Source organism: Epinephelus fuscoguttatus, linkage group LG12, assembly GCF_011397635.1.
Source record: "Epinephelus fuscoguttatus linkage group LG12, E.fuscoguttatus.final_Chr_v1".
In the NCBI taxonomy this organism is placed as follows: domain Eukaryota; kingdom Metazoa; phylum Chordata; class Actinopteri; order Perciformes; family Serranidae; genus Epinephelus; species Epinephelus fuscoguttatus.
The window spans coordinates 31,022,576-31,144,471 of NC_064763.1; the positions used below are offsets into that span (position 1 = coordinate 31,022,576).

Below are 121,896 nucleotides of genomic sequence, written 5' to 3' on the forward strand. Positions count from 1 at the left end.
GAGATATTAGATCATGTACACTTACAACTGCTTTGTGACTATGACTCCTCATCAGTATTAAAGAATCCCTACGTGTGACATTTAACAGTGATTGAGAGAATAACTTTTACAAACTAAATCCCATTTGCTTCAGTCCCACTGAGTCAGCTGAGAACTTTTGGTTATGATGTATTTTGTAGCTGAAATGGATATATCATGTTTTGGAATACAATTCTTCTGTTATTGAATAAAGCCCCGCACGGAATACCTGCATGGCAGAATGATTGGATTTACTGAGGATGATTGGCTTGATTCAATTTGTGCACAGGATTGCTCAGACAACTCTGTGCGCTGTGGCTGACACCGATGGTGTGTGAATCACTAAGTGACTGATCAAGAAGAAAGGCATCTTTACTATGCAGTGTCTTGGTAGATGCATGCATGTTTGAAGCGTTTGAAAAAAAAGTTAGGCTGTAATGTTGTGTGTGCACATGTGTGCATGCAAGTGTGTGTGTGTGCATGCAAGCAAGCACGTGTGTGTGTGTGTGTGTGTGTGTGTGTGTGTGTGTGTGTGTGTGTGTTTGTGTGCGTGCATGCAGTAGCCCTGTTGGCTCTCTCTCCTCAGTGCTGCATGGATTTGCATCTCATTGACAAAGTTTATCAGCTAAAGAAGCCATTCTCTCTGTAAGTTGCACCAGAAAGCCTCTATAACAGCCCATTTGAACCAAAATAAAAGCATCTGTTTCTTCTGTTATTCTCACTGTGTCAATTCACACCGAAAGGATAAACAGTAACGGATGAAGTTCTCATTTTTGCTGCCTGGTTAGTCCCCTCTGAGGCTGCAAAGTGGTTACAGTATAACCACAGAAATGCCCATGCATAGGTTTGTCTCAACAAAGCATATGGATATAGCACACACACAAAGTCAGACACATATAAATCTCAGTGAAACAAGCCCTGTAGATATAAAACACTCCGTCTGCATCCACCATTTGTTCCGTGCAGTCAGCTGTTGCCAGACTTTGACAGATTAGAGAAACCCCATCGGCCTAGATGACTGATGTGCAGCGTTGACCTTGCCAGGTACAGACAAATGGCACACACACGTGGACACACACACAAATACACGTGCACATACAGTATACCCATATGCAAACACACTCAGACATGTCTTCCCCATTATATGATATATGGAAACACCCCCAGTCAGTGTGTCATTCTGTCAGTCAGTCAGTCAGTCTACCAGTGCGCCCCACTTTTAAGTCAAAACAACATATAAACACTTTAACTATCTGCCTTTCAACGTGCTACCTCAACTACTAATGTACAGTTTTAGCCCACTAACTATCCCACTATTGGCAGTGGTACTACTGTACTTTCAATAAAGCAATCGCACTATCTAATCCACAAAAACTCTGTCTGAATACATTGCTCTTCTTAATGGGTTCACTTGACTATTCAATCTGCAATTTCCTATGACCTGTATCCCAAACACACACCATGTGAAACTGTACGTGGGCAACTGTGCACTCAATGGGTATGGACTAGTTCACTAATTAAACATAGTTATGAATATTACGCCAATAGATCCTACACACTGGACCTTTGAGTGTGACACGTTCTGATAAAATATTGGTCAGGTAGTCTTAACTCTTGCAGCTCCTGTCAATTACCATCAACTGAATGAGGATGAATGAGAATAAGCCTGCCCAGTCCTTGTCCTATTGTTCTTTAAACCACAGCCCAATTGCAGCAAGAGTAGGTCAGGGGATTACATTCAACTGTTCTGTCTCTATTTCTTTCTCAGGCATTCATTCATTCCTCGCCAAGTTCACCTAGACGACACCGAGCGGGAAAGCAGCTTGCTATCATCTGCAGCGGAGCAGAATAGCCGTGAAAGGATCAATATCTCTGAAGAAGCAATACCGTGTGTGGATCCCCTGGTACCGATGTATAACTTGGCTTCTTCCCAAGATACAATTCTGCGGAAAAAAAAATGCCCTAATTCTGTTTATATTGAATGAATGGTGTTGTGTGAAAGAAAAGATATTAAAATCCTTTGGTTGTGATTTTACTGGATGACAACCCCTGTCACCCGACTTTACCTCCTCCACATGCCTCACTCTCATGGAAAGAATGGGGTTTGCATTCTTGCTTTTGCTGAGACGAGGCCTCCAGCATCCAATTATTTCACTCCTTTAAATGCCTTCACAGCAAAACCCTTTCAAAGGCCTGTTCTCTCTTTCTCTCTGTGTAGGACGTGATTTCACTCCTTTATGTCTTTGTAGGCCTTCCTCTCCAGTCAGCGCTGCCTAGAATGCAATTCACGGTCTCTAAATGTGCCGCTGCCCCTTCTCTCCTATTACTCTAATCTGTGTGCCAAATGCCATGGGACAGATCACAGCTAAAACAGATGGGAGAATGAAGCTCAGGGTTTCCATAGTTAAAGAGGTAGCAAGCCCATCTCCAGGGAAAATGAACTCTCTGAGTGATACTCATTCTCCCCAATCTGATATTCCTGTGGCTGCTGGACATCACGCTGTGATGAGTCCCTGTGAGGGAAACCCTCTCCCTCATCCACTTATCTCCCTCACTCTTCTTTAGTTCTTAGAAAATCCTTTTTTGTGTGTAATCATAATCTCCTCCGAGCAGATCCATCATTGCCATTGAGGCAGTTTATGCAGCAAAATGCCCTTAAAGTGATTCAGTAATGGGGAAAGTTTCTTTTCCTACCACTGTGCAGCATCCAGGCTTCCTCATTTCAGCTTTATTTTACACACATTAGAAACAAAAAAGAGAAGAGGCACTAAAGCAAAGACGTAGTCATTTGGGTGCAGTGTTTCCAAACAGTAATGATTTTTATTTCTCCGTACTGTGTTGGACCGTCTATGCACTAACACACCAAGGCTGATGGGTTCATTCACACTCACTTTTCTGTTGTATATTTAGAATCAGAATCAGAATCAGAAATACTTTATTGATCCCCGAGGGGAAATTATTTATTTATTATATTGTTTGGTTATTTCTTACACATCAAAGTTACATCTCTTCTTACTATCAGTGCCTCACTGGTTTATTAGTCTTTCTGTTCCATGCATTTTTTATATAGCTATTAACATACAGCTTCTATGTGCAATGACAATAAAGCTGAATCCAATCTGATCTAGTGTCCATGTCAGAAATGTGTGCAGATAGTTCATCCCAGTGCAGATCATATCTTTATTGTCCTACAGGGAAATCCTTTTGCAACAGTATAGCTTAAAAAAGATAAAATCACAATGAAGCAATGAGATCATATCAGACACTAAAGGGGTAGCCAGGATTTTCTGAAGCTGGGTTGTATGAGGTACTTATCTATAGTCAGTGTATTACCTACAGTAAATGGTGGTTGGCACGCTCTGTGTTTGGAGAAGCAGATGGGACTAGTACCACAGAGGCTCAGCTATGCACTGCTATGAATAGGGGTTAGCAGCAAAACATATTTTAGCCCTTAGAAAAAAGATACCTAAAAATCAATATTAGTCTAAGTGGATGTTATATTGAGTAGGTGTATATTCACAGCTTTACCTCGCTGTCAGACAGTCCTTTCCTTTTGGCACGCACTGTATTACACCGCAGGTCAGGTGTGATTCCTCCAAACTGGGAGAGTGCAGACTGCCATCTACTGTAGGTAATACACTGACTATGGATAAGTACTTCATAGAGCTGTCACTGTCACTTTAAAAATGCATGGACATGTTTTTCTATTATCAGTTTATTATTTTCTTCTTATATTTTTTCTTATTCTTTTTCTTTACATAAGAACACCATAGATTAATCACCTTTCACTAACTGGAAAGATACATGTTATGCTGTAATTATGCCTCTGATCTGAATTAATGACATGAATAACATGAATAAAGAGTAGGCTATTAAAAAGACATTAAACGTGTGTATAGATTCAGTAAAAAATGGTAGAGTATTAAGACATTGAGACATTCATTGTTTCTAAATATCCATTTAATGAACTAGAAATTAACTTGAGTAGAGGAGAGAGACTAAAAAATGTGTTTTGTATTGTCACATAATCAGTTTTGAAAGGATGGCATGAGTGTCTGAGGGTGTAGCACTCATTATTGGTAGGCAAACTGTCTTGCAAAATACCTGCACGCACCTTCATTCATTCTTTGTCTTTTCTGGGTCATGGGTGTCTGAAGCCCAGAGCTGGAAAGTACTAAATACATTTACTAAGGTATTGTAAAGCAGCTTTAATCGATTCTATTTCAAATGACAATGCAACAGTGTTTGCTGTCTTCGGCTTTACAGCATTATGAGCAATTTTTCGGCAACTTTACTGATTTGGTTCATTCTCATTGTTGTCATATGTTGTTTTCAGCCACAGCAGGAAGGTGTTTTCAGTGAGGGGACAAAAAAGCTCTCAGGAACCGCTGAACACTACCTGTTCAGCACCAAACAGCTGACAGGCAAAGTCAGTGACAAACTGCATGACCAAAGGTCCCATAGAAAAGCTCAGGAAAGTGACTGTGCACTGATCTGTAACGGAGGTGGGGCAGTTCATCAGATGTAGGCCAATCAGCTGTCTTCATCCTCAGAGTCCCTTGCATTGTATCACTTTGGGTAAAGCACCTCCCCTTTCCCAGACCAGTTCACAAATTGTGATGTCATAGTGGGTTTTCTCCAGGTACTCCGGCTTCCTCCCACAGTCCAAAGACATGCAGGTTAATCGGTGACTCTAAATTGCCCTTAGGTGTGACTGTGAGTGTGAATGGTTGTCTGTCTCTATGTGTCAGCCCTGTGATAGTCTGGCGACCTGTCCAGGGTGTACCCCACCTCTCGCCCAATGTCAGCTGGGATAGGCGCCAGCCCCCCCGTGACCCTCAAGAGTATAAGCAGTTACGGAAAAGGATTGAATAATATGTTGTAATATAATATAGACAGTGGCTATTTTTTTGCATACTTTTACTTTTAATACTTTAAGTAGGCAACATTTAGCAGATAGTAATCCTTTTTGTTTGTTTGATTGTTTGATTGTTTGTTTGTTTATACTGAAGTAAGATTTTAAATGCAAAACTTTTACTTGTGAAGTATTTTTAACAAAAATGCATCAGTATTTTTAGATAAATGATCATAATACTTTTCCACCACTGCTGCTGTTAGATTCTTTCAACAACTTTGTGGACTGTTGCCACTTTGAAAATAAGAAAAAAAAAAAAAAAAAAACCACCAAAGCTTAACATTCTTTAGCTGTAAGAGAAAGAGAGTCTATGGGTAGATTTTTGGCTTTGGAGAGAGGACTCAGCAGGAAGCAAATCGATATTTTAGGTAAGCTCTTTAAAAGCATCATACTCCTTAACCTGTAAAATGTAGGGAGGAGACTTACTGAATTTAAATCAGTAAAGACTACCTATAAATGCAGAATCTGTAGGCAACAAGATTTTGGTACTGGAAGCGTCCTGGTTTCCATTTGTAGTCTGAGTAGTTTTGACCAATCATGTTTGAGTGGGCTTTGGCTGCCTGCAAGTAAACAGTCTTTGTGAGGAGCAAAAGAGGCGCGACCCATTGGCAGAAATGTAATCTCTGAAGCCGTCAGCTGTCATCTAACGACAATGTCGCTTTTTATTAGCTTTATTCTAATTGAGCTGCTTTCATATACAGATATCCGTTTATGGAGATTGGCCAAAATGTTTTCTCGACCTGTCTCAAGTCACTAATCAAACTGTAAACAATGAGCAGCCCATGGAAAAGGAAGTCTTGGCCCAGATACCTTCTGGCTACACCTGAGGTGCATCCAGCCCAAGCCCTCAGGAGCAGGGACAGGCATTGAAGTCATAGTGGCCAAATGTGGAATTACAATAACTGCGTCCATCCCGTGATTCCACACGGCCTAAAAATACCTTTTCCCACAGTCTTACATTGTAAAGAGACAAATATCAATCAGTGGATACATTTCTTTTGAGCGTCACAACCTCTGCGAATGATTAACTTCATGATCAGGATTTAATCCACTCGGTCTAATAACATTTCAAAAGTCTAGAAGAGCTGCACGATTACAACATTTTATCCCCATTCAAATTTGTAAAGCGTTAAAGGGAAGTAGCCCGCTTGGCCGCCGAAAGTCTCTAGTGCACCTGCTCAATGGGTCTCATGATGCTGGAGATACGGATACTTTTACATTGTGGAAATCAAGCTTTTTTTTTGCTTTGTGCACTACTGAGGAACTTTTTCTAACTCTGTATCCAGTCCTTTTTATACATGTGTATGTATCGGGAAGTTTATTCAAACAGAGACACTGGTGCATTAACACCTTGTTGTGTATGTGAGTACACTGCCTTCTTCTCCTTTACATCTTCTTGGATTTTAACAGTGGTTGGCAACCAGCGTATTAGGAGCCTTTACCGCTATGTGCCAGCTGACTGGCTAACACCTCTGACACAACGACAAAAAAAAGGAAACTGACCTTAAAGTCTGCTGCACGCCATTTCGAGGAAACATGTTGTTCAACCCAAAAACCATAGCAAAACAGTGCACACAGTTCTCAGATTGAATACGCCCCTGATCTCTCCAAATATTGGCCATCAACCCCAGAGTCTTTATCCTCATCATCAGACAATAGCTGGTGGGTTTTGATGGGTTTGGAGACTGGAGTTAATATGGCTCAATAATATCTCACTCACGCTCTACAGCATGGTTTGACCCTGTCACAGTTACAGTATGTGAGCATCAGTGGAGCTCATGTAAAGTTTCTATATGAAGACCTATACTCAGTGATAACAAACAAAACTTCAATGAGTCTTTGAATTATTTTTTAATATTGTTTTCGTGTGAAACACAAGAGGGAAGTCAGATTCAGGATCACATTACAGTATTTGATATTTGTGGTAACAACGTCCTTACAGTGTGAAGAGAAGAGAGCCACTGAAGGTGTTATGGTTATGTGGACTGTCATAGAGAGAATAGCCTGATGGGAGAACCAGGTAGATTTCATCTCCTGCCTTCAGCTCCAAGACAACAGACTTAGTCAAATACTCAAGACCCACTTCTTCTTTCCCCTCATCATTAAACATGATCAGCTGGTTGTTCTTGTACACATACACACCCATATAACCTGTGCGGTTACTACACACAGAGAACTGGAGATAGTAGACCCCTTTGACTGGTGCTGTGAAGAAACCTGCAGAGTAAGAGTAGAACATGAAAAACAGTGACAAGAGATACATGAGCACACACGATCATGTGACCTGCAGTATATTACCTGTAGCTGGATTGTAAGCATTGCCTATGTTGGTGAAGACTTTGCTGTATTTCAGTGTGATGTCGGTGCTGTATGGTCCAACATGTCCTGCATCAGTCAGAGCTGTGTAAAAGGCCACCTTTGGTCTCTCTGTTAACACAAAAAGTCAATGTATGACTTTAAATTTTACCTGGACTAAGTAAGTCATGTATACGTACATATGTGCATGTGGTGAATAAGAAGATACATTTCATCACCTGCATTTTCTCTCTCCAGCTGGTCAATCCTGGACTTGCTGAGGAGAAGTTCACTCTCACTGCTGCTCAGTCTGGTCTGTAAGTCTGGAGTTAATGCAGTGACAGTGAATTACAGAGCAGAGCAGACTGTTAACATGCACAACAAGTTATATGCCGTATCCTGACCCTCATCTTATCTGTTGACCCCGTACATGTACTAGAAACTACTGTAAGTGACGAGAGAAAACCACATTCAACTCTCACTGTCCAGGAGGTCCTCATGCTCAAATGGCAAAATACATAATCTGTCAGTGCCGCCCAAAACAACCAATATGACTGTTACAAATGATTCACATAAGACATTTCTCATCTGACACCTGTGTGGTTTCTCTGAGCTTGAGAAACATGTGAAAAGGTGTGCTGTGTTTTGAAAGAATGATGTGATATCAAGTAGGGTTGGTTGTGTTTTGATAGCATTAGTATGTGTAGAGGAAGTTTTTGTTTTTTAAATGTAGAGTTAAATGAACAAAATATGGTTTTGAGATGAAAATGAAATATTTGTCTAATTGATGTGATGTAGGTGTGTTGCTGTGTTAAAGGGATAGTGCACCCAAAAATGAAAATTCAGCCATTATCTACTCACCCATATGCTGACGGAGGCCCTGGTGAACTTTTAGAGTCCTCACATCCCTTGCGGAGATCGACGGGGGGAGCGGCTAGCACACCTAATGGTAGACGGCGCCCCAGACTGACGTCTAAGAACACAAAATTGAATCCACAGAATATCTCCATACTGAACGCAAGCACAGAGAAGCAGTCAGAGCTACAGGCTACAGTGAGGCTAAAAACAGAGTTCATATGACGTTTTTCGAAACAACTTTTTATGTCGCGGCTGCAGCACACTTGGATCACTACGGATGAGCAGTATGGAGATACTTTGTGGATTCAATTTTGTGTTCTTGGACGTTAGTCTGGGGCGCCATATGCCATTAGGTGTGCTGGCCGCTCCCCCCGCCGATCTCCACAAGTGATGTGAGGACTCTAAAACCTCACCTGAGCCTCCATCGACATATGGGTGAGTAGATAATGGCTGAATTATCTACTCACCGATGGCTGCTGCTGCCGTGGTCCTGCCAGATGCCTCCTGTTGCTGCTGCTGCCATCATTAGTCATTAGTCATACTTCTACTGTTATTATACACATATGACTATTGTCACATATGTATACTGCCAGATATTAATATATACTTTCAACATATTGTACCACAGTAGCCAGAACTATAACTATAATATTATTACTTTCAATAATGTTGTTGTAAGCTACTGTCATTACCTGCATCTCTCTCTCTCTCTCTCTCTCTCTCTCTCTCTCTCTCTCTCTCTCTCTGTCTCATTGTGTCATGTGGATTACTGTTAATTTGTTATGCTGATCTGTTCTGTGCGACATCTATTGCACGTCTGTCCGTCCTGGAAGAGGGATCCCTCCTCAGTTGCTCTTCCTGAGGTTTCTACCGTTTTTTTCCCCGTTAAAGGGTTTTTTTGGGGAGTTTTTCCTTATCCGCTGTGAGGGTCTTAAGGACAGAGGGATGTCGTATGCTGTAAAGCCCTGTGAGGCAAATTGTGATTTGTGATATTGGGCTTTATAAATAAAATTGAATTGAATTGAATTTTTGGGTGCACTATCCCTTTAACAGGTCAAAAAAGTAGGCCTATCTTAGGTAAACATTGGTTAACAATTTTGAAAAAAACATAAAAAATAGCACAGAAAAAATTCACCATGAAACGTATTAAACCATCATGATTGTCAGTGAAATACCTGCAGTCTCTTTTTCTAGGTCACTTGATTTGCTCTCGGTGGCAGTCAGTCTAGTTTCATGGTCTGAAAAACAGAAGTTGGATTTTTGTTTAAAATTAAACTGATTTGTAAAATAGTTCAAATTACACAATGAGCTCGGTTAGCTGAATTAACTTGTACCATAATGATTTTTACAGTTTTATTCTGGAGCATCAGTGCACTGACACATTTCATCACCTGTATTTTCTCTCTCCAGCTGGTCAATCCTGGACTTGCTGAGGAGAAGTTCACTCTCACTGCTGCTCAGTCTGGTCTGTAAGTCTGGAGTTAATGCAGTGACAGTGAATTACAGAGCAGAGCAGACTGTTAACATGCACAACAAGTTATGCACAGTATCCTGACCCTCATCTTATCTGTTGACCCCGTACATGTACTAGAAACTACTGTAAGTGATGAGAGAAAACCACATTCAACTCTCACTGTCCAGGAGGTCCTCATGCTCAAATGGCAAAATACATGCACAACAAGTTATATACAGCATCTTGACCCTCATGTCATATTTTGACCCAATTCTTATAAATGTGGTAGCAACTACTGTAAATGTCCATGACAACATCACACACTTCAGTCAAACTGTTAAAGGACGACATCATCAACTCTCAACAGGAAGAGTAACCAGTCTGTACCAGAGTTCTCTCTCTGCAGCAGCTCCACGTGCACCTTGGTGACCATCAGTTCAGCTTTCAGGTCATTCACCTGGCTCTCACTGTCCTTCACTCTGGCCTCCATGTTCCTCAGCTCCACCTTGAGCTCCACCACCATGTCTCTCAGTGCCCTCACCTCCGCCCAGATGTCAGGGGTGGTTTGCTCTGTGGTCTGCTTGGTTGACTCCTCAGTTGCATCTCTTGGAGCTGTCTCCTGAAACTGGCTGATCTCACCCACCTGTCCGAGGCCTCCACCCTCCCCCTGAGCCCCTGACCCACACAGAGCAAACAGCAACAACAGCAAACCAACAACAACCCTCATTGTCCACTTACACGTCTTCACAAAGGTACAGTGGTAGAGTCGGCCTGTCTTATGTAGTCTCCAAACTTCAGCTGGCTGAACCAATGGGAAAAACAACAAGTGTTTGTGTTTGATAATTTGAGTCAAGGCCTCAGATGATTCAATATGATCCCTATGCTGCTGAGAAAATACAAGCTGCTACAGGCTGCTTTTAGACCTTTGGTGTGTTTATGCAATCCAGAATACTTTGCCAGGTGGTGAATGCAGGTAAAATAATACATTTAGAGGACTTTGTTGCCTTGGCTGACGTGTAGCTCTCCTGTTATTTTGTGGCTGTTTAAGTAAATGAAGTGTCTTCTCTATTTATGTTTATGTGCACAGATTGTTAATTGAAATGAAGTTGAATATTTAATGCAATCTCTAATCTTTATGCAAAATGAGACACATATTTTTTCCAAGCTTGTATCGTCCCACTGAAGTACTCCAAAGTCTGTGCAAACACTTTGAGGCAGAACTTTCATCACTGGAGGGCAGTATTTCCCTGCTGTGTGACATGTATCAGCTGTAGTAAATCAAATGGTAACAAGTGCTCATGATAGCAGGTGTATTCATAGTATCTCTGTACTCACAAAGACATACACCGGCACATATGGTTGACTGACTGATGACTGATGAAGTGGGGGCCACATTTTATTGTGTTGATTTGCAATATGACCGGAGCACCAGGAGAAAACCCAGAATTGAATCCAAACAGTCACAGTATGTAACATCAGTGTAGTTTATTCTTAGTTTCTCTGTGAAGACCTACACACAGTGAGAGCAGACACAACTTCAGTGAGTCTTTGATTTCCTTAAATGTTTTCATGTGATGACACAAGAGGGAAGTCAGATTCAGATATGATATATGAAGTAAATGTACAGACATTTGTCTTGGAGGCAGCAGTGCAGAGATATATCAGCATCTTCTAAAGGATCACAGTGTATTCAATAACAACAGAGTTTGTGACAAGTCAATCACACATCAGCCTGAACAACATCTTTACAGTGTGAAGAGAAGAGAGCCACTGAAGGTGCTGTGGTTATTTGGACTGTCAACGACAGAACGGCCTGATGGGAGAACCAGGTGGATTTCATCTCCTGCCATCAGCTCCAAGACAACAGAGTTAGTGAAATACTCAGCACCTTCTTCTTCCTTCCGCTCGTCATTATGCATAATTTGCTGGTTGTTCTTGTACAATTGTACACCCATATAACCTCGGAGGTTACCACACACAGTGAACTGGAGATAGTAGACCCCTTTGACTGGTGCTGTGAAGAAACCTGCAGAGTAAGAGTAGAAAATGAAAAACAGTAACAACCTATTTCTGTAGATCTATTAGAGCACACATGATGATGTGACCTGCAGTATATTACCTGTAGCTGGATTGTAAGCATTGCCAATGTTGGTGAAGACTTTGCTGTATTTCAGTGTGATGTCTGTGTTGTATGGTCCAAGAGGTCCTGCATCAGTCAGAGCTGTGTAAAAGGCCACCTTTGGTCTCTCTGTCAATGTAATGGGTAGAAAAAAATGGCCTTATATTAGTTTTTAAAAAAAAAAAAAAAAAGTTACCCCTTCTATTTTTATCATATTAGTTTTCGGATAACATTTCCACGTATTTCACTTCACACCGGTAGATGGCGTTGTTGCACTGCTGCACCGTAGTGGGTTGCCGTGGAGACTGTAGCTCGAGCGCTTAGAAATAAACATCCAGTGCTTGAGAAAGACATCATTTCTGCATCTCCACTTCTTTCCAACCCACAGCGCTATCCAGCCTGTGGGCCTTGTACCTGCCCACATTCCCCTAGGTCTGAGGCCGGTAACATTAACACAAAATGTCAATGTATGACTTTAAATTTTACCTGGACTAAGTAAGTCATGTATACGTACATATGTGTGTATGTGTGTGTGTTACAATCATCACCTGCATTTTCTCTCTCCAGCTGGTCAATCCTGGACTTGCTGAGGAGAAGTTCACTCTCACTGCTGCTCAGTCTGGTCTGTAAGTCTGGAGTTAATGCAGTGACAGTGAATTACAGAGCAGAGCAGACTGTTAACATGCACAACAAGTTATGCACAGTATCCTGACCCTCATCTTATCTGTTGACCCCGTACATGTACTAGAAACTACTGTAAGTGATGAGAGAAAACCACATTCAACTCTCACTGTCCAGGAGGTCCTCATGCTCAAATGGCAAAATACATAATCTGTCAGTGCCGCCCAAAACAACCAATATGACTGTTACAAATGATTCACGTAAGACATTTCTCATCTGACACCTGTGTGGTTTCTCTGAGCTCGAGAAACATGTGAAAAGGTGTGCTGTGTTTTGAAAGAATGATTTGATATCAAGTAGGGTTGGTTGTGTTTTGATAGCATTAGTATGTGTAGAGGAAGTTTTTGTTTTTTAAATGTAGAGTTAAATGAACAAAATATGGTTTTGAAATGAAAATGAAATATTTGTCTAATTGATGTGATGTAGGTGTGTTGCTGTGTTAACAGGTCAAAAAAGTAGGCCTATCTTAGGTAAACATTGGTTAGCAATTTTGAAAAAAAAAGTACAGAAAAAATACACCACAAAACTCCTTAAACCATCATGATTGTCAGTGAAATACCTGCAGTCTCTTTTTCTAGGTCACTTGATTTGCTCTCGGTGGCAGTCAGTCTAGTTTCATGGTCTGAAAAACAGAAGTTGGATTTTTGTTTAAAATTAAACTGATTTGTAAAATAGTTCAAATTACACAGTGAACTCGGTTAGCTGAATTAACTTGTACCATAATGATTTTTACAGTTTTATTCTGGAGCATCAGTGCACTGACACATTTCATCACCTGCATTTTCTCTCTCCAGCTGGTCAATCCTGGACTTGCTGAGGAGAAGTTCACTCTCACTGCTGCTCAGTCTGGTCTGTAAGTCTGGAGTTAATGCAGTGACAGTGAATTACAGAGCAGAGCAGACTGTTAACATGCACAACAAGACCATCAGCTCAGCTTTCAGGTCATTCACCTGGCTCTCACTGTCCTTCACTCTGGCCTCCATGTTCCTCAGCTCCACCTTGAGCTCCACCACCATGTCACATGAATCAATGTTCCTACACTGGATCCTTCATATTGTTCTGTTATCACCATTGGCTTATGAAGGAAACAAGTGGGTTAACTGCACCTTGTTCAGAATAAAAAAGCTCCCACACAACATCTTCCATCATTTATCATTTAACATGTAACACTTAGCTCCCATGTTATATCAGCTGATACGTCTCATTCATTCATCATATGTGTTCACAAGAGCACCAAGGACATAACTGTAACCCTAAAGTCACAATACATTCATCTAAATCTGCACTATAAAAATGGATCTGTTGTAAAACACTGACACATTAAGAGTCACTGTTGTTACTGTAATATTTGGACAATTTCTTGGCTCTTTTTCCTTTTTAAATAAACTAAACATGAAATTATGCTTAACAATATGTATATGGAACCCTACCACAGGTTAAAATAATTAGATAGAAAATAATAAACCATGAAACTTATTAAACCATCATGTTTGTCAGTGAAATACCTGCATTCTCTTTTTCTAGGTCACTTGTGTTGCTCTCTGTGGCAGTCAGTCTAGTTCCCAAAGATGTCAGGTCTGTGGCTTGGACTGAAAACAGAAGAAGTTTGATTTGTGTGTTTTATTTTATTTCTAATAAAATGTTGCTAAATTAACCTGTCCATACCATAATGATTTTTAAAGATTTATTCTGGAGCTCATAATAAGTGCATCAGTGCACTGACACGTTTCATCACCTGCATTTTCTCTCTCCAGCTGGTCAATCCTGGACTTGCTGAGGAGAAGTTCACTCTCACTGCTGCTCAGTCTGGTCTGTAAGTCTGGAGTTAATGCAGTGACAGTGAATTACAGAGCAGAATAAATCAAACGCTTAAAAAACAACATTATTAACACTCAACAGGAAAAGTACTCAGTCTTTACCAGAGTTCTCTCTCTGCAGCAGCTGCACGAACACCTTGAGCTCCACCACCATGTCTCTCAGTGCCCTCACCTCCGCCCAGATGTCAGGGGTGGTTTGCTTTATTGTCGACTCAGCCAATTCCTCAGCTGCATCTCTTGGAGCTGTCTCCTGAAACTCACTGATCTCACCCACCTGTCCGAGGCCTTCACCCTCCCCCTGAGCCCCTGACCCACACAGAGCCAGCAGCAACAACAGCAAACCAACAACAACCCTCATTGTCCACTTACACGTCTTCACAAAGGTACAGTGGTAGAGTCGGCCTGTCTTATGTAGTCTCCAAACTTCAGCTGGCTGAACCAATGGGAAAAACAACAAGTGTTTGTGTTTGATAGTTTGAGTCAAGGCCTCAGATGATTCAATATGATCTCTGTGCTGCTGAGAAAATACAAGCTGCTACAGGCTGCTGCAACACTGATGTGTTTATGCAATCCACAATACTTTGCTAAGTGGAGGGAGACTGAAGTGGTTAAAACAGAGGAATATCCATTTCAAGCTGCAATTGGGGAAAAGGGTTCACTGCATAATTTTGACTGATTTGAGAAATCTGTGGATTTGTTTGCCACTTAAGTTGTGGAACAAGTTCGTAGCCCAAAATGATTTAAAAGAGGCTGTCAAAGTATTGAGATGGTCAGCATATGACCCAGATTTTGCACCTGATAGATTAGAGGCAAGATTGAAGGAGTGGATGGCTCAAGCCTTAACAGAACACTGCAATTTACTTAAATAGAACAGCCACAAAATAACAGGAGAGCTATTATATTATTATTTTCGCTATTTATGTTTATGTGCACAGACTGTTAATTGAAATGAAGTTGAATATTTAATGCAATCTCTAAGCTTTATGCAAAATGAGACACATATTTTTTCCAAGCTTGTATCCTCCCACTGAAGTACTCCAAAGTCTGTGCAAACACTTTGAGGCAGAACTTTCATCACTGGAGGGCAGTATTTCCCTGCTGTATGACATGTATCAGCTGTAGTAAATCAAATGGTAACAAGTGCTCATGATAGCAGGTGTATTCATATTATCTCTGTACTCACAAAGACATACACTGGCACATATGGTTGACTGACTGATGACTGATGAAGTGGGGGCCACATTTTATTGTGTTGATTTGCAATATGACCGGAGCACCAGGAGAAAACCCAGAACTGAATCCAAACAGTCACAGTATGTAACATCAGTGTAGTTTATTCTTAGTTTCTCTGTGAAGACCTACACACAGTGAGAGCAGACACAACTTCAGTGAGTCTTTGATTTCCTTAAATGTTTTCATGTGATGACACAAGAGGGAAGTCAGATTCAGATATGATATATGAAGTAAATGTACAGACATTTGTCTTGGAGGCAGCAGTGCAGAGATATATCAGCGTCTTCTAAAGAATCACAGTGTATTCAGTAACAACAGAGTTTGTGACAAGTCAATCACACATCAGCCTGAACAACATCTTTACAGTGTGAAGAGAAGAGAGCCACTGAAGGTGCTGTGGTTATTTGCATTGTCAAAGAGAGAATAGCTTGATGGGAGAACCAGGTGAATTTCATCTCCTGTCATCAGCTCCAAGACAACAGACTTAGTGAAATACCTAGAACTTTCTCCTTCGACCCACTCATCATTATACATGATCCGCTGATTGTTCTTGTACACATACACACCCATAAGACCTTGGCGGTTACCACTCACAGTGAACTGGAGATAGTAGACCCCTTTGACTGGTGCTGTGAAGAAACCTGCAGAGTAAGAGTAGAAAATGAAAAACAGTAACAACCTATTTCTGTAGATCTATTAGACCACACATGATGATGTGACCTGCAGTATATTACCTGTAGCTGGATTGTAAGCATTGCCAATGTTGGTGAAGACTTTGCTGTATTTCAGTGTGATGTCTGTGTTGTATGGTCCAAGAGGTCCTGCATCAGTCAGAGCTGTGTAAAAGGCCACCTTTGGTCTCTCTGTTAACACAAAAAAGTAAATTGTGTAATTAGAGTGTGTGTGTGTGTGTGTGTGTGTGTGTGTGTGTGTGTGTGTGTGTGTGTGTGTGTGTGTGTGTGTTACAATCATCACCTGCATTTTCTCTCTCCAGCTGGTCAATCCTGGACTTGCTGAGGAGAAGTTCACTCTCACTGCTGCTCAGTCTGGTCTGTAAGTCTGGAGTTAATGCAGTGACAGTGAATTACAGAGCAGAGCAGACTGTTAACATGCACAACAAGACCATCAGCTCAGCTTTCAGGTCATTCACCTGGCTCTCACTGTCCTTCACTCTGGCCTCCATGTTCCTCAGCTCCACCTTGAGCTCCACCACCTTGTCACATGAATCAATGTTCCTACACTGGATCCTTCATATTGTTCTATTATCACCATTGGCTCATGAAGGAAACAAGTGGGTTAACTGCACCTTGTTCAGAATAAAAAAGCTCCCACACAACATCTTCCATCATTTATCATTTAACATGTAACACTTAGCTCCCATGTTATATCAGCTGATACGTCTCATTCATTCATCATATGTGTTCACAAGAGCACCAAGGACATAACTGTAACCCTAAAGTCACAATACATTCATCTAAATCTGCACTATAAAAATGGATCTGTTGGAAAACACTGACACATTAAGAGTCACTGTTGTTATATGTAATATTTTGACAGTTTTTTGGCTCTTTTTCCTTTTTAAATAAACTAAACATGAAATTATGCTTAACAATATGTATATGGAACCCTGCCACAGGTTAAAATAATTAGATAGAAAATAATAAACCATGAAACTTATTAAACCATCATGTTTGTCAGTGAAATACCTGCATTCTCTTTTTCTAGGTCACTTGTGTTGCTCTCTGTGGCAGTCAGTCTAGTTCCCAAAGATGTCAGGTCTGTGGCTTGGACTGAAAACAGAAGAAGTTTGATTTGTGTGTTTTATTTTATTTCTAATAAAATGTTGCTAAATTATCCTGTCCATACCATAATGATTTTTAAAGATTTATTCTGGAGCTCATAATAAGTGCATCAGTGCACTGACACGTTTCATCACCTGCATTTTCTCTCTCCAGCTGGTCAATCCTGGACTTGCTGAGGAGAAGTTCACTCTCACTGCTGCTCAGTCTGGTCTGTAAGTCTGGAGTTAATGCAGTGACAGTGAATTACAGAGCAGACTGTTAACATGCACAACAAGTTATGCACAGTATCCTGACCCTCATCTTATCTGTTGACCCCGTACATGTACTAGAAACTACTGTAAGTGACGAGAGAAAACCACATTCAACTCTCACTGTCCAGGAGGTCCTCATGCTCAAATGGCAAAATACATAATCTGTCAGTGCCGCCCAAAACAACCAATATGACTGTTACAAATGATTCACGTAAGACATTTCTCATCTGACACCTGTGTGGTTTCTCTGAGCTCGAGAAACATGTGAAAAGGTGTGCTGTGTTTTGAAAGAATGATGTGATATCAAGTAGGGTTGGTTGTGTTTTGATAGCATTAGTATGTGTAGAGGAAGTTTTTGGTTTTTATTAAAATGTAGAGTTAAATGAACAAAATATGGTTTTGAGATGAAAATGAAATATTTGTCTCATTGATGAGATGTAGGCGTGTTGCTGTGTTAACAGGTCAATAAAAGTAGGCCTATCTTAGGTAAACATTGGTTAACAATTTCTAAAAAAAAAAAAAAAAAAAAAAAAAAAGTAGCACAGAAAAAATACGCCATGAAACTTATTAAACCATCATGTTTGTCAGTGAAATACCTGCAGTCTCTTTTTCTAGGTCACTTGATTTGCTCTCGGTGGCAGTCAGTCTAGTTTCATGGTCTGAAAAACAGAAGCTGGATTTTTGTTTAAAATTAAACTGATTTGTAAAATAGTTCAAATTACACAATGAGTTCAGTTAGCTGAATTAACCTGTAGCATAATGATTTTTACAGTTTTATTCTGGAGCATCAGTGCACTGACACATTTCATCACCTGTATTTTCTCTCTCCAGCTGGTCAATCCTGGACTTGCTGAGGAGAAGTTCACTCTCACTGCTGCTCAGTCTGGTCTGTAAGTCTGGAGTTAATGCAGTGACAGTGAATTACAGAGCAGAGCAGACTGTTAACATACACAACAAGTTATATACAGTGTCCTGACCCTCATGTCATCTTTTGACCCAATTCTCATAAATGTGGTAGCAACTACTGTAAATGTCCATGACAACATCACACACTTCAGTCAAACTGTTAAAGGACGACATCATCAACTCTCAACAGGAAGAGTAACCAGTCTGTACCAGAGTTCTCTCTCTGCAGCAGCTCCACGTGCACCTTGGTGACCATCAGTTCAGCTTTCAGGTCATTCACCTGGCTCTCACTGTCCTTCACTCTGGCCTCCATGTTCCTCAGCTCCACCTTGAGCTCCACCACCATGTCTCTCAGTGCCCTCACCTCCACCCAGATGTCAGGGGTGGTTTGCTCTGTGGTCTGCTTGGTTGACTCCTCAGCTGCATCTCTTGGAGATGTGTTCTGAAACTCACTGATCTCACCCACCTGTCCGAGGCCTCCACCCTCCCCCTGAGCCCCTGACCCACACAGAGCCAGCAGCAACAACAGCAAACCAACAACAACCCTCATTCTCCACTTACACGTCTTCACAAAGGTACAGTGGTAGAGTCGGCCTGTCTTATGTAGTCTCCAAACTTCAGCTGGCTGAACCAATGGGAAAAACAACAAGTGTTTGTGTTTGATAGTTTGAGTCAAGGCCTCAGATGACTCAATATGATCTCTGTGCTGCTGAGAAAATACAAGCTGCTACAGGCTGCTGCAACACTTTGACTATGATCCCCTCTCATGCAGTCACAGCTGTGCATACACCCTGTTTATTAATACACACACAGACAAACAGTCACAGAAACACACTTATCCTAATGCTGAGGCCTTTTAGTGTGACTGAGGGTTATCTGATTCAATTCAGAGAAGGATCTGTCTCACTACTCGTCTCATTCTCTCTGATATATTATAAACTAATATCAAAAGGTCACGGAGTCAGCTAGTCATGCAGTCACTCTCACTAGGTATGAGGTAGGAACTCTCCTGTAGTATCTGAGTGAGTCACACTGTAATGGTTTTGTTTAGATTGTTGATTGTGCAGTATTTTATCATATTTTAGTTTTTTTCCATCACGTACCTCAGATACATTTTTTAGATTAGCCTTTGTTTTGACATGAAATATTTTTCTTATGAATAAAAACTTAAAACAATAACGCTATAAAGAATATTTCTAGCACCACGATAGATCAACACTATAAATGTTTTTGGCTGTGATTTATATGACATAAAGTCTTAGACATGAACACACCATAATTATTTTTCAGTACTCTTACTTTGATGCTGATCCAAATGCAGGTTAAATAATAATTTTACACAATATATTTCCAATATTTATGTTCATGTGTACAGACTGTTAATTGGAATAAAAGCTGAAAAGTAAATGCAATCTCCAATCTGTATTCAAAATGAGAAATATATTTTTTCAATGCCGTACCCTCTCACTGAGGTACTCAAAGGTCTTAACACTTTGATGCAGGATCAAACTTTTGTCACTGGAGGGCGATATTTCCCTGCTGTATGTAATGTATCAGCTGAAGTAAAGCATACAGACTGCAGTCACCTCATATTGTGTTTCAGTGACAGAAACACATAGCCTATGATTGATGATTGATGTGTGTTGTTTTTTATTGGAAGCATGTTTATTAGCAGTATAATCAGGTTACCTGACCTTCATGTGTTTTGAGTGTTGGAGGAGTAAATTCATGCAGACTTGTGGAGAACATGTGGACTGCACACAGTGAGAAGAAGCCAGTCCAGTTTGAAACCAGCAGCTTATTTCTGTGAGGCTGCAGTGCTGAGGGCTGCCGTCTTTCAATGTTGCTAGTTACTTTTAACAACAAGAGTTTACATACAAAACCTATAATCACTTCATAAATTACAATGAATGTCTACAAAGTAAATAATCAGCTCCACTTCAACAAGGTACATCTTCAAAATGTCGCTTACACATTAACACATCAGTAATCCAATCATAATATTCATTACACTCACACGGACTATTTTTCTACCTAATGAGTAGCCTACTTACAAATTTGACATTGCAGGTACATTTAGCTGATAGTAATTATATTATTTCACATAATTACGTTTTTGAATGCAGGACTTTTTACTTGTTTCTTAATTGTTGAAAATCTTGTTTTACTGACTGCTGACTCGTCATACCTCTTATCAGCCAGTAGGGGGGGGCAAAATTTCCAGAAATTGGATCAGCTGAAAACAACAAGTCCTACCCTCTGATACAGACCACATTTTTTGCCTATTTTGATAATGTTATTTCCTCCTTTGCTGTGCTGTAGCCACCAGATAAAGGTAAGGTAAGTTTGACTGTGTCATGCGTCTCAGGATGTGAAGGGTCTGTCTTTGTTTGTGGTGCAGGGACACTTAGTGACGGTTGTCTGAGAGCATGCTTATCATATTTTCATGTTTTCCAGATAAGACTACAAGAAAACATGAACTATATAATAAGATTTCTGCACTGTCATGGACCACATAAACTAAACTAAACAAAGTTAATACTGTTCGAAGTGCATTTATAAATGACATGGATCAAAGATTTGTGGCTGTGGTTTACTTATTAAAAATAAATACTTCCTTATATTTGTGTTCTATCTTTATTTCACATACAGTGCATGTTGGCAGGAAATCTCAATCTGTTCCGTGCAACACTGCGTCTGCATAAATTTCAAGAGCTGTCTAGAGTGGCTTCGATCGGCCCGGGCCTCCACTTGGACGCCTGGCTGATATCTGAACTCTACTGAGTGCACTTTTCTCATTACTTAAAGGAATACCTCATCCACATCAATATCAATATCAATATCAGTTATTCTTGCCATATTATGATGAATTCTTGAAAAAATATTTTGTCTTTTTTGGATACCTCCAGTGAAGAATCCAAAGACAGCAGTCACTGTTAATCAATCAAAGTAAATGGGGACCATATTGACAACCACAAACACACAAAACCATCTGTGTACAAATACTCACACAACTCATACAGGATAAACCAAGTCTCATTTATCCAGTTGTACCCTCAGTACTTCCCAAACACATTGCATTGCCTTGCCTTAGCCCTTTCTAGTCTGGGACTACAAGGGAAACTTATATGCTTTTGCTTTTAGTCCCGTTTCCTCACCGTTCACCGGAGGTATGCAGGAAAAAAAAAACAAGTTTTCTTAACTAATTCAAGGTAAAATGGCAAGATAACTGATATATTAATCATCATTTTGTGGATGAAGTAGTCCTTTACAAGAAAGTAGAGTGCAGATCTCTGCCAGGCGACGAAGCCGCCACCAAGGCTGATTGCAGCCACTCTAGGCAATTCTTGTAATTCCAGCGGACATGGTGCGGAAGCGTCCAAGAAATACACGTCACAGATTTATGGAGCCGTGGCATGTTGCACAGAGCAGATTGAGTTTTCCTGCTAACCTGCACTGTATGTGAAATATTGATACAATATAATTATGAGGATGAATCTATTTTTAGAAAACATTTACATATGAAGACCTACACTCAGTGGTGACAAACAAAACTTAAATGAATATTTGATTCATGTGAATGTTGTTTTGATGTGATGACACAAGAAGGAAGTCAGATTCAGAATCACATTATTTGATACATGCAGTAAATGTACAGATGTTTGTCTTGGAGGCAGCATATTCTGAAGAACTGCAGTGTAGCCAGTAACAACAGAATCTTTGATAAATCAGTGACACATCAGCCTGAACAACATCCTTACAGTGTGAAGAGAAGAGAGCCACTGAAGGTGCTATGGTTATCTCCATTGTTATAGATAGCATAGCTGGATGGAAGCACCAGGTGAATTTCATCTCCTGCCATCAGCTCCAAGACAGCAGAGTTAGTCATATACTTCAGATGTGAAGCTTCCTTCCACTCCCCATTGTACATCATCCTTTGCTCGTTCTTGTACAATTGTACACCCATATAACCTTGAAGGTTATCACACACAGTGAACTGGAAATAGTAGACCCCTTTGACTGGTGCTGTGAAGAAACCTGCAGAGTAAGAGTAGAACATGAAAAACACTAACAATTACTTTATGTATTGTAAATGAACATGAGCACACATGATGATGTGACCTGCAGTATATTACCTGTAGCTGGATTGTAAGCATTGCCAATGTTGGTGAAGACTTTGCTGAATGTCAGTGTGATGTCTGTGTTGTATGGTCCAATAAATCCTTCAGTCAGAGCTGTGTAAAAGGCCACCTTTGGTCTCTCTGTTAACACAAAAAAATTGATCATGTCATTAATTATGTCATTCCAATTGCGTGTGTGTGTGTGTGTGTGTGTGTGTGTGTGTGTGTGTGTGTGTGTGTGTGTGTGTGTGTGTGTGTGTGTGTGTGTGTGTTATGATAAGAAGATTCATCACCTGCATTTTCTCTCTCCAGCTGGTCAATCCTGGACTTGCTAACAAGAAGTTCACTCTCACTGCTGCTCAGTCTGGTCTGTAAGTCTGGAGTTAATGCACAGAGACAAAAAAAACCTGTTAACATGCACAACAAACTATACAGTATCTTGACCCTCATCCTATCTGTTGAGTTAATACTCAAATAAGTACTAGAAACTACAGTAAATGTCCATGACAAGATTCAACCACATTCAACTCTCAAAGTCCATCAGGTCCTCAGGTCTATTGGTCTAAATGGCAAAACTTTTCTCAACCTACACCTGTGTGACTCCTTGTAGCTCAGAGGTTTGGTTTAAGCAACTAAACTGAAATATCTCAACAACTACTGGATGTTTTCCTTTACACTTGGTACACATATTCAGGTACCTCTCAGGATAAACTGACACTTCGGTGATCTCTTAACTTTCCATCTAATACCATCATCAGGTAAAAATCTAACCTGCTGTTGAACAATAGCACGGACAATAAAAGGGCATGAAACTTATTAAACCATCATGTTTGTCAGTGAAATACCTGCATTCGTTTTTTCTAGGTCACTTGTTTTACTCTCGGAGGCAGCCAGTCTAGTTCCCAAAGATAACAGGTCTGTGGCTTGGACTGAAAACAGAAGAAGTTCAATTTATGTTTGTGATGGTTATTGAATTCCAAAAACATCTTAAATGACAACAGCGCTCTCAGCTGAGTGCATATTTCCACCAGGCATCCAGGTGGAGGCCCAGGCTTATCACACACACTCTTGTAATTTCAGTAGACAAAATGCAGCCCAGCTCAGAACCTGTGACATATTGCACAGAGCAGATTGAGTTTTCCTGCTGACATGCACTGTATGTGAAATACTGATAAAATATCACGAAAGAGAGAAATGTATTTTAATAACTGAAACATAGCCACAATTCTTTGATCCATGTCATACATTACTGGAATTTCACCAGTAATAACTTTGTCTATAAGCTACTGCACAACAGAGGAGGAAATGACACCATTAAAACAGACAAAACAAAAATTACAGCCTTGCAGTTTATACCACCACAAACCAGTCAAGCTGCAGTTACAGTTTACATCCATGTCTGTCCAGACTCATATGTAGCCATGACAGAAGACAGTGCTTGACATGTGGGTGTTGCTGCTAAGAAGCTACAAATTCTAAAATGTGGATGCTTCACACACATCTTCAACCCAGCCTGCCATAATCAGGACAGTTCTAGGTGGTCACCCAAGATTAGAATCACCAAATCAGTGTCCAACCAAATGTCTCCCCTTCTGTTCCTGAATTATCTGTCCATTTTCATCCACTTATCCGCGGCCGGGTCACGGGGACAGCAGGTCAAGCAAAGCTCCCCAGACGTCCCTCTCCCCAGCAACACCTTCCAGCTCCTCCTGGGGGACCACATGGTGATCCCAGGCCAGATGAGATATGTAATCCCTCCAGAGTGTTCTGGGTCTGCCCTGGGGCCTCCTAACAGTGGGACGTGCCCCCAAACACCTCCAGCAGGAGGCGCCCAGGAGGCATCCTGGTCAGATGCCTGAACCACCTCAACTGACCCCTTTCGACACGAAGGAGCAGCGGCTCTACTCCGAGCTCCCTCCAGATGTCTGAGTTATGGCTTTGAGTAACGGCCAAAAAAGTGTTTTGCAGAACATTATGATGTCGCACTGAAGGTGGCCTTTGGCCTATTGGACATAAAATGTCATCATTTTATCTTGTCAGACATTTGTGTGAAATGTTTGTCATAGATAATATATGAATTCTTGAGTAATGGCTAAAAACATGTTGTGAGGTCACAGTGACCTCGACCTTCAATCACCAAAATCTAATCAGTTTATTGTTTTTCCTTAAGGTGTTATTGAAATATCAAATTCATGAGAATGGGACTGACAGACAAACGAACAGATGGACGGACAACCCAAAAACATAAGACAGCAAACACAGGCGTAGAGGCATTAAAATGTGGATTTCTGGAAAACTTGTGCCCCTTACCGACCATTAAAAAGAAGTGAGGAGTCAGCAGTCAATAAAATAGGATTTGCAACAACTGTGAATCAACGCAACAATGAGAGGTCCTTGAGCAACCAGTCATAAATGTACACACAAAATATGAGGCTGACAGGATAGGTCCAGTGTTTTGCACGATTAGCTGCAGACAGCCGAATACACACACACACACACATACATGTGCATGTCAAACTTAGAATGAAAGTCAAAATAATAGCATATAAAATAATAAACCATGAAACTTATTAAACCATCATGTTTGTCAGTGAAATACCTGCATTCTCTTTTTCTAGGTCACTTGTTTTGCTCTCTGTGGCAGTCAGTCTAGTTCCCAAAGATGTCAGGTCTGTGGCTTGGACTGAAAACAGAAGAAGTTTGATGTTTGTGTTCTGTTGTTTTTTTATATTCTTCATGATTATCCTGTCCATACCATAATAACTTTTAAAGATTTATTCTGGAGCTCATAATAAGTGCATCAGTGCACTGACACATTTCATCACCTGCATTTTCTCTCTCCAGCTGGTCAATCCTGGACTTGCTGAGGAGAAGTTCACTCTCACTGCTGCTCAGTCTGGTCTGTAAGTCTGGAGTTAATGCAGTGACAGTGAATTACAGAGCAGAGCAGACTGTTAACATGCACAGTCTGTTGAACTAGTACTCAAACTACTTTAAATATCCATGACAAGATCACACATCAAACTCTTCAAGGACAACATTATTAACACTCAACAGGAAAAGTATTCAGTCTGTACCAGAGTTCTCTCTCTGCAGCAGCTGCACGAACACCTTGAGCTCCACCACCATGTCTCTCAGTGCCCTCACCTCCGCCCAGATGTCAGGGGTGGTTTGCTCTGTGGTCTGCTTGGTTGACTCCTCAGCTGCATCTCTTGGGACTGTCTCCTGAAACTCACTGATCTCACCCACCTGTCCGAGGCCTTCACCCTCCCCCTGAGCCCCTGACCCACACAGAGCCAGCAGCAACAACAGCAAACCAACAACAACCCTCATTCTCCACTTACACGTCTTCACAAAGGTACAGTGGTAGAGTCGGCCTGTCTTATGTAGTCTCCAAACTTCAGCTGGCTGAACCAATGGGAAAAACAACAAGTGTCTGTGTCTGACAGTTTGAGTCAAGGCCTCAGATGATTCAATATGATCTCTGTGCTGCTGAGAAAATACAAGCTGCTACAGGCTGCTTTTAGACCTTTGGTGTGTTCATGCAATCCAGAATACGTTGCCAGGTGGAGGGAGATTGAAGTGGCTAAAACAGAGGAATATCCATTTCAAGCTGCAATTGGGGAAAAGGGTTCACTGCATAATTTAACTGATTTGGGAAATCTGTGGATTTGTTTGCCACTTAAGTTGTGGAGCAAGTTCGTAGCCCAAAATGATTTAAAAGAGGCTGTCAAAGTATTGAGATGGTCAGCATATGACCCAGATTTTGCACCTGATAGATTAGATGTAAGATTGAAGGAGTGGGTGGCTCAAGGCTTAACAGAACACTGCAATTTACTTAAATAGAACAGCCACAAAATAACAGGAGAGCTATCTCCTGTTATTTTGTGGCTGTTTTATTTAAATAAATGAAGTGTCTTCTCTATTTATGTTTATGTGCACAGACTGTTAATTGAAATGAAGTTGAATATTTAATGCAATCTCTAATCTTTATGCAAAATGAGAATCACATATTTTTTCCAAGCTTGTATCGTCCCACTGAAGTACTCCAAAGTCTGTGCAAACACTTTGAGGCAGAACTTTCATCACTGGAGGGCAGTATTTCCCTGCTGTATGACATGTATCAGCTGTAGTAAATCAAATGGTAACAAGTGCTCATGATAGCAGGTGTATTCATATTATCTCTGTACTCACAAAGACATACACCGGCACATATGGTTGACTGACTGATGACTGATGAAGTGGGGGGCACATTTTATTGTGTTGATTTGCAATATGAGCACCAGGAGAAAACCCAGAACTGAATCCAAACAGTCACAGTATGTAACATCAGTGTAGTTTATTCTTAGTTTCTCTGTGAAGACCTACACACAGTGAGAGCAGACACAACTTCAGTGAGTCTTTGATTTCCTTAAATGTTTTCATGTGATGACACAAGAGGGAAGTCAGATTCAGATATGATATATGAAGTAAATGTACAGACATTTGTCTTGGAGGCAGCAGTGCAGAGATATATCAGCGTCTTCTAAAGAATCACAGTGTATTCAGAAACAACAGAGTTTGTGACAAGTCAATCACACATCAGCCTGAACAACATCTTTACAGTGTGAAGAGAAGAGAGCCACTGAAGGTGCTGTGGTTTTTTACATCATCAACGACAGAATCGCCTGATGGGAGAACCAGGTGAATTTCATCTCCTGCCATCAGCTCCAAGACAACAGAGTTAGTGAAATACTCAGCACCTCCTTCCTCCTTCCGCTCGCCATTATGCATAATTTGCTGGTTGTTCTTGTACAATTCTACACCCATAGAACCTTGAAGGTTACCACACACAGTGAACTGGAGATAGTAGACTCCTTTGACTGGTGCTGTGAAGAAACCTGCAGAGTAAGAGTAGAAAATGAAAAACAGTAACAACCTATTTCTGTAGATCTATTAGAGCACACATGATGATGTGACCTGCAGTATATTACCTGTAGCTGGATTGTAAGCATTGCCAATGTTGGTGAAGACTTTGCTGTATTTCAGTGTGATGTCTGTGTTGTATGGTCCAAGAGGTCCTGCATCAGTCAGAGCTGTGTAAAAGGCCACCTTTGGTCTCTCTGTTAACACAAAAATCAAATTATGTCAGTAAAATTCTGTGTGTGTGTGTGTGTGTGTGTGTTACAATCATCACCTGTATTTTCCCTCTCCAGCTGGTCAATCCTGGACTTGCTGAGGAGAAGTTCACTCTCACTGCTGCTCAGTCTGGTCTGTAAGTCTGGAGTTAATGCAGTGACAGTGAATTACAGAGCAGAGCAGACTGTTAACATGCACAACAAGTTATATACAGCATCTTGACCCTCATGACATCTTTTGACCCAATTCTCAAAAATGTGGTAGCAACTACTGTAAATGTAAACTCACAGAAGAAACATCAAAATAACAAACCATGAAACTTATTAAACCATCATGTTTGTCAGTGAAATACCTGCAGTCTCTTTTTCTAGGTCACTTATTTTGCTCTTGGTGGAAGTCAGTGTATCTTTTTGATCTGAAAAAGAGAAAAAGGTTGATTTTTGTTTGTGAATGTTTAAATTGATTTCTGAAAGAGTTCAGATAAAACACTGTGCTGTTTTATTCTTCATTAAAATTAGATAAATTATCCTATCCATACAAAATTTATGTCTAAAGGTTTATTCTGTAGCTCAGAATAATTGCATCACTGCACTGACACACTTCAGTCAAACTGTGAAAGGACGACATCACCAACTCTCAACAGGAAGAGTAAGCCGTCTGTACCAGAGTTCTCTCTCTGCAGCAGCTCCACGTGCACCTTGGTGACCATCAGCTCAGCTTTCAGGTCATTCACCTGGCTCTCACTGTCCTTCACTCTGGCCTCCATGTTCCTCAGCTCCACCTTGAGCTCCACCACCATGTCTCTCAGTGCCCTCACCTCCGCCCAGATGTCAGGGGTGGTTTGCTCTGTGGTCTGCTTGGTTGACTCCTCAGCTGCATCTCTTGGAGCTGTCTCCTGAAACTGGCTGATCTCACCCACCTGTCCGAGGCCTCCACCCTCCCCCTGAGCCCCTGACCCACACAGAGCCAGCAGCAACAACAGCAAACCAACAACAACCCTCATTGTCCACTTACACGTCTTCACAAAGGTACAGTGGTAGAGTCGGCCTGTCTTATGTAGTCTCCAAACTTCAGCTGGCTGAACCAATGGGAAAAACAACAAGTGTTTGTGTTTGATAGTTTGAGTCAAGGCCTCAGATGATTCAATATGATCTCTGTGCTGCTGAGAAAATACAAGCTGCTACAGGCTGCTTTTAGACCTTTGGTGTGTTCATGCAATCCAGAATACTTTGCCAGGTGGTGAATGCAGGTAAAATAATACATTTAGAGGACTTTGTTGCCTTGGCTGACGTGTAGCTCTCCTGTTATTTTGTGGCTGATTTATTTCAGGAAATGAAGTGTCTTCTCTATTTATGTTTATGTGCACAGATTGTTAATTGAAATGAAGTTGAATATTTAATGCAATCTCTAAGCTTTATGCAAAATGAGACACATATTTTTTCCAAGCTTGTATCCTCCCACTGAAGTACTCCAAAGTCTGTGCAAACACTTTGAGGCAGAACTTTCATCACTGGAGGGCAGTATTTCCCTGCTGTATGACATGTATCAGCTGTAGTAAATCAAATGGTAACAAGTGCTCATGATAGCAGGTGTATTCATATTATCTCTGTACTCACAAAGACATACACCGGCACATATGGTTGACTGACTGATGACTGATGAAGTGGGGGGCACATTTTATTGTGTTGATTTGCAATATGACCGGAGCACCAGGAGAAAACCCAGAATTGAATCCAAACAGTCACAGTATGTAACATCAGTGTAGTTTATTCTTAGTTTCTCTGTGAAGACCTACACACAGTGAGAGCAGACACAACTTCAGTGAGTCTTTGATTTCCTTAAATGTTTTCATGTGATGACACAAGAGGGAAGTCAGATTCAGATATGATATATGAAGTAAATGTACAGACATTTGTCTTGGAGGCAGCAGTGCAGAGATATATCAGCGTCTTCTAAAGAATCACAGTGTATTCAGTAACAACAGAGTTTGTGACAAGTCAATCACACATCAGCCTGAACAACATCTTTACAGTGTGAAGAGAAGAGAGCCACTGAAGGTGCTGTGGTTATTTGGACTGTCAACGACAGAACAGCCTGATGGGAGAACCAGGTGAATTTCATCTCCTGCCATCAGCTCCAAGACAACAGAGTTAGTGAAATACTCAGCACCTCCTTCTTCCTTCCACTCACCATTATGCATAATTTGCTGGTTGTTCTTGTACAATTGTACACCCATAGAACCTTGAAGGTTACCACACACAGTGAACTGGAGATAGTAGACCCCTTTGACTGGTGCTGTGAAGAAACCTGCAGAGTAAGAGTAGAAAATGAAAAACAGTAACAACCTATTTCTGTAGATCTATTAGAGCACACATGATGATGTGACCTGCAGTATATTACCTGTAGCTGGATTGTAAGCATTGCCAATGTTGGTGAAGACTTTGCTGTGTTTCAGTGTGATGTCTGTGTTGTATGGTCCAAGAGGTCCTGCATCAGTCAGAGCTGTGTAAAAGGCCACCTTTGGTCTCTCTGTTAACACAAAAAGTCAATGTATGACTTTAAATTTTACCTGGACTAAATAAGTCATGTATACAAACACATGTGTGTGTGTGTGTGTGTGTGTGTGTGTGTGTGTGTGTGTGTGTGTGTGTGTGTGTGTGTGTGTGTGTGTGTGTGTGTAACAATCATCACCTGCATTTTCTCTCTCCAGCTGGTCAATCCTGGACTTGCTGAGGAGAAGTTCACTCTCACTGCTGCTCAGTCTGGTCTGTAAGTCTGGAGTTAATGCAGTGACAGTGAATTACAGAGCAGAGCAGACTGTTAACATGCACAAGAAGATATATACAGCATCTTGACCCCATCTTTTGACCCAGTTCTCAAAAGTGTGGTAGCAACTACTGTAAATGTCCATAACAACATCACTCACAGAAGAAACATCAAAATAACAAACCATGAAACTTATTAAACCATCATGTTTGTCAGTGAAATACCTGCAGTCTCTTTTTCTAGGTCACTTATTTTGCTCTTGGTGGAAGTCAGTGTATCTTTTTGATCTGAAAAAGAGAAAAAGGTTGATTTTTGCATGTGAATGTTTAAATTGATTTCTGAAAGAGTTCAGATAAAACACTGTGCTGTTTTATTCTTCATTAAAATTAGACAAATTATCCTATCCATACAAAATTTATGTCTAAAGATTTGTTCTGTAGCTCAGAATAATTGCATCAGTGCACTGACACACTTCAGTCAAACTGTTCAAGGATGACATCATCAACTCTCAACAGGAAGAGTAAGCCGTCTGTACCAGAGTTCTCTCTGCAGCAGCTCCACGTGCACCTTGGTGACCATCAGCTCAGCTTTCAGGTCATTCACCTGGCTCTCACTGTCCTTCACTCTGGCGTCCATGTTCCTCAGCTCCACCTTGAGCTCTACCACCATGTCTCTCAGTGCCCTCACCTCCGCCCAGATGTCAGGGGTGGTTTGCTCTGTGGTCTGCTTGGTTGACTCCTCAGCTGCATCTCTTGGAGCTGTCTCCTGAAACTGGCTGATCTCACCCACCTGTCCGAGGCCTCCACCCTCCCCCTGAGCCCCTGACCCACACAGAGCCAGCAGCAACAACAGCAAACCAAAAACAGCCCTCATTGTCCACTTACACGTCTTCACAAAGGTACAGTGGTAGAGTCGGCCTGTCTTATGTAGTCTCCAAACTTCAGCTGGCTGAACCAATGGGAAAAACAACAAGTGTTTGTGTTTGATAGTTTGAGTCAAGGCCTCAGATGATTCAATATGATCTCTGTGCTGCTGAGAAAATACAAGCTGCTACAGGCTGATTTTAGATCTTTGGTGTGTTTATGCAATCCAGAATACTTTGCTAAGTGGAGGGAGATTGAAGTGGCTAAAACAGAGGAATATCCATTTCAAGCTGCAATTGGGGAAAAGGGTTCACTGCATAATTTTGACTGATTTGAGAAATCTGTGGATTTGTTTGCCACTTAAGTTGTGGAACAAGTTCGTAGCCCAAAATGATTTAAAAGAGGCTGTCAAAGTATTGAGATGGTCAGCATATGATCCAGATTTTGCACCTGATAGATTAGATGTAAGACTGAAGGAGTGGGTGGCTCAAGGCTTAACAGAACACTGCAATTTACTTAAATAGAACAGCCACAAAATAACAGGAGAGCTATTATATTATTATTTTCGCTATTTATGTTTATGTGCACAGACTGTTAATTGTAATGAAGTTGAATATTTAATGCAATCTCTAATCTTTATGCAAAATGAGACACATATTTTTTCCAAGCTTGTATCCTCCCACTGAAGTACTCCAAAGTCTGTGCAAACACTTTGAGGCAGAACTTTCATCACTGGAGGGCAGTATTTCCCTGCTGTATGACATGTATCAGCTGTAGTAAATCAAATGATAACAAGTGCTCATGATAGCAGGTGTATTCATATTATCTCTGTACTCACAAAGACATACACCGGCACATATGGTTGACTGACTGATGACTGATGAAGTGGGGGGCACATTTTATTGTGTTGATTTGCAATATGACCGGAGCACCAGGAGAAAACCCAGAACTGAATCCAAACAGTCACAGTATGTAACATCAGTGTAGTTTATTCTTAGTTTCTCTGTGAAGACCTACACACAGTGAGAGCAGACACAACTTCAGTGAGCCTTTGATTTCCTTAAATGTTTTCATGTGATGACACAAGAGGGAAGTCAGATTCAGATATGATATATGAAGTAAATGTACAGACATTTGTCTTGGAGGCAGCAGTGCAGAGATATATCAGCGTCTTCTAAAGAATCACAGTGTATTCAGTAACAACAGAGTTTGTGACAAGTCAATCACACATCAGCCTGAACAACATCTTTACAGTGTGAAGAGAAGAGAGCCACTGAAGGTGCTGTGGTTATTTGGACTGTCAACGACAGAACAGCCTGATGGGAGAACCAGGTGAATTTCATCTCCTGCCATCAGCTCCAAGACAACAGAGTTAGTCAAATACTCAGCACCTCCTTCTTCCTTCCGCTCGCCATTATGCATAATTTGCTGGTTGTTCTTGTACAATTGTACACCCATATAACCCTGAAGGTTACCACACACAGTGAACTGGAGATAGTAGACCCCTTTGACTGGTGCTGTGAAGAAACCTGCAGAGTAAGAGTAGAAAATGAAAAACAGTAACAACCTATTTCTGTAGATCTATTAGAGCACACATGATCATGTGACCTGCAGTATATTACCTGTAGCTGGATTGTAAGCATTGCCAATGTTGGTGAAGACTTTGCTGTATTTCAGTGTGATGTCTGTGTTGTATGGTCCAAGAGGTCCTGCATCAGTCAGAACTGTGTAAAAGGCCACCTTTGGTCTCTCTGTTAACACAAAAAGTCAATGTATGACTTTAAATTTTACCTGGACTAAATAAGTCATGTATACAAACATATGTGTGTGTGTGTGTGTGTGTGTGTGTGTGTGTGTGTGTGTGTGTAACAATCATCACCTGCATTTTCTCTCTCCAGCTGGTCAATCCTGGACTTGCTGAGGAGAAGTTCACTCTCACTGCTGCTCAGTCTGGTCTGTAAGTCTGGAGTTAATGCAGTGACAGTGAATTACAGAGCAGAGCAGATTGTTAACATGCACAAGAAGATATATACAGTATCTTGACCCCATCTTTTGACCCAGTTCTCAAAAGTGTGGTAGCAACTACTGTAAATGTCCATAACAACATCACTCACAGAAGAAACATCAAAATAACAAACCATGAAACTTATTAAACCATCATGTTTGTCAGTGAAATACCTGCAGTCTCTTTTTCTAGGTCACTTATTTTGCTCTTGGTGGAAGTCAGTGTATCTTTTTGATCTGAAAAAGAGAAAAAGGTTGATTTTTGCATGTGAATGTTTAAATTGATTTCTGAAAGAGTTCAGATAAAACACTGTGCTGTTTTATTCTTCATTAAAATTAGACAAATTATCCTATCCATACAAAATTTATGTCTAAAGATTTGTTCTGTAGCTCACAATAATTGCATCAGTGCACTGACACACTTCAGTCAAACTGTTCAAGGATGACATCATCAACTCTCAACAGGAAGAGTAAGCCGTCTGTACCAGAGTTCTCTCTCTGCAGCAGCTCCACGTGCACCTTGGTGACCATCAGCTCAGCTTTCAGGTCATTCACCTGGCTCTCACTGTCCTTCACTCTGGCCTCCATGTTCCTCAGCTCCACCTTGAGCTCCACCACCATGTCTCTCAGTGCCCTCACCTCCGCCCAGATGTCAGGGGTGGTTTGCTCTGTGGTCTGCTTGGTTGACTCCTCAGCTGCATCTCTTGGAGCTGTCTCCTGAAACTGGCTGATCTCACCCACCTGTCCGAGGCCTCCACCCTCCCCCTGAGCCCCTGACCCACACAGAGCCAGCAGCAACAACAGCAAACCAACAACAACCCTCATTGTCCACTTACACGTCTTCACAAAGGTACAGTGGTAGAGTCGGCCTGTCTTATGTAGTCTCCAAACTTCAGCTGGCTGAACCAATGGGAAAAACAACAAGTGTTTGTGTTTGATAGTTTGAGTCAAGGCCTCAGATGACTCAATATGATCTCTGTGCTGCTGAGAAAATACAAGCTGCTACAGGCTGATTTTAGATCTTTGGTGTGTTCATGCAATCCAGAATACTTTGCTAAGTGGAGGGAGACTGAAGTGGCTAAAACAGAGGAATATCCATTTCAAGCTGCAATTGGGGAAAAGGGTTCACTGCATAATTTTGACTGATTTGAGAAATCTGTGGATTTGTTTGCCACTTAAGTTGTGGAACAAGTTCGTAGCCCAAAATGATTTAAAAGAGGCTGTCAAAGTATTCAGATGGTCAGCATATGATCCAGATTTTGCACCTGATAGATTAGATGTAAGATTGAAGGAGTGGGTGGCTCAAGGCTAAACAGAACACTGCAATTTACTTAAATAGAACAGCCACAAAATAACAGGAGAGCTAAATCAAATGGTAACAAGTGCTCATGATAGCAGGTGTATTCATATTATCTCTGTACTCACAAAGACATACACCGGCACATATGGTTGACTGACTGATGACTGATGAAGTGGGGGGCACATTTTATTGTGTTGATTTGCAATATGACCGGAGCACCAGGAGAAAACCCAGAACTGAATCCAAACAGTCACAGTATGTAACATCAGTGTAGTTTATTCTTAGTTTCTCTGTGAAGACCTACACACAGTGAGAGCAGACACAACTTCAGTGAGTCTTTGATTTCCTTAAATGTTTTCATGTGATGACACAAGAGGGAAGTCAGATTCAGATATGATATATGAAGTAAATGTGCAGACATTTGTCTTGGAGGCAGCAGTGCAGAGATATATCAGCATCTTCTAAAGAATCACAGTGTATTCAGTAACAACAGAGTTCGTGACAAGTCAATCACACATCAGCCTGAACAACATCTTTACAGTGTGAAGAGAAGAGAGCCACTGAAGGTGTTGTGGTTATTTGAACTGTCAAAGACAGAATAGCCTGATGGGAGAACCAGGTGGATTTCATCTCCTGCCATCAGCTCCAAGACAACAGAGTTAGTCAAATACTCAGCACCTCCTTCTTCCTTCCGCTCGCCATTATGCATAATTTGCTGGTTGTTCTTGTACAATTCTACACCCATAGAACCTTGAAGGTTACCACACACAGTGAACTGGAGATAGTAGACCCCTTTGACTGGTGCTGTGAAGAAACCTGCAGAGTAAGAGTAGAGAATGAAAAACAGTAACAACCTATTTCTGTAGATCTATTAGAGCACACATGATGATGTGACCTGCAGTATATTACCTGTAGCTGGATTGTAAGCATTGCCAATGTTGGTGAAGACTTTGCTGTGTTTCAGTGTGATGTCTGTGTTGTATGGTCCAAGAGTTCCTGCATCAGTCAGAGCTGTGTAAAAGGCCACCTTTGGTCTCTCTGTTAACACAAAAATCAAATTATGTAATTAGTGTGTGTGTGTGTGTGTGTGTGTGTGTGTGTGTGTGTGTGTGTGTGTGTGTGTGTGTGTGTGTTACAATCATCACCTGCATTTTCTCTCTCCAGCTGGTCAATCCTGGACTTGCTGAGGAGAAGTTCACTCTCACTGCTGCTCAGTCTGGTCTGTAAGTCTGGAGTTAATGCAGTGACAGTGAATTACAGAGCAGAGCAGACTGTTAACATGCACAACAAGACCATCAGCTCAGCTTTCAGGTCATTCACCTGGCTCTCACTGTCCTTCACTCTGGCCTCCATGTTCCTCAGCTCCACCTTGAGCTCCACCACCATGTCACATGAATCAATGTTCCTACACTGGATCCTTCATATTGTTCTATTATCACCATTGGCTCATGAAGGAAACAAGTGGGTTAACTGCACCTTGTTCAGAATAAAAAAGCTCCCACACAACATCTTCCATCATTTATCATTTAACATGTAACACTTAGCTCCCATGTTATATCAGCTGATACGTCTCATTCATTCATCATATGTGTTCACAAGAGCACCAAGGACATAACTGTAACCCTAAAGTCACAATACATTCATCTAAATCTGCACTATAAAAATGGATCTGTTGTAAAACACTGACACATTAAGAGTCACTGTTGTTATATGTAATATTTGGACAGTTTCTTGGCTCTTTTTCCTTTTTAAATAAACTAAACATGAAATTATTCTTAACAATATGTATATGGAACCCTACCACAGGTTAAAATAATTAGAGAGACAATAATAAACCATGAAACTTATTAAATCATCATGTTTGTCAGTGAAATACCTGCATTCTCTTTTTCTAGGTCACTTGTGTTGCTCTCTGTGGCAGTCAGTCTAGTTCCCAAAGATGTCAGGTCTGTGGCTTGGACTGAAAACAGAAGTTTTATTTTTGTGTTTTATTTCTAATAAAATGTTGTTAAATTAACCTGTCCATACCATAATGATTTTTAAAGATTTATTCTGGAGCTCATAATAAGTGCATCAGTGCACTGACACGTTTCATCACCTGCATTTTCTCTCTCCAGCTGGTCAATCCTGGACTTGCTGAGGAGAAGTTCACTCTCACTGTTGCTCAGTCTGGTCTGTAAGTCTGGAGTTAATGCAGTGACAGTGAATTACAGAGCAGAATAAACTGTTAACATTCACAGTCTGTTAAACTAATACTCAAACAACTACTGTAAATATCCATGACAAAATCACACATCAAACGCTTCAAAAACAACATTATTAACACTCAACAGAAAAAGTGCCCAGTCGTTACCAGAGTTCTCTCTCTGCAGCAGCTGCACGAACACCTTGAGCTCCACCACCATGTCTCTCAGTGCCCTCACCTCCGCCCAGATGTCAGGGGTGGTTTGCTTTGTTGTTGACTCAGCCGATTCCTCAGCTGCATCTCTTGGAGCTGTCTCCTGAAACTCACTGATCTCACCCACCTGTCCGAGGCCTCCACCCTCCCCCTGAGCCCCTGACCCACACAGAGCCAGCAGCAACAACAGCAAACCAACAACAACCCTCATTGTCCACTTACACGTCTTCACAAAGGTACAGTGGTAGAGTCGGCCTGTCTTATGTAGTCTCCAAACTTCAGCTGGCTGAACCAATGGGAAAAACAACAAGTGTCTGTGTCTGACAGTTTGAGTCAAGGCCTCAGATGATTCAATATGATCTCTGTGCTGCTGAGAAAATACAAGCTGCTACAGGCTGCTGCAACACTTTGACTATGATCCCCTCTCATGCAGTCACAGCTGTGCATACACCCTGTTTATTAATACACACAGACAAACAGTCACAGAAACACTTATCCTAATGCTGAGGCCTTTTAGTGTGACTGAGGGTTATCTGATTCAGTTCAGAGAAGGCTCTGTCTCACTACTCATCTCATTCTCTCTGATATATTATAAACTGATATAAAAACTGTCCTCTGTCAGAACATTGAGATGATAGTCTTTTACATCTTATATTATGATGTTTGTATCTTCTAAATTATTTGTGAAATCACTGAGGCCCAGAGAAAGTTAATATGTGCTCTCTGAAGCCCTCTGGTGCTAACAAACATACATATGCTCACACTAAGTACGAGGAAGAAACCGTCCTGTAACATTTGAACGAGTCACATTGTGAAGATTTTGTTTAGATTGATGATTATAAAGTATTTCATATTATTTTGGATGTTTTTGTTTAATCTAGATTCATTTTTCTAGATTTGACTTTACTATGACATCAAATTATTTTCTGGTTATTAAAAATATTAAGTATTAAAACATAAAAAAGTTATTTCCATGGGATCATTTTTTAACAGATCAACACTGGAAATTCTTTGGCTGTGCTTTATTCAGCATACACTCCCATAAGTGTTTATCACAACACAATTATCTTCTGCTACATCTACTTTGATGCAGATCGAAATGCTGGTTAAATAATAATAAAAAAAAAAGAGGATTCTATTGCCTTGTCTGAGATGTAGCTCTCATGTTGCTTTTTGAGTGTTTTATTTAACTAAATTAAGTATTTTCACTATTTGTGTTCATGTAAATAGACAGTATTTTGAATTCAATTTGAAAACTGGATGTCTAGTCTTGACTCAAAATGAGAAATACATATTTTTTCAAACACATATCCTCTTACTGAAATACTCTAAGGTCTGTGCGAAGACTTTGGTGCAGAGAGAGCTATTCATCTGCTGTATTAAATGCATGAGCTGCAGTGAATAATACAAACTGCAGTCACTTTATGTTGTGTTTTGGGGGAAATGAATAATTGGGTCATTTTTAGTTTACATAAAGTCAAATACATAAATATATGAAAACTTTGCAGTCGAGTTGTCATGATAACAAGTTCCGAGGATATTTTGTTTTTGTTTTGTTTTCCACATTTTGTTTTATACATGCAAGACCGGAAAACTGTTGTAAAGTATGTTTTTTTAATCCTGTGAGTGAGTGCTTATATTATCTCTGTACTCACAACAACAGATACCAACACATATGATTGACTGATGATTAACATGATTTTTCATTTATATTTAATTATTCTTATTTACAATATAATGATGTTACCTGACCTGCGTGTGTTTGGAGTATGAGAGGAAACCAGGGCACCCAGAGTAAACCTACGCAGACATGTGGAGAACAACAATTTCTCCTCAGGGGGATTAATAAAAAAAATAAACTTAAACATGCATAATGCACACAGAGAGAGGAAAACTGCAGTTGGAAATCAACACCTTGTTTCTGGGAGGCTGCAGTCTTTCCATGTCACCAGTTTACAAACAAAACATATGGGTTAAGGTCTTTAAAAAATGATTCATAGAGTTAGTGGATAATGCTTAAAATAAAGAAGTTTTTAGCATAAAAATTATCTTTGTTACATTCAAGTATTTTAGTCAGTTGATATTAAAAAAAGTTGGTCAACATCAAAAACATTTTTCAGTAGGACTGACTTAAAATAATAGAATATCTTTTTAAAAAATTAATTAGACCACTAAATATCACCACAGCTTTTGGATAAATATTCAGCTGGTTCAACTAAATAAAGCTTTTTGAGTTCAAAGCAAATCATGTTGGTCGCACTAAACTAATTGAGTTTGTCAGATTACAAAAGCCTCATCGAACTGACTCATTACTGCCAGAGTTGGAGCTACTTAAAAAGATGCATGCAAACTGTTAACTTCAATTTTTTAAGTTGAACCAGGGGATTTTTTTTTTTTTTTTTTTCATAGAGCGCGTGGGTCCACAAAATTAGTCTCCCATTCATTGTCTAGACTTGACATCACAGGTTTGAGACTCACTTCTCTGGTTTCTGGCTTTGAGAGAGAGAGCTCCTGTTCACAAACACTGATGCAACGTTCAGGCCTTGAAAGTGTTACACGTGTACAATGACATAATTTACATCCAGGTGCCAGTGATTTTACTGGACAGCAGTATCAGCTCTGAGCTTGCTTCCTCTTATGTCAGGATTGCAGCCAAAAACAATACAGTAACAAACAGCATAAGAATTACTGTCCTACAGTTAAATCAGTATTAAACACACATAACATTTACAGCCTACATACTCACAAACTCTTTATTTTTAGTTATGTGCATACACTTGTATGCAACAAAACTGCCCATAGTAGCTGCTTATATCTGCTGCTTCATGTTTACAAATCTCTGAATGTGATATTTATTCACACAATAAACAATACAAGTACAAGATAAGACCACTAGCATTACTTTCCGACGCAATTAACTAGTGTTTACGCTCAGCCGACAGCTATGGTGGGCACGACATGCCTGTGTTAGCAGCTGAGGCTAGCAACCATTAGCTGCCTTATTTATTACGTTACATTAAGCACACTGTAAACATAAAGATATGGCACCACAACTTAAGGACAAACTTAACATAAATTTGTAAGGCGCTTTGCTCACCTGCCAATAGAACAGGAAAACAGTCTTGGATGAGTGTGGGCTCTCTGTGCTGCTGTCTTGACTGTCTAATGTTTAACCACTAAACTTGCTTACTGCTACGTCAGGGTTACAGCGCTACTCAGGCACATTACACAGCCAATCTGTCGCGAAAACAGGTGCCGCCCTACAATTACTTCAGGTGAAGTAAGTATGTTTTTGATAGTGACACGCAGCGTTTTAAACTATTAATAAGAAAAATAATGGTGGAGGGGGGCAAGTTACTTCCAATAACTAATAAAGAAATAAATCAGGACATAATCTGAAACTGAACTAACAGAGTGTCCAGGGTGCCACAAAAATGACTGAATTCATAATTTAGGTGCTGCTCCCCTTTAATGTATCAGCACGACAATCCAATCATATATTACTGCAAGACTCCCAAGGACTATTTTTCTGTTGAATGAGTAGGCCTACTTTTAAAATTTTAGTACATTTAGCTGGTAGTGATTCTGTCCTTTTCCTTGTCCTTTTTCCTAATGTTGTTGTAATAATAATAATAATAATAATAATAATAATGATAATACATTTTATTTATCAGCGCCTTTCAAGACACTCAAGGTCACTGTACATAGAGCATAAAAAATCAAAAATCACGGCAGCAATTATAAAACATTTAAAAAAGTTAGCAGCAGGCAATGACATTTAGCAGTGATGGGCTTGTTTAAACAGATTTTGATGTTGGATTTGAAAGTGTCCAGGGATTGAATATTTCGGGTATCAGGTGGGAGGGAGTTCCAGAGGCGGGGGGCCGAGCAGCTGAAGGCTGTGGACCCCATGGTGGTCAGGCGTGCTGGAGGGACAGTGAGGCTGATTGAGGAGGAGGATCTGAGAGACCTGCTGGGTTGTAAGCTATGGATTACTGCAAATTTATAATGTTGCTCTGTTCTGTACGACATCCATTGCACGTCTGTCCGTCCTGGAAGAGGGATCCCTCCTCAGTTGCTCTTCCTAAGGTTTCTACCTTTCCCCCCTGTTAAAAGGTTTTATGGGGGGAGTTTTTCCTTATCTGCTGTGAGGGTCCAAAGGACAGAGGGATGTCGTATGCTGTAAAGCCCTGTGAGGCAAATTGTGATTTGTGATATTTGGTTTTATGAATAAAATTGATTGATTGATTGATCCTATCCCTTGAGTAAGATCTTCAGGACTGTTACTTATAATTCATTAATTTTCTGTAACAGCTTATCCTGTTGGGGGTCGCGGGAGGGCTGTGGCCCATCCCAGTTGACATTAGGCGAGAGGTGGGTACACCCTGGACAGGACTATCACAGAGTTGACATATGAGGCGACAATGCTAACCACTACGTTACTTTACTACCAGTGGTGCTGACATTTGTGATCAACAACGGCATTCTTATCACTTTGAAAATAGGAAAATGAATACCAGAACTTAACATTTTGTTGTTAGAAACAGAGCACATAGGCAGATTTTTTATCCCTGAATGCAGAATTGGCTTTAATGAGAGGCCTCGAGAGGACACAGATAGATATTTTAGGTTGGTTTTTTTTTAAAAAAAGAAAACAGCATTCCAAAACCTGTAGAATGTACAGAAAAATATCGGATATAAATCAGTGACCAACAACTTCATGTACAAAGTAATTTTGTTTGATATACCCTGTTTTCTTCTGTCTACACTGCACAGATGGTGACATTTCATTTACGGACATACAGTCAGGTCCATAATTATTTGGACAATGATACAGTTGTCATCATTTTGGGTCTGTACACCACCACAATGGGTTTTAAATGAAACAATGAATACCTGCTGAAAGTGCAGACTCTCAGCTTTCATTTAAGGCTTTTTTCAAAAATGTAGTATGAACCATGTAGGAATTACAACCATTTCTTCACACAGTCCCCCAATTTTAAGGGCTCATAAGTATTTGGACAAACTAACATAATCATCAATTAAACAGTCAGTTTTAATACTTGGTTGCAAATCCTTTACAGTCAATGACTGCCTGAAGTGTTGGACACATAGGCATCACCACATGCTGGGTTTCTTCCCTGGTGATGCTCTGCCAGCCCTTTACTGCAGCCGTCTGCACTTCCTGCTTGTGTTTTGGGTGTTTTGCCCTCAGTTTTGGCTTCAGCAAGAGAAACGCATGCTCAGTTGGATTCAGGTCAGATGATATGACTTGGCCATTGCAGAACATTCCACTTCTTTGCCTTAAAAATGTCTTTGGTTGCTTTTGCAGTATGCTTCAGGTCAATGTCCATCTGCACTGTGAAGCATCGTCCAATGAGTTTTGAAGCATTTGGTTGAATCTGAGCAGATAATGGTGCCCCAAACACTTCAGCTTTCATCCTGCTGCTCTTGTCAGCAGTCACATCATCAATAAATACAAGAGAACCAGTTCCACTGGCAGCCATACATGGCCATGACATAACAGTACCACCACCATGCTTCACTGATGAGGTGGTGTGCTTTGGATCATGAGCAGTTCCTTCCCTTCTTCCTTCTCTTCTCTTCCCATCATTCTGGTAGTTGATCTTTGTTTTATCTATCCATAATATGCTGTTCCACAACTGTACAGGCTTTTTAGATGATTTTTGACAAACTCTAATCTGGCCTTCCATTTTTAAGGCTAACCAATGGTTTGCATCTTGTGATAAACCCTCTGTATTTATTCTAGTGAAGTCTTGTCTTGCTTACAAGAGCAGCAGGATGAAAGCTGAAGTGTTTGGGGCACCATTGTCTGCTCAGATTCAACTAAATGCTTCAAAACTCATTGGACGATGCTTCACAGTGCAGATGGACAATGACCTGAAGCATACTGCAAAAGCAACCAAAGACATTTTTAAGGCAAAGAAGTGGAATGTTCTGCAATGGCCAAGTGATATCATCTGACCTGAATCCAATTGAGCATGCGTTTCTCTTGCTGAAGCCAAAACTGAGGGCAAAACACCCAAAACACAAGCAGGAAGTGCAGACGGCTGCAGTAAAGGGCTGGCAGAGCATCACCAGGGAAGAAACCCAGCATGTGGTGATGCCTATGTGTCCAACACTTCAGGCAGTCATTGACTGTAAAGGATTTGCAACCAAGTATTAAAACTGACTGTTTAATTGATGATTATGTTAGTTTGTCCAAATACTTATGAGCCCTTAAAGTTGGGGGACTGTGTGAAGAAATGGTTGTCATTCCTACATGGTTCATACTACATTTTTGAAAAAAGCCTTAAATGAAAGCTGAGAGTCTGCACTTTCAGCAGGTATTCATTGTTTCATTTAAAACCCATTGTGGTGGTGTACAGAGCCAAAATGATGACAACTGTATCATTGTCCAAATAATTATGGACCTGACTGTAGATTCTGTCTTTCATTTACCAGCCCGCATCCTAGCTTGTGTTAATATGGCTCATGGAGTGTATAAATGAAACCTCACTCAGGCTTTATAGTGTAGTTTGAGCCACATTCGAATCAAAAAGTTGATGGAATTGTCTCATGTAAAGTTTCTATATGAAGATCTAAACTCAGTGATAATGAACAAAACTGCGATGAGTCTTTGATTTATTTGAATGTTGTTTTCATGTGATGACACAAGAGGGAAGTCAGATTCAGAATCACAATATTTGATACATGCAGTAAATGTACAGATGTTTGTCTTGGAGGCAGCAGTTTCTGATGAACAACAGACTCTGTGATAAATCAATCACACATCAGCCTGAACAACATCGTTACAGTGTGAAGAGAAGAGAGCCACTGAAGGTGCTGTGGTTATCTACATCATCATAGATAACAAAGGTTGATGGGAGAACCAGGCGAATATTATCTCCTGCCATCAGCTCCAAGACAGCAGAGTTAGTGAAGTACTTATAATGTGCATCTTCCTTCCACTCGACATTAAACATGATCCGCTGGTTGTTCTTGTACACATACACACCCATGAGACCTGTGTGGTTACCACACACAGTGAACTGGAGATAGTAGACCCCTTTGACTGGTGCTGTGAAGAAACCTGCAGAGTAAGAGTAGAACATGAAATACAGTAACAATTACTTTATGTATTGTAAATTAACATGAGCACACATGATGATGTGACCTGCAGTATATTACCTGTAGCTGGATTGTAAGCATTGCCAATGTTGGTGAAGACTTTGCTGTATTTCAGTGTGATGTCTGTGTTTTGTGGTCCAATATATCCTGCATCAGTCAGAGCTGTGTAAAAGGCCACCTTTGGTCTCCCTGTTAACACAAAAATGTAAATTATGTAATCAAAATTGTGTGTGTGTGTGTGTGTGTGTGTGTGTGTGTGTGTGTGTGTGTGTGTGTGTGTGTGCAGTGAATAAAACGTTACAATCATCACCTGCATTTGTTCTCTCCAGCTGGTCAATCCTGGACTTGCTGAGGAGAAGTTCTCTCTTACTGCTGCTCAGTCTGGTCTGTAAGTCTGGAGTTAATGCAGTGACAGTGAATTACAGAGCAGAGCAGACTGTTAACATGCACAACAAGTTATATACAGTATCCTGACCCTCATGTCATCTTTTGACCCAATTCTCAAAAATGAACTATACTGAAAATGTTCATGACAAAATTAAACCATGCCGCCCAAAACAACTGATAAGACTATTAAAAAGAAAAGGACACATACAATTCAGTTCTCATCTGACACATAATAGGTTTGGTTCAGTTTTGTCAGCAACCTAGAAAGGTGGGGGGGATTTTTTGACCATGTAAGATGGCTGTCATCTATGTTAAAATATTAAATGCAATGCCAGTAACTTTAGTACAAACATTCATGGTCTTTTTCTTCTAGCACCTCAGGATGAACTGGAATCACTTTGGTGATCTCTTAACCTTTTAATCTTGTGCCGTCATTAGTCAAAATTTTGTTTTTTGACCAAATCTAATATCATTCTCATCAGCCTAAACTATACTTTGTGTTTAATGGTAATCAGTAAATATTAGTGTGCTAACATAATGTTAGCTGATGATAGCATTTAAGAGGTCCATTGTGTTTTACCCTGCATTCATTTGGCGTTGTAATAATCGGAAAAATGAGCTCCCAACTGGGAAAATTCACGTGAACACCAAGTTGGAACATCAGCTCAAAGAAAATGTTGGTGTATGAGTTGAAGAGTTGGCGTCATATTACACAGAAATCTGACAGACCAAATTAAATGATTGGTTGATGGTAAGAAAGTTTTTATTAATTCACATATTGCATATGATTTTTTCACTCTCACATTATTTGTAATATGGTATTAGCTTGTAGCCCTTTGCTGCTGTCCACATAAACTGAGCTTAATGAGTAATAAAAGATATTTATTAGCATTAACCCTGATAACAAGTCACATGAAGCAATATATCAGTAGGGATTGTGCTGGTGCAGAACACGCCTGGGATAAAATCAATAATATAAGTTTCCATCTGTTATAAACATGCTGTTTAAATGCTCTGAGCAATAAAGAACAACACATCATCTTTCTAACCTTTTGTTTCCACATTATAACTTAAGTTCATGAACACACCAAAGTCAGAAGAATTACTTCAAGTACAGCCTACAGAGCTGCTGACGTCACCCTGGACTCTGAGTCACTTATATAATATATATTTTTTAAGAATTTACCAACACTATAACACATTATTAAATGACCATGTTCTGTAGAGGGTCGCTGCATAATTATTTTAGTCATTAAGATAGCCAAACTAATTTTTTGCCCCCACTAACAGCTTAGTCCAGCCATGACTCACAGTTCCTTCACTGGATCCTTCATTTTAATTCATTATCACCACTGGCTGATGCCCTTACCCTAACCACTGGTAGTAGTAGAAAATAACAAGCCATGAAACTTAATAAACTATGATGTTTATCAGTGAAATACCTGCATTCTCTTTTTCTAGGTTAGTTGTTTTGCTCTCAGTGGCAGTCAGTCTAGTCTCTTGGTCTGAAAAACAGAGGAATTAGAGTTTTGTTTATGACAGTACCATAATACCACAATGAGCTCTGTTGTGTTTTTCATGAAATGTTAATAAATTATCCTATCCATAACATATACTGTAGATTTTTAAGGATTTTTTCTTGAGCTCACACAATCATCATCAGAGTTCACTCTCACTGCTGCTCAGTCTGGTCTGTAAGTCTGGAGTTAATGCAGTGACAGTGAATTACAGAGCAGAATAAACTGTTAACATGCACAATCTGTTGAACTAGTACTCAAACTACTGTAAATATCCATGACAAGATCACACATCAAACTCTTCAAAGACAACATTATTAACAATCAACAGGAAAAGTACCCAGTCTTTACCAGAGTTCTCTCTCTGCAGCATCTGCACGAACACCTTGAGCTCCACCACCATGTCTCTCAGTGCCCTCACCTCCGCCCAGATGTCAGGGGTGGTTTGCTTTGTTGTTGACTCAGCCGATTCCTCAGCTGCATCTCTTGGGGCTGTCTCCTGAAACTCGCTGATCTCACCCACCTGTCCGAGGCCTCCACCCTCCCCCTGAGCCCCTGACCCACACAGAGCCAGCAGCAACAACAGCAAACCAACAACAACCCTCATTGTCCACTTACACGTCTTCACAAAGGTACAGTGGTAGAGTCGACCTGTCTTATGTAGTCTCCAAACTTCAGCTGGCTGAACCAATGGGAAAAACAACAAGTGTTTGTGTTTGATAGTTTGAGTCAAGGTCTCAGATTATTCAATATGATCTCTGTGCTGCTGAGAAAATACAAGCTGCTACAGGCTGCTGCAACACTTTGACTATGATCCCCTCTCATGCAGTCACAGCTGTGCATACACCCTGTTTATTAATACACACACAGACAAACAGTCACAGAAACACACTTATCCTAATGTTGAGGCCTTTTAGTGTGTAAAAATTGTAAACTGAGCAAAGTATAATCTTAACTCAAGACTAACATCAAGACATGTCTAATGTGCAAATACATGTTCAATTCTTCAAAAATTAAATGAAATTATCAGTCCTGCATATTGCATATTCTTCTCAAGCCCATACTTTCTCACTCAAGTCCTCAAGATGTTTGTTTTGCATTTCAATTTCTTTTGATCCGTGCAAATTGTACAGGCTCTAAAATTACTTCAAATTGTATTCAGGTGACAAGAAGGGTCATTTTTAAATTTGTTCAGAGTCCGAAGAGAGTAGATAGGTGGTAAGGGGGTAAAGGAGTTGGGGTAGTAGAGGTGTTAGGAGGGTTTAGGGGGATTAAGAGGGAAGAAGGAGTGTTATTCCTTTCTCCTGTTTCCTCTTTTCTTTCATTCAGTGTTGTTTTTTTAGTAAGTCATTCAAATCCTTTTTCAGTTATAAAGTCTCGCTGCTTTATTGGTCTTAAATTGAAAATGAGTGGCCTAGGATTTATGTGACCAGATCTCCCTGCTGAGTTACAAGGCGCATGACTCTAAATTATTCTCATCTAACTTGCCTGTTTGTTTGATTAAAGATTAAACCGGCAGAAATGGAATATATTATTCACTACAGTGTTTCCATTAGTTTATAATTACCTGAAACTAAGAATTGTTGTGTTTTTGTTACCTTAAATGAGCTGTTTACACCTGCACACAGGGCTGGCACTCTTCCACAGAGTCCACCATTTTGTCTCTACAGTAGCCCAGAGCTGAAAAACTAAACACTGGCCTTTAGACAGGGCTACTTGTTTTCGGGAGAAGTTTCAGTAACTGCAATTGCAATCTGCAACCTCGCCACTAGATGCCACTAAATCCTACACACTGGTCCTTTAATGTACGGTGAAAACTGATGCATTACGGACACATATGTAAGTTACACCTTCACATATCACACGGTTATCATGTTCATTATATCATTTTTTACTAGAAGACTTTACTGCATATCGACAAGATAATGTACATCATCAGATACCAATTTTACTGCAGCATGCTTATGCATGTAGCATGAATATTGTTAAACATGAAAATGAAACATTTATTCATCAACATTTGGAGTCTTATATTTACATTGGCGACTGGAGCTCCATATCTTTATTTTGTATCTTCTTCAGTTGTTGTGTACCTTTGCTGATAAGATGTCCCATCATCATTGTCCTGCAATGTACTATAGTTGTAGTCTCTTATAAAGGTACACAGCACCAGATATATAGCCGTCCTCCTGCTCTGACACCGCTCTCTCCCAGTCTTCCACCTCAGTGACCTCTACACAAGTCCAGAGCCCTTCATCCTCCATCAGCTTCAGCTCATACTCCAGGGCAGCTTTGTACTCCACATTGTCTTGGTTACTTCTAGTTGTCATGCAAATATAGCCACCTAGTGGAAAAGGGTGAGAATGCAGGGGTGTTTTTAACAGAGTTCAGTTTTTCACAATTGCTCAGATACGCTTAATGGAACTGGGATCCACTTGATCTTCATCATCATCCTCTTAGCAAAGCAGAAGTTCTCTCTTAAAATGTACTGACACTTTTCCATTGGTTTCACACATTCTTCACACCCTTTTTCAAAACCGTTAACACAGATCTCGTAAAAAGACCCAAAACTCTTTTCGACAAACATGTATTTACAGCTGATAGAAATTACTTACATAATTATAAATCTCTAACACACCTGTGTGAAACTCCTGTGTTCAACTCTTCAATCAACAATCAGTCCTTTGTGATCATCCATTTGTGAAAGGTGCCACCTCAGTGTTGCTATTTGTAAGCATGGATCAGAGAGGCCAAAGGCATGTAAAAATGAATACTGAATGTAACACTGTAAAATGAATGAAGGAAAATCTACTAAAATCATCTCTGGAGAGAAGCACTGATTTAATATCATGCTTTTTTGGCACGTACTACAACTATGTAAAGTTCCAACGAATGGCACAGGCACTAATAAAGGTTGAACCGCCTCATATTGGCAGCTGTATTTTGTTGTCCATTATGTAATGATTAATTGAAAGAATGCATTGATTTGAGCACATGTTGTGTTGATTGATGGAAATATTTGCTTTTTTTAAGATTACTTTTTGGGCTTTTTGCCTTTAATGACAGGACAGTTTGCAGCGTGAAAGGGGGAGAGAGTCAGAGAGAGCATGATGGGGTGCCCGCTCCACCCGCTGAGCTACTGGATGCCCCCAGAGATTTGCTTTTGTTGCACATTTTTAATGTTTTACAAGTGTTGGAGCATTTTGCGAACAAAAACATGTGTAATTTTGGCCAGAAATTTTCAGTTTAGGCCTGTGTGTGAACTGTTCTGAATTCTGAATGGACGAACATGTTCAAGCAGATGAAAAAAACTGTAAAGCTCACTTTCAGTGAGGAGATGCTCATTTACAACCATGGATCGGAATTACGGTTAAGACAGCATCAGACCTAAAAAATATGCTCTCACCTGGTTTGGTGGACTTGCACATCTCTCTGACGACACTAACCGGGACCTGACCAACACTCAGTGCTCCAATGATCACGACCACATCAAACAAACCTGCAGCGAAGAGGAGAGAGGTGAAAGAGTAAAGATAAAAGAGAGTTTACATCACTACTGATAATGACAATAAAGATTTATAATATTCAATAGTTGTAATATCATGTAAGACAGTAGTTTTGATTTGTGTTTTTCAAAATAAGTTTAAAAAGTCAGCTAACCTGCCCCCTTAAGGATCACCTATTGAATCACAGTAATAAATGGCCCATTAGAAATAATTCAAATCATTATATTACCCCACTGGAAAGGTAGCGGCCCCTCTCCTAGTATGGACTGCTTCAGGTCCTGGTACAATCCGCTCTTTCTGGCCATCTCCAACATAGCTTCACTTCCATCAATACCCACAAAATGTCCAAATCCATGTCTCTTCATCTGTAAAACAGAGACACATTGGCTGTTTATCAGTCATACTGGTTAAATCAACTGAACGTAGAAGCTAAAAACTCATAGTGATAAGGTCTCATGAGACCAAGAAGGAAAAGGTTTTGAAGTTTTGATCCAAACAATAAATTAGTATATGTAAGGAGAGAGGGGAAAAGAAGAGGAAGAAAGTCTTTAGAGCCACTCCTTGTTGTCTGTGCATACGAGTTAAAAAAGATACACTGCATACAATATTAAAAAGCATACATAATGCAAATGAGGTAACCATAAAAGTACCAGAGTCAATAAATGCCACATATTTGACTGGATATACTTTATCTTCTAAACTGAAACAGACCAGGCATCAATACAGATGTCATATTTTAAAGAAATGATTATTTTTAGTGTTTTCAGAAGCACAGAAAAAAGGCCTTTGTCAAATATTAAATTACATACAAGCTGTGAACATGCAGTTACTCCTCTAGATTCAGTTTTCCTTTGACTATAATCTCATAAAACCAGGATCTTGTGAGTGTACCTGTTTGGCCATCAGTCCTGTGCCACAGGCCAAATCCAACACTACAGCTGCTTCACGGTCACTGCTGAAATGAGAGGAGATGCTGTCTGCTGCCAGACTTGGTGCACGGTACTCCAGAACTTCCAGATCCTACTCAAACCAGTTTTAAGAAAGAACAATGATTTTTAAAACAAAGAAACAAGATAAACATGGCACTGCAAGACTACATTTGGCTACATACAAAGGAAATAGAGGCCAGTTTTTAAAACATTTTATAAGAAACACAGGGAGCCACATAATGATATGTATTTTGGGACTTCATTGACTCAGTGTTGTTTTCAGTCGGACATGTTTCACTTCATCGGTTAAACCTTTCCTATTATTTAACTTGACATAAGTAATACGGCCAATATTTACTGATATCATGTTACTTTACTTCAGTCATCTCACCTGTTCATAGTTCTCTGCCCAGGAGTTGTAAAAGTCGACCTTTTCTGCTGATGTGGTGGTCTTATGAGCTGATAAGACGGCCGCTTTCACATTTTCAAATGTGTTAGTGGCAGCTGCCATTGTATAAAAACCTGTTCAGAGAAAGAAAGAACCAGGGACAATATAGTCAAGTGGTAACAATAATAACAACAGGTATCAGAATATGTATCATAGATTGGAAGTTTAACGTGTGAGTTAGTATACCATACTTGGTTTTGATTTGGCCTTTCAGTGACTCCTTTCGTGATTTCATGTGCAGGCAAACAAATCTGAAAATATCTCCAAATCAATTCTGGTTACCCATTATATTAATATGGAGTATGTGGGGGCGATTTAAAACACTGTGCAACTGCTACACTGAAAACCACTTCCTTGCTTCATGTTTCTATTAGCAAAAAATAGAAAATTATTTTAAACCCTGAATTGCACTGTGTAGGAGCCTGGACTCTGGCCGACCTCAGCCTGCTGCTACAACTATTAACAGTACATAAGAGATGAGCACGCATGGTAGTGACAGAGTTACCAGCATTAGCCTTTTGTTGTTGTTGTTGTTGTTGTTGTTGTTTTGTGCAGTTTCCTCTTCGGTCAGATTTCAAGTTGCTTCCCCCAACCGTTCCCAAATGTAGGCTACTGTAACGACACAAAACGCTGTGTTTTTCATTCACAGCTTGGTGTACCAGGAAGCAACACCACTAGCCTACGTGTTTGCCCTCCTGCTGCTGCATTCACGGCCACCATACTATTTAACCTAAGCCGCACAGATCTTAATAATAATAATAATAATAATAATTATAGTTCTAAATAATAATAATTATTATTATTATAGTTATAAATGTTGGAGCTAAAACAGTAAAAGCACGATGTCCCTTTATTTTGAGACTGTAAGAGTAAGTGTTTAGAAGATAAGAGTTAGATGTATAATTTCTATTAGACCATTAAACGCATGCAAAACCTATATTTCCGACAATTCCTGAAGGCACCATTCATTCTTCCAGATTCCTGCACATGCGCAGTGGCGTTATCCCAGGCTGCTATTCGTGTTCCCACCTGTAGAGTGACCAGGAGTCAAAACAAAAATCTTCTGGAAAGTCCTCTTGATTTTTTTAAAGCAAGCTAACCAGCTAAAGCACGTAGCCCCCGACAACGTGAGCAAAGGTGTTTCCAAGTGATATCCATGACAGTTTAAATAGCTTCAAAGTAAATCCGTGCGATTCATTTCATTATGGAGTTCTCTCAAAAGTTCCGCTCTTTCTACAACTTGTTTTGGTCCGTTTTCGTGGCATAGCTGGGAAGCTAACGCTGTCTAGTAATATCTAGCTAGCTAGCTTAGCTTAGCACTCCCCAACAAAACAGCCCAGCCTCCTCTGAGCCTCGTCGGACGGCAGAAGTCTGTAACTTTACTCGCAGGTAACGGGCCTCTACTGTATTTCAGCTGCCTGTTTTGTTTTCTACCAAGAAGTAATTTTTGTTTTTCCTGTAAACCTAATTAAAACATTAAATTATTACCGCCTGGTGGCTAATTAGCAGTAACAATTGAGGTCAACTACCTTGAATCTGTCATGTATCTTGCATCTAAACGTTCAGTTATCTGTCTTATCGCTTGGAAAAATTCATGTTATGTCGTGAAATCAGGTTTACGCTTATAATTCTTCAGCTGTGTCCTTTTCCTCAGGTTTCTTTGGCAGCAACACCTCCAACATGTCTATCCTAGGGTTAAAGAAGAAACAGCCAAAGACTTTTAAAGTCAAAGTCATCACCATGGATGCTGAAATGGAGTTCAGCTGTGAGGTACGGATTTATTTAGGCAATGGGGCTGAAAGGATGCTGTATCCATTTATGGATGGATGGGTGCTTTATTTCAGTGTCTAGGTCAGTGTGTAAGCATGTATTGTATGTTTAAGTCTTTTTGTTGCACATACAGTTAGCCCTCTCAGATTCAGGGACAAGCTCACTAAGGAATAGCGTTAAACATCCTTGCATTTTAAATATTATTTGTTTTGCATAAGTGATGATGTGCAGACTTTTCAGATGCCTCATGTCTCAGCCGTAAGGTGTTAGAGCCTCCATACAAACAGTAACAAAACCCAGCTCAATAGGGGCAGGAGGCTGCAGCATATAAAAGAGGACGCCACACCAAAGGTAACAGTTTACCCACCAGCTTTATTGTATACCCCAAAACATTAAACAAAGACACAAACAAACTAAAAGGAAAACATAAGGGACTGGAGACCCCAGCCAAAAGGAACAAAAGGAGGGAAGATGCTGGGCCAACCACACAGTGGGCCGTCGTTCCTAACGTCTCCCCCTAAACTACCTAAAACATGAATTACACCTAAAGAAAACAAAAGAGACGAATAACATGACTACTGGCAAACCCCAGCACCTAAAAGAGCATGGGGGAAAAGAACCTGTTTGGGGAGAGGAAAAAGATTCCTCCCTACCTGATCTGCTGTTTGTGAGCCATGTGCTGTGCCACGCCTCTCTTGTCTCTACACTCCCTGTCCCTCTTATGCCCTCCTCCTCTCTCTACCTGAGTGCTAATTGCACTCAGGTGCGAGGCAGGCGGAGGGAGGAGGGAGACCAGGCTGGCAGAGAGAGAGAGAGAGAGAGAGAGAGAGAGAGAGAGAGAGAGAGAGAGAGAGAGAGAGAGAGAGAACAGGCTGCTGCACATAACAAAAGGTTCTAGCTCCTGAGACAAGAGCTGAGCGCGCACACACACGCACACACACATATACATGTATGTATATGCCGATCAGCCAAAACATTAAAACCACTGACAGGTGAAGTGAATAACTTTGATTATTTTGTTCCAGTGCATTGTTCTGCTGGGAAACCTTTGGTTCTGGCAGTCATCAACCTGACATGTTCCACCAACTCAAATGCCGTTGCAGACCAAGTACCCCCCCTCATGGCAACAGTACTCCCCACTGGATAATGCACCCTGCCACACTGCAAACATCTCGCAGGAATGGCCCAAGGAATGTGACAAAGACCTCAAAGTGTCAACCTGGCCTCCACATTCCCCAGATCCCAATCTGAATGAGCATCTGTGGCACGCGCCATTAACCCACCTCACTGGACTAAATGGATCTGCCGCCAACGCACTGGTGCCAGACACCACAGGACACTCCCAGAAACTCCTGTTCAGAGCCAAGTCTGATCCAAGGAGGCCCCACCTTGGATTAGGGGTACTTCTGTTGTACCGCCACATCACAAAAATCCTTGAGCAGACTGGGACCTGGGAAATTTAGAAGCCAGGTCGACACCTTGAGCTTTTTGTCATGCACCACAGGACATTTCTGAACAGCTTTTTGTAGTGTGGCGTGCTGTGCGACTTCCAGAACCAGACTGATACCAGACTGGTTTTAACATATGATCCATTTATTGTTGCAGTCTGCAGTCTGGATCCTGGTGCATCTCAGTTTAGCTAGATAGACCGGGCCCAGATTTCTCCATAGTCATTAGTTCAAGATCCGCATAGTTTAAGGGTGTTTTCACATATAGTCCTTTTCAAATAAACCAAAGTGGACCAACAGAAAAGGGACTCAGTTCTTTTTGTGTTCACACTGTCAGGACTCAGTTCTCTTTTTCTCAGCCATGTTGAGTTTGCTGTCTCTAGTGAGTAGCTGCCTGTCATTCACTCACTCTACAGCAGCATATGGCATTTCAAAATGAAAGCTCTGTGTTGAACATTCATTGTACTTTAAAATAAAGTGTCTCTTTTACAAACGTGGCATATTTGTGAGTCACTTGCGGTCCGTTCAGAATGGACTCATGACCCACCAGTTGCAAACCACTAGTCTAAATGATAGCCACTCGTTAAATATGTGGCATTTGTTGTGTGAAATAGTGCCTGTGCTTTTTTTTTCTCCTGGTAAAGTGTATTAATGTTTTATTACTAGTTTGTTAGTGAAGGTTATCTCCACCCTTGCTATTAAATACTGAAGAAATCTTCACAAAACCATCACATCAAGACTTTATCAGCAAGATTTCTATTCAAAAAGAGTGTGAGTTATTAGTTTATATTTGGGTTGATTCCAGCAGTCACTGAAATTGGTACAACACAACAACTTCAGAACAGCGCATTTGCTTACAGCATCTTAACTTACTGGTCTCTTTATCACTCACTTTTTATTTCAGGTGAAGTGGAAAGGTAAAGACCTGTTTGATCTGGTGTGTCGCACCGTTGGTTTGAGGGAGACTTGGTTTTTCGGACTCAGGTACACAGTAAAGGACACCTACGCCTGGCTGAAACCAGAGAAACGGGTGAGTGAATTAGTGAACTTTTGAAGGTCAAACTGGCTAATGAGGATTTAAAAACAACACAACTTGAGCAATATTTCAGGTGCTATATGGTTAAAATGTTTTGCACAATGCAGCTGATTTGTATGAAGTGCCCAAAATTGAAAGAAGAAAGCTATTCTGGATCATAGGGCTGCAACTAATGATAATTTCCATTATGAGGCATTTTTTACCATCAAACAATTGATGTTCAGTCAGAATAGCAAAAAAATACCCGTCACAATTTTCCCAGAGTACAAGGTGACATCTTTGAATTGCTTGTGATCTGACAAACCAAAAGATGCCCGTTCACAGTGATTTAAAGCAGGAAATCATCACATCACTCAGCTTATTTAAATTGCTCCAGTTAAGCAATTAACTGCTTAACTGTTTAGTGTGTTGCTAGTAATAATTACTCAGACACTGATCATGACATGATTTAGTGAGGGCCTGGCCTGATAAACATATTATTGTGCACTTTTCTTCAAAGGTCTTGGACCAAGAGGTTCCAAAGGACTCTCCCATAACATTTCATTTCCTGGCAAAATTCTTCCCAGAAAAAGTAGAAGAAGAGCTGGTTCAAGAGATAACTCAGCATCTCTTCTTCTTACAGGTAATCTAACGGATAACCTTTCTCATGAAATCACCTTTGGCTCGATTGTTTTTGTAAAAACATTTTTAGTAAATTTCTGATCTCATGCTTTAGAAAACTAAATGAAAAATGTTCACTTGGTTAAATACATGTTCTTACGTGTCTTCAAATTCTTGTACAGGTGAAAAAACAGATATTAGATGAAGAGATATTCTGTTCCCCTGAAGCATCTGTCCTGTTGGCATCGTACGCTGTCCAGGCCAAGGTAAGAAAGCCAAAATGTTTTGATCAGCTTGATGCAAAGACACTCTCTGTGCACAGCACAGATTGTATAAAGCATGAAAAAACATTTCTTCCTCTTGGGTACTGATGTTTTTCCTCACAAGAAGATGCAGGGCAACTTATTGACAGAGGAGATCTATGTGATGGTGCAAACAAATCTGTTTTATTTCCAGTTAGGCTCATACACAGTATATGCTTCAAAGGACTAATGTGTAGGATTTAGTGGCATCTAGCAGTGAGGTTCCAGATTGCAACCAGCTGAAACGTCTCCTGTGCACCAAACCTGTAGGAGAACTTCAGTGGCCGAGGTGAAAATGTGAATGGCCCTGTCTAGAGCCAGTGTGTGATTTGTTGGTTCTGGGTTACTGTAAAACAATATGAATGACTCTGTGAAGGAGGACACGTTCCGTATGTAGAAAGAAACAGCTCTTTCTAAGGTGATTGGAACAAACTGTTCTTATTTTCAGGTGATTTATAACTATTGAAAATGTAGTTATGAATATTATTTACCATTTTTGCCATTCTAGACACCAGACCTTACGTTTCGATTTTGTGCAACAATAATGTCCACATATCTTTCTTTTGCTTTTCTTGTTTTCCACTGCCTCCCCCCCAATCTCAATCACAGTATGGGGACTATGACCCAAACTTTCACAAGCCGGGCTTCCTGGCACAAGACGAGCTTTTGCCAAAAAGAGTAAGTATACAGTACTACGTGTACATTTGTCTCTTTATTGTTACAGCAGTTAGCCAGTGTTTGTGTGCTTGTGTGTAGGCATAGAGTATATAATGTCTTTCCTGTGATCCTGTATCGGTATTCCAGGTTTTGATGCAGTACCAAATGACAGCTGACATGTGGGAGGAGAAGATCACAGCTTGGTATGCAGAACACAGAGGCATCGCCAGGTAGGACCGACAAAGGAGTGCTTCTGTAATCCAGCATAAAAAGAGAAATGATCACTTTGCAGTAGGGGTGTCATGATTCCAACGCTAAATTGAGAATTTGTCGAAATGAGCTTACAATTTAGATTATTTATCAAAAGCAGCCTCACCCCCTCATGTGTTCAAAGAAAAAAAAAAACACTTCAAAGACAACACATTGTAACTTACCTGTAGCCTGCAGCTGTACTTTTCTTGACATCATGGCCATAGCCAGAGTCAGAGATGATAGCAAAACTGGAAAGCCACAAAGCCTCCCAGAAGTCAGCAGTTTGGCAACATTTTGCCATCCCCTTAAGTTCCTTAAACTACAAATTGGTGGTTGAAAGAACAACTACAGTTGTAGCTGTGCTTGTGATGGAAAAGTAAAGCAAGGTGGCTTTTTGGAGGTGAGGAAACTGAAGCTGTTTTTATAAAGAACCTTTCTGCCATCTAGTGGCTATACTTTTTGTTCCCTGGGGCAATAGGTTATTGTGACATTTTATTTAAATTTTACCATTTGGCCCTGGTGTTGTACATTTCAAAGAAATATGACAGTTATATTAAACTTGATACCATGTGGCATAACTTTTTAAAGAAGAATTTGGAAATGTAAATGACAGTTGACGTGGCGTAAAACCAATGATTTGTTAATCTTTACGAATTAAGACTCAATAGTCTAACAGTGTCATAGGGTCAAATCAGTCAAGTCATAGAGTCAAATCAGATTGTGGATCTTAAAGATCATGACACCCCTACTTTAAGGTGTAGTCTTAGATTTTGTAGATAAAGTGTGATAAACGTATATGCCTTCTCTTCCTTATTTTTACACCGTCCATACAGGGATGAGGCTGAGATGGAATACCTAAAAATCGCTCAGGACCTTGAGATGTACGGTGTCAGCTACTTTGCCATAACTGTGAGTGCAAATTACTGTGCCTTGCTAATGTATTTTAAAAACGCAACATTACTGTCATGCTGGTTTACATTTCTGTGTTACTCATCTCATCGACAGCAAAATAAGAGGGACACAGACCTCTTACTGGGAGTGGATGCTCAGGGTCTTCACATCTACAGCCCTAACAGCAAACTCAACCCTAACAAATCCTTTCCTTGGAGTGGCATCCGCAACATCTCTTACAGCGAAAAGGAGGTAATGCAAGCAGTTTACTGTCTTTTGTGATCTTCCCTAGACTGAGACTTTGTGCTTTTTTTATGTCACATTCCTGTCACTTTGGAAGAATCGTAAAAGCAGGTGCCATATCTTGTTCTTTTGGTTGTTTAACTGGATGGAAATTCAACATCCATAATGATCACATGAGGGTAGACTCACAAGTCAGCCTTTAGACGCTTTGCTTAACTAAAGACTGATGTCTTTCTCCCTGATTTTGTGTTTAGATGGGCGGATACAATTTCAGAGTTTAAAAAAACTCCCTACGTTGCAGAACCAATAGTAAATCTGCAGGGCGGTCCTTCGGTGGCTCGCTGAACTCTTGTGCTTGTAAACATAGTCCCACTAGAAACACTTGTAGCGGTACAAAATGGCTCAGCCGCGCTCGCAGAAAACGCCGTCAAAATTAGTGGATGTTTGTCGCGTTTGCGGCGACACATTCTCGCCAACTAAAAGAAACAAACATAATCTTTTACAAGGCCATGACTCATCCGTCCGGCCGGACTATAGAGGGAATTGCCTTGTTGTTTACAAATACTTTCGGGTAGAAAACCAGCAGAGCTTTATATACATAATTCACATTTTTCACATCACTGTATTACTGTCTATGCATCAGCTAAGGCTGCCTGTTTAATTTTCCCAGAGCCTTCAAATAGTATCATCTATCCGAACAACAGTCCACAAATCTAAATCTATTCAGTTTATTATCATGTATGACAAAGAAAAGCATCAAATTCCCCCATTTTATTAAGCATGAATCAAAAAAAAAGTTTTACTTATTTCCTTTAAAAAATGACTAGAATGATTATCAAATGAGCAGAATAGTTGACAATTAATTTTTCTGTCGATCGACTAATTGATTATTCATTGCAGCTCTACAATGCAGCTGTTCAGTAAACCTGCAACAATTCAGTATAGATTTTCACTCTAACCAGTTAACTCAAAAAAAAAAGAAAAAAGTTGTCAGTTTTGTAGAAAAACTGAATTTAATAACTTCCTTATGTTGCAGTTCACAATCAAACCCCTTGATAAGAAGAAAGATGTTTTCAAGTTCTACTCGTCTCAGCTGCGTGTCAACAAACTGGTTGGTTTACCTCTTTCACTGTGTAAATGTTTAACTATTGAAAATTTAGATGAGAGTTATGTTAAGTAAGATGGTGCTGGTTTGTATCGGCTTTGTCTTTAGATCCTGCAGTTATGCATCGGTAACCATGATCTGTTCATGAGGCGGAGGAAGGTGGACTCCATTGAAGTGCAACAGATGAAGGCTCAAGCAAAAGAGGAGAAGGCCCGCAAGAAGGTCAGTGCCCTCTTAGCTCCATTGTAGCAATTAGAATAACAGATTAAGTGTGATGTACATCATGCGTACATCATCATGGTTTATTGTCTTATATTTAATCGGATTTCTCTGCCTCGATCTAGATGGAGCGTCAAATCCTGGCACGGGAAAAACAGATGAGAGAGGAAGCAGAACGGGCAAAAGAGGAGATGGAACGTAGACTTTTCCAGCTGCAGGACGAGGCACGACTGGCCAACGAGGCTCTGGTAAGAGCTTTATGTAGTTGGCATGAGATAATTGACCTTTCGTTTTTCCCTGCCCCTTTGTGATGATTGCATTAGAGTCAATGGAGCACAGCTGTGTTGTTGTGGGACCCTGGTCTGAGCCTGCCCGATGCTACATTATGATCGTCCAGTCTGCATCCAGGGGCAGGACTTAGCTACGGGTTAATTGTTGAATCTCCCAGACAATTGAGTGAGCTCCTGTTTGGGCAACAAGCTTTACACCCCTGTTGTTAATATATGTTATACAGACAGATTCCTCTATCATGCTAAGCCCTAAACTCTTGCATGATTTATCTTAAATTTTCTTCGTGAAAATTCTTTTGAAATATTTCTCCAGCTGCGATCTGAGGAGACAGCAGACCTACTGGCAGAGAAGGCCCAAATTGCTGAGGAGGAGGCCAAGCTGTTGGCCCACAAGGCTGCAGAAGCGGAGCAGGACAGGCAGAGGTTAGAGGTCACCGCCATGAAGACCAAGGAGGAGAAAAGACTGATGGAGCAGAAGATGAGGGAGGCAGAGCAGCTGGCTGTCAAACTGGTGGAGCAGTCAGAAAGGAGGTTTGGATTCAATTACAGCTTTTCTGTATGCATAACATTTATTATATTTTTCAATTAAAAAGCCATTGATAGCTAACAGTACATTCTTTCTACCCCTGCATCCAGAATAAGTGAAAAACACACACAGTATTCTGCTTATAATACTCCCAAGCGTTAACTGTAAATTAATAACACTCTTACTGTTTCCCACCAGTCTTAAAGTAACCAAAGCTCTGGTTCCAGGTTGAAGGAGGCAGATCATCTGAAACAGGACCTGACTGAGGCAAAAGACGCTGAGCGGAGAGCCAAACAGAAGCTGCTGGAGATCACCAAAACAACATACCCTGTACGGTGATAATGATAATGATGATGATGATGATGATAATGATGATGATGATGCTGGTCTGCTCTTTGTGATGCCTTTGTTATTTATTTTTGTGAGTGAATGCAACTTCTTAGTGTTTAAAATAGACTTGGGAGGTATCAATTTTTTCATACCTTCCTGAAATTTCACCAGGGTATGTAGAACATGATGGTATTTGTGTTGGCATACATTAATTACCTGCTGTGCTTTGAAGGTAACTTATGTTAGATACGTCAACTTTATAAATCCCTAATATGGAATGTAATCTGAACACAAAATGAGGAAATATAAGCATGAATGCAGTGTGCACCACTAACCGAGTGTTTTATTATAGGTTTGATTTAGTTGGATAAGAAGCTTGCTTAAGAGCTGTCAAAATGTAGTAACAGTACCATAAAACAAAAAAGTATAATGAGATCACTGTCAGTTTTCGCCATGGTGTAACCACTGACTTGACACCCGTTTGCCTGTCTTCCAGCTCATAGCAGCCTACTCTACTCCTGCTCCCCCCGCTCCTCCTGAAGCAGCTGACTTTGCCTATGAATCGGCATCAACGCGCCTCGACTTCAAGGACTCTGACATGAAGAGGCTGTCCATGGAGATCGAGAGAGAGAGGTGAGTTTAAATCCCCTGCGGCAACACTTTAGAAAGACAGCTGAGATGTGCTCGTGTATGATCTCTTGTCACGGGTCAATGCAGGCTGGAGTACATGGAGAAGAGTAAACACCTGCAGGACCAGCTGAAGGAACTGAAGACAGAGATCGAGTCTCTGAAGCTGGAGGAGCAGCAGCAACAGGCTGGCCTCTACAGCCTCCGCAATGAGGCAAGGGGATACATCCAGGAGCCTGTCTACATACCTCACAGCAATGTACGCATGAACACTTCATATGATCTTCTTTTTAGTGTTGATATTACTAATATTATATGTTTTAGTGATGATTGGTTGCCTTTCAGAATGTCTTAGTAGTGTGTATAAACCTGTGAATCCAGCTAATACTATCGTTTAATAATAACAGGCTTACAGCCAGTTTACTTCACTTTCTGACTATTTGCATCACCCAAAGCATAATAGGAATTGTAGTGCCAGAAATATTTCTTCTCAATGGAAATAAGGAAAACACTGTGTCAAAACCCATGATAGTGATGTTCTTTTGTTTTTGTTTTTTTGACAGTACAAAGATGTTAAATATACCAGAAATACCAGAAATCTAGAAGTCATTACTAATACCAGTATAATTCCAGAACCCAACCCAACTTGATACCGCGGTAAAAAACAAACAAATTCCATGAACTTAAATGTACACTCCTTAATTAAAACATTACCGCCAGTTGATGTGGTTTTGTTAGATTTCGAGGGCGAGGAGGCATATTAATATATAGCCTGCAGTATTTGTAACCTATTTCTTCACCATTGATTTTAATGATACCAATGCAGTCATCGATTTTGCTTATTTGTTCAACTCTTTATCGATTCCCTTAATGATTCCTGATCAGTGTTTCAGGGTCATTGCAACAGTTTTATAATCTCTGAGCCTGAACACAGTGTTGACACAGAGTAGAAAATAGGCATGCATACGACTCAGGTGGGCAAAAGCTCCACTGTTGAACAGTTTTCTTAGTTAAAGAAAAACCTGTGAAGCCTGCCTGAGTGGCATTAATGTTATTATAACAGGATATTTACCCTGGGAAGCAGTGCGAGACGTGCAGCGAGTGTCAAATACATGACATTCTTGGAATTTAAGCCCATGTTGTGTGGAGAGATGTTTCAGCACATTGCTGGTTTTCCACACTTATTGATATTATAATTTTACAGACATGGCAAACAGCACTGTTGTAATCTCACAAATGAAGTCATGCTTTGGACCATTCTATCCTCTCGCCCATGTTGCGTGTTTTCAGCAGCGTAGACGCATGTGTTTGGCATCATTGACTTGCAGTGCACAACTGTCAGAAAAGCATGCTGGCATTGCTAAAATGCAATCCGCCCATTCTCCCCTGTGATTGGATGGCTGGATAAGAAGTGACAGTGACGAGTACAGTGTTTTGCCCAAAATTGAACAAAAAAACAAAACAAAAAACGCAACCACGCAGTGCTCAGCGCATTATGACGCTCAGTGCCTCGTCATGTTGCTGGTTTTTGTAGCATAGTGCAAATATGCAGTGCTCACCTTGCAAAAAATCTAAATAAATACACAGGCCTCAGGAAACAGAGCCTTTCTTTTCTAGAAGTTGAGGCAGAGCTGTCGCTGCAGCTGTACTTGCCGCCTTTCCTCTGTTGTTGTTCTTCCGTGCTGGTAGGCTTTCCTCTTCTTCTTATGGCTTGTAACTGCAGACACAACACTTGTAGGCATATATGATGCCCTGTCAGATCTGGAGGAATTGCAGCCCCGTATCTACGGTAGTGGAGAAAAACGAGCACCAGCACATTTTAAGAATTTTGGCATTGACTTGGTAGCTAAGTCTCAGTTCTCCTGACATTCCTACTCTATACATTAACAGATATCTTTTGAGTCAAACTAGCCAACAGTTCAATGGGTTCCTGTCTTAAATATTCTGTTGTGGGATGACAAAATATTCAAGATGTGATTTATATGAAACACAATAGTATTTGTTGTATCAGTAGTGACGTTTAGGAAACTGTACTTCTTGTTGCTCTTTCTGACTGCTTATACTCCTCTTGTTTTGCAGCGAAACTCTGCGTACATGTCTCAGATGGCCTTCTTTGAAGAAGTGTGATCCTGCGAGATGAGGAAGGAGGGCACCGGCTGTTGGGACTCAGTGCTTTCTCCAAATGTTGGGTTAATTTTTTTACCTGGCTGAAACTAACAAACAGACACTCACATACACCACGACTGTGTGCTTTGGAAAGACTTTAAATCAATCCTCGACAACAAACAGCCACTTTGGGCTCCCTGCACAGGTTGTTATGCTAGATTGTACCACCTGCTACACTACAGCGCCTTCCACATTTCTTTTTATATATATAACGAACACATTAATGTGTGTATCTAACACAGATGCAGGACATGGTGCTGAAAATGGATGTATGATGGAGTTGCTGATGTTTTTTTTGTGTGTGTGTGTGTGGTTTTAAGGGATACTTAGCTGTAAGGTGGTCTGATTTAAGTTCATAACTTAATCACAGGTTATAAATGAGTGCCTTGACAACTTTTTGGGACAGGGATCGGGGTTCAAATTTATCAAAAACTGGCTTTAGGCAAGGTTCCTGGTTTGCATGTAATTAGGTAAATTATCTTATTCAGGCAGGGGAATTTCTGAAAAGTTAAACATATCAGTATAGATTTTGTAGATATGGTCATTTTCTTTAAAACAAAGTGCAAAGTGCCTCTCAAACTTTTGAAAACAGAACGTCAAAGAAATCCAAATGCTCAAATTTCTGATTATACTTTGACCAAACTATCGTAGCTTTGAATGCTAAAATTCCACTTAAGACAACTCTTGATCAGTGATATCTAATATGAGGATTAATATTGTGATCTTGTGCATAAAACTAATTTATAAAAGTAGTAATTGCAACTCACAGAAAAGTCCAAATTTGACAAGCAGACGTGTGCAGGGACAGTGTCTAGATGTGACACTCCATAAAAAAATGCAGTGTTTAATCTTTGTTTTGGTCTTTTGCTTGTGTTTGTTTGCTGTTTCTGTTACTTGGTTCATGAACTGCCTTCACTGATAACAGCAGTCTGGTGCCTTTATCGTCCCTAGTGCCTCATGGTGGTAGTTAATAGAAATGTAGAATACAGTTACAAGCTTGAGCTCTGCCATTTCAGATTTTTATATTTTGTACGCTAGACTGTTGATGTGCCTTGAACTTTATTTTTTACTATTGCGATCTGAGTTGCTAAGGTTTTATTTGGTATCGTTGTGCTCATGTGTCTTAGCAGTAGTTTGGGGTCATACCCTGACCTATTTACAGAGTAGCAGACTGATGGCTTTCCTGCTTCCTTTTTTGTGTTTTCTCTGCTCATGTACTTCTCAGGGTTAGTGTTGGAGACAATCACTGCAGGTAGACTGTTCTGTTCTTCCCCTGAGATAAACAGTATCTTTTAATGTTTACCTTTTTGAACAGGCTATTTTCAATTAACTTAGTCCAGTAGTATTTCACAGAGTTTTTGACAGCAGTGTGTGTGCTGCATTTCACAGATAAAAAGGTGGGTAATCTGAGTAAACCTTTAATTGACTACAATCCTCATTACATTGTTAAAAAGGGAGAGGCTGGATGCCAAATATACAGCTGGAGATTCTGCATGTTTGTTTATTTGGACCGGCCTGTGACAAACAATTGTCGCCCTCATGATTGGGTTATAAATGAGAAATGCTCACCTTAGTATTTTCTAAATGATATTGTGTCAAATGGCCCAGTGGAAGTTTTTTTTTTTTTTGTTTCCATGAACACATTGCTTAAGTGCTTCGATTTGCATCTTTAACTTTATTTATTTGTGCTATAAATCCTTAAATAACATCACCATGCCTGTTTTCTTGAGCTCTGTCATTGTGTGGGAATTTCATGTTCGTTTTGTTTTTCAGAAATGGGATTTTCCTGCCAAATTCGAGTCCAGTGTAAACAGTGATTTTCACTCAAAACATGATTGTACATTAGGGGACGCCTTGGGTTTACACTGAAGTGACAAAAATTTCACATCGAAGTTGTGTCAATGATTTATTTGATTTATCAAGTTATATCAGTTCATTACAACACTGTTTGTGCAGACGTAAATGAGCTGTCTCACAGATGATTTATTTTTTGCTTCCTCGTGTCAATAAAACCAGTCGTCTTAACTACAGAGCAAAGACCACACAATCCTCTACATTTTTTTATATTAAAAAACAATTTATTTTAATATTAGAGCATGCTTAGAAATTCATAATGTGCACCAAAATACACGCATGTACAGACAATCTTAATGTCTGATTGGGTGATGTTGGCTATGGTATTTGCAGAAAAATCAAATCCTGTCCAGCAGTATTGGTCGTTTGTACACAATGTCATAATCAGGTTTGGCCATTTCCAGTGATCATGTCACTGACTGTGTTTACATGCACAAAATGTTCTAGATTTTGCACTTATTCAGAAGAACACAATATTCCTACCAAGCTGTTTACATGGCCAATGAAAAATAATATTTTGGTAATATTCCAGGTTACATGCAGCGATGCAAAATCTGTTTAATCTGCTGTTTCATGTCCTTCATCATGTTAAAATATAGAGAAGTGAAACAGCTGGAGCCACTTGTGGCATTTGCTTCTTTGCATCAGAATAGGAAGTTTCCACTGGTGGCCAACTTGTTTGATCATGCAAACATAGCTTCCCTCTTTTATTAATTAAACCACCTTCTTTAACAGGTCAGTGTTGAGATCTCTGAGCATATCCAAAAACCTGTTGATATCCAAGTCTTTAATAACATTTCAAAGTAGGTGTGTTGTTCCTTCTGACCAAAAATGTGGGCTTTCTTTTAGGCATGCATCTCTACCCCCCAACCTTGTGTGTTGGTTTGTGTAGGATGCATTCATGACAACACACAGAGCTGACCGTAAACATGCAAGACGCCATGTGTTGCAAACTGGTACAAAACTTAAGTTGAATTCCAAATGGGCTGTATACGTGTCCAAAGAATGCCATTAAATCCCAAATAATACCAGCACATCTCACGTCTCAATCGGAAAATGCTACATTCACACAAAGGCCTAAATTGGAATATCCAAATGGAATATGCTGTTCACATGACCTGCATCAAATTCAGAACATTGTTAAATTCAAAATAATAGTGGAATATTAGTGTGCATGAAAACTTAGCCACTGTAGTGCAGTCATCAGGTGAATTGCCACCAAATGTTAGATGTTTTGAAAAGCTGTTACGAAGGACTGGACCCTAAAATTCAGTAGAGGTAGCAAGTCTGCACTTAAGTGTTATCAGTACATCACAGATCTTTGCAAATCCAGCAAATTAATTTTAACTTTAAAGACATTACATTGCTATTCATAGTATTTAGTGGCAATCAAATGCAGCCAATTATCACAACATACAGCAGTTTCTACCAAATCCTCTTTTTATTTTCAACACAGTTAGCATCAGGCAGATTAGTTTTTCCGTTTTTCATAGATAAAGTGAAATCAAAAGGAAGACAGCCTATCAAGAGCCAACAGCTGACCGCTCAGGAACTAACCTGGGGAAATGGGGAGATACTGTACATGTGACCTGCAGAGAAACACTAATATTGCAAAGACACGCTCATTTTGAACTAATGCTAATGTAAACTGCAAAGTGTCTATGCATTCAAAAATATTCATATTAAAACATTGTAAAAGGCATTTTTGTGGTCACTTAGATTGTTTGGATTTGTGTGAAATAAAATGAAAATGACAAACTCCATTGAGTTCCAACCTGGCCTTCAATGGAGAATCGTACTATATATAATTTTGTCCAGATCAGAACAGCCTAGCACGAAGGGTGCTGCATCACCAGCGTGCTCTCGCAGCACTCTGAGGGCTATAGAGCCCACAAGAGTCGGTCAAAAACAGTTCCATACTCCGTGCGAGGAGATTAACAGATTATTAAGAGAAAAGAAGGAGGAAATCTTCTCTTTAAGAGACCGTCTGCACTTCCAGAAGATGGAGACGGAGAAGGTCAAGAAATCCTGGAAAGCAGAGCAGGACCAGTTCAATGAGATGAAACCTTCCTTTGATAAAGCAGCGACACAGTTAAATGAAGAGTGGGAAGTGCGGTGGATTGTTAGACAGAGGGAGACAGCCGCCGAGCTGGAGACTCTGCAGCGGGGCTGTGAGAAGAAGGTGAGCCAGGTCATCCAGGACAAGGATGATCTGATCACCAGTGTCAGAAAGGGAGTGATGGCATTGGAAGAGGGGAAACGTGGCCAAGCTGAGAGCAAAGGAGATGGTTACACCACATCAGCTGATCATTCTCAAATGAATAATAACTTGTTGGATTATGACATATATTTCAGATTCAGCCTTTCAGAGAAAATACTGAATTATATGCTGTCTCTGCCTTTTCAGGAGCTTGCTTTAAAAACAGACAAAGAGAAGGCAAAGATGACGACAGGAAAGATGTTCAGGATTCTGACTTTATTCTCAGAATGCAAATAATTTTTTTCACAGGTGGCACTTTGGGCCTCTTAGTACCAACTGAGCATGGTTTAAACACCACAGCCTACCTGAGTATTGTTGCTGACCGTGTCCATCCCTTTATGACCACAGTGTACCCATCTTCTGATGGCTACTTCCAGCAGGATAACGCACCATGTCACAAAGCTCAAATCATCTCAAACTGGTTTCTTGAACATGACAATGAGTTCACTGTACTCCAATGGCCTCCACAGTCACCAGATCTCAGTCCAATAGAGCACCTTTAGGATGTGATGGAACGGGAGATTCTCATCATGGATGTGCAGCCGACAAATCTGCAGCAACTGTGTGATGTCATCATGTCAATATCTCTAAATCTAAATCTCTGAGGAATGTTTCCAGCACCTTGTTAAATCTTTGCCACCAAGAATCAAGGCAGTTCTGAAGGCAAACGGGGTCCAACTGCTGCTATACAGAGGTCAGCCACTCAAAACAAACTGTATAATAATAAATACTGTATAATCAGCAATCTAAACAAACCTTGACCATGTGAAATGTTCAAATGTTACAAGAGGGTTTCTACCTCGTATCTAGTGAGAGTGTATGATTAGCAGACCCCCTGACCTTTGACCCCTGACCACAGTTGAGCAATCTGAAGGTCTTACACATTTTCAAGTGAGTTGTAATTTGTTTTACCACCAGAGGGTTCAAGAGAGCAGATACTAACTTTCTCTGAGCTTCAGAGATTTAACAAATAATTTACAAGATAAAACATCATCATATAAGATGTAAAAGACTATCATCACAATGTTCAAACAGAGGATAGTTTTTATATTAGTTTATAATATATCAGAGAGAATGAGATGAGTAGTGAGACAGATCCTTCTCTGAATTGAATCAGATAACCCTCAGTCACACTAGAAGACCTCAGCATTAGGGTAAGTGTTTCTGTGACTGTTTGTCTGTGTGTGTATTAATGAACAGGGTGTATGCACAGCTGTGACTGCATGAGATGGGATCATAGTCAAAGTGTTGCAGCAGCCTGTAGCAGCTTGTATTTTCTCAGCAGCACAGAGATCATATTGAATCATCTGAGGCCTTGACTCAAACTATCAAACACAAACACTTGTTGTTTTTCCCATTGGTTCAGCCAGCTGAAGTTTGGAGACTACATAAGACAGGCCGACTCTACCACTGTACCTTTGTGAAGATGTGTAAGTGGACAATGAGAGCTGTTGTTGGTTTGCTGTTGTTGCTGCTGGCTCTGTGTGGGTCAGGGGCTCAGGGGGAGGGTGGAGGCCTCGGACAGGTGGGTGAGATCAGTGAGTTTCAGGAGACATCTCCAAGAGATGCAGCTGAGGAGTCAACCAAGCAGACCACAGAGCAAACCACCCCTGACATCTGGGCGGAGGTGAGGGCACTGAGAGACATGGTGGTGGAGCTCAAGGTGTTCGTGCAGATGCTGCAGAGAGAGAACTCTGGTAAAGACTTGTTATTTTTCCTGTTAATAATGTTGTCCTTGCAGAATTTGATGTGTGATCTTGTCATGGATATTTACAGTAGCTGTTTGAATATTAGTTCAACAGATTATGTGTGTTAACAGTCTGCTCTGCTCTGTAATTCATTGTCATTACATTAACTCCAGACTTACAGACCAGACTGAGCAGCATCATTATGATATGGACAACATTTAATTAAAAAATATGGCAGAACACAAAAAGTCATACTTCTGTTTTCAGTCCAAGCCACAGACCTGATATCTTTGGGAACTAGACTGACTGCCGCCGAGAGCAAATCAAGTGACCTAGAAAAAGAAAATGCAGGTATTTCACTGACAAACATGATGGTTTAATAAGTTTCTTGTTTTTTTTTTTTCTTTTTCTGCTTTATAATTTTTTTTTTTTTTTAATGTGTTCATGTGTCAGTGTTTACAACAGATTCATTTTCTTATATTGCAGTTTAAGATGTTGTTGTGTTGTGACTTTTATCACTACTAACAGTTATGTCCCTGGTACGCTTGTACACACATCAGAAGTATGAAGGAGATATATCAGCACTGATAGAACAAGGGAGGTGATGAATTATGGTTAGATTAAGCTATTGGTGGGGCGTCAGTGGCTTAGTGGTAGAGCAGGCGCCCCATGTACAGGGCTGTTGCCGCAGCAGCCCGGTTTCGACTCCAGCCTGTGGCCCTTTGCTGCATGTCACTCCCTCTCTCTCTCCCCCTTTCACACTTGTCTGTCCTATCACAATAAAGGATAAAAATCTAAAAATGCCCCACCCCCCGAAAAAAAAAAGAAAGATTAAGCTGTTGGTGGTGTCCTTTTATGAATAAAATAATCAAATGACGATCCTCTACAAAACACAACATGAGATAATCTATTTGAGTGTTGCTAATTCCTCAAACAAAATCTGCAGTTGATTTAATTACAGTGCATTTTTCAGTGTTGGGTCAACAGATAGCATGAGGGTCAAGATGCTGTATATAACTTGTTGTGCATGTTAACAGTCTGCTCTGCTCTGTAATTCACTGTCACTGCATTAACTCCAGACTTACAGACCAGACTGAGCAGCAGTGAGAGTGAACTTCTCCTCAGCAAGTCCAGGATTGACCAGCTGGAGAGAGAAAATACAGGTGATGATTGTTACACACACACACACACACACACACACACACACACACACACACACGCAATTGGAATGACATAATTAATGACATGATCAATTTTTTTGTGTTAACAGAGAGACCAAAGGTGGCCTTTTACACAGCTCTGACTGATGCAGGAACTCTAGGACCATACAACACAGACATCACACTGAAATACAGCAAAGTCTTCACCAACATTGGCAATGCTTACAATCCAGCTACAGGTAATATACTGCAGGTCACATCATCATGTGTGCTCTAATAGATCTACAGAAATAGGTTGTTACTGTTTTTCATTTTCTACTCTTACTCTGCAGGTTTCTTCACAGCACCAGTCAAAGGGGTCTACAATCTCCAGTTCACCGTATGTGGTAACCTTCAAGGTTATATGGGTGTGTATGTGTACAAGAACAACCAGCGGATCATGTATAATGATGAGTGGAAGGAAGAAGGAGGAGTTGAGTATTTCACTAAGTCTGTTGTCTTGGAGCTGATGGCAGGAGATGAAATCCACCTGGTTCTCCCATCAAGCTATTCTGTCTTTGGCAATACAAATAACCACAGCACCTTCAGTGGCTCTCTTCTCTTCACACTGTAAAGATGTTGTTCAGGCTGATGTGTGATTGACTTGTCACGAACTCTGTTGTTATTGAATACACTGTGATTCTTTAGAAGACGCTGATATATCTCTGCACTGCTGCCTCCAAGACAAATGTCTGTACATTTACTTCATGTAATGTATCAATGTGGTTATGTATTCTACCCATGGCTATAGGCTACACTGGGATTTACAGCATGCATTAAATAATGTGAATCTGAATGTGACTTCTCTCTTGTGTCATCACATCAAAACAACATTCAAATAAGATGACCTCATATCATATCAAGACTCATCAAAATAAAAGTAGTGGAAGTTAATTGTAGTGTGCTCAACACTTAGGAGAGTTTATGTTTAATAAACCACAACCAAATGAATTTCAGGTGTTGATCTATAGTGCCTATGAAAAGCTTCTTCAGGACTTATTGTTTCATGTTTTTAATATAAGAAAATAATTTGATGTCAGAGTGAATTTTAATCTATAAAAATGTATCTGAAGTATAGGACAAAAAGCATAATGTCGAGACCGAACAAAGGACCTGAACCCAAATGCACGACTCGAGAGGCAAAGTACAAAATCAAAGTTTATTAAACACAAAATGAAAATCACTCTCGAAAGAGGAAAAACCTACACTAAATCTAAGAACAAAAAAAGGTCTAGGAAATAAATGCTAGACTAAGAAACAAACAGAAAATCACTCTACTGAGGCTGAACTATCACTATGAAAAAACAAACGTGAACAAAGTATCAAAATAACAAGACCTGACAATGGCAATGGCAAAATTAAATGGTATGGATATGACGCTGGTTCTCTGACATGAAGGACAAGACAAACTGGCACAGGACAAAGGGAGACACAGACAATATATACACACAGGGTAAGGGCACAGGTGGAAACAATCAGGGGCGGGGCAGACAATCAGACCAGCGGGAAAACACACAGGGGAAGGAGCAAGTTGCCTGAAACGAGAGGAGAGTTAACTTTCAAAATAAAACAGGAAATAATTAGACAACATAGACACAAGACAAACTGATTAAATTAACTTAACAACGTTTCTTGGTTATGACACATAACCAAATTACTATAAGATACTGAAAATCAAAAATCTAAACAAAACTTTTACAGTGTAAATCACTTAAATGCTCAAAATCATAATGTAAGATGTAAAAGACTATCATCACGATGTTGTGACAGAGGACAGTTTTTATATCAGTTTATAATATATCAGAGAGAATGAGACGAGTAGTGAGACAGAGCCTTCTCTGAATTGAATCAGATAACCCTCAGTCACACTAAAAGGCCTCAGCATTAGGATAAGTGTGTTTCTGTGACTGTTTGTCTGTGTGTGTATTAATAAACAGGGTGTATGCACAGCTGTGACTGCATGAGAGGGGATCATAGTCAAAGTGTTGCAGCAGCCTGTAGCAGCTTGTATTTTCTCAGCAGCACAGAGATCATACTGAATCATCTGAGGCCTTGACTCAAACTATCAAACACAAACACTTGTTGTTTTTCCCATTGGTTCAGCCAGCTGAAGTTTGGAGACTACATAAGACAGGCCGACTCTACCACTGTACCTTTGTGAAGACGTGTAAGTGGACAATGAGGGTTGTTGTTGGTTTGCTGTTGTTGCTGCTGGCTCTGTGTGGGTCAGGGGCTCAGGGGGAGGGTGGAGGCCTCGGACAGGTGGGTGAGATCAGCCAGTTTCAGGAGACAGCTCCAAGAGATGCAGCTGAGGAGTCAACCAAGCAGACCACAGAGCAAACCACCACTGACATCTGGGCGGAGGTGAGGGCACTGAGAGACATGGTGGTGGAGCTCAAGGTGGAGCTGAGGAACACGGAGGCCAGAGTGAAGGACAGTGAGAGCCAGGTGAATGACCTGAAAGCTGAGCTGATGGTCACCAAGGTGCACGTGGAGCTGCTGCAGAGAGAGAACTCTGGTACAGACTGCTTACTCTTCCTGTTGAGAGTTGATGCTGTCGTCCTTTAACAGTTTGACTGAAGTGTGTCAGTGCACTGATGCAATTATTGTGAGCTACAGAATAAATCTTTAGACATCAATATGGAATTAATACGAACATTTTATTTATTTTAAATATGCACAAAAATAAAACTTCTGTTTTCAGTCCAAGCCACAGACCTATTATCTTTGGGAACTAGACTGACTGCCACCGAGAGCAAAACAAGTGACCTAGAAAAAGAGAATGCAGGTATTTCACTGACAAACATGATGGTTTAACAAGTTTTGTGTTTTTTTTTTTTTAAATGTCTAAGCTATTATTTTAACCTGTTTTAAAGGTTTATATTCAAATTGTCGAAACAGTAAAAAAAAGAATGCGTTAATGTGTCAGTGTCTACAACAGATTCATTTTCTTATATTGCAGTTTTAGATGAATGTGTTGTGACTTTTATCAGTACTAACAGTTATGTCCCTGGTACACTTGTACACACATCAGAAGTATGAAGGAGATATATCAGCACTGATAGAACAAGGGAGGTGATGGTCTTTGTTACAGGTTATATAATGAATGATAGAAGTTGTCATTTTGAAGCTGTGTTTTATTCTGAAAAAATTACACTGAACTCATTTTACTCCATTAGAGTTGGGGCATTTATGACAGTAACGGATTAAAATGGAGAGTCCAGCGTAGGAACTTTGATGTGAATTATGGTTAGATTAAGCTGTTGGTGGGGGCAAAAACGTTGTTGTTGTTGTTGTTGTTGTTGTTAGGCTCCTTTTATAAGATAATTACAAAATGATCCTCTACAAAACACAACATCAGACAATAATGTATTTGAGTGTTGCTAATTCTTCAAACAAAATCTGCAATTGATTTAATTACAGTGCATTTTTCAGTGTTGGTTCAACAGATAGCATGAGGGTCAGGATACTGTATATAACTTGTTGTGCATGTCAACAGTCTGCTCTGCTCTGTAATTCACTGTCACTGCATTAACTCCAGACTTACAGACCAGACTGAGCAGCAGTGAGAGTGAACTTCTCCTCAGCAAGTCCAGGATTGACCAGCTGGAGAGAGAAAATACAGGTGATGATTGTAACACACACAAACACACACACACACACACACACACACACACACACACACACACACACACACACACTCTAATTACATAATTTGATTTTTGTGTTAACAGAGAGACCAAAGGTGGCCTTTTACACAGCTCTGACTGATGCAGGACCTCTTGGACCATACAACACAGACATCACACTGAAATACAGCAAAGTCTTCACCAACATTGGCAATGCTTACAATCCAGCTACAGGTAATATACTGCAGGTCACATGATCATGTGTGCTCATGTATCTCTTGTCACTGTTTTTCATGTTCTACTCTTACTCTGCAGGTTTCTTCACAGCACCAGTCAAAGGGGTCTACTATCTCCAGTTCATTGTGTGTGGTAACCTCCGAGGTCTGATGGGTGTGTATGTGTACAAGAACAACCAGCGCATCATGTACACTGCTGAGTGGAAGGAAGAAGAAGGTCTTGAGTATTTCACTAAGTCTGTTGTCTTGGAGCTGATGGCAGGAGATGAAATTCACCTGGTTCTCCCATCAGGCTATTCTGTCTATGATGATGCAAATAACCACAGCACCTTCAGTGGCTCTCTTCTCTTCACACTGTAACGATGTTGTTCAGGCTGCTGTGTGATTGATTTTTGAATACACTGTGATATATCTCTGCACTCCTGCCTCCAAGACAAACATCTGTACATTTACTGTATGTATCAAATAAAGTGATTCTGAATCTGACCTCCTTCTTGTGTCACCACATCAAAACAACACTCAAATAAACCCAAGACTCATTGAAGTTCTGGTTGTCATCACTGAGTGTAGGTCTACATTAAAGCTATATTAGAAAATTCCATGAACTTTTAGATTACCATAGTTCTCCCCATTACACCTGTGTTGTCCCGCTGAAGTCACAGAAAGCACATTTTGCTGCAGTTCAAATGAATACATTTTCATTAAATCTAAGTATCTGATTTGAGGTAATTGCACTGCTTTATCAGGTGAAATTTTAAGAAGTTTTAAAAGGAAATGTATTCAGTTGGTGAATGAGGATCACTGATTTTTAATGTGAAACAGCTTCATCCTGTATTTTTTACCTGTTTAAATCACTGGGTCTGTTTTGGAGAGGAAGAGACCTCTGCGGGTAATTCAGCTCCTTTTAGAAAACCCCTGAAAAATGAGCACTGAAGAAATTCTTACCAAGACAAGTGTCAGCTGGTTGTAATCTCCTAAATCTCCTAAACTTCTCACACTTTCCCTTGTGTTTTTTTTTTAAATCTGATCTCAGTGACATGGAATCAACTGTGTGTTTTTTACAGTGTGGTTCCTGACATTTTGTGGGCATTGATGGAAGCAAAGCTGGAGGAGGCCCAAAGGAAAGGGTTGTACCAAGACCTTAAGTGTTAAGCTTAAACATTTTGGCTACCTGTCAAAAACAGTAGAGTAATTATGTCAAAAATTTACAGTACATTTTTACTACATTATATATAACAATGAATAAAGTGACTGTATGTTTTATTTAGATGGAGCCATCAAATGCAGCTTTAAAGGACTGTTTCACCCACTGAACGACCATTTGTATATCAATTACACATGCCATCTTACCTTCAATTCATGAAGAAACTTTGTTTTTTGCATGCATCCATGGAAAATTGCATTCTGATTTTTTTTGATTGCTCTGACTATTTAAAACTGATCTGTGAGTAAAAAATTATCTATGGTTTCTTCAAAGCCAGACTCCAATACAATACAATAAATTTTCTAGTGAGAATACATGTGTTTGGGAAGTACTAAGCATGCAACTGAATAAATTAGACTTGGATTATACTTCATGAGCTGAAGCAGATGGAGGAGGAGTGTCAGCAGCAGGGAATGACCATTCCAACGACCATTCGTCAGGCTATGTGTATCCCGATGCACCACAGGGATGTGACATTAAAGACCAGCAAATACAGACAACAAAACATGCAAGATACAAAATACTCTAATACTCTGCTGTCAGCCTCTTACTGACTGAAACTTAAGAGAAAGAAACAAGCACTAATAATTTACAATATTATTAGGCAACAGTATTGCCTGTTTAGTCTGTCGGCAAATGACATGTGATGTGTTATATGGCATGCTAACAACATTATTTAATACTTGAAAATGTGTCACACAAAAAAATGCATTTGATGTATGCTGTACTTTCCCTTTGAATTTACAGAATTATTTTCTGGTTAAAGTATGGAATCTTGCAATGATATTCAGGTTAACCACAGGATGGCAGCGTTTGTGTTTATGTTTAATCATTTTTATAGGCAATCATTGATCTTACAGACATCTTTCTAGTCAAAGATGTGCACTAATACATCAAAAAATCATGTTAAAAAAACAAATATTTGATCATCAATGCATCAAAATACAAAACAATGAACAACTATGTACACATACAGTGGATCAATGGTGTTATAAGCAGAGAGTGAAGTCACAGTGCCTCTGTGTGTATTAATCTGAGTTTCTCTGTTCTTTGCAGAGCTGAAACAAAGTACTAAAATATTGTACTCAAGTAAAATTAGGCCTACTGTTGAGTGGCATCACTCGGTTACGTGTGCTAGTGGAATAACATCAGCAACATGCCTCTCCAAACCAACAGTACATTCAGTGTCTATAAGCAAAGAGACACCCCTGCATAAATGATCAACAATAAATAAAAAGTCTTTGGACACCAGACTTGCAAAAAGCAAAATTAAGATACACAAATCAAATAACTCGACACTACTTATAGAAATAGCAGACTTGCAAGACACATGTACACATGTACTCTTGTGTCCTGTCAGCAAAGTTCAAAAGCAAATTGTGCTGGTGTTGTGTGATAATACATGCAAATAACATAAGATGCTGTAGCTATCTTTTTGGCAAACAGAAATGCCTTTGATGTTAAATATAATCAGATTTTTCCCATTGGATCACTACAAATCTCTCTTAGTATGTTGGGGACAGATGGATGGAGATTTATTGAATTATTCAACAATTTGGTGCAGTGTATTTTTGATCTGACGGGGTCTAATGTTTTTGTGTGCACCACTAACCACGAGATGGCAGTGTTTTTACAGTGCTATGAGACAAGCATGAACATCAGTCCTGATAAGTGGCCTACTGGTGGGTCAGAACTACAGAACTTTATTTTAAATGTTTTAGCTTTCTTCCACGTAGTTTTATTTTTAAATAACCTGCTCATGTATGTAGATACAATTTTACAAGTTTATGTCAATCTCTCCAAAACACAAAGTTGTCTCTTAAGTAAAACTTATGTGTTTAAGACAACTGTCAGGCTGAGATTATGACTAGATATGAATGCTACTGCACATTAGAATTTACAAATCCCCAACAACAGATGTTTCATAAACCTGATTAAAAGACAGAGTCTGAGTCCTCCACAACACACGTGCCTCCCTCCTCTAACCCTGCACACCTGCGCTATCAACACACTCTCTGTCAAACCAGTTTGTCCTGTAGATTTTAATAGCCAGAGAGAGGACTGAAAGTCCAGGGGGATGCTGTAAACCATAGAGCAAAGGTTCTTTTCAGGTCATGTGTGACATGTTAACATGTTTAAAACATTTAGATCAGTGAAAAAGACTGGCTCGATTATTACAGTCATTTATTAAGAAGTAGGTACACAGACATTCACCAATAAAATCTGTACATCAAAATAAACATAAAATCTCATTTCACAGTTGTGACAAAAATCTGTTGAGCTCATCAAACAAGCACACATGCTTGAATATAAAATTCCTTAGTATCAAGTTAATGTAATGATGGAAAATAGGCTCAAATTTGTTGCATTCAGGGTGCTGTACATCCAGCAGAAACAAACAAGCTAATAAGTTTGAGGTAAAATTTGTACTGCAGACGGAATCATCCTCATTCAGTGCATTTAAACAGTGAGAATGAAAAATAGTTGATACCAGTGTAATGCTCCACATTAACAGGTCGAACATAACATGCCAAAACAAATGTCAGTGATGTAGAAGTCCATTTCTTAAAACGATGACAAAGATAGCATACTTCATTTGCACCAGGAATGATTTTGTCGCTGTATTTGCTCTTAAACTCAACTTAAGCCGCTATTCTCCTTCATATTAATGAATGTAGACCAAACCTTTTCCCTTCTGTCCTTCTATCAAAGCAACATGGTGAAGTATGAGGATAACTGTAGTTAAAAACCATGAACTACTTTGCATGTAAACAGTCACAAAATAAGTGAACTACTATTTCTAAATAACTCTTAGTATGTAAGACTTCTATTGTGTGTGTAAACATAAGTATAGATGTGCTCTGCATTTGTGTGTATGTGTGTGTGTGTGTGTGTGTGTGTGTGTGTGTGTCCATTTTATAGGTATGTTCTTGCTGGATTTGTGGACACGTCCTCATTGTCACTCTTGGCTGATAAAGTCTCTTCCATCTCTGCTCGTTTGAGCTGAGACTTTGTAGACGGTGCCTCACTGTATTCAGACTTTGTCGACTCCAGCCTTTTCAATTGAGACTTCGTTGATGGTGCCCATGATGTCTCTGACTCAAGCCTCGAGTTCTGCTCGGACCCATCCTCCCAGGGAGGCCTTGTGTACAGCGGGGGCTTTGTCGATGCCCCATCGTAGCTCTGAGACCTGGGAAACACCGCTCCAACAGGCTGAGCTGTTGCTCTGCTGCGCTGAGAACCAGTCTGGTGGGACCCGTTGGAGGAGCGGACCACCAGGTAGCGGACAGAGGGGCTCTTGTCTGCGTCGTGGGCTTTGAGGGGGCATGCTGAGCTGATGAACAGACCCCCTCCCAGAATAAGCAGGATGGATGCTCCCCAGCCGATGTAGAGGCAGGCTCCAATCTCCCTGCGCTGAGCATCTATAGAGGCACTGTAGAACTTCCTCACCACGGCCCCAGCTGCCCACGAGGTGGGAATCAAACACAGCAGCCCTGTGGCAATCAAAACTGCCCCTGCTGCTACAGCCACCTTGCCCTTAACCCCACCTCCTTCTTCATCCAAGAAGCGAGTGCACTTCCCTCCAACAAAGGCCAAAATGAGGCCTATGCTGCCCGTAGTAATGGCGAGGACGATGAGTGCCCTGGCGGCCTGCAAGTCTGCGCTGAGAGCAAGGAGAGACTCATAAGGTTTACACTGGAGCTGCCCTGTGCTCTGGACCACACAGGTCATCCAGATCCCCTCCCAGATGGTCTGGGAGGTGACGATGGTGCTTCCCACGAAGGCCGTGACCCGCCACATGGGCAGTATACAGCTGATGATGACCCCTGCCCACCCCGCGAGGCACAGGGCACTGGCAAGCATCTGTATCCCCATAGAGGCCATGATGCAGAGGTGGTAAAGAGATCTCTGAGGATGCTTGAGAAATCCTCACAGACTGGTGAAAAGTGTTCTGATGTTTTTATGTTTCTCTGTGCAGCTTTTCTTACTTTCACTCCTGGTGACTCTCTCCTCTCTTGTATTTCTCCGTGAGCTTTTGTTTGTCTTTCTCAACGTGTGATGTTGCCGCTGTCACATGCCTCCATTTTCTCTTGCCACAGTTGCAATGTTGTTTAAGTATCTGTCCCAGGAACGCAGAGACCTCTCTGGCTATTTCAGTTGCCCGTCCGGCCTTCGGCAGCTTTTACTTGACTCCAGGTGTGTCCCTGCTCAGCCTCAGTTCATTTGTTTACAGCCTACTTTTCCTTTGTCTCTGCCCCTCCTCCTTTGTATCCCTAACTGCTGTCTTCTCCTCCCCCTCTGTCTCCCTCTGTCCCCTCTCTCTTTATTTCTCTACCTGAGAGTTCTCTTTCTTTTCTGTCACCTGAGCGGCTGCCTATGCGCTACTGGCCAGGTGCACATGCACCACACCTACTCTATAGGGAAACAAAAGGGGAGGAGGTTGACAGAAAACCAGAGCAAGAGAGAGAGAGAGGTAGCTGTGAAACCGTGACATCATATTCCCTCCCTTATTATCTTTGTCTGACAAGATTATTTTGGAAACGATGAGCTTTAGATGAGGCAGAAAGAACGATAGACCTCTGGGCTTCAAACATGTTTAAAGATAAACACTCATGAGACATCGTCTTGATTCTGTCACACACCATCTTTCTGTTGAAACGCTGAATTGGATTGAACATTTTAAAAAAAGAGGGATTTGATTTGGTTCAAAAGTTAATACTTGTGTGGGCTCAGTGTGTGTGTGTGTGTTGCATCCTCTGGCAAGACTTTTGTGCATGTGAATTATGCGTGTAAGCAGAATGCATTCGTGTAAGCAGAAACGCGGAATGCAGAATGATGTGAAACACAACCTCCTGGGGGAAAACCGGTTTCATTTTAACAGCGGCGACTGCACAGAAAAAAAACCTGTTTGAAACATGGAAAACCTCTCCACACACACACACACACACACACACACACACACACACACACACACACACACACACACACCCTAGCCTTTTAATCAGGCTCAAAATAATCTTTAATCTTGCTGTCCTTGTAAAGTTCAGAGGGATACTTTGTTCTGTCTATTCATTTTGCCCCTCACAACATTTATGACAAACTCAATTTTAATTTCTGTACAATTACTCACTCTTAAAGGACACAAGAAATCTTGCTCTCTTGTGCAAAAGTTTACAAACCTGATCAGTTTTACAGGATAAAAAGAGGGATTACGACACACACACAAGCTCATAACACACACACACACACACAAACAGAAAGGTATCACTCAGTCTCTTTGTTTATTTAGCAACGTCTCTTTGGCAGGAAGCTCACATTGTGACACAACCTGTTTGCAAGGATTCTTTCATGTACACTGGAAAAACCAGATCCACTGTTCAGCCAGTTCTTTGGCACGTTATCCCTGTAACTGTTCTTCCCTTCAAAGAGAAAAAAAACACAGTGACAGGAGGGAAAAGGTCTCAAGAAAACAGTCTCACACACTCACAGCAATGCGTGTTACAAATGATTTAATTGTTAACGGTATACAGATAAAAACATTGACTCATAAAGTTATATTCAAACAGCTACTTAGTGAATCACTCACATAATCATTCTAGTTTGATCGAGAAATAGCAGAAATCATCAGATTTCAACACAAAACAGTGACTGCACAGGCAGATTTCATATAAATAGATAATGTATTTCACATATAGCAGTCATATTCTGAATCTCTCATGCCATGGAGAACATCGTGTGTGAGTGTTTGAGACATAAACAAAAAAACTGTATGAAAGTGTCCAACTTATAAAGATTAAAAAAAGGCACATTTTACAACATTTATGATTCTTATGGATGTTTTTAAGACTAAAACACATGCACAAGTTACACGTTCATACTGCAAAAGTTCCCAACCACATCATAAACATTATTTTTCTGAATGAACTTATCCTCATGGGACAAACAGAAGGTAAAACTTTCCTAAACTCTTTGTCTTATCGCTTTCTAACAGACTGTCCCCATTTTGTTTCTCACTGAAGATCTAAACGTAGGCCTTGCTGCTTTCCATAGAGCGAGCCTTGGCGTACTTCACATCATAGTCATTCTCATCTCTGGGGGGACAGGAGCTGCAGAGGAGGCCCCCACCCAGGAACAGCAGCCCCGCGGAGCCCCAGCCGATGTAGAGCGAGGCTCCCAGCTCCCTCCTCTGAGCGTTGGTCATGATGGGGTTGTAGAAATCACGAATGATGGTGTTGGCGGTCCAGCAGACGGGTATCAGCACCAAAAGGCCTGCGATAATAAAGACAATTCCGGCAGCGATGGCCACTTTGCATTTTTGCCTTTCGTCCTCCACAAAGTTGGTGCACTTGCCCCCGACCACGCCAAGAAGGATCCCAAAGACCCCAGCGATGATGGCGATGATGGTGAGTGCTCTGGCAGCCTGTAGGTCTTGGGGTAAGGCCAGGAGAGAGTCGTAGACTTTGCACTGCATCTGGCCTGTACTCTGGGTCACACAGTTCATCCACAGACCCTCCCAGATTACCTGAGAAGTGACGATGTTGGCTCCAATGAAGGCTGTGACTTTCCAGGTGGGGAGAGCGCAGATGATGATGCTGCCCAGAAAGCCGATGATGGCCAGGGCCAAACCCAGAATCTGTCTTCCGCCAGACACCATGCTGAAGCTCTGTCGGTCTCTTCAAAGAGGTGAGACTGTGTGCTACAGAGAGCTGGAGTAATTCGCCTGTGAGGAGCGGGCAGAGGTTTTTATTGCCCACTTAGAAGAACAGTGGCTACCTCACTTACAGGTTTTCGGTTGTTGAGGGAGATGTCAGAGGAGGAGTTTGCCGCCGTCGCCTCTCAGCTGAAACTGGTTTGTGGAGAAATGTTACCTGACCAGATTTCCTGTGAACAGAGATGCACATAGAGCCCCCAAAAGGTCAAATATCACTAAAAATACAGCAAACAGACAATTTGTTTCTCATCAACACACAAGCAAGATGATTTTGAAATAATTTACCAGTAATGAAGACACTCAAACTGTGTTTATTTGGAGGATATAAAAGACTCAGTTTCAGTCTTAGTTTCTACTTTATTGTGATTCATTTCAAATGAAATGAAACTGTTTTTCACACCTGTGAGAGCATCCAGGTGTGATTTATTACTCATGTCACCCTGTACAATTATTCATGTTTCCTTAAAACAAAAAAATCACCTTTAAATCCTCAAGTAATGAAGCTCCTCTTGAGAAATCAGAATTCTTACAGTATCAGTAACAGGTAACAGTCATCCACTTCGTGTGTAAATGCTCATGAGTCCCAGACAGAGCACATCACTTCCTGAGTGATTACACTCACGCCTATCGATACCAGTAGACTGTAATGACATGTAGGTGTTTGAATGCACACATGACAACATCCCCGCAGGGAAATTCCCTCCTGTTCTTCTCACAGCAGAGGGGGGTCAGCAGAGCACCGCCTGTAGATGTGGTCAGTGTTCACCATGTTGCTCAGTGACACAGCAGATAATGCAGCAGGTAATGTGCAGCAAAGGTTTTCCTTTAACGCAAATCTGACACTTCAGCAAGTTTGTGGCACTTTAAAGCTGTAGCAGAGCTTCAGTCATTCATTTACAAACCAGAAAAAAATATGAGGGTAAAGTCTTTTCCATTTTAAAATACAAATTGGCACCAGGCTACAGCAAAAGTGAGTATTCATACTTTTATTTTAATCTAATAAAAATCTATTTTTTTTTTCAAGCACAGCTCAAAAAAACATGGAAATGTTATATATGACTTGTGTGCTACTATGTCAAGAGTGATGTTGCCATATATGTTACCTGTGAGGCAATATATTATTCTCACATACATGCATTGTCTGGATTTATGAAAGTATACAGCAAAATTTCAATTAAAAGTCACTTTTACTAGCCCAGTGTGGCTACACGTTTTCCAAATAAACATCTTTCTCAATAAGAAGCCTGGTCTGGTTGCCAAGCAATTAATTTTTTTGTTTGTTTGGTTGGTTGGTTTTTATAGATGTTCTTCGGGTGTATAAAACCGGGTTGTTGGCCACCTCAAATTACATGTCCAATTTCAACAGATCAAAAGAATTAAAAGGGTTTTTTTTTTTAATAGAAATTACTCACATTTTTAAACAAGTACTATTCATACTGGTTTAAATAAACAATTTGATTGTATTTTTTCATCTTTGCTGAGCAACAGTTTTTGTGTGAAAGGAATGAAAGGCCTGTCCCAAATATAGACCTGGTGAATTCAGTGATTTAAACAAATAAAAGCCTGAGTTTTACAGTATGTAGATATATTAAAAAATATCTATATGATAGATTTTTATAAAGTGTTTTATGTTGCTACTATATATGTTATGGATATACATTTAATTTACACATGCAAGTTTATTAAAATAACATAATATACAAAAATAGGCAAGACATATATGTTGGTTTCAATAGGTTTCATTTTTTGTTTGTTCTATATTCTGTGACTTCATCTGTAAATGCATTTTATATATGGAAATTCAATATTTGCAGAAATCACAAGTAATAATAACAATGGTATCAAATTTTATTGATCCCTCCAAAGAAAAGATCAAGACAGTGAGCATTAATTAACATGTGAACGGAGACAATCAGTGACACAGTTAAGTGATTGCTGTGTTCAGCCGTGCTCAGAGCAATGATCCAGGCAAATCCATCCAGATTTATACAGAATTAAAATAATATTCACTGCGCACTGTTGTGGCTCTGCTGGGAATGTCACGCACCAGATTTGGATTCATTCCCATGACTAAGCCCTTTGCCTTGTCTGGTGTCCCTGATCTGTATGACGGATTACGACCAAATGTCCCCTGCTCAGATCTTGGTGGTGTCCGCAGAGGCTGATAATACCGCCCACTCTGAGCTTGATTATGCTCATGCACTTGGGCTTTGTGCTCTATCATCCTACTTGGCGTACGATGGTCAGACATCCTTGAGGAGTTTGGCCCTATAACATCAGACCTCAGAGTGGCCATGTGAGATGCAGGGCCGCTGTACTGAGTGTTGGTGCTGTACGGCATGTAGTTGTAACGGGGAGGTGGGTTTATCTGCTTCTCCCCACAGACGCAACAGATCAAGGCACCACCAAGCAGGAGCAGCGCAGAGGAGACCCAGCCTATGTAGATGGAGGAGCCCACCTCTCTCTTCAGGGCTGCAGCCACTAAGGGGTCATTGTAGAGTGAGATGGTTGCTGCTGCTGACCAGCTGACTGAGATCAGGCAGAGGATTCCTGCTAGGATGCACAGAGCTCCACCCACTAGACACACCTAGAAATACAAAGGATATCAGCGAAACCATATGCTCAGTGAATATGTGCAGAAATTTTCAGATTATAACATATTAATGTTATTTTGATGGCCTCAGTTGTTTATAGAGAAATGAGTGAGACCATAAACTGGATGAATTTGATGTGAATTAGATATTTTTACTTAATTTTAAGGCTCTGTTTTGCAGAAAGACCACCTTTAACATTTGTATTATTTATTTTGATATTATTCTTACACAGTGCAAATTCTTAAATACATTTGTGTTTCTTCAAATTACCACTAACATACAGGATCCATAGCCCATAGCTCATTTTTCACCAGAGGCCCTCCATTTGTGTTTTTTTTGGGGGACAGTAGAATTCTTAAAAACTGAAATAAACTCATTGCCACAACGTAAATATTATAGTATTTCCTTGCAAATCCCCATAACACCCAGTCTACATGATATGAATACAACTTCAGCACTTTTTTGCTGGAGGAAGAGTTGGTTGGAGGCTCTGAGGGATCAGGTGGAGCGCCACTACAGTTGACTACACCTCCTCCAAGCAGGGTGACGATGAAGCCCAAGAGGCCGGCGATGATGGAGATCAATATGAGGGCCCGTCCAGCTTGGATGTCAGAGGTCATAGTGATGGATGTAGTGTGTCTCTTGCACTGCATCTGACCTGTGGCCTGAAAGATACAGTGTAACCACAGACCATCCCACACCTAAGACAGAGACAGAGACAGAGGGACCTTTCAGCAAGATATAAACAAACCGGACAAGATGTTCATTCAGTTTTGTTGTAGGTGGAGTGTTCCATAAACTCTGTAGAGCTATTAAAAGAATACATTTGAAAAACTCAACAGCAATGTCTCTTGCCAGAATTCATGAACTGCTTTTTCAAGATAATCCACGGACCTTGTTGTGAGCAGTTTAATGTAGGAACTATTTTCTTTCTACCAAACTACACCCGCCAACCGGATCACCGTGCAGAAGGAAGCGTGCATCTTCTGCTAGCTCACCTAGCACCACTGTGGTAGCTCATGTTACAGCCCAGCCAAGGAGGACACCATTGGTGTTTACATGTCTCATTGTCACATACACGAGCCTCTCATTCATCAGTAGATGCTCACTTCCTATTGCACTGTGATGGAGCTGGTGGGTGTAGTTCAGAGCAAAGAAACTAGCTCCCACATGAAATGCTCACAACAAGGTCTGTGGATTATCTTAAGTAACTGGGTCATGATATCTGGAAAGAGACATTGCTGTTAAGTTCTTAAAATGTATTATTTTGATGCTTTGGGCACCACAAGCTGAGTGCCATCTCGTCCCACTATATTCAAGAAAAGGCAGACATCTCTACGGTCAATATCCCCATCACTCTGCAAGTTACCCCCAAAAAATCCAGCTTGATAAATAGCGCCACACATAAGAAGAAAAATATGTATTTTTGATTTGGGGGTGAACTGTCCCTTTAAAGCCCTTTTATATTTTATGCTGTGTCATTTTGTAAATTAAAGTGACGAAACCGAGCATTTAAATGTAATCTAGCATTGACAAATGTAAATTTAATGACTTTCGTGTTACATAGCCAACTCTTCACACCTTCATATCAATCCTCCATGCTTTGCTGAGTCTAACCCCCACAGTTTCAGTCTGTAAGTGGTATCTGTGGTTATGGACACAGCATGATCCCAGTTAACTTGTAGTATGTGAAAATGAATTTCTCTGTGATGCATATGGACTTACCGATTGTGCCGTCACAATATTTGCTCCCACAAAAGATGTCTCGCGCCACATTGGCAGTCCACATGCCAAACACACTCCTAAAACACCAATCAGCACCAGTGCCAGACCCCCGATCTTCATGCCCTTTCCTCCCATTTAAAAAATATTAGATTATATAGCAATTAATTTTAAAAAGGAAGCTATTCCACCGAAAGTATCCACTGTGACTCCAGAAAAGGCATTTCTCTGGTCTTGTTTTTGCTGAAATAGAGAGTTAACTGCTCTTTCCAGCTGCTATGTTTTTCTGTTACGTTCAGTAGTCAGATGACACAAAGATCAACAGGGATATGTAAACGTGGTCCCGAGTTGTGACCCATCTGTAAATATTACAGAGAGTATTCAAACACCTCTGAGCTAGAGCCAAACCAAGTTTTTCAGGTTTTTATACACACTGAGAAGGCTGATGTAGAGCACAGAGGTTTCCTCAGTGACATATTTTTCTTTTATCTAGGCATCATATCACTTAAGATAATCTTTATTTTTTTCTTTCATTCAAGCAACTTGTGTTACTGGCAATAGGCTGAAAATTGCAGCTGTATAAATAATAAGACAGAAAAAAATGCAGAGCTTGTGCAAAAATATAAATATACAAAGTGAATTTATTGTTTTGTTAAGATATAAACATACAAACATTCATAGTTTCCTTCATTTGACATGGCAAAACATGCCCATAAACAGCAAACATGTCATTCGACTACTCAAGTGGGAGGAAACAGATGGGGAAAAAGTCGACTAGTGAACTGAGACGTTGTGTCATTTACAATTTCACAACAGTTTTACAGTTTCTATATGTGAATCTAAAATGTGAATGTCCCTATGTGGAGTCAGTGTTGGGTTTGTGCTATCTGGGCTACTGTAGAAACAACCAGGCTGACTCCTTGGAAGAGGACCTGCTCCGTAAGTAGATGTAAGTGGCTCATTCTAAGGTAACAACGACACAACAGTTCTTTTTCAGGTTTTTATACATTTTCAGGTGATTATACACTGATGAAAACATAGTTATGAATATTCTATAACATTTCTGCCCTAAATCCTACACAGTGGACCTTTAAAACATAATGTTTAAGTCTGTGATTAAACACGACAGCAGTGATCTCTCAGGGTCTTATTTATATCTTGCTCTGTACATATTAAAAAACATCACATAAACCCAGATCTCTGCATGAAATATATATAAAAACACATTTTTTCCATTAACGATCTGTAATATCACAATATACAAACTATTGGCTCAACCATTTCATCTTCATTTTTCATTCTTCACTTTAAAATCAAACGTAAACACTGTATGTCCTGGTCATGCAATTCACTGTACACTTCAATGTGCTACACACTCTAATATTTTACAAAGATTAGTTGTAAAAGGTCAGTATAGTGCATTCAATTAAGGTTGAAATTACCATTAAAAAAGAGGCTTTGATCAAAGACTTAAGCAAAGAAAGTCCATCACAGTAAACACAGTGTTTTCAGCTGCAGTATATATTTGATGCCATGTCCTCTCCTTTTCTCTCTTCTCCCAGTCCTCAGCATCTGTAGGTGCTACACAACACCCCTCCTCCAATGACGAGCAGAGCTCCAGATGCCCAGCCTACATATATGGAAGCCCCGAGCTCTCCCCTCCTCTCCGTGGTGGGCAGAGGGTTGTAGAAACCTGTGATGATGCTGTGAGCTGACAAGCTGACAGGAATAATACACAGGAGCCCTGCCAATATAAACACCAGACCTCCAGCCAGGCCAATATTAGCTTTGGTCAGCCAGTCACGATGAAAGAAGTTGGTGCAGCGGGCCCCGACCACAGTGAGCCCGATGGCCACCACGCTGACGCCGATGGAGACGCAGATGAGAGCCCTGGAGGCCTGCAGATCCTGTGGTAAAGCCAGAATGGAGTCGTAGGCCTTACACTGCGATTGACCCGTGCTCTGGATCACACAGTTCATCCATAAACCTTCCCAGAAGACCTGAGAGGTGACGATGTTTGCCCCAACAAAGGCTGTCACCTTCCACATAGGCAGTCCGCAGATAAGGATGGTGCCAAGAAAGCCGATGATTGCCAAACACACACCAACTAGCTGAGTCTGCATGTTGCCAAAAAACAAGTCCAAGACATGTATCCAAGTTTGCCACGAAGTCAAAGAAGACAAAACAATCCCCCTTCAGTTGAGCTGGAGATCATTTTACCACAAGCATTCACTCGGTTGTAAACGCAGCAGTGGTTGTTTTGCAATGTGGTTTTGCACTGCATGTTGAGAAGGACGAGCAACAGGGAGGGGACTCTGCTAGTTTGTGGATCAGGTTTCCTGCTTGTCCTGATTCCTGCTCTTTGTGATAAAGAGGAGGTGAAAGCTGTTAACAAAAGCTCTGGTGTGTGAAAGACTGCTCTGTGAAGCAAAACAAAGGACTCTGATCACAAATCTTACATGAAGTACTCATTGTAATCATTTCCAGGAGGAAAGCTTTCACATATCTTTAGGTCAGACTTTATATAAGAATCATTTTAAACCTGACACGACATTAAACAAATGCCTGAACAGCTTCTTTGAAAAAACTACAAAAAGAGCTTGGGGAAGAGGAGAAACACACACTGATGAAGAGAGAGTAAAGTATATCAACACCTGTGCACCAGTGTGATTCAATCACCATGCACTGATTGTAAAACTTCGGGTGCTTTCTCACCTGTAGTTCAGATCATTTAGTCGACGCCAGAGGGAAAAATGGTATATTCTTGCATTTCAGTTCTGGTTTGGTTCCTGCTCACACTGCCTTGACACACTTGTTTTTACAAACAAACAAAAGGAGTAGACATGACTGTTGACTGATAGGATAGTTTGGTATTTGAAATTCTGCATCATTAGGACCCACGTGGGAAAGTCAAATTCTGTTGACTGAGAGAGGTTTATGCACTAAGTGTTTATATTTATGATCTTTGGTGTCACAAAGAGATCATTGTAAGCATTATTAGTAGACTTATTAGACTGTAAATTGATCGAATGTTATGAATAATGACTGACATAGAGACAGGATGAAAAGGCGGTGTCTTGCACCGTAATAATTCGGGGGTTAATACTGTGGGATCAAAGTCACACATGTGGACTTAATGAGTTGACAATGGAAATGGAGTGGGATACTATCATGGCAGTTTTGGTTTTTTTTAAATATGATTTTGGGCATTTTTTGCCTTTAATGGATAGGACAGCTAAGTGTGAAGGGGGGAGAGAGGGGGTGGCATGCAGCAGGGGGCCACAGGCTGGACTCGAACCCAGGCCGCTGCGGCAACTGCCTTGTATATGGGGCGCCTGCTCTACCACTAAGCCACCGATGCCCCTATCATGGCAGTTTTAACAGCTTTTAATCAGGGAAGATACCCATGCTGACGTGCGTATGTGTTACTGTGGTTACATGTATGCATTAGCACAAATAGGTTATGGGATATACATGGCCTTTATCAGGATCAATTATGAGAATGCAGATAGATTTCACAATCAGCAGATGGATTTATTATTGGTTGTTGATATTATTCATGCTAAAGTCACATAATTATAAAATCCTGTGACTGGTTTGTTTTCTTTCAAACCACAAACAAACACAGAGACAAATGGACGTGAGTTCATTCTATCCAACCAAATGGGATAGGTGTGGAAGCACCTTAAAGAGAATCTCAAAGACTAGGAGATATTTCCAGAAGTGTCATACTGGTTTTGGAAATATACTGCAGATAATTAGATCTACTGCCCGTCCTAAACTCCATGAATATGGAGTGAATTGTTAATCTCTAAACCACTTACAAATAGAGTCGTATTTTGGAAATCATGTTTTTGCTGAGAAGATCGATACCACTCATGTCTTTATGGTAAATATGAGGTCAAAGCTAAGCTGTTAGCTTAGTGCAAAACTGTCCCAACAGTAACAACCTCCACCTAACATTTACAGGAGGATGTGAGGCAGATTACTTCTTGGGCAGACCATTTTTACTTAAACATAATGTACCATGTTCATTTTAGTGATGGTAGGAAGGTTTAGTTATTTTTGGACAGAGCCAGGCCAGCTGTTAAAGAAACCTTGACATGTCTTGGGAGAAAAAGCATTAGTGTAATTAAATTAACCACTGAATTTACCCTTTTGTTGACTTGTCACAGGAAAAGCTCAGGTGCAAATTAAGTGTCTGAATTCCAGTTAGTTTGTTTATATTTTAGGTTTCTGGTATTTTGCATGCTTGGTCATTGAACACTTAAGTCTGTTAGTTAAAATGTCTTCAGAGAGGGGCCGATAAAACTTCATTCTAGATACAAACATCACTATTCATGCAAAGTTAAGACAATTCTACGTCAATTCCCTGCTCCAGAGTAAGTGAGGCTGATGTCAGATACAATGTCCCCATAATTAAGTGGGACACATGTGCTTTTCCTACCATGTCCAAAACATCTGTCAAAGATGAATTGCATGAGTGACATGTGGAAAGTTTCCAACCGTGCCGTAATATGATGGCAAGCAACAGATTTTCATCCGTTACAGAGACCCTTTAATGAAAAGTTAACCCAAAGTGACTCACTAAAAACACTTAACAGCCTAGAATGAACTGCAGAGTAGTTCCTGCTGGCATTTACTGATCAGTTTTGTTTTGTTTTTTTAAAAAAGTGGTACAACTTTAACACTAGAATTCAAGAATTTAGGAAATGTGGATGAGGCACCAACTAGGTTGAATTCAGCCAAGAATTAAAGGCTTCAAAGCAAACACCATCTTAAAACCTTTGTCTTTCACCACACAAACAAAAGTGATCATATAAAAAGTTTGATTTATTAAAAACAGTTAAAAACACCTTGAAATTAAAGTTGAGACTATAAAATACTTGAGTTCAGTCCAGTTTCTTGGAGCAAGAGAAGCATGCAGTCATTTTAAACATAGGCTCCTCCACTTGCTGTTGAGCGTGGGGCAGAATATTTCACAGAGTACCTGCTATCCTTATTCTGTGGACACTGGCAACAGAGAAGTGCCCCTCCAATTAACAGGAGACCTGCTGATCCCCAACCGATGAACATACATGCTCCGAGCTCTCTCCTCTGTGGGTCGCTCAAAATGGGGCTGTAGAAGTTCCTGATGACCGCATTGGCAGACCAACACACGGGGATCAGGCACAGGATACCACCAATGATGAAGAACACCCCCGCAGCAATGGCTACTTTGCTCTTGGCCCCCTCATCTTCAATGCAGTTGGTGCATTTCCCCCCTGCAACAGCGAGAAGGATTCCCATGAGGACGACCAGGATGGAGATCACAACCAGGGCCCGGGCCGCTTGCAGGTCACGGGGCAAGGCCAGCATGGAGTCATAGACCTTGCACTGCATCTGTCCGGTGCTCTGCTTCACACAGTTCATCCACAGGCCCTCCCAAAAGGTCTGCGCTGTCACAATGTTGTTTCCGATGAATGCAGACACCTTCCACATGGGCAGGGCGCAGATGATGATGTCTCCCAGGAAGCCGATGGTGGCCAGAAAGATGCCCAAAATCTCAAGACCTGCAGACGCCATGTTCGTCTCACGTTGAGGAGCAGCAGCAATGAACAGCGGAGGTTTGAGTTCCCACCTGCAGCCTTTTTACTCATGTGGTAGGGCTGTTGTCTCTCCTGATTGGTTGTACAAAATTGTCCATATTGAAAACACATGTGATCATTAAGTTGGTCCCATATTGTCAGCAACACACTGGTGGACGTTGAGATTGCAGCTTTACACATATCAAATGTTTTGCTTCAAATGAAAATATAAACTGCATCAATCATTTCTGAAATATCTCCACCCGTTCACTTTGTTTATTAATCTCAAATAATTTCTTTCTCTTGATTTGTGAAGTATAAGCAAAACATGAAGAAAGGCATGTGCCCTTTTATTTAAAGTGCATGTGATGATTTATTGTTAAACTTTCATCTGACTCATGAGAAGAAATAAGACGTGGTAGGATGTATTTTCTTTCTTTTTTTGCATTATGTAACAAGACTGAAAATATTATCTTGTTTCACATTCTGAAGTGTCTCTACAGACCTTAAACATTACATTGTATTGATGGCTGCCTGCATGCCACCTTATTTCATGCTCTTTCACCAGTGCAGCAATCAAGCAGAGTGACTCCACCTGTGCTGATTAACAGTGAGCCTCAGTTGACCTGTTGGGTTTGTTTGTTCTTACTCATGCTGATCTGAGTTTTTGAACATGTGCCAAACATCTGTATCAGAATGAACAACAAAGATGTATCAAAGCAAAGACAGTAAAAATATGAAGGATAGTCCTGGAGATATTCCACAGAGAGTAAATATGAGATGATATTAAAACAGCAAATCCCTACAGGAACATATAGTGTGGGCCTAGATGTTAGTATTTTACCAAATAAAAACATGTTAAGTTTTATATTTCCAGCTTTTAGTAAACTTCTATAAGACAGAATAAAGTGTAATAATAATTAACTACATCTTATAGCTTATCACACTGACTCCCAGTCAGTAACACAATGTTGATTGGGCCTATAACCCACTGATTAAAGTACTGCAATATTAATGTATTTGCAATATCATAAACTGGGTGTTCAAAAAAAAAAGGTAAGTTACTGCTAATACAAACTGAACATTTCCTCCTGCTGCACCTTTACATTAAAAGCATTTTGGAAGAGAGACATAGGCTGACTTTTATTGTGAAGTACTCACTGGCCATGCAGTGTGTGTGTCAGTGAGTTAGCACTTACTGCTGTCATTCATCAAGAATGCATCTACAAAACAAGACAACAGTCATTTTCGGCATTTGCATAGAGTAACTGAACAAGGAGGAGCAGTGAGCTGTCAGTTGAAGAGCTGCAGGCGACAGGCGGCACACCTCCTATTTAGTGAGGTAACCGTTTCACTGTCCGCAGACTTGTGCCATGTGCAGCATGCTAGAAAAAGGCCAATTACTGTCTGAACTCTGTGACCTGTAGTATTAAAACACATTTACTGTTGCCACAGTAACTACAGGTGTTGCCAAATCCACCAGGGCTGAAATCTGGAGTGGCTATGGCTCAGGAGGTAGAGCAGGTTGTCCACTAATTGGAAGATCTGTGGTTCAATCCCTGGCTTCTCCAGGCTGTCTGTTGAAGTATTCTTGAGCAAGACACTGGACCCCAAAGTGCTCCCTATGGCTGATCTGTCACTGTGTGAGTGTGTTAAAAACTGAGGAGCAGGTGGCACCTTGTGTGGTAGCCTTGATATGAATGTGTGTGTGAATGTGACTCATGTAAAAAGTGCTTTATGTGATTGGATTACTAGAAAGGTGCTATACAAGTGCAGTGCATTTACAATATATATATATATTTATATAAAGAGCCTTAAAGTAGAGCTTTTCTCATACATTAAAAAAAGTGCAGGGGAGGATTCCCCAGATCTACCAGCAGAGGTCCAGGAACGTCCTCAAATCCCAGCAATCCTACTGTGTATCTGACCTGTGTGGGGCTGCTGTGACTGGATTTGCCTCTGGGCAAAGATGAGTGAGGACAGCAAATGTCAAAACATTGAAAACAGGCAATTAATTTGTTATACACACTGATAAATAATATTAATGTTTGTTTATTGACTGTCCCCTGGTCTCTTTTCATTTTGCAAAAGTGGCTCCTGGGCAAATCAAGTATCCTTGCTGTAGACATTTTGCCTGATTTAGTTGTTCTGATTTTTTTGTTCATCGAAAGTTTCCACAAACTGTCAAGTGCAACACGTAGTGCTAGAGCTGACTCAGTGTCTTGTACATTCAGTCTGTACTAGTAGGTGGTTTATTGGTTACTGTGACAACCTCAAGATGAGCACTGCATCAGTTTATACTCCCTTTTTTGTATTTATTTTCCTCCTTAACACAGATATGTGGATATGAAACACACACACACACACACTCCGATGAAAATGAGATTTTGTGATCTCAGTGGCACTTATGTAGTTAAACAAGGTTTAATACTATTAAAATATATATATATTTACTACTATATTTACTATTTACTATTTATATTAACCAAATTAACGTTTCTACTTTTTATACAGGCAGAGCTTTTCAGTCTCTCAACATACTGAGGCCCCTGCTTGGATCCACATCCTATTAATAACCCATTATTGTTTGACATTACTGGTTTGCAAAAGACTTGATATTAATATTTTAAATAAAGTCCATATTGTACAGTATTTTTTCACTCTATTAGTTAGTTTTTCATGTTTCAGTTTTTACAACATCAGACATTTACTGTAGCAAGCTTTTGACCGAGCCACACTGTTTAAGCTTGGTTTCTCTCTCAGAGCTCTGCTGGGGCACCACAGGGCCTCTTTGTAGGAGAGAAACACCTCTGAACCCAAAGGCAGCATGATGGATGTTTACATCTGAGCAATGAAGCCTAAGCTCACCCAGAGGAGGGGGCTGCTCCGAGGCATCTGTGGGTCGTATAAAACTTTGCCTCAGTGGGAGAGCTTTCAGTTGGCAGCCCAGTTTAGAACTGAGACAGCAAGAAAGACAAGGAGCACCACCGAACAGCAATGGCATCTTTAGGGCTGCAGATTCTGGGCGTCGGGCTGGCGGTGCTGGGATGGATTGGAAACATACTGATCTGTATGCTGCCTCTGTGGAAGGTGTCTGCTTTCATCGGGAACAACATTGTGGTGGCTCAGACTATCTGGGAAGGACTGTGGATGACCTGTGTGGTGCAGAGCACTGGCCAGATGCAGTGCAAGGTCTACGACTCCCTGCTGGCCCTGCCTCCGGACCTCCAGGCGGCTCGGGCTATGGTGGTCATCGCCATCCTGTTCTCTCTGTTTGGCCTGCTGCTGTCTGTGGTCGGAGGGAAATGCACCACCTGTGTTGGGGACAAGGTAGCAAAAGCCAGAGTGGCCATGTCCGCAGGTGTTTTCTTCATCCTGAGTGGAGCTCTGTGTCTGGTGACTGTGTCTCTGCCTGCTAATACTATCATAAAGGACTTCTACAACCCCATGGTCCCAGACGCCCAGAGGAGGGAGCTGGGTGCGTGTTTGTACATGGGCTGGGGAGCATCGGGACTACTGCTGATCGGTGGTACTCTCCTCTGCTGTCAGTGCCCGACAGGAGGAGACCGGTATAATGGAGCAAAGTACTCTGCGCCTAAATCCACAACGCCCGGGAAGGAATTTGTCTGAGTAGCTGCATTACATGAGAAGCAGCACCCTTTGAAAAGCACCTGACTTTACATACAGCACAAACCTGTTGCTTATCAATTTCTGATTTGCATTGTGACTAACTTTTGACTAACACATTGTGGCCTTTTGTTTCTGTGACATGCAAGAGACCCTATAAGACATGTGCCATGTTACAATAATGCAACATGAAGTTAAGATTGAAGCTTAATTTGTTTGTTTTGATTTGTTATAATTTCGATATTAATTCACTCTCAGACTCTTCTGATGTTTTCATTCATCTTCTTTTGTGCAACATAAGCACTTAAGAAAAAGTAATGTATTCATCGTGTGATTTGTTTTCATTCAGACAATAAACTGAATTTTTGTCAGCGATGTTTTTTTGATATGCCTGATCTGGTGGAACATAAAGTACATTTACTTGAGTACTGTTTTTACATAATCAATTTATGATACTTATCTTAAGCTATTATTCTATGCCACATTTCAAGGGGAAATATTGCACTTTTCGCCCATTACTTATTTAACTGCTATAGCTTTTTTTTTTTTGTTAAATATTAAGATTTTACACACAAAATTATGTTAAACTTAGATGGCGTGATACATTGTTAGAGATTAAACTATCTCACAGGATCTAAGGATAGAGGGTGCTGTATGCCGTACGGATTTTAAAGCCCCTTGTGGTTTGTGATATTGGGCTAGATGAATGAAATTGACTTGACTATATAAAATAGTTTAATTTAGCTCCACCTTGACCAACTTAAACATTAAAATGTTGCTCCCACATTAACATTACAACCCAATATACAACACATGAAGCACACAATTTTTTAATGATTAAGCCACTTTAATAAAGGCTTTTTGGTATTTTCCTTTCCTGTGTATGCTTTTGGCAGTGGTTGTTCTGCAGAATGAGTACCTTTACATTTGATATTTTAATACACTTTGTTGATAATACTTCTGTACTTTTACCTTGAAGTAAATATAATTTTAATACAGGACTTTTACTTGTAATTTACTATTTTGCGGTACTGCTGCTGTTACCAAAGTGAAAGATCAGAACACTTCTTTGGCCTGCTCTCATCCGAGTGGCCAAAATGAAAACAGACCTGAAGTGAAATATTACAGGGGTGTATTGTTTTTCCTTGTCAGACTGGTTTAAACTGAAAACCATTAAAGAGGTTCAGGATAGATCAAGCTGACAAGACTTGGCAGATGTGCTCTCACTGGGCAAAGTGTAAATATCCATTCTTTGGAGATATAAAACAGTTCCTTAGCAACATGAATCGGAGCATACACAGCACACTGTTGTCTCTGGCAGTGACGTCCATTTTACTCAGGACAGAAACCCTAAATTACCATCTTAATACAAGGGCGGAGGATTACACCATGGCAAACATCTCAGGCAGATACAGTAAATTCCCAGGAGTCTACTCCCCCAGATTCCTGAATGCCTTATCACGCTTATTGAGAAGTTCAGTTTCAGTTTTATGACAGTGTTGTCTGCAGGTGCAGAGTGAACAGCAGAGAGGAATGTATGAACAAAGAAGCTTTATTTCTGACAGTTTAAAGATAGTGACTAAAATGCATGACTAAAAAACACTTTACAACCGGATTCAAGCACATTGTCTAATATCAAAATCTGAATTCATCCAAATTGTTTGGCTTTCACAACTTCTCTAGACAGCAGTCTAGATAATAACTTATAAATCAGAGAAATTTAATAAAGGATGTACAGTATGTATTCAGGTTTAGAGCATCACTCCATTTATGAAGAAAACAATTCTTGATAGTGGGCATGTTGTCCCAAAAAAAAAAATTGTTTCAGAGAAATGTTACAGGTTTTCAGCCTTCAGATAGGGAAAATATTTATTTGTAACAAAAGAAGGAGAAAAAATACATTTTTTTGTGAAAAATGATAATTGACAGCATATGTCAACCTTTTGTGGGTACACATTTTATCTGGAAAAAACAAAACAACTACCAGACAACAACTTTACTGGACTGTCTTTTGTACCTTTAATGCTCCAAATTGTTGATAGAGTTTGTGAAATATTTCAAAGACTGAGAAGTTTCTTCTTCTTTAATACACCACTTTCTCGCTCATGTCAGCCTTAGCATCAACATTTTTGAGAAACAGATCCTTTTGTGAAACTTTTCGTGGGAGCCTTAACAAATTTTAATAAAAATCATCGAGACATTTTATGCTGCAGTTCTAGCCCAAAAAACTCACACATAGTCCACGTTTGAAGATACGGTTCTTACAGGGGCAAACTTGGCCGGCATGTAGGGTCTTGTGTCATCTTTTGGGGGGCAGTTGTTGCAGAGCAGGCCTCCTCCCAGGAGCAGCAGCCCAGCAGAGCCCCATCCAATATAGAGTGCAGCCCCCAGCTCCCTCCTCTGAGCCGCGACCACCAGGGGGTTATAAAAGTCCCTGATCACTGCGTGAGCTGACCACGACACTGGGATCATGATCAGCAAGGCGGCTATTATGAAGATCACTCCGGACACGATGCAGGCTTTGGCTTTGGCCACTTCGTCCTCCATGCAGTTGGTGCACTTTCCTCCTACTACAGCCATGAGGATACCGAACACCCCGACGATCACAGAGACGACCACCATGGCCCTGGCAGCCTGCAGGTCTTGAGGCAGAGCCAGCATGGAGTCGTACACTTTACACTGCATCTGGCCCGTGCTCTGGACCACGCAGTTCATCCACAAGCCTTCCCAGATCACCTGGGCCGTGACGATGTTCGCCCCAACAAAAGCGGTGACTCTCCACATGGGCATAGCGCAGGTGATGATGGTGCCCAGCCAGCCGATGAAGGCGAGCAGCACACCCATGATCTGGAGGCCCTGAGAAGCCATGATAGCGCCACTGCAGCCAGGACTCAACCTCTACACTGGAATAAGACGCTCTTACAGAAATGCTCACGTCTTGAAGGTTTTAAGATTGTGAATGCATAAAAACCCAACGGGGTATAGCTGCTCTCATATACTCCTCCACTCTCACACCTGCTTGAGGAAGTGTTTGCTGTGCTCTGATACTGCGAGGTCGCACTGTGAGAAGATAACTGATTCCCATTGTGGTTCAAACTTTCAGGGTGGAGTTTCTGTGCTCCCAGACAAAGGGGAAAACTGAGATCTGATATCCACAAACCTTGTTCTCTCTCTGTTCATTGTTCCCACACATACAAGCTTTGTTACCTCAAGCAAGACTTTGAGACTGGGAACAGTGGCTCCAGATCCCACCTGTGCTCGCACACAAACACACACCAACCCATTCACACAGATCAAGCCTTGAGCAAACACAAACTCTAGACTTCAGAGTTGGGGTCAGCATATTCAACTAAAAACAGATCAGGAAGTGGATGTTTCTAAAACAGGAAAAAGTTGACAAACTTCATAAAAACTAATCTTCATTGGTATTGCAATTAAAATCAGCCACTCAATCTTAGACACACTGTTGTATTAAGGTTTGCATATTTAATTAAGGGACTTGCATCAGATCGGTCAAAATAGATTCCTCGAGGCAGGAAATGTTGTTAACTTTATAAGATCAAAGCAAAGGGATGTGGATATTTCCTGACATAATATGTGCTCTCTTAACAAATGAAAAATTGGTCCTGTGATTGGTCTGTATGAAGCACAAACACCTTTGCCTGTAGGCTCACAGTTTAAACAAAGACCTGTTTCCAACCGCCTTGCCTCTTTTTTTTTTTCTGCCACACCTAAACCTGATCTGCAAGAATGTCAGAGAATAGATGCTTCTCAAACCGTCTGAGGGTGTTTTGTTTGGAAAAAAGGGTCCTTGTTTTGATGTAATGCAGGGGTGAAGAGACATTTCTGTGTCACTAAATGTGTCAAAAAGTATATAGAAAACAAAGAATACAATAAGTTGCAATTAGAATTTGATGATATGGTGATTTGCTTTGTTTTAAGACCACTGGATGAAACATGTTTAACAGCTGTTGTGTGAATGCGTGTGAAAATAAAAGGCAAGCACAAGTGATCTCTCATTTGTAAACAAAATATTTATTTACAATTTAACTGACACATCATGAATCTCATAGACATGGTTTACAAAAATAACCCACATACAGCATTTCAACTTAGGTTATAGAATATTCATACCACTCAGAAAAGACTTAGAAATGACTAATATTCATATCATAAATCATACATACACAAATGACTGTGTTAACATATAAAATTTAATTTCCTCTTTGGGTGTGGTTCCCTTCTTGCTGTTGATTTCATCCAAACACTCTCATGAGGAGTAAAACTCAGGAATACTTTTTGCTCAAGTAACATCCTGAAATATCAACATTCACAACCCAGCAGCACCAGTGCATCTGTCCCAGTAAACATTGCTTTGTGGAAGATATTTACTGACTTCTAGATCTGTTTCAGACATAGTCTTTCCCGGACGCTGGTGCTGAGGCCTCAGATCTGGCTGCTTTGTACCTTGCAGTGTAGGAGTCGTCATCCTTAGAGGGACAGCGGCAACAGAGCATTCCTCCTCCGATCAGCATCAAGGCAGCTGCCCCCCACCCGATGTAGAGCGCAGCACCCAGCTCTCTCTTCTGGGCGTTGACCATCAGTGGGTTGTAGAAGTCTCGGATGATAGTGTGGGCCGTCCAGCAGACAGGGATGGCTAAGAGGATCCCAGCAATGATGAACATAACTCCAGCTGCAATGCCCACCTTGGACTTGGACGCCTGATCCTCCACACAGTTGGTGCATTGCCCCCCGGCTACGGAGAGCAGGATAGCCATGATGCCCACCACGATGGCGACGATGGTCAGGGCCCGGGCAGCCTGGAGGTCAGGGCTGAGGGCCAGCATGGAGTCATAGACTTTACACTGCATCTGGCCCGTGCTCTGGTGCACACAGCTCATCCAAATACCTTCCCATGACGTCTGCGAGGTCACGATGTTGCTGCCGATGAAGGCAGTGACCTTCCACATGGGAATGGCGCACACGATGATGGCACCAATCCAGCCCAGGATTCCCAGGGCTGCACCCAGGATTTGTAGCCCACCGGACACCATCGTTGACGGCTGATTTGTTCTTTGAGTTGTTCTTGACTTGAAAGCCTCTCTGTAGACTGTAATTTCTCTCTGGCAGTGACGTGAGCCTGTGAGTTGTTTGTCTCCTTCTGTGATGGAGGCAAGTCCTTTGTCAGTCAGGTGAGTTTGCTGAATGGGAGAGGATTCAGAGGAACAGGTACATATGATCTCCTCCCTCTGAGAGAGGAGGGGCCATGGAGGAAAAACAGCTAACCATCATCAGTCCCTGCTCTTCAGCTCCACTCCCCCAAACTCCACAAACCCATAACCTGTTTACCCTCCCCCACCCATTCTGTCTCATTAAGTCTAACAAAAGAAAGCAGGTGAAACTGCTTTACATGTAGCACCACATGCATGATGAAACACACAATTTAACACAATATAGGCATCTTATCAGAGAAAAATTATAGTAACATAACATTTATTTACTTCATCTTCCCTCTGATAATTACCCCTCCCCCATTTTCAGTTTCACCTCATGCAGCAGGAGGGTGGAGTAACATCCTGAGTGAAAGATGACTCAGTCTGTTTTGAATGACGATACCTCTGACGAAAATTTCCGACGGACCAAATTTGGTCTTGTGCTCAGTTATTTTGTTGTATTACACCTTCGCAAAGTATGGCTGACATGCTGCTGGAGTCCAGAAAAATATCTAGAATGTCGTTACTCAGCTGTGTCCGTTTTACTGCGTGAAAGATGATTAAAGGTCTAGTGTGGAGGATTTAGTGGCATATTGCGGTGAGGTTGCAGATCTGAAACTTATTCCATGTGCTAATTATGTAGGAGAACAATGGTGCTCAACATTAAAACGCAAATGGCCATAACTAGGCCAGTGTTTGGTTTGTCCGTATTAGGCGACTGTAGAAAAACATGGCAGACTCTGTGGAAAGGGATCCACTCCGTATGAAGATATAAACGGCTCAATCTAAGTCTAATCCATTAGACTATCTAATCCATTCAAACACAACTAATATGAAAATTAAAACGTTGATACTGAACGTATCAGTGTTCACTGACAATGTATTTCCACCAAAATAGCCAATCTCACAATACAGTATCCACTCCTACAGACAACAGCATTCATTTTTTGTTCCATTATTTTCATTAACACTTAACAAAAATCACGATCTTTCCCAATCACAGCCAAAGTGCATTTGTTGCCTAAATCTAAAACAGGAATCTGTTTGCTAACCTGAAGTGTCAAAGTCCTCCAATTTTTACATTGCCAGAACAACGTGATTAAGAAAGCAGGTCAGTAACATAAACAAGTAATTTCTAGGAGACAGGGTTAGACTGGAAGGAAGACTTTAAATTAAAATAATCATCATTTGTCCGCCTGTGTTGAAACTGTCTATATTTGGGGTCAACCTTTGCTTGAGTTTTGGAGGGAGACATTTTGGTGTCTGTTACAGTTATTTTAGAGTGCTGTTCATCACAGCTTTAGTGTTTATGTTGACAAGCTGCACAGTCTGTTAAATGTGACATAAAGAGCCAATGTTTATGCTCTGGTTTCGCAGCCTCGCTGGAAAATTTTATTATTACTAAGACTGGGGAGGAAATCCTTGTGGGAAGTTTGAGATCCCCTCTATAGTCATAATTCAAAAAAGTTTAGTGGATAGCCCCTTGAGATAAACAATCTCATTTTCAAGGGGTTCCAAAACAAAACATGTAAAACACTTCATTACAATGGACACAATCACAGCATAAAACATAGGCTACATCTAAAGCTCTCATTTACCAACCGACCCCTACATCATTCCCATAAGCCTGCAATACCCTCACATACATAATAAAAGGGACGTTTATGCCACAAGACACCTGGAACATCAATATATCACTACTACTACCAATTCGCTCTTTGTGTTCTGTCGGTCATTATTTTGATCCACACACACACACACACACACACACACACACACAAACTCACTTTCAGATTTGCTCAAAATTGCAATCATGGCAAAGAAAACAGTTTGAGGTTTTGTGGGGCCGTAAACTTCCAGAGGAAGAGGTTGGCACTGTGTGGAACTGGAACTGTGTGTAAAACTGGAAAAACTTTCAACTTGTTGCTTCGGCTAACAACATATTATCAATTCTTGGTGACTCTCTTTGTATTATTTAGTAACAATTTTCTTTTCTCTCACATGGTAGGTAGAGGTGTGTGTGTGTAAAAAGCAGAATCATTTATGTGCTTCATTGTAGCTGTATTCAGTTTTATAGCAGGCCTTCTGCATTCCTCAGTGTTGTTGTTGACCGGTGTGTACACAGACAGTGAAAAAACCTGACGCACACTTTGTCACATACTTGCAATTAAATCACTTTAATAAGGAAACGCACAACGTGTGAGGCATGTGACCTCTGATATAACGCAGGTCACCAGCGTCATTTCATGACACTCGCTGATGTTAGATAAATAGGCCTACAGAGTTCATGAGGTAGTGAACTGTGCCTTTTAGGTATTCTGTTACTTTAAGAAATAACATTTCTCAAAACAAATAGAATTAAGGTTAAACCTGAAGTGGCCGTGCGAAATACAGGCTGAGGTCGGCTCTGAGAGAAGCTCTGTCATTTCCAGTCTGTGTGTGTTCTGTGAATCAGACTGAAGGCCGATTGTAAGTGTGAACATATAAGGTTTTTTTGTTCAGAGAAGATCACAGAGATGTTTATGTGAAATTGGTGTGGGCAGAGTCGGGAAGGGCAACAAAGAGGAGTCAGTTTAAGAGCAAGTACTGTGATATATGACGTATCTGACAGGTCTGGATTTTGCAACCTTTAAATATTGTAGCCTGACATGAAAGAAAAAGTTGAACTCTCGTCAGGTCAGCTCCTCTGTCTGCTGTTCACTCCTCTGTCCAAAGGGAGGCAGCAGCTTCTACTTTCAAGATGTCTCTGTCATTTTACTTTATTTTTGTGGTGTGTCTGTTTGTTAGAGTACACAGAATACGGAAAAAAAGTCTCTTGGAGGTTTAACCTGGACAAAGAGGAAGCAGAGGCAAACTGATAACAACATCTTATCTGATTGTGTCATCCAATTTGGTGTGAACTTGTACATTTCATTTTATAATGCCTATTATGCACCAATAAAGTAGTCCACTATGGTGTTGTTTGATCTACTCTGGTGCTTTCTATGCACAAAGAGAAAGAAGAATGCCTGGGTGGTTGTAACAAAGTGGCATCAAAGAGCCTCTGACTGCAGTTTTTAATGTGTCCATAAATCTCTAAGCAGCCATTAAATCCAAGGCTCCCTACCTCTTTCAAAGGACATATTACTTAGTAACTGAACATCCGCTTATAGTGGTGTTGCCACCGACCAGTGACCTAGTAAAATCCCCATCTTTCTTTGAAAAGGGCAGTTTGAAATGAAAGGCTGTGATTGGTTAAGAGATATTTCAAATGCAGATATACAAGTGTGATTTTGACAGAGAAAATATTCATTCGACACAGTAAATTTAATCAATATAGAACTAGTAATTCTTTTGCATTCTTTACAGGGTGTAACATGTTTACGAGGTCCTCTCAAGGCAACAGTTTATAAACTAGCTCTGACTCATCTTGCTAAACAGACTGTTTAACAGCCCAGTATAGTTCATACAATCAAAAACAATGTGCTGCAGTTTCTGTGGTCAACATGTTTTCACTTCCATAATGTCAAATATGGCAGCTTGGTCAGTCGCCCTACGCATCAAACTATGACGCTCCAGGTACCCATCTAGCAACAAATTTAGATGTGTTAGTTTACACTTTTTACATGCAAAGTGTCTTTTAAAATAAACATCTTCACACAAAAAAGGAGATTTCAGCAACAAAACTGCTTAGGTTTGGATAAAGTATCATGATTTGGGCTAAAATAACTACAGTTGTAACATAACATAAAGTTACATGACATACAGCATTCCATGTATGTCACCTTCACTTTTGGTTTCACATGGGATACAAACACAGGGTGAAAGTCCAAATTAAATTCAATTACAGCAGCAGCACTTGATAAATGATCGTTGAATCGATAACAAAGCAGACAGCAACAGCTTGTATCATAAATCAGATGTCTTTAATTCCAGTCTCTTAGTTAGTGGTGATTTTTCTTCTATTTTACTCAAATAATGGATGTAGCCTACGTGACGTTACCTATTGTTTTGTGGACTGTTTTGGCGCCTCGAATTTGGAATTTTTGCCGTTGCCTTCTTGTTTTTTGGTGGGAGGTTTCGGAGCCAGAAGTGACCAGATTTGGATGAAAGGGTGGAACTTTGGAGCAAGGGATGGATGTGACTCATAGACTGTTGTGACACCTCACAGACAGCCTGTCAGTCAGTGGCCCAACCTTAATTATGCATAACTAAACTGTTACTGGGATAGTTCACGATCATTTATCAAGTGCTGCAGTTGTCCTTGACATACACGGCATGCTGTATGTGACATAACATTTGTCACATACTTGTGAACTTTAAGTTTCATACATCAGACGTCTATGTGATGTCGCCCATTTTGGAGCCTTGAGTTTATAATTTTGGCTGTTGCCATCTTGTTTTTTGGAGCCAGAGGTGACCTAATGTAGATGAGGGGGTGGAGCTTTGGAGCAATGGATGGATGTGACTCATAGACTGCAGTGACACCTCGCAGACAGCCTGTCAGTCAGTGGCCCAACCTTAACTTTGTGTAACTTAACTGTTACTGGGTGAGTTGTATAACATGTTTATGTCTGCTGTAAAGTTAGGCTTGTTAACACAGGGCTCTACAGTGCCTGCCTCAAGTGGTCATTCAATGAACTGCACTTTTAAGCACTTTGTTGGCTTCACTGACAGCCCTGGAAGTTGCTGCTTGAGTTTACCACCAGGTGAGCCATTTTTTTTTTTTTTTTTAAACAGTGAAAGACTTTGCATATATGCTAAACAACGCACAACATACTTGCAGTTAAACTCATTCCCTATGCATGTTTCAGACAAATAGTAGGTCAGATCCAAATCACATTTCAAACACTCTCCTGAAGCGTGACCTGTACATATTTGAAACACTGAAACAAAAGACATAAATTCATTAATAAAAAAAAAAAAACACCCACAATAAAACATCTTTATATGTCAACAAGTACTTTAACTTCAGATTGTTGCAGCTCTTCCAGCAGGACAGTATCAGTAGCTTACTTCCTGAACTGGTATTTTTATAACTGTCTGTCTCCCCTCCTTTATTTAGGTGACTAAGGTATAATCCGTGTGCTGGCAGTTGTTGCTGACCCATGCACGTATTGACTGAATTTCGCTTGGCAGTGTACCAAACAGATAAACCTGTTACTCACACAGTGCGCCCTCTGAAATACCCTCTCCACACACCCACTTGGAGATGATGATAGATCATTTGTGTGTTTTCTCTGCAACTGGGGAGGAGGAAGAGATCACACTCTCACGAATGGCACACAGAAAAAAACAACAGGGAAATGGATAATCCCTCTGCTAACTGAAACTCATTTATCGACTCATGTGAGAGATAGAGCCGTCCAGTGAAACTCCACCAGCTGCGTACATTTATGTAGAGTTGTTATAGCATTTTGAACTGTTGAATTACTGAACATGCATGGGGCTAGAACCTGTACAGCTTTTAAAATCGAAAATAGATGATTTAAGTAAGTTAAATATGGACATAATTCAAAGCTGATTCATATATTCATGTAAATAGTATATCTGGATTATCCCTCTGGCTGTTTCATATATATATTCTTTTTTTAATTCACTGCAATGATACTTGTGACATTGCTTCTGTTGTAATTTTAAGGATTGACTGATTTGTTTGAGTGCCTTTTTATGTACATTTTAAAATCCTAAAGCGCTATTAATTAGTGTTTTCTTTAATATCATCAGTCAATTCATCAGTTTATTTGTTACATGAGTTCATTAGATATGATTTCAGTATAATGTAATAGTTGTCCGTTCTGTCAATTTGTAGTAGTAGTAGTAAATGAATGTTCATGTTTAGGATAAAGCAGCAGTCAGTATCCTTGTGGCTTGAGGGTAGAAGCTCCTCCTGAGTCTCTCAGTGCTGGCCTTGTGTAACTGGTATCTGTTTCCTTAGTATCAAAGGGGGTTTCCGAGAATTTCCTCACACATCTCAGATAAAACAGTCTCTTCCTTGTTTTTCTCACCACTGAGTCAGTATGCAACATCCAGTTCAGGCCCTCTGATGAAGCTATCCACCCTCTTCACCCATTGATATTAAGGGGGGTGTTGTTCCATTGCTGCTTCTCCCCAAAGTCCACTATCACCTCCTTAGTTTTGCTGATGTTTAAGAGTAGGTTGTTGTCCTGACACCAGCAGGTCAGGTCCTCTACTTTTTCCAGGTAGGCCTTTTTGTTGTTATCTGTGATCAGGCCCACTGCAGCTATGAGGTCAGCAAACTTGATGGTGTTGGAGTCTGAAGAGGCTACACAGTCGTGTGTGTGCAGGGAGTATAGCAGGGGACTCGAAACACAGCCCTGGGGTCCTCCTGTGTTAAGGACGAGGGTGGAAGAGGTGTGTCCGCCCACTCTGACCACTTGGGTTCTGCCTTTCAGGAAGCAAGGATCCTCATGCACAGTGAGCTGTTTAATCCCAGCTTCTTGAGCTCTGTGACCAGCCTAGAGGGAACAATGGCGCTAAACTCTGAACTGTAGTCAATGAACAGCAATCTCACATAGCTCCCTTTCTTTTCCAGATGAGACAGGCTGTTGTGGAGAATGATGTGAAAGGTATTACTTGCAACTCTGAAGATCTAGTCAGCTCTTTTAGCTGATTGTTTTGGTTTTACAGGCAGTAAATGCTCTTTGTTAAGTCTGACTCCTTTTATCAATTGCCAGTAGCAGCTATTTCAAGTAATAAAGTTTTAATAAACCTACTGCACACTACCTGCTCAGCCCCAAACAGCAGTGAGACACAGTTTGCTGCTACCGGGTAAATATAATGGAGCATTTAGCAGCTAAAGATTAAGATATTTAAAGAGGTTGAAACTCCAGCACACCTGTAGTATATAGAACATCTTTATTGCAAGACCAATGCATTTCGGCTTATGGCCTTTATCAGGGTCCTGATAAGCCGAAACACGTTGGTCTTGCAATAAAGTTGTTCTATATACTTCAAGTGCTGCTGGAGTTTCAACTTCTCTAAACTTCTTTCCCTTCCATATACACCAAGTAGGTGAAATTATACCAGAAACCCCGACCCTGTTTCAAAGAGCCAAATATTTCCTTTGGGAGATGGTGGAGAACAAAACAGAGCTAAAAGAAGAGTGACTTTTAGACCTGCATTTGTCTTGGAGTCCAAATGAATGCTACTTTTGCTATGTGTATAAAAAAATGCAGTGTCTGGAGGGTCACACTGCAGCCACACAGCTATTTGCACCCATCCCTACAACGCATTATTATGGATCCTGCTGTGTACTGTGATTGTCAACTTTGTCATGTCGACTTGTCAAGGTCAGAAGCGGTTAGGACCAGGGCAAAGACGTCATGGTTAGGGCTAGAACTAGCCAATGTTGAGTATTCTCTGAGATTTAAGTGGTAAATTTGCAAGAAAAAAATCACACATGTACAGCCAGAAAGTCAGGTGATGCAAGATACGCCTCTGCGACACAGTTCACAGAGGGAGTCAGATGTGGTGGGTGAGTGAGTTAAATAAAGGACTATCATGCAGAAGACAAGGTCCTGTGTGAGTCAATATTGCCTTCTTTTTTGACTTGGATGGTTTATTATTATTATTTTCAGTTTTTAGATGTATAAAGCTGCTGAATGCACATTGTGTACATAAATCTTAGCAGCATAGCTCAATAGACACGTTCATGTTAACATCATATTTCAATGTTGCTAGGGCATCCAGGAATATACACCTGGGCATTAATAGCCACATTGGCTATTCCACCCCAGCTGCCAAAAGCATTGTTGGCTACGGACAACTTGGTGCAATTAGAACGTGTCATAAAAAATTTAAAAAAAAGTTATTTCAACAATTGTGTCTATGACTCTATCACTTTTGCACAAGACACATCTTGCTGGAGTACACACTGTAGTAGCGCTGTTGAGCAGCATCAAAGATTTCTTGTTTAAGCATGCAAACAAAGAACTTGATTGTACTGACGGTCAGATATGATTTGAATTGTTGGCAGATTGTTCGTTTCCTTCCTAAACACCAAGATAATTTCAATAAATTGCCTTTTATTAGGCTTTATCTTATCGTGGTTACTATAGCAGACATGTTTGACTAATACTGAAGTGTGATAATGTGTACACGTATACTATACAAGATAAAAGTGTGTCAGAGTGTGATATTAATATTGAACAGCAAATGTACCTCGCTCAGTCTGCCTCGTAGAACAATACTGCGCTCAGTCTGCTCCACGGGATAACAGTCCAACATGCCAACCAACCAAAACACTTTTCCTTTTCTGCATTTCTTATATATTTTTTTTATTTTAAAAGATTTGCTGTTTGTTTGTTTTAAGTTTTTTGTTCTTGTGGATACTGGCTGCTCAAAGATAACCTGATGTCTTGTGACTTTTCCAATAATTAATCAACTACCTGTTGTTGTGTATCCAAAGCCTGATATATATTATTCCTCTGTGCTGTATAAATCCAAAGTCTGTTTCTACATAATAATAACTATTGCACTTGGTGACTTATTCTATCATTACAGGGGCACTGTAGTTTTTTGGGGTCAATCCCACATACTCTGCCATGCTGCTAGAATACTTACCAATACACTAAATGTGTATTAATCCACCACTGAAAATAGTCCCCAACAAATGCACTTTGTACACAGATTTGAGTAATGTTTGCTAGAGGCTACAGTGCCCAGCTGTTTGAAGAAATTATTTCGTCTTTTTTTAAATAATCTATATATAGGTGACCTTTTCTAAATATTTACATCTTCAGTATGTACAAATGGGCTTCCTGTGTTTCACTAACAGAAAAGAGAGGTTAAAAGGTACTGAAAGCTCAGCTAACGCTCTGTTGGTTCTGGTCTTTTCATTGGACTCATGTTTCAGTTTTTTAAGTGTTTATCACACTGTTATTGCTTCAAAGTTCATGTATACTTTAGTTTGTATCATAAATGCTCCCAAACATGAAAAGATAATTTGCTTCATTTGAAAACAGCAGGTTCACAGAAGCCGTAGTCCCATATCTATAAAATATATTCATAGCATTTCTAGTTTGACATTAACTCAAACTTTACTGTATGATTACCCATAGACTGTGTGACCCAGTAGAGATGGTAGGTGTAATAAAAACTGATATAAAAACCGTCACTTCATGTTTTTGTCGAGGCTATATAAACATTAAAGCATTAAATCAAAACTGAAAAAATAAAATAAAATAAAAACAGAACAGAAAACAGACTGAGAAAGCCTGATGAAATATGAGGTGAAGTTCTCTTTTTCTCTTCTTCAGTCTCATTCAAACACAGTCCCACTCTATACAAACATACACACACTCACACATACACACATCTAATACATGTTTGTATCCGTTACAGTCTCATGTGGTCACCTATCAACCACATAACAAGCTCTGTCTGGCCACTTATTACCTACTGACAGCAGTAAAGCAGACACACCCAGAGCTACCATGGGCAAAAGGTTAAACCATAAAACTACTCTTCATTTGAAAAAGCACACAAACGAGCACCAACACACCCAGGTGGTAAACGAGGCCAATGCCCAGGACTTGCCTGATTGGCTTGGTTTGACGAGTGATGTCACCTCGCAGGAGGGCCTGACCACTTAGTAATAAAACGATACACAGATAAGGGTCATCGACTGCTTAAGAGCAGCAGAACACTGGAAAACAACGTCTGAGCGGACACGTACACACGGCAGAGAGGAGGAAACACACTGACAAGTCAACACTTCTGGAATCAGCAGCAGGTGTGGGAGCTACAGTTTGAGGAGGAGGCGTACTTGGGGGAAAGAGGAGCTGGCAAAGAGGAGGCTTAAGGGCAAAATCCAGAAGGCCATTAGACTTTTGCTGGGCAGTAAAAGGGGGAAAGGGAAGGAAAGAGCACAGCGCAAGAGAGAAGTCAGTAAAAGGGAACCAAGAGGAGTGGAAAGACAAACAAAGGAACTTTTGGGGCGAAGAGTGGACGCCTGTCTGAGTGCACGATGGTGTCTCTGGAACTTGAACTTGTCGGCGTCATTCTGTCAGTGCTCGGTTTGCTGCTGAGTGTGACCAGCTGTGCCTTGCCAATGTGGAGGGTGTCCGCTTTCATTGGCTCCAACATCGTCACAGCTCAGGTGTACTGGGAGGGCCTGTGGATGAACTGTGTGTTCCAGAGCACGGGGCAGATGCAGTGTAAGGTCTACGACTCCATGTTGGCTTTACCTCAGGACCTACAGGCCGCCAGGGCGCTCACCGTCGTCTCCATCATCGTGGCGGTGGTGGCTCTCCTCATCTCTACAGTAGGAGCAAAGTGCACCAACTGCATTGAGGAAGAAGGGGTTAAAGCCAAGGTGATGATTGCCTCGGGTGCCTTGTTCATCACAGCAGCTCTGACCCAGCTAGTGCCTGTCTCCTGGTCAGCACACACCATCGTGTATGAGTTCTACAGCCCAATCATCCCCTCGGCTCAGAAGATGGAAATCGGTGCAGCGCTGTATCTGGGCTGGGCTGCTGCGGCTCTGCTGCTGATTGGAGGATCCATCCTCTGTTGCAGTTGCCCACCACAGGATGAGAAACCACTGAGGTACAGCGTGCACCCCCAGAGCCGTGTAGCATACTCCACCGCAGCGAGGTCAAACGCCCCAAGCTCCTACAACAGAAGGGACTACGTGTGAGGGAAGAGGACAGGACAGAGGGGGGAGTAGGAGGAGTTGTGAACTCCTTCAAACTATTTCCACTTGGATCCTGCTTATTTGTGCATTGTCAAGAAATGTGTACACAAGTGTAGCTACATAATGATTAAACTGGTTTTTGGTGGAGCCAGTTGTTCACTAGAAAATGGTAAAAGAGCCAAACCACTTTGTGGATATTTACAACCATAAATAAGTGTAAATATGGAGGCTGGGTTTTATATTTTTGAGGTTTAAAAGCTCTTTACAGATGTATGATAGTACTGTTTACAGTTACCATTGGTCTAAAGCCAGTTTAACAAGATGTGACCAAATATGGTAAGAGAAGTTTGAAAATTTGGTCTGTGTGGTCAGTTCAACGAGGAGACTTCATCTGATATATATTTATTATTTGTGCTCATAACATTTATGTTGTGAATGTTCCTTCTTGTACTGATCAGTGTGTACATGTATATATATCTACTGTAAAGCAAACAGAGACACTGTTGTGTCTCTAGGGGGGTATTAGCTTTCCTGCTATTATTACAAAATACACACATAGTCAAGGACGTTGAACATTGTACAGTCAACCAAAATGGAGCTCAAAGCAAGGTCAACATGGCGGAGTGGACTGTAAAGAGAGGTTATGTAAAATGAACATTTGGTTGGGTGATATGTGTGTGATTTTCTGTCTCTATCACACTTCACATGCAGCGCATTATGAGGCTGTGTCTCTACAAAGGTTGATGCCTTTATATAACATGACTTTTGTTGTTTAAACATTTCATGTACTTGCAATAATGAGAGTAACAACAAGATGAAGACAACTTGAGCACATTTTAAAAAGAAAAGAAATTATTTCATTCGTGTTTGTTTTTACCTTCTTGTTTTGTTTTTAATCTTTGACAAAACCAGCATTAAAAAAAAGATGTTGGCGATGTGAGTGATGTCAGAGTTAGGTGTGACAGATATCTTCTTTCAGGCTCTGATGATATGTTGAGGGCAGTCCCTTCTGTTGGTGTCTGACTCAGTGTCTGAACCACATACCAACTCTTTCCTCGTTTGAATAGTCAAATTATCCCTCTGTCTTCTGGCAGGTGCAGAGCAGCCTATTTGTTTTGCACCAGGAGCATTACTACACATGACCTATTTCTGCTCCTCTGAACAAACCTCTTCAAGTTTTCCAAACTCCTCTGTGAATATAAAGGACCACACCAATGAACACCTTGTGGTGGAAGAAGTACTTTTACTTAAGTAAAAATAGCAATACTGTATGTATATACAGTATACTCTGTCAGAAGTAAAATAAGAAAAGGTCCTGCATTCAGATTTCTTTTAAAAATACAAAAGTATTAGAATTAAAATTAAGCTTCCAAAAGCAAAAGTACTCATTATTAAAAAAGAATATTTTATATTATATTATATTATATTATATTATATTATATTATATTATATTATATTTTACCTTTATTCAATAAGGAAGAAAGACCTGGCAAAGGTAGCAGCCAATCAAACATAGTTCTTGATTAATTTAATTGTACATCCCTTCAGTGTTGCAGCTTGTAAAAATGGGACTATTTGTTAATTTCTTTATATACTGCTGGGTAGCTTGTAAATTGGTGACATCATGATTTAAACACATATAGGCATGTCTTAGTTTTAGCTTTCATTCTTCCACAGTGATATCATCTTACATGGTTTTATATGGAAAAGATATCTTTACTAATTGACAAGAACAGACACATATGGCTCTTGTTTTAGCTACGCAAGCAGCTGGTCAACACCGGTCGGTCGGTGTACTGATACAGGTAGCCGAAAGGTTATCGCTGTTATCTTGGTGGTGATGCGTCAGCTGGTGTTGTTACATAAACACGATGAAAGGACAAACAGAGTCTCCCTGTTGTTGAGCCTTAGGGTTTGTTTTTATGTGTTGTTGTTGTGAGAAGTATTTTGGGCTCCATACTCATAACGTAAAGGACATCTGCAAGGACAATTTTCTGTCACATGTAAATGTGTGTTTGACTAAAACATTGGATTAGCCTGTTATTCAAACCTATAAGCAAAGAGCAGTTGTAGCCCCTTGAGATTTGGAGATGAGTGATGTTTCTGAAAAGATAAAAGTTGCCCTGTTGTGTACTCCTCTTGATAATGACATGATAATGACAAATTATATGAGTGACACTTGGCTGTATTTTGTAGTAATCCCAACATATTTAGAGGATAGCGTAAATTGGCACCAAATATTTGGAAAATTAATTGGTACACTCTAAATCAGGGGCATAAACATAGATAGTGTGGTTGCACTAGGGCTTGTTGAGTGGGGGGGGGAGGCTGTACAGAGTTGGGAGAAGAGCTCAAAAATCTGTGATCAAAGAAGAACTGACATGAAATCAAAAGTTGTGCCATTTGCTTTTTATGACCTCGAAAATCGGAAATTCATTTACTTCATGTTTTTGTTTTTGTTTTGCTAAATAGTGGCAATCTATGAATATATGTTTACCCAACATAAACAATATATAAATAAAACTAATTTCTTATTTCCTTTGGTATTTTTGTCTTATACAGATATGCAAACACAGTTACTGTGTAATGTGTGTGTTGATGCAACATAAAGTGTCTATTTGATCATGTAACAAGATGAGACAATAAATATATATATATTAGCATGTTTAGATGCAAAATTTGACACTAGGGCACGTCATAATAGCGTGCACTGGAGCCAGTTGAAATTCATACACATTTTTTAAATGCTTGAAGATCCAATCATCATTAAATCACATGCTATGCAGGAGAGAGAAAAACAACAAACAGAAAGGTCAAAGTTGTCATGCTGACATTTAAGGTGTGTTGACTGATTCACTGTGTCAACTCATGCATCAAGTAACATGCAAGCAAACATTCCACTTTAAAAGCTGCCAATAGGTAGCCTTTGAGTGGCACAATGAATTCAGTTTTTTTTCTTAGTCTATAGCTGCTAAATGTTAATTAGTAACAATGAAAAAGCAACAAAACATCTTTTATTTTTATAGTTATAGTTGACTAATGTATGTAACCTTGCATCCATAGGAACAGTGGTCACAGTCCACTGTAGTCGAGCAAGAGTGACGACTCTCTTTTGACCCATTAACAGACTGCAGTGTTTCATGCTCCATCTTTTAGTGTCAGATCAGCGTGCTAGGTACCTCAACAGATGGGTGACAAATAAGCGGGATGTGTTGGAATGTTTTTCTGAAGCTTCAACCCATTTTCATCCCTACTGTCTAAAGCCCTATTCGGGCAGGATTAGGTTAATGTGGAGACGCGGGGTAAAGTAATTATTACCAGGGATTTTAGTCCCGTCCGAACTCGCCATGTCTGTAATCAGTACGGGTAATGTCAGTAAAAATTACGGCGACTTTTACCTTCTGTAAAACGGTCCGGAGAAAATACCTCGGGTAATATTAATCCCGTGTGAACGTGATCCTCTGTAAAAATGTATGTAAATATTTCGTCACGTCCTGTTTCCAACCATTTTTTCACGTTTACTAATTTTCCATGTTTTTTCGATGATGGAGGCGCTTGAAGAAGCATTCGGTGTTGTCGGCAGTCGTGATAGTGGACATTCTTCTAATGATTGCATAGCTCTACGTGGGAGACCAATCAAAAAGATTGAGAAGAAAGCACTTTTCAGAGCCACGAGACTTCTGGTTGTGTTAGGTAGGCCTAATATAAATCCATATTGCTAATCGTTGTGTGGGCAATATTTCATATTTTTGTTAATCATTAATTATTACTGTGCAAATCGGACATTTATATTACAGACACCCTGTGGTTAACTGACATTAGCCCACATCCCTATGTAAAACTAATCCCGTCCGAATAGTACTTAATACTGCTGCTTTATCAGGGGACATACGCATTAAAATATGACGTGGTAGTTAGCCTCCTGTGTCAGTTTTGCACATTGTGGGATGGCAACTTACGCTTATTACATGTACTGTGTCTTTTCAAAATACAGTTCTGTTTTTACAGGAAATGTACAGTTTCTGTTGGTTACATGCATGCAGTATTTTTCAAAATAAATTACAACATACAGTACAGGCCAAAGTTTGGACACACCTTCTCATTCAATGCGTTTTCTTTATTTTCATGACTATTTACATTGTAGATTCTCACTGAAGGCATCAAAACTATGAATGAACACATGTGGAGTTATGTACTTAACAAAAAAAGGTGAAATAACTGAAAACATGTTTTATATTCTAGTTTCTTCAAAATAGCCACCCTTTGCTCTGATTACTGCTTTGCACACTCTTGGCATTCTCTCCATGAGCTTCAAGAGGTAGTCACCTGAAATGGGGGTTCAGGTCCGGTGACTGTGGAGGCCAGGTCATCTGCCGCAGCACTCCATCACTCTCCTTCTTGGTCAAATAGCCCTTACACAGCCTGGAGGTGTGTTTGGGGTCATTGTCCTGTTGAAAAATAAATGATCGTCCAACTAAACGCAAACCGGATGGGATGGCATGTCGCTGCAGGATGCTGTGGTAGCCATGCTGGTTCAGTGTGCCTTCAATTTTGAATAAATCCCCAACAGTGTCACCAGCAAAACACCCCAACACCATCACACCTCCTCCTCCATCCTTCACAGTGGGAACCAGGCATGTGGAATCCATCCGCTTCACCTTTTCTCGTCTCACAAAGACATGGCGGTTGGAACCAAAGATCTCAAATTTGGACTCATCAGACCAAAGCACAGATTTCCACTGGTCTAATGTCCATTCTTGTGTTTCTTGGCCCAAACAAATCTCTTCTGCTTGTTGCCTCTCCTTAGCAGTGGTTTCCTAGCAGCTATTTGACCATGAAGGCCTGATTCGCGCAGTCTCCTCTTAACAGTTGTTCTAGAGATGGGTCTGCTGCTAGAACTCTGTGTGGCATTCATCTGGTCTCTGATCTGAGCTGCTGTTAACTTGCGATTTCTGAGGCTGGTGACTCGGATGAACTTATCCTCAGAAGCAGAGGTGACTCTTGGTCTTCCTTTCCTGGGTCGGTCCTCATGTGTGCCAGTTTCGTTGTAGCGCTTGATGGTTTTTGCGACTCCACTTGGGGACACATTTAAAGTTTTTGCAATTTTCCGGACTGACTGACCTTCATTTCTTAAAGTAATGATGGCCACTCGTTTTTTCTTTAGTTAGCTGATTGGTTCTTGCCATAATATGAATTTTAACAGTTGTCCAATAGGGCTGTCGGCTGTGTATTAACCTGACTTCTGCATAACACAACTGATGGTCCCAACCCCATTGATAAAGCAAGAAATTCCACTAATTAACCCTGATAAGGCACACCTGTGAAGTGGAAACCATTTCAGGTGACTACCTCTTGAAGCTCATGGAGAGAATGCCAAGAGTGTGCAAAGCAGTAATCAGAGCAAAGGGTGGCTATTTTGAAGAAACTAGAATATAAAACATGTTTTCAGTTATTTCACCTTTTTTTGTTAAGTACATAACTCCACATGTGTTCATTCATAGTTTTGATGCCTTCAGTGAGAATCTACAATGTAAATAGTCATGAAAATAAAGAAAACGCATTGAATGAGAAGGTGTGTCCAAACTTTTGGCCTGTACTGTAGGTAAAACATCTCATTTTTATGTTTATTTCCTTATGTTTAGGCAACAAAAGCAGGTGGTTAGGTTGAGAGAAAAACACCATGGTTTGGCTTAAAATAAGTATGGTTGTTTCTAACATCATGCAGCATCATGTGACATACCTCCCTACCACACATACTAACACATGACTCTGTTATCAAAATAACTCAGTCGACTTTAGTATTACATTGGAAATGAACAGCAGGAACTTGTTTGACTCGTGCACCTCCACTCCCGCCTGCCTTAGGGACTTTCTCGCTCTTTACACTAAGGTAACCGCCGGCCAGTGCGTTTTCATACTGCGCAGAAGGTGCCTCTGTGTTTCTGTATCTGACACAGACATCACCAACAAAGCGGCAGTATTTGACAAATTCGTTTGTTGCCTGCTGTGGATTACGATCCCATCACTTACACTGTAAAGTAAATAAACAGTAGGAATAATTACAACATACAAACACTGTTTCAATGCTCATTAGTGTACCTGACTGTTGTTTCCAGGCAGACTTTAAAAATTGTGAAGCTATCCTTTAATTCCAGTTGCTGGCCGCATCATCTAAAGAGTCCCTGAACATGCAAAAATGTGCAATTTGTCTACAGGCAAGCTTGCAATTGAACATCAGTGCAGAATAATGTTCACAATAACACATTAATAAAGAATTAATATTTACTTTGGTTTACATGGAGCTTTGTACAAGAATATTCCTATTTTCCCTACAACTAGTACAGAATTACATAGATCATTGTAGGAAAATTTGAGCCAATAGTTAAAAAAATATGCATCTGTTTTATGAAGAAGGTTGTTTCACCTACATTTAACCTATTTACAGTAAATTATAAGGTGTCTCTGAAAGTGTAACTGTACTTTTCTCATTCCTTTTCCTTTTTTTGGAACAAAAAAAAAATACAAATCCTAATTTTCTGTAAAAATTAAAATTTTCTGGCTTGTTTGACCAGTCTTCAACAAGGGTTAAAATACTGCTGCAAGCAACAGTATACATTTTAAACTCAACCATGTGTCTCCAGGAAATGTTTGGTCAGTGTAAAGAGTCCAACCGATACTGAGAAGATCACGCTGTCTGTATGCTAAAGGTGTCTGAGAACCGGTCTATTATGTTTTCTCTCTGCTCATATTTGCTCTGGGTGCAGTTATTCCGGTTTCCAGACAAGCTTTTGGGATTGTTTTCCCAACACAGAATCCTAACTGTTTAAGAAACCCACACAACTGGAACCAGGAAGCAACACAAGATCAATAGTATCAGAGCCTACTTGTAGCCTGAGTGTGTGTTTGCACCATTGTGTGTGTGTTTATGTTTCCATGCTTACACACAACAAGGTGCCCAAGTAGCCAGAGGCTGGAGCTACCTCTCAGCTCCCCACTGTGGTTAACTACTGCAAAGATGTAAGTCAGTATTTATGTTAAAGGAACTATAGTTGCTGATTTTAAGCCATTTTATCCAGAACTTCCTCTTCCTTTTTCTCAAGAGAGCAGCCATCGCACCAGCAACCAACCCCCACCACCTACAGCCACACCCTCTGAACATCCCATCCTCCGTCACCCACCCTGCCTCCAGCTCCCCTCCTCCACTAACTGTGAACAGGTGGTGCTTTTTTTTTTAGGTGAAGACAGCCTCCTGTTGACATCATCACCAGGGGACTCCTCCTTACTCCCCTGAGGTATAAAGGATCAGATGTTTCCGTGGCAGCATCTCATAGCGACATCACACCCTCTTCCAGGTGCTCACACTTTTCAAGGACGGCTGAACAGCAGAGGCAGGTGTTCATTGTGATCTGATAGTTTTGCTGGAAAATCCGTGGACTCACCATTTAAGTTTTGTTCTGTCATCAGACAAAGAGTCAACATGTCGATGGGTATGGAGATTGTGGGCATTGCCCTTGGAGTCATTGGTTTTATCATTGCAATAGTAACATGCGCCCTGCCAATGTGGAAGGTGTCAGCCTTCGTTGGAGCCAACATCATCACAGCTCAGACCATCTGGGAGGGTTTATGGATGAACTGTGTCACCCAGAGCACGGGCCAGATGCAATGCAAGGTCTACGACTCGCTGCTGGCTTTGCCTCAGGAGCTACAGGCCTCCAGAGCCATGATGATCATCGCCATCATACTCGGAGTGCTGGGGGTTATGATCTCCATTGTCGGCGCCAAGTGCACCAACTGCATTGATGAGGAGACAGCCAAAGCCAAAGTGATGATCATCGCTGGAATCTTCTTCCTCCTCGGTGGCCTTTTGGTTCTCATTCCTGTGTCTTGGACGGCCAGCGTCATCATCAGGGATTTCTACAACCCCATCCTGACCGCCGCACAGAGGAGGGAGCTGGGAGCAGCTCTCTACATCGGCTGGGCAGGAGCTGCCCTGCTTCTGATTGGTGGGGCGATGCTGTGCAGCAGCTGCCCGCCAAAAGAGAAGAAGTACAAGCCGCCCCGGATGGCCTACTCTGCCCCACGCAGCACCAGTGCAGGTGCAGGATACGACAGGAAAGACTATGTTTGAACAGAAGTCTCCGACAGAGTGATTTGGAATGTAGGATGAAATGAAAATGTTTGTTGCACATTTGTGTTTCTGTGTGTCTGTGTTGTATTTTGCTATCTGAAACCACAGGGTGAATCCCACAAAAAGACTCCGAGATGAAGATGTTCGTACAAATATTGATCTCTCTGCTTTGCTTTTAGCCGGCATGTTCATTTGCATTATCATAATGTCTTTACTCTGCTATAATCCAGCAGGTGTGTCTTGTTAAAAAAGGTTCCTATTTTCATTATATGAACATTAGAGCCTGTTTTCCTGTAAAACATAACTTTTTTTTTTTTTTTTTTTTTTAAATGCTATAAGGACATGTTGTATTTATACCCAAACTATGTCTATGGCATTATGTGAATCTGAAAACACCTGCTTCTTTTGTGTCGCTCTACCATTAGCTGTTGGCGTGCTGGTGTTGTGTTTCACTGAAACTTTCAGAGAAAATACTGTGTGTCACTGACAATGACAAGGAAAAGCCAGCTCTCATTTTACATGGATTTGGTTGTGTGATTGTTCCGTATGTGTGTGTGTGTGTGTGTGTGTGTGTGTGTGTGTGTGTGTGTGTTTTGCATGTAATATTTGCTTAGGAGAGTTTCTGCTGAGACTGAAACTAAAGATGGCTCCATGATACGGCCCCAGGAAACAACTCTATCTTCCTCACAGTTTAACTGTTTGAGGACATATAAAAGACTGTTTCGGTTGCCACCCACACCATATGTGTGAGCTTATTTTATATTTATGTAATAAAGTGTATTTGTAATGTATTCTAACACCATATATTCCACTGTGTGTCTGTGTTTTAAATAGATTTGTATTGTGTTTTTTAGTTTTTGGATCTTAGATTTGTATCTTATATCTATCATAAGCAACAGCATGTATGGTCCTCTGTATATCAAACAAAGAGTCAAAGGACATTTTCAGTGTGTGTGTGTGTGTGTGTGTGTGTGTGTGTGTGTGTGAGAGAGAGAGAGAGAGACAGCCTGAGGGAACATGACTACAGCTGTTCTAGGATGTTTGTTTCCACATCAGCAGGATGTGTTTTGTGTGTACAAATGAAACATTTTATAAATTTATCTTCACCTCATTTTAATAAGATTTTGTGTTTGAGATGTAACAAATTTTATTTTTACTTAAGTGTCGTTCAAACATTGTTAAAAGAGATGATTTCTGACATGCAATGCTTTGTTAAATGTTTTGCAGCAATGCTTGAATTTATAATGTGCTGAAGATTTCAATAAAAGTCACATAAAGAATGATCTGCTGGATTGTTATTCTTCATTTTTGCACAAGAAAGATGGTTTAACACTTTTGTAGAGCACTATGAGAATAAAGCAGGCACACCACAAAGTGTGGTGCCTCCAAAACAAACAAGGTTCCATCCAAATCAAAGAGTTCAAAAAGCTGAAAGTCAGGTTGGGCTTTGGGAGTTGGGTTTCTTTGTTTAGCTAGTGTTACATCTGAGTTAGATTCATCTCTCTGTTTAGGCAGAGCTAAATAACGCTGAGGTGTGGCAGGTACCGTTAGGCTGCCACATACCTGTCAAAGATGTTTGCCTGTTGGCTATATTAACACTAACAGGCTTTAACACTAAGACAGACTTTGCCAACGATTGTCCCACCACTTTTGACACAAGGTTACAAGATCCAAAAGCATAGATTTCCTTTTTAACACTAAAACATTTAACAAATGCTTTGGAAAATATAATAATGTTTGATGCTCAGATATCGTTGAGCATTAAACTCTTAATTTCCTGCAATCTGGTAATTTTTTTATGTGCCAATCTGTGCCTTTTCTGCATCCGTTCATGGTGTGAATGGACGGCAAGTCACGGCAGCTTTACATATATAGCACATTTCACACACCAGGGCAATTCAAAGTGCTTTACAGAGCAATAAAAAAACATAACAAAGGATACAGATTAACAATAAAAGAATAAAGAGAAAAAAGATATACAAGGTAAATTCAATTCTAAATTATTTCTAATTAAAAAAAAATCCCCATTAAAATAGCAGACGAGGTCAAAAGTTTATAATGGAGTCTAATAAAGTTGCAGTGCAGTTAAAATCGCTAAAAGTATTTGAATAATAAAAAAAATACAGCGCAGTGCAAGAAACCTCGATTTAAAAGAAGTGAAAGATGGTGCAGACGTGCACTTTCCTGGGAGTTTATTCCAGATATGTGGTGCATGAAAGCTAAATACTGCCTCTTTCCCGTTCAGTCTTGACCATGGGAACACAAAGCAGACCTGTCCCAGAAGACCTGAGAGGTCTGGATGGTTCATGGTGTAGCAGAAGGTTAG

At 40.5% G+C, this 121,896-nt stretch overlaps 15 protein-coding genes across 22 annotated transcripts; 5 read left to right on the forward strand and 10 right to left on the reverse strand.

Annotated features, from left to right (window-relative positions):
• Nucleotides 1-6,771: 6,771 nt before the first annotated feature.
• LOC125898653 (major antigen-like) lies at nt 6,772-46,570 on the reverse strand. The gene is made up of 19 exons (XM_049592484.1): nt 46,305-46,570; nt 45,879-45,941; nt 36,619-36,702; nt 36,397-36,480; nt 33,096-33,179; nt 25,069-25,152; nt 18,255-18,338; nt 18,039-18,101; nt 17,326-17,409; nt 17,096-17,179; nt 14,075-14,158; nt 13,845-13,928; nt 13,115-13,198; nt 12,899-12,961; nt 9,478-9,561; nt 9,262-9,324; nt 7,468-7,551; nt 7,232-7,360; nt 6,772-7,150 (listed from the first exon to the last, which is right to left on the reverse strand). The coding sequence occupies exons 1-19, from the start codon at nt 46,558-46,560 to the stop codon at nt 6,870-6,872; spliced, it is 1,926 nt and encodes a 641-aa protein (XP_049448441.1). The 5' UTR covers nt 46,561-46,570; the 3' UTR covers nt 6,772-6,869.
• On the reverse strand, nt 11,051-38,180 carry LOC125898655 (complement C1q-like protein 2). 2 transcript variants are annotated; one of them, XM_049592487.1, is made up of 6 exons: nt 37,046-38,180; nt 31,041-31,142; nt 18,559-18,712; nt 12,207-12,290; nt 11,659-11,787; nt 11,051-11,565 (listed from the first exon to the last, which is right to left on the reverse strand). In XM_049592487.1, exons 1-6 carry the CDS (start codon nt 37,127-37,129, stop codon nt 11,285-11,287), a joined length of 834 nt encoding a protein of 277 aa, XP_049448444.1. In that variant the 5' UTR covers nt 37,130-38,180; the 3' UTR covers nt 11,051-11,284. The 2 variants fall into 2 exon arrangements, with proteins under 2 accessions (XP_049448444.1, XP_049448445.1); XM_049592488.1 differs by lacking the exons at nt 18,559-18,712; nt 31,041-31,142; nt 37,046-38,180 and adding an exon at nt 14,259-14,521.
• On the reverse strand, nt 26,835-28,597 carry LOC125898654 (heavy metal-binding protein HIP-like). 2 transcript variants are annotated; one of them, XM_049592485.1, is made up of 5 exons: nt 28,251-28,597; nt 27,940-28,002; nt 27,646-27,729; nt 27,443-27,571; nt 26,835-27,349 (listed from the first exon to the last, which is right to left on the reverse strand). In XM_049592485.1, exons 1-5 carry the CDS (start codon nt 28,588-28,590, stop codon nt 27,069-27,071), a joined length of 897 nt encoding a protein of 298 aa, XP_049448442.1. In that variant the 5' UTR covers nt 28,591-28,597; the 3' UTR covers nt 26,835-27,068. The 2 variants fall into 2 exon arrangements, with proteins under 2 accessions (XP_049448442.1, XP_049448443.1); XM_049592486.1 differs by lacking the exon at nt 27,940-28,002.
• A 1,275-nt stretch (nt 46,571-47,845) lies between the features above and the next one.
• Nucleotides 47,846-51,532, reverse strand: mettl27 (methyltransferase like 27). Of its 4 annotated transcripts, XM_049592239.1 has the most exons (7): nt 51,342-51,532; nt 51,028-51,087; nt 50,780-50,910; nt 50,351-50,479; nt 49,689-49,824; nt 49,360-49,452; nt 47,846-48,297 (listed from the first exon to the last, which is right to left on the reverse strand). In XM_049592239.1, exons 3-7 carry the CDS (start codon nt 50,897-50,899, stop codon nt 48,089-48,091), a joined length of 687 nt encoding a protein of 228 aa, XP_049448196.1. In that variant the 5' UTR covers nt 50,900-50,910; nt 51,028-51,087; nt 51,342-51,532; the 3' UTR covers nt 47,846-48,088. The 4 variants fall into 4 exon arrangements, with proteins under 4 accessions (XP_049448196.1, XP_049448193.1, XP_049448194.1 ...); XM_049592236.1 differs by having other exon boundaries at nt 51,028-51,532; XM_049592237.1 differs by lacking the exon at nt 51,028-51,087 and having other exon boundaries at nt 51,342-51,531.
• Nucleotides 51,533-51,852: 320 nt separating this feature from the next.
• On the forward strand, nt 51,853-65,328 carry nf2b (NF2, moesin-ezrin-radixin like (MERLIN) tumor suppressor b). Of its 2 annotated transcripts, none has more exons than XM_049592226.1 (17): nt 51,853-52,225; nt 52,491-52,606; nt 54,959-55,084; nt 55,590-55,712; nt 55,873-55,956; nt 56,602-56,670; nt 56,797-56,879; nt 57,735-57,810; nt 57,907-58,044; nt 59,072-59,146; nt 59,249-59,362; nt 59,485-59,607; nt 59,963-60,180; nt 60,403-60,505; nt 61,002-61,138; nt 61,223-61,391; nt 63,212-65,328. In XM_049592226.1, the coding sequence occupies exons 2-17, from the start codon at nt 52,517-52,519 to the stop codon at nt 63,257-63,259; spliced, it is 1,776 nt and encodes a 591-aa protein (XP_049448183.1). In that variant the 5' UTR covers nt 51,853-52,225; nt 52,491-52,516; the 3' UTR covers nt 63,260-65,328. The 2 variants fall into 2 exon arrangements, with proteins under 2 accessions (XP_049448183.1, XP_049448184.1); XM_049592227.1 differs by having other exon boundaries at nt 61,223-61,346.
• A 3,524-nt stretch (nt 65,329-68,852) lies between these two features.
• On the forward strand, nt 68,853-71,095 carry LOC125898439 (heavy metal-binding protein HIP-like). The gene is made up of 5 exons (XM_049592235.1): nt 68,853-69,109; nt 69,368-69,451; nt 70,180-70,263; nt 70,371-70,499; nt 70,593-71,095. Exons 1-5 carry the CDS (start codon nt 68,854-68,856, stop codon nt 70,871-70,873), a joined length of 834 nt encoding a protein of 277 aa, XP_049448192.1. The 5' UTR covers nt 68,853; the 3' UTR covers nt 70,874-71,095.
• A 1,228-nt stretch (nt 71,096-72,323) lies between these two features.
• Nucleotides 72,324-74,650, forward strand: LOC125898438 (heavy metal-binding protein HIP-like). Of its 2 annotated transcripts, XM_049592233.1 has the most exons (5): nt 72,324-72,817; nt 73,004-73,087; nt 73,841-73,924; nt 74,034-74,162; nt 74,244-74,650. In XM_049592233.1, the coding sequence occupies exons 1-5, from the start codon at nt 72,478-72,480 to the stop codon at nt 74,522-74,524; spliced, it is 918 nt and encodes a 305-aa protein (XP_049448190.1). In that variant the 5' UTR covers nt 72,324-72,477; the 3' UTR covers nt 74,525-74,650. The 2 variants fall into 2 exon arrangements, with proteins under 2 accessions (XP_049448190.1, XP_049448191.1); XM_049592234.1 differs by lacking the exon at nt 73,004-73,087.
• Nucleotides 74,651-77,535: 2,885 nt separating this feature from the next.
• Nucleotides 77,536-79,744, reverse strand: LOC125898436 (claudin-4-like). Its single transcript, XM_049592231.1, has one exon. It carries the CDS (start codon nt 79,251-79,253, stop codon nt 78,285-78,287), a length of 969 nt encoding a protein of 322 aa, XP_049448188.1. The 5' UTR covers nt 79,254-79,744; the 3' UTR covers nt 77,536-78,284.
• Nucleotides 79,745-80,861: 1,117 nt separating this feature from the next.
• On the reverse strand, nt 80,862-82,681 carry LOC125898442 (claudin-4-like). Its single transcript, XM_049592240.1, has 2 exons — nt 82,561-82,681; nt 80,862-82,250 (listed from the first exon to the last, which is right to left on the reverse strand). Exon 2 carries the CDS (start codon nt 82,021-82,023, stop codon nt 81,391-81,393), a length of 633 nt encoding a protein of 210 aa, XP_049448197.1. The 5' UTR covers nt 82,024-82,250; nt 82,561-82,681; the 3' UTR covers nt 80,862-81,390.
• Nucleotides 82,682-84,021: 1,340 nt separating this feature from the next.
• Nucleotides 84,022-86,655, reverse strand: LOC125898435 (claudin-4-like). Its single transcript, XM_049592230.1, has 3 exons — nt 86,400-86,655; nt 85,133-85,375; nt 84,022-84,667 (listed from the first exon to the last, which is right to left on the reverse strand). The coding sequence occupies exons 1-3, from the start codon at nt 86,532-86,534 to the stop codon at nt 84,065-84,067; spliced, it is 981 nt and encodes a 326-aa protein (XP_049448187.1). The 5' UTR covers nt 86,535-86,655; the 3' UTR covers nt 84,022-84,064.
• Nucleotides 86,656-87,017: 362 nt separating this feature from the next.
• LOC125898444 (claudin-4-like) lies at nt 87,018-88,716 on the reverse strand. Its single transcript, XM_049592242.1, has one exon. It carries the CDS (start codon nt 88,517-88,519, stop codon nt 87,962-87,964), a length of 558 nt encoding a protein of 185 aa, XP_049448199.1. The 5' UTR covers nt 88,520-88,716; the 3' UTR covers nt 87,018-87,961.
• Nucleotides 88,717-91,211: 2,495 nt separating this feature from the next.
• LOC125898443 (claudin-like protein ZF-A89) lies at nt 91,212-91,989 on the reverse strand. The gene has a single exon (XM_049592241.1). The coding sequence runs from the start codon at nt 91,959-91,961 to the stop codon at nt 91,329-91,331; it is 633 nt and encodes a 210-aa protein (XP_049448198.1). The 5' UTR covers nt 91,962-91,989; the 3' UTR covers nt 91,212-91,328.
• A 2,937-nt stretch (nt 91,990-94,926) lies between these two features.
• On the forward strand, nt 94,927-96,429 carry LOC125898445 (claudin-4-like). The gene has a single exon (XM_049592243.1). The coding sequence runs from the start codon at nt 94,961-94,963 to the stop codon at nt 95,591-95,593; it is 633 nt and encodes a 210-aa protein (XP_049448200.1). The 5' UTR covers nt 94,927-94,960; the 3' UTR covers nt 95,594-96,429.
• Nucleotides 96,430-97,441: 1,012 nt separating this feature from the next.
• Nucleotides 97,442-100,781, reverse strand: LOC125898447 (claudin-4-like). Its single transcript, XM_049592244.1, has 2 exons — nt 100,157-100,781; nt 97,442-98,468 (listed from the first exon to the last, which is right to left on the reverse strand). The coding sequence occupies exons 1-2, from the start codon at nt 100,642-100,644 to the stop codon at nt 97,820-97,822; spliced, it is 1,137 nt and encodes a 378-aa protein (XP_049448201.1). The 5' UTR covers nt 100,645-100,781; the 3' UTR covers nt 97,442-97,819.
• Nucleotides 100,782-110,292: 9,511 nt separating this feature from the next.
• On the forward strand, nt 110,293-120,853 carry LOC125898648 (uncharacterized). Its single transcript, XM_049592481.1, has 3 exons — nt 110,293-111,442; nt 118,543-118,658; nt 118,856-120,853. The coding sequence occupies exons 1-3, from the start codon at nt 110,774-110,776 to the stop codon at nt 119,568-119,570; spliced, it is 1,500 nt and encodes a 499-aa protein (XP_049448438.1). The 5' UTR covers nt 110,293-110,773; the 3' UTR covers nt 119,571-120,853.
• Nucleotides 120,854-121,896: the final 1,043 nt, after the last annotated feature.

Bases quoted from the DNA above. Each gene is read 5' to 3' on its own strand.
- LOC125898654 (XM_049592485.1), bottom strand. From the start codon at position 28,590: ATGAGGGTTGTTGTTGGTTTGCTGTTGTTGCTGCTGGCTCTGTGTGGG. The intron at 27,572-27,645 runs GTGATGATTGTA...TTGTGTTAACAG, and splicing joins GCTGGAGAGGGAAAATACAG to AGAGACCAAAGGTGGCCTTT. The intron at 27,350-27,442 runs GTAATATACTGC...CTTACTCTGCAG, and splicing joins TGCTTACAATCCAGCTACAG to GTTTCTTCACAGCACCAGTC.
- LOC125898655 (XM_049592487.1), bottom strand. From the start codon at position 37,129: ATGAGGGTTGTTGTTGGTTTGCTGTTGTTGCTGCTGGCTCTGTGTGGG. The intron at 31,143-37,045 runs GTGGGTGAGATC...GGCCTCGGACAG, and splicing joins AGGGTGGAGGCCTCGGACAG to GTGGGTGAGATCAGCCAGTT. The intron at 11,788-12,206 runs GTGATGATTGTA...TTACATTGACAG, and splicing joins GCTGGAGAGAGAAAATGCAG to AGAGACCAAAGGTGGCCTTT.
- LOC125898653 (XM_049592484.1), bottom strand. From the start codon at position 46,560: ATGAGGGTTGTTGTTGGTTTGCTGTTGTTGCTGCTGGCTCTGTGTGGG. The intron at 36,703-45,878 runs GTATTTCACTGA...CATTAACTCCAG, and splicing joins CCTAGAAAAAGAGAATGCAG to ACTTACAGACCAGACTGAGC. The intron at 12,962-13,114 runs GTGATGAAATGT...TCTGTTTTTCAG, and splicing joins GCTGGAGAGAGAAAATGCAG to ACCATGAAACTAGACTGACT.
- mettl27 (XM_049592239.1), bottom strand. From the start codon at position 50,899: ATGGCAGCTGCCACTAACACATTTGAAAATGTGAAAGCGGCCGTCTTA. The intron at 49,825-50,350 runs GTACACTCACAA...TCTGTTTTACAG, and splicing joins CAGGACTGATGGCCAAACAG to ATGAAGAGACATGGATTTGG. The intron at 49,453-49,688 runs GTAATATAATGA...TCTTCGCTGCAG, and splicing joins GCCGCTACCTTTCCAGTGGG to GTTTGTTTGATGTGGTCGTG.
- nf2b (XM_049592226.1), top strand. From the start codon at position 52,517: ATGTCTATCCTAGGGTTAAAGAAGAAACAGCCAAAGACTTTTAAAGTC. The intron at 55,957-56,601 runs GTAAGAAAGCCA...TCTCAATCACAG, and splicing joins CGTACGCTGTCCAGGCCAAG to TATGGGGACTATGACCCAAA. The intron at 56,880-57,734 runs GTAGGACCGACA...CCGTCCATACAG, and splicing joins GAACACAGAGGCATCGCCAG to GGATGAGGCTGAGATGGAAT.
- LOC125898439 (XM_049592235.1), top strand. From the start codon at position 68,854: ATGAGAGCTGTTGTTGGTTTGCTGTTGTTGCTGCTGGCTCTGTGTGGG. The intron at 69,452-70,179 runs GTATTTCACTGA...CATTAACTCCAG, and splicing joins CCTAGAAAAAGAAAATGCAG to ACTTACAGACCAGACTGAGC. The intron at 70,500-70,592 runs GTAATATACTGC...CTTACTCTGCAG, and splicing joins TGCTTACAATCCAGCTACAG to GTTTCTTCACAGCACCAGTC.
- LOC125898438 (XM_049592233.1), top strand. From the start codon at position 72,478: ATGAGGGTTGTTGTTGGTTTGCTGTTGTTGCTGCTGGCTCTGTGTGGG. The intron at 72,818-73,003 runs GTACAGACTGCT...TTCTGTTTTCAG, and splicing joins GCTGCAGAGAGAGAACTCTG to TCCAAGCCACAGACCTATTA. The intron at 74,163-74,243 runs GTAATATACTGC...CTTACTCTGCAG, and splicing joins TGCTTACAATCCAGCTACAG to GTTTCTTCACAGCACCAGTC.
- LOC125898436 (XM_049592231.1), bottom strand. From the start codon at position 79,253: ATGGCCTCTATGGGGATACAGATGCTTGCCAGTGCCCTGTGCCTCGCG.
- LOC125898442 (XM_049592240.1), bottom strand. From the start codon at position 82,023: ATGGTGTCTGGCGGAAGACAGATTCTGGGTTTGGCCCTGGCCATCATC.
- LOC125898435 (XM_049592230.1), bottom strand. From the start codon at position 86,534: ATGGGAGGAAAGGGCATGAAGATCGGGGGTCTGGCACTGGTGCTGATT. The intron at 85,376-86,399 runs GTAAGTCCATAT...TCTCTGTCTTAG, and splicing joins ATATTGTGACGGCACAATCG to GTGTGGGATGGTCTGTGGTT. The intron at 84,668-85,132 runs GTGCTGAAGTTG...TTGTATTTCTAG, and splicing joins ACTCTTCCTCCAGCAAAAAA to GTGTGTCTAGTGGGTGGAGC.
- LOC125898444 (XM_049592242.1), bottom strand. From the start codon at position 88,519: ATGCAGACTCAGCTAGTTGGTGTGTGTTTGGCAATCATCGGCTTTCTT.
- LOC125898443 (XM_049592241.1), bottom strand. From the start codon at position 91,961: ATGGCGTCTGCAGGTCTTGAGATTTTGGGCATCTTTCTGGCCACCATC.
- LOC125898445 (XM_049592243.1), top strand. From the start codon at position 94,961: ATGGCATCTTTAGGGCTGCAGATTCTGGGCGTCGGGCTGGCGGTGCTG.
- LOC125898447 (XM_049592244.1), bottom strand. From the start codon at position 100,644: ATGGTGTCCGGTGGGCTACAAATCCTGGGTGCAGCCCTGGGAATCCTG. The intron at 98,469-100,156 runs GCTCTACATCGG...TCCTGGCTGCAG, and splicing joins AAGAGAGAGCTGGGTGCTGC to TGGCGCTATCATGGCTTCTC.
- LOC125898648 (XM_049592481.1), top strand. From the start codon at position 110,774: ATGGTGTCTCTGGAACTTGAACTTGTCGGCGTCATTCTGTCAGTGCTC. The intron at 111,443-118,542 runs TGAGGGAAGAGG...CTTTTTCTCAAG, and splicing joins ACAACAGAAGGGACTACGTG to AGAGCAGCCATCGCACCAGC. The intron at 118,659-118,855 runs GTGGTGCTTTTT...GTGATCTGATAG, and splicing joins CCTCCACTAACTGTGAACAG to TTTTGCTGGAAAATCCGTGG.